Genomic DNA, 123234 nt, shown 5'->3' with positions numbered 1-123234 from the left:
CCCCTTTAATTTCAAGAAATGATATTTTTACCCCATAATTATAGTATATTCATTAGTTTGGAGGGGAGAGGGTAGTGGGGCCGGGGATCACAGTCGCTTCGATTTTCCCCCAAATTCACAAAAAAGGATGATTTCCGGTAATGAGATGGCCAAATAGATACATTTCATTCTTTAAGATATTTTATATCGAAATATTAATTTTACCTTTACAAAATACCCCTCTTTTTGCTCCCTCTCTCGGCTCGCTAAAAAAATGTAACTGCGTTGAAAGGAAAGACCTAAATATCTACATGTGGCTCTGAAGGCCCTGAAAAGTATTTTATGACGCTAAAATTGAAGTTGAAATAGAAATAAGTTTAATGTTTTTAAAGCCCCTCTAAAGTGTTGGGAGTCCCAAATTTGCCAAAAATTCATATCAAAACTTTACTAAAACTGCATGTATCATAATGTAAAAGAGGAGGTCATTTAAAAACACTATGTCCCTATTGCAGCCAACATCAAATTTTGTAGAACTTTGCAGGAAATTATGAATATGTCATGTATGTATGTCCTATCTGTGAAATTTGAACATTAGCAGTGTTCTAATATTTAAATTAAGGAAGGAAACCCGTTTACTTGCTAGACTTCACTGTCAGACGCACTATTGAGTGACTGACTGGCTTTTTCTTCTTTGGTAATAACATACATACAATGAGCTGTAAAGGGTACATGAGCATGTGTCTACATCAATAACCCACTTCTTGAAATGGCCAACATTAAACTGATTGAATCTTTGCGCAGCATAAAACGTACAACCATTCGGTACAATAGTCTGAAAATCAGACTATTTCTTACTGGCTGTATAGCTCCGAAGTCGATTCGACAACTAAAAGTCGTTATTTTCCCACTTAAAAACATTTTCAAGCCCCCCTTTTTTTTTATAGGGAAGTTCTAAATTAGTATTATCTTTCAAATGCCGTTGGAATTTGACCTTTTCATTTTTTGGGCCTGCAAAAGGGACATAGTACCTTTAAGACACACTTCTGCAAAGATTCCCCCCCCCCTCCAAAAAAAAAACAAACAAACAAACGGGAAAAAAAATTGTGTCTGAAGACAAATATTGATAAAAGAATACACAATTTGGTTTTCCTGTTATACGCAGAAAACCTTAATTTTGTATTCTTTTATAAATATTCGACTTCAAACACATTTGTTTTGAAAATCCTTGCAGAAATATGTTTTAAATGACATTCTCTTTCACGTTGGTACAATTTAAGTAAAATTTTGGGGGTACCCAAGTAACCCAACACTTTAAAGGGCGATGTCAAACAAGGGATGGAAAATCAAATCATATAAGGAGAACGATTACAACTATAAGTCTCTTGATAAGTGAATTTTTTTACAGAGGGGAAAAATGAACAACAATAATGATAATAGAAATAATTATGATGGTGATAAAATTGATAATACTAACAAAAATTGATAATAATAACGATAATAATAATAGTAATAATAATAATAATAGTGAAAATAATTATATTGATGTTATTTCTATCGGTAATAACAGCAACAACAGCAGGAACACAAAATAAATACTCTACAATCAACAAAGACACGGTGGGGGGGGGGGGGGAGGGGGCAGGGGGCAGGGGCATTCCCAGGCAAAGTGAGACAGATCACTCTTTTTTTTGGGGGGGGGAGGGGGTTACTTTGTCACCTCCTGCCATTTTTCCTGAATATATATTTTTTTAATCTCGGTTTGATGGCAAAGATATTAGTGCTTTTTTTTTTAAAGTGAAAGTCGTGAATTACGCTCTTATTCAAATTTTTGAATTAGTCTTAATTTTTAACTGAACTGGATAACATCCGGAATATAACGAATCGTTTTTCTGTCCTGCAGCAATATGTTGTCCCTCGTAAACTTGATTTCATGTACGTATGCCATTAATTAATTAAGTGTCATACGATAGCTTTAGAATTTGATACCGAATTTGGGCCATATTAATTGTATGAGTATTGCCGAATAAGCCCTGTACATGATTGGGGTTTTTTATCAACTAAAATTGATCTTAAAACTGATATGAATTCACTTTAACTTTTTTGTGTGTGTGTGGCTATAAACGATTTTATTCATTACATAAAACAATCAAATCAATTTTAAGATCGATTTTAGGGTTTAGTGAAACACCCCCCTGGTTTTGAGCCCTATATGATCTAAAACAATAAGACCAAAACATAAAGTTTAGGCATGTGACACACAAGAGGGTACAGAAAAGGATGTCAGCTTCTAAATAAAATGGGACATTATATAGTTAGATTGTCATTCGATAGCTTTTAAAACATATAAATCTAGTCTCTTATACTCCAGTTGCCTTACCGTCACGTGAGACCTGCAAAATTTCCATTTTCCTTTTCGAAGAGACGTTTTGGAGACACTATAACCCTCCTTATCGGTCGCTGGCTTTCTCTTTATTGGTCGCAGGCTTATTGGTCGCTAGTTTCAAGGAGCGGGAATTGAATGCGTACAAAACACATGCACGTGTGTACTTGTGTGTGAAAACTACATGTATGACATGCATATTCGTAATCTACAGTGTGCATGTGCCGGGTTATTCCAAATTGCAATCACAAAGTGGACGCTAATTCGATTATTTTTTCAGTGGATGCTGTTTTAGAAAATGGAGAACAAGTGCGGTAGATGCTGTGAGAAACCATCGGAGGTGGAATGTGCAAACTGTGGACAGAATGGTGGAAAAAATGACGCCGCAGGTAAGAGAATTATGACTGTATTCTGCACAAATCTTTAATCTCAATCCACTCTGTATGTGTATGACACTGACGTGCGTGACTGAGTAGTGAGCATGAGTCGCAGTTCAGACATGTCAGGTGAGATTGTCAATGGAGACAGAACAGTGTTTCCACTTGTCAAAATAAAATTTCTTGAAATGAATCTAGAACATCAGGGCAGTGTTTCACTAAACCGTTAAAAGACAAGTAGACTCTAGACCTAGATCTACAAGTACAATTCGATGAAATTTCTATGAAATTTAACACGCTTTACAACGCCAATAATTAATAAATGGGTGCCGTAGGCCTAGATCTAAGCATAAACCCAAAAAAGTAATCATTGAATCTCCTTTAAAATAGTACCATTCGAAAGAGCAAAGAAAATACATCTAAAATAATACCAAGATCATCACCTTAGATCAACAAATAGCGAAATAACAATAGTTTAGTTTAATGTAAAATTTAAAAAAAGAAGAAAACACCAACCCAGCCATTTTTGCCCCCCCCCCCCTTAATCACACAAGTCAATGGAGGGTTGTGTGACAACTTGTGACCTTTTTTTAACCCGCATCGGCAAGCAGCAATATGCACAGCTGGCGGCTGCGATCAAGAAGCCAGTGCAGCCCCATGAAAAATTGCGACACCCTCTCACCTGTGATTGGTATCGGCAATTTAAAAAAAAAATTTAATGTCAAAAATTTTGAAGTTTTTGGCTATCAAATGCTTTACAAAATCCAAGATAGCGACCCGCATGTTTTGCCTCTTCTCTTAGACCAATATTATTAATTTCAAAGTCATGAAAAGGCACTAAATATCAACAAACATGGTCTACAACAACTCCTAATGACACAATAATCCCAGCTATACATTTTTTTAAAAGCATTTGATAACCCAAGACTTGAAAAATTTTGGCATTAAAAAAAAAAAAAATCTGATTTTTTTTTGCCGATAATTTTGCCTATACCGATCACAGGTGCGAGGGTGTCGCTCCGATCTCCCGATCCGATCAAAGCCCCAACTTACAGGGTTAGGCCACCCTGTATTGAAGACGGATGAACTTCACTGCCAATAAAGCACAGTAATATATATGATGAAGTTTTTAATATGATTGTATTTACTTCATGCAGGTGCTGTTCCTCTCTGTTTGGAGTGTTCCAATCTACTTCATGTTGGTTTCATGAAAGGTCATAAACTTGAAACAATCGAGATCAAGGTAGGTCTTTTTTTGTACAGAGAAAACAAATATTAATAATAAAAAAAATGAGAGAAAACTAACTAAATACAACAGCAAAAGAAAACAGACTTGATTTGCAGTTTAGTTGTATACATGAACAGTAGGGTGGGGTGGGGGGGGGGGGGGGGTGGGGGTATTGGATCAGAAAAAATATTCAATTCAGGTATTTTAAGGCATTTAGAATTTGTACAGATCTGTGCCATCATGGCGAAAAAACACCCTCTGCCTCTTGAATGTATAAGTAAAGGTTCTTGGTTTTTGTCCAACATTTTTGATTTAGCTTTATGATGTGAGTGAAGTTATTAAAGTGTTTATGTACATTTAAAACACTTCTTAATTTGATTTTTTTAAAATAAATTTGATTGTAGAATTGACTAACAGTTTGTTTAACAAAGATTCCTTTTCAACTACAGTTACTTAAATATTGACTATATTATTGCATTATTGAATTTTCTCTGTTCAGTTGAAGTTTTGTAGAAATCATCCTCTAAAGTATTTTTCCTTCATTTTCCCTTCACTATACAGGCAAAAAGAGAAGAATTCAAGGACAATATGAAGAACTACAATAAGTAAGCTTTTATTTTGATATTTGTGGAATATAAGTTGATGTAAACTGCCTCATGTCACAATCTTAGAATCACTACGTGCAAATTCAAACGAGAACTTTTATGTCTGTGTGTATTTTAATCTATGATTGATGCAGTGCACATATGGATTTTCTTCATGAATGGTAACATATCTGTTGGTGTCTCATGCAATAGCTTATTGTTGCAGTTGGCAAAGTAGTTAAAGGTACTTAGTAACATTGTGATGGTTGATTTCACAAATCTGTTGAATCAGGATGCAAAACACGTAAAATTATGTTGGTATGTAAGGATTATCCAACTACGATGCCCCAAATCCGAAATTAATTCACGCAATATGAAGATTTTTAACAAAGTTCAACAGGTTTTTGAACGGGCGTCGATGTGCGGCGCTTCTGAATCTAAATTCTCCCAACCATTTTTGAATTTTCCCAACCGTTTTTCCATGAAAAAAAAGGCATAAAAACAGGCTGTAAAAAATCTGTCAACACTTAAATGTCTGGAATGTAATGTAAAGTAACCCTGTAAGTTGGGGCTCTGATCGGATCGGAAGATCGGAGCGACACCCTTGCACCTATGATCGGTATCGGATCGGAAGATCGACAAACAAAATCTGCCGATTTTTTTTTTTTTATTTATTTATTTTTTTTTAATGACGAAATTTTTCAAGTTTTTGGCTATCAAATGCTCAAAAAAATTCATGGCTGGTTTTCTTTTGTCATTTGGAGTTGTTGTAGACCATGTTTGTTGATATTTAGTGCCTTTTCATGACTTTGAAATTAATAATATTGGTCTAAGACAGACCTTCTCAACTAGTTTATTAGAAGCGCCAAAACAAAAATGAATTAAGGTTGAAGTGCCAACCTGTACGTTTGGTGACTGTGTTACGAGGGAGCTTCCGGGGTCCAGGAGTCGAAGCCCCCGGAAGCTAGTGGATCTTTTTAACACCTTTTTGTTCCATAAATCATCAATCATAATTTCATATTGATGTGAATTAATTAGTACAATTCCTGGCTAAAATCTAAACTGGAAGTTAATTTATATATAGTAGTTATTTTGGTGCAATAAACACGGAAAATGTCAAAATGAAGTGAAAATCAAACAAACAAAATGGCTTGCTTACATTTTGGGCTCAACTTCGACTGCGAATTTTTGATTTTTCTGAATTTTTTTATTTTAAAATAAATTGTTTTAATGTTGTTCTTTCTTTAATTTCTAATTTTCAATTTTTATTAATTTTTTGGAACAGCCGCGTGCCACTCTGACTGACCGCAAGCGCCGCCAGTTGAGAAGGCCTGGTCTAAGAGAAGAGGCAAAACATGCGGGCCGCCATCTTGGATTATAATGTAGGAATGCATTATAATCCAAGATGGTGGCCCGCATGTTTTGCCTCTTCTCTTAGACCAATATTATTAATTTCAAAGTCATGAAAAGGCACTAAATATCAACAAACATGGTCTACAACAACTCCACATGACAAAATAATACCAGTTATGAATTTTTTTAAAGCATTTGATAGCTAAAAACTTGAACATTTTCGGCATTAAAAAAAAAAAAAAAAATCTGCCGATTTTTTTCCGATCCGGCCCGCATGTTTTGCCTCTTCTCTTAGAACAATATTATGAATTTCAAGGTCATGAAAAGGCACTAAATATCAACAAACATGGTCTACAACAACTCCACATGACAAAATAATCCCAGCTATGAATTTTTTAAAAGCATTTGATAGCTAAAAACTTGAACATTTTCGGCATCATTTTTATTGATCGGCGATCGGAAATTATTATCCGATCACCCCTGATGGGATTGGTATCGGCGTCCGATCCGATGATCGTTTACAGGGTTAATGTAAAGCCATTTTATTGCTTTGTGAGATTTCCATTCACATGAAATGTAATTAGATTGTAATAATATAGTTGGGAGAATTAAGGAATCGATCGGATCAGTTTTTCCCAATTTGTACTATGAATAATGGTCCGTTTCCGCTCAAATTTTCAGATTATCTTTAATTGTACATCTAGCATTGAAGTCACTACCTTAGCACCACTATCTTTCATCTGAACAATGTTACAAAGTCCCTTTTAATGGTCACCAAGTATGCCATGAAATCACAGAAATTATATCATTTATTCTTTTGGATGGTAGTAATGCAGATTTGTTATCTATTTATTTATTATTTGTTTGTTTTTATTTAAACAGGGCAACTCTCTCAGTAATAAACCTGTTTTCATGAGAGGCCCTGTACAAATTATAGGTTACAAATTTAGAGGAAAATATATCATAGATTATTTGTTTTTGCTTTTTGTTTTTATACACCATGATATAAACAATCCAAGTAGAAAGAGCGCAAAACTAGAATACAAAAAAGAAGAGCTTGTTGAGGAGCTACCTAGGTGCACACTCAAAAGAGGGGGGGGGGGAGGGTTAGGGTTAATTAACATGCAACCTAAATCTCTGTGTATAAGCGCACTTTTCCCGCCAAAAAAATTGAAAGTTGGGCGTGCGTTTTATACACGGGTACAAAAAACATCAATACCCTCTTTTTTTTTTGCCCCCCTAATAGGGGTACGTCTTATACACAGAGATTTACGGTACATGTGATGTCTCATTTATTTCTTGGGGGCGGGGTTTGAAACTGTTCCTATAATCATGAATGAATAGGTGTAAATATTTGTTTGTGTAAGTTTGTTCAATGGTTATCTTCATATACTGTAATGAATATTCTTTTTTTGTTTGTTCTGTTATGAAGCTGCTAACTATTGCATTCTCTTGTCCCCTTAGGCTTAACACAGGGGATACCCAGCTCTATGAGGCAATATGTTCATAAATAATTCGAAGACAAAGCAGATTACTTTTCATTCTGTTTTTCTTTTCTTTTCCAGGAAAGAGCAGGTCTTAAAGCGAAGTCTTGTTGAGATCAAGCATGCTTACCAGAACATAACAAGCAGGTACAGTACCAACGTCCCTCCCACCATTAAAGGGATCCGGTAACTTTGTCTCAGATTCTGAAACAAAATTTTGGATTTAGCTCATGCTGCAATGATAATTATAAACATTGAAGTCAGTCAGGAACCCCATGACTTTTAAAAGCAGAACGCCTGTCTGATTATCAAGATATTTATGATTGGAGTTACAAATTTTGAAAACCGTTTGCCAAACGGTTTTCATAACACTAAAGTCTATTAGGGAAAACGAGTATGGTAAGACCGGTCACTCAAAGATTTTTACTTTTTTGAGGCACTCCTTGGATCATTTTTTTAGGGCTTCAATATAACACCATATCACAGACACTGATAACACATAGGGCGCTGTATCTCAGATTTAACATTGTTAAACGATGCCTTTAACCAACTCTCCCATCATTACCAACTCAAAAGGAAATAGATTACTTTTGAAATGTCTCATGACTTCCTGGTGACTGAATAACTGAAACTCTAAAAGATGGAAATTTGCTATTTAAAAAAAAACAAAAACTATTCAGAACGCTTGTCAGCCATCGTATTATGTAGGGCTGCATTTTTATTAAAAAGTTACAAGTTTATTATGTTAGGCTCTGTATTGATATAAAACTTTGGTTTAGGTGCGATCAATAGAAACAATCACAACTTTTGAGATGGGGCTGTACTGTTATTGGGTATTATCAATGAAGTGTAAAAATTATACATCTGATTCCTTTTTTGTTTGTTTTGTCTGGTTTTGTAGTGTTTAATATACCTCTTCAAGGATTTGAGTTCTGTAACTCATCCTGAAGTCGAAAAATTTGTTTCTATTGATGACTAAGACCACCAGTAGAAAGTTTTCTCATTTTCTGTTACATAGACATTGGACCTAAACCTTTTTCCTTTAATTTATGCAGGGGTGAGAACAACAAGTACACCATGCAGCAAGCTCTAGTGGCCATTAACCAGGCTCTGAAGAAGAAAGAGGAGGAGCTTATGTCGTGCATGACAAAGAGTATTAGCGCCCTCAAAGTTCAACTGGCAAGCAGTGAAAAGGACCTGGAACAACGTCTCAAGAAACTGCAATGTGTAAGAGAACTGTTTTGCTGTTAGTTATCTCTGGGGTGTTCCAGTTGAGACGGAAGAAATGAGTTGAATAATAATAATAATAAACTACTTACTTTTGAATCTTGTGGGTTGGTCGCGTTACACAGCCCTTTATGAAACGAAAGCGTGAGTTAACGCGACCTTTCATTCTGTCAAGTTCAGTAATGGTAATGAATAAATTGAGTTGGCCATTGGGTGGTAGAGCATGAACTACAGTGGGGTTGACTGCAAGCTCTGCTCGGAGTTCTACAACGGCAGTCTAGACAGTGGGAATTTACATTTCTTATTAATGATTCATTCGTATAGAATTAACAAGAGGTTAAACTGGACAAAAGATTTACTCTCAAAAATGTGTATCATGTTGCATTATTATCATACCCTGGTGGCATATACTCCATGTTTTATCTCATCAAAGATATACAGAGTTTGGGCTTGGGTTAATATTAGCTATGGTTGTTTCACAAAGACTAAGATCGACTGGAGTTGGACTTGAACCATGGCAGGCCATTCATGCGACTGGTTGCTCTCACCATTGGTCTCTCAAGGGATGTCACAAATCTACAGAACTCTTATTTTTTGATAGTTTATTATTGAAGGAAAAACATTATCTAAAGATCATAATTTCCAAGTTTTTTTTCCCTCTAATTTTACATCAGGTTCAAGACTTTTTAAGGGCATAAATCACCTGCCATTGTTCAAGTGCAACTTTAAAGGGAGTGGGTAGTCAGTTTCCATGTGCAGAAGGCTATAATTCGCTGACACCAGACTTGGTGGAAATACCATTAATGGGAGTACAAATCTGCACACAGCAAACCCGTTGGCCCGTCAAGAATTACCCCCTAGTCTCTCGGAGCATGCTCGGAGATTATTCGGGCGAAGGAAAAGCAAAGCATTACATAAGGTATAATGGTCATAAAACTCAAGGCTAACCCTGGTGATTGACAACACCTGTTATTTGGGTAAACACCCGAACGGTGTCGAATTCCCCATGAGAGCTGACTTCTATGTGACTTTAATTAGTCAATCTTAGTCTTTGTGAAACATCCCTTGGTTTAATTTAAAACTTTGGTTTCTTGTTGTCTCCAATGAAGTTTTAAATTTGATGGGGAAACACAGCAGTTTTCACTGAGTCAAACATGGTACAATTGATTTTATATCTTTTAGAATTTTTAAGATACCATTTTGGGGGGTATTTTTCCTTTTCAGTCCCATGAGAAGGCAGAGAAAGTTGTTGCTTCTGTAGCTGAGAAGTTCATGAGTGAGCATTCTGAGGTGGCGGAAGAGGTGAGTTCTTTCTCTCTTTTTTTTTATCTCTGTGTTTCACAGTTACGTGACTTGACTCCATTTATAGAGAGCTGCCTTTCAAATGGAAGCCTGCAAGTTTGAATCTATCTTGAGCAGATTGACTGAAACTTCTTCTAGCTTCAAAATTCTCCTGTTTTCCTTCTGACTGACCCTCCATTCCCCCTAGGCAATGGGCTAATTTACAACAAGTCTCATCAGCTTTCCTTCAGTGAACCAGTTCATTACACTAATTCAAATATCACATCATTCCGCCACCATTGTAGATTGAGAAACTCTTGAGTGAGAAGACACCAGGGGACATTCCATCTCTCAACATGTCCATCTCGGTCGACGCCCTGGACGTTACCAAGGTCCTGGATAGCCTCCAGAGCTTCGGCGCAGAGTGGCTGGCCAATCAGAAGACCGAAGAGAGGCCTGCACTGGCTGACAGTGTGAAGGAAATCAAGGAAGGTCAGTTCCTTGGAAAATTAGTCTTAATTTGGCGTTACATGAGGACTCTTTTGCAAGATATTGTTGCCGGGAAGCAGAATATAATTGTATCTCTAATACCTTTCTTTATTTGATTATCAAGAGAAGTGTATGTATATTTTGGATAAATACTAACAAATGTTAAAGGGGGACTGCACTACTTGTAGCTACTTGCACCTTCTATATAGCAAACAATGCCTTAGCGGTACCCGTTAGTCCCCCATGATCCCCTTTTTCTTATGTTAATTAACAGCTGATTTGATGAGATAACCACCTGTCAGTGACCATGCATGGAGGTTTAATCCCTCCTAGCCAAACAATTGCGGATAGGCTTTAATTTGGCAGCACTTGAGGACTGTTTTGCAAGATATTTTTGTCAGCAAGCAGAATATAATTGTATCTCCAATACCTCTCTTTATTTGATAATCAAGAGAAATTAATGGATATTCTGGGTAAAATAATAACACATGATAAGTTATAATAATTGGAAACAAACAACAACCATGGAGTTGTGATCACTATGCGATACTTTGCGGCTGTGTGCAAAATTTGCAGTGCTCAGTCAGGTTGTTGCCAAGATCAGGAAGGGGGGGGGGGGAGGGGCTCTGAGGGTTTTCCTCTTTCTCTCTTAATAGGAGGAACTCCATTACAGTAGGGTTAAGCACTTTAAATCCAGAATATTGTTACTACAGTCAAAACTGCCTATAGCGACCACCCAAGGGAAACACAAAAAGTGATCTTTGTAGACAGGTGGTCTTTGTAGACAGGTTCCTTTAGTACATGATTCAATGAGAAACCATTTTCCAGGGAAACAACAAATGTGGCCTTTGTAGACAGGTGGTCTTTGTGGACAGGTGATTACTAGAGCCGGTTTGACTGTATTATGATGAGAGTAATGACTATGTCCTGTATGTTGGTTTTTTTCAGGAGACAAGCTGAAGGGATACGTTGAGAGTCGAATGGATGCTAAAGGATGTTTCTGGGTTTGTCAGGACTTGGTGGAAGGCATTACCAACCTGTTAGATGATCTGAGCTTTGAGATAAGGTGAGGATTGTACGACACATGCTCCTTAAAGAGAAGGATGAGTTCTGGGAAGAGGTGAAAAAATATGTTTGCGTTATCATTGTATTATGCAAGTGTGGAAGAACATCAGATACAAAATGTTCCATGAAAAGCATGGCTCTTTAAATGCCTTAATATTCTTAATATGGCATGTAACATCATAAAAATTTTACGCCACATGTTTTTGTAGTCCCATATACATCTTCCTGTGTACAGTGCTTGTAACTTTACCAAGACTTTTCAAAATTTCTAATCAATTTGATGATTCCAGAACCTCGCAGTACACACCAATACTAATATGCTAGATTATCATTTTGTACTGATTGATTTCACACTGTTTCTTTCACAATGCAATCACATGACCAGAACTCAATTTAAGTCAAATAGGACTTTTGCAGGAATTACTTTTTTGAGATGGCCTCTTGCTCAAATGGATTCTTACTTATTTCTCTCGAGTGTTCTTTTGTTATCATTGGTAAAAAGCCTTGTTGGAAAAGAAATTCTGGATTAATTTTCTTCAAGGCACTAGTGCATGTACCTTGTTAAGCATTAAATTGAATTCAAGTTCATTCTAACAAACTGCATTTTATAGCTGTCTTCCATTCAAAAAGAATTTTTAAAGATATATGTGCCATATAGAAATTGATGCTTCAAGACCTCGTAACTCATTATTTAATCAGCTTATCTATAAGGCCCTAAAAAGAAAGATGTTGTATTGCCCTTTGTGACTGACCCAAAACTTTTGAAATTGACGGTCGGCTTTTTAAAGAGTTTTTTTTTTTACTGTTTTTTTTTAGAAAAAAATTGTGCTAAAGCTTTCAAAACTGAGAAATATCAGCTCAAAGAGAGAGTTGAAAAAAAAAAAAAGCTTTCCGACCAATCGACCCATGTTTTGGCACCTAAAGGGCAATACATCATTTTTTTTTTTTTTTAGGCCTAACATGAGTTTGTATCATTTATCACATGTAGAAAGGACATTATCACTCATGGCTGGGAGGATTTAACTGTCCAAGAGGGTTCACTTTGCGTTGCCCAGTATTATCAAGATAACCGCTGGTACAGAGCGAGGGTGGAGAAACTCAAAGAGGTATGTATTCACCCATTACCATGTCCAAGATTAGAACTGGGGAAGATATAATCTACCTGGTGTAAAGTGGACATTGATTGAGAACTGAAAAGTCTTTTGTGTCCTTGAAAGGCAAGACATTGAGCTACTTTTGGTACTCCATATTAAACCAGTAGAGAGATGGGGACGTGGTAGGCTGACGAAAGCCTTTGTGATGGTAATTGCCATATGCCCTCACGGTGACCACATGGTAGGAAGTGGAGATGATGCACATTGTGTGCTTGATCGAATCTGATTGCCAGTGTAATAATAGTCTGTACAAAATGCTCAGAGAGTACTGATACTGATAACTCCAGATTTATTATTATTACTTCATCACTTAGTGTGGAAGAGTATCTTAAAAATTGTCCCATGAAAGAAATGGCTCAATTAAAAGCTAAAGGCTGTGGACCACACTTTCATGCCACATGTTTGTGTAGCCCCATTTGGCATAAAAGTATTGGTGTATAATTACTATGAGGATTTGGAATCATCAAAATTGTAAGATGTTAGCCCTGTACTGTTCAAAGTCACATTCACTGTGCATAGAAATGTATATATATATATTTATTTTTTTTTAAAGAAAAAAATATATACATTTCTATGCACAGTGAATGTGACTTTGAACAGTACAGGGCTAATATCTTATAATTTTGATGATTCCAAATCCTCAGAGTAATTATACACCAATACTTTTATGCTAAATGAACAACCTTTCATGATCGCTTCCTTCATAATGCAATTCGTGGTATGATCCCCAATCACGGCACTTATGTCCTTTGGCAAGGCATTAATTTACATTTGCCACACTCGACCCAGGTGAGGTAAATGGATACCTGGCAGGAATCAATTTCTTCAAATACTTAAACGCTGAAATGGCAGCTAGGCTAAAGCCGGGGTAATAATTGAACAGTTCACCTCGGAATAGAATTTCTAGATGGACGGCGCTATATAAATGCCTATTATTATTGTTTTTATTGATCACTCAAACTCTACTTTATCTTTGAATACCCTTGCATTCTCTTCTAGCACACAGCAGAGGTACGTTGGTTGGACTATGCACATGGTGATGAGGTTCAGTTGAGTCACATCCAGCCTCTAAGAGAACGCTTCACAGCCATTCCTTTCCAGGTTAGTCACAAACATCAGCTTAAAGAGAAGGTTGGGTTCTGGGAAGAGGTGAAAAATAATTTGTGAGCATTATCATTGTACAGTATTATGCAAGTGTGGAAGAACATCAGAAAAAAAATGTTCCCTGAAAAGCATGGCTGTTCAAATGCCTTAATATTCTAAATATGGCATGTAACATCATAAAAATTGGGACAGATTTTTATGCCACACGTTCGTGAAGTCCCATACACATCTTACTTTGTAGGTCTGGAGTCTCCCCCCCCCCCCCCCCCCCCCCCCCCCCCAACATTGTTGCCTGCATTTCAGTAGAAACCTTCAAAATCAGACTTTCAAAATTCAGGGGGGAAAAAAAAAAAAAAAATTCTCAAGATTTTGGCTATCAAATACTCAAAAAAACATGCATTGCTAGAATTATTTTGTCATTTAGAGTTGGTGTAGACCATGTTTTTTTATATTAAGTGACTCTTCATGACTTTGATAAGAGCCAAAACATGCGAGCCGCCATTTCGTATTATAATGTAGGCACACAATTTGTTTTCCATTGCCAATCAATCAAATGTGGAATTGATATGGCTGGGACTATTGAAAACTACTTGTTGAATCTTGTACCTTTCAGGGTTTGGAGTGCTCACTCTTTGCTGATATGTCTGAAGAGATGCCTCGTCAAGCTCGCTGGGAGTTCACTGATCTCGTCTCTAACATGCTGTTGGACTGCACTGTCATCAGGAAGGTAAGAGATCGTTACAGTAGGTTTTGATCAGTATCTAGGCAAAGGCATCAACCAGCAATTCCAAGGCTAAGGCTTTGACCCCCTGATGACCAAGGCTTGAAACCTCAAGACAAAGGCATTGACCAGCAAGTCCGAGGCCAAGGCTTTGACCCCCTGATGACCAAGGCTTGAAACCTTGAGGACAAGGCAAAGGCATTTATAAAGAAAGATAAGGAAATAAACTTGATTGAACAAAGATTGTGATTCATCAGGGATGCCAGTTTTCAGGCAATAGCCTGAATTCAGGCCCTAGCGAGTTATTTTCAGACCATAGTTTAGGCTTTTTTGTGTACAAAATAGCTCATTGTAGGTGATTTTCAGGCTCTCTGATCGATTCTAACTGGCATCCCTGGGTTCATACAAACATACAAAAAGAGACAAAGAACATGTATTTTCACAACCAAAACTTGGTTTATTGAAGAACAAATACTATCAATAATACATGTTCCTTTCAAAGTGGTATTTCTGTGTACAGGATGTTTAAGTACTCTAACTGTTTTTGAAATTTAAACAAGATTTTGTGAACTTCTGCAATGCAACTGGATGTACTGATGCCTGAGGTATCTCTAAAAATGATCTGATATACATGTACTAATATCAATGTATGTCTGTATTCAAAACTTTAAAATGATTTTTTTTTTTTTTTTTTTTTTTAAATTATTATTATTATTATTTTTTTTAAATGTATTTTTTTAAAACTTCTTCAGACAATAATTTTTATATAATTGCATTTGGTACTTGGATCATAAGTGCTACAGACCTGGAGTTATGCATCCAAAACTTTGCTTGAAAGAGAAGGCATGAAACTAAAATAATTGATCTAGCTTTGAATGCTCAAGTCTTTATCTGAACAGACTGTAGAATTACCTACTACAGGCCAGAGTAAAATATACAAATTACACATGGTTATTAAAATCACTTGAAAAACAGCTGCTATAAACATGGTGGTGTCCTAACAGGTAACAACTAATGTATGCTGTTCGCATTCAGACTATTTAAATACAATTATTTGTATCAGATGAATTAGAAATTTCGTATCGAGGCACTTCATGAAGACGTATGCATTAGATTTTGTTACATATCGAAAATGGTCTATTGCTTGCAGTGTCTTTCGCACTGTAAGGCCTTTAAAAAAAAAATGTTGTATTGCCCTTTAGGTGCCAAAACATGGTCGGTCTGAATTTTTTTGTTTTACTTAAAAAAAAAATCTAACTCCCTATTTCAGCTGATATTTCACCGTTATGAATACTTTAATACATTTTTTTCTAAAATTCCTTAAAAAAAAAAAAACTTTTTAAAAAGCCAACTGTAGATTTCAAGATTTTTGGGTCAGTCGCAAAGGGCAATACAACATCTTTTTTTTTAAAGGCCTAATGGCATGACCAGTTCTCAACTCTATCTTCCAATATTTGATCCATTTTACCTTCCAATATTTGATCCATTTTACATCTAGTTGGCTTCTGCCGATCAAGGGAAGGTACCTTTGTATCTCATCAGACTTGAACAAACAGAAGGAGAGCAGCAAGACATTGCAGAGACTGTCTGGAATAAAGGTATGTTCATCATTTGGATTGGATTACTACTAACAAACTTTCAAGTACCATACAACCCCAATTCATGTTAGATTGGAGAAAATGAAAAAAGTAAACTTTATTGTAAGAAACTGCTTATGGAAAAAACATTCTTTTAACTCATATCCTTTCATGAGGCCGCATGCATGCTACCGTTATAGCGCTTAGTACACACGAGCGCGCTTATCGACTAGCTGCTTAATTCACGCGAACGAGCCACAGCTTAGCTGCTTTATGCATGCTCGCATTCGTAATATCAGTTATTGTTCATGCTCGTGGTACTGTGCTGAGTTCTTCGCATGCGCTATTGATCGCACCATCAGATTATCTTAAAATAAACTTGGCACAGGGGGGATTTGAGGCTTAGCACAATGGGGATTAGCCCTGTGGCTCTTGGCTGTATTCATTATGGCAGGATAAGAGTTAAATTGTTACAAAATGTATTAAACTTGTTGTATGTCTGTATTGTAGTCTGGATGTAGTCTGGATCTTTTTCCTGGAGTATATAAACATTTGAAATCTCCTTTTGTTAGGTTGCTAGAAATATGGAATCTTCATTCTGCTTCACTGCCTGTATTTATCTCATTGATTGTCTTTGTCTGTGTCCTCTTTTACAGCACAAGATTCAAGAAGTAGCAAGGTAAAAACTATGTTTGAAGTCAGAATATTGACAATTTTTAACCGTCTTCCTTCCTAATCTTGTAAAATCAAACGGTCTATTTGAATTAAGAAATTCCTTCTTTCTTTTTTTGTATGTACATGGGGAGGGGGAGGGGGGGGGGGGAGTTAGGTCTGGTTAGTTCCTGCATTGTTGTGTCTTTTAGCATATTGTCAACATGACATGTATAAGCTGTAGTAAAAAATTGCAACTGCACAATTCATTATTAAAGATAAACTCCAGTTCTGGTAATGCGATTGCATTGTGAAAGAAAAGGTGTGGAATGGATCAGAAACAGTTGATCATGTAGCATGTAAGTATTGGTGTGCACTGCAAGGTTCTGGAGTCATCAAAATCATAATAAATTTGGCCGAGTCTTTGTAAAGTAACAAGCACTTTACACAGAAAGCTATATACGGGACAACACGCATTGTGTCGGGGCTAGTACTACCTTGATGTCCTTGTCTTTCTATGCTCATTACTCAGCCTGTATACATTTTCTTCCAAAATTGTTTGGCACATGTCATTTATTTGTAATCTTGAACATTCAGTGTAAGTTTCGTTTGATTCTGTGAGAATTAATTTTCTTTTTTTTTTACCAGTACTGGAGTTTATCTTTAAAGCCTGTTTATATGACGGATTAAATTTTGATGTTAACATTAGTTCAATGTCATACCACAGATCAATGTCATACCACATCGACCTAACCACAAAGTTTTCTTGGTGTAACATATTAAAGCTTATCTGTACTAGTTTATAGGAGGGATTAGACTGCCCTGCAAGGTCACTGGACAGGTGGTTATCTCATCAATTCAGCTCTCAATTAACATAAGAAAAAGAGGATCATGGGGGACCAATGGTCACCGATTAGGCATTGTTTTCTACATAGAGGGAGCAAGGAGTTAGAAGTAGTGCAGTGTGGCTTTAAAGCATACATGTAAAGCATTATTTCATTTTGGACAGGGACCGATTGCATACCGGGACATCCGTCTGCTTAACGAGGAAGCCAAGGACATCCAGATCTTGAAGGAGGTCGTCAACTCCAGCAAGACAGCGACGCCCGACGATGCAGCCAAGACGACATCCGATGAGGCGGACAAGACCGGCAACGGGGAGGAGGAGGGGCAGAAAGAAGATGGTGAGAAGGACCAAGAAAGTAGGGAGAAGATTGAAGAACCTGAGGAGGGACAAGAGATTCCAGATGAAAGCGAAGATGCAAAGCCTCCCATAATAGAGAAGGAACCTCCAATGAAAGATGAGGAGGAGGAAAGGAAGAAAGAAGAAGGAGAGGTAGAGAAAGAAGAAGAAATTGGGGTTTCTGAGAGTAAGAAAGAAGAAAAGACAAGTGAAGAATCACAAAGAGGTATTACAAATGATGGGATAAAGATGAATGATAAAGGAAGAGGAGAAAGTTGAATTTATGTTTCAAGTGATGAATGCATCTGTGGGTAAATAAAATGAGATTTGTTTTTTTATATGTTGGCACAGTAGCAGTAGAATTAGATTAGACATCAGTACCCAAATTAGTATGTGATGTTTGCACTTTGGCAATCTATTTTTATTCTTCCTCTTGTTATGGCACCATTCAATTTCTGCCAGTCTTTATCCAAATTATTTTCATTTCTCATATCTTGCAAAGCTATGCTGTACATGTATATTATGCATCTGTTTGCTCTCTCTATTCTCTTCTTTCTTTGTCATTCATTCTTCCTTTCCCTTCCTCCTTCCCTCTTTATCTCTCTCTCTCTCTCTCTCTGTTTCTCTTTTTCTGGTCCGCATCTATTTTTCATTCTTCAGTGTTTATTAGAAATGCTTCGCACGTTTGCTTGTTTGCTTTATATCTAGATATCAAACACATAAATGACTATACTCCAAATTAACAGTGCTAACTTTTTGTATTCTCATACACTCTCCTCCTTGCTTCCCTGCTTTCCGAAAGAAGAAGAGAAAGAGTCCTCCAAACCAGAGGAGGAAGAGGGCAAGATGGAGAATGGAGCTGACGGAGAGACAGAAGGAGTGAAGGATGAAGGAAAAGATGGAGGAGAAGGCCAAGAAGACCTTAGTCTAGCACAGAAGCTTGAGAAACAAGGAGACACTGCCCAGGCTGATGGGGGTAAGATTTCGGGAACGTAGCAAGAAAGTCAAGTTCAAAGGATATGATTGCAGGGCCCTCAGGGAGAACATTATTAGTACTGATCACACATAGCTGCCTTACTATCCTGGCTGTTTATTAAAAGCTGTGCTATTGATTCTCAACATTTCAAACACCACTGTATGAAACTCAACTGATTTCACTAAAAATTGGTACTTTAGTGACAATTGATGACACCTAAATAGCAGTAAAATACAATTTTTTAACTTACCGATGTTAGAAAGAACAATTACAAAATTCAAATTGTTAGTCTAGTGCTAACTTGCCGATCAGCCACATCAGCATTTATGTAATATAAGTGTATTGACTATTCATGTGTGCAAATGCTGCCTATTAACACGTAATGCAGTGCTAGAGGTCAATACGCATTAGCATTGACTCTCTATGCTTTGCTGGAGTGGTACTGATGAGGTTTCTCTGTGCAAACAAGATTCATTATTTGTAGTAGTAGTTTTATTAGATTCATTAACATATCCAGTTAAAATTTGTTAAGGAAAGGTACAGGGCTCGAATCCATTCCAAAGCTCTAATGTTCTTTGGCAAGACATTCTACATTTGCCACACTTGACCCAGGTGAAGTAAATGGATATTCTTAGGAATTCCTTGAAACTTCAGTACCTTCATTAGGGCAGCTAGGCTGAGCCAGGGTAATAATTTAAAGAACATTGGAAGTGCATAGAGACATTGATAAATACATGTACCTGTATGTGGTATTGTTATATCATTGGAGTGAGTACAAAAGGAATCTTTTTCCATAAAGACCACCTGCCTATAGAGAATGGTAAGCAACGCTGTTTTATACGTACAGTCATTCCTGCTTTAATAGCCACCTGTCTACAGAGACCACATTTTTTTGTTTCCCCTGATAATGGACTCTCATTGAAACTTGTGCTAAAGGAACCTGTAGATAAGGACCACCTGCCTATAAAGACTGCTTTTCTTTTCTCCCTTGAGCGATCTTTATAATCAGGTTTCACTGTACCTTCAATTCATTTCAACTTTTAAAAATGTCCATCTTGTTGCAGTTCCCACAGGAACGCCCATGTCCCCCATGGCGTTCATCGCAGCCCATGGCAGCTACACGGCTATCAACGGCATCAGTAGTACTGAGAACAGCCAAGCCATGGCACCGTTTGCTGGACCACAGCCGCAGCTCGACGCAGGCTGGTATCAACACTATGCAAGCCACTATGCTCTCACCAGTATGGGGTATGTCTTCATTCATATCATTACGCTTTAATTATTGTATATCACGTCTCTACTATAGTTTATTAAATGTAAATTATATGTTAAAGTTGCTCATGCAGTATAGAGGGCAGCACACACTGGAGCATAATACCCGTTAGCTCAGTGTTATGTAGTGATCGCCAAGATGCCTACATGTACTCCACGAACGTCTTTATACCCAGGCATGAACATCTTTTAGTATTGATGAAGAACTTGTACAACTCCACTATTGTGTTTGTGTATAATTTGCATGATCTGTCAATTTCTACTTTCATTTTTGATCTAGTTAATATCAAATTGCCTCCTTTGATAGAGTACTGTGGCAATATAGAGCATAGCTATTTCACAAGACAAAAAGAAGATGGATATTTACTTCTTCCAAAATTTAGCAGTGAATTTTAGAATAGATTACCTATTAATATCATAATAACAAGGTTTTGAAATAGCTTTAGGAATTCTGTTACAAGTCATTTGTTGAACTAATCAGGAATAACAAATCCTTGCAAATAGTCTGCCTTTTCCTCCTTATGTAGATAAATTGTCACTTTAATGAGATATATTCGGCTGATAAAAATGTATTATAGTTTTGTTTCAAGTATTCATATTATATTCTGTTCTCTTTATTTCTTTCTCTGTATTTTCCCTTTTCTTGATCCCTCCTTCCTTACCTTTCCCTTCTTTTCACCTTCTTCTCTCTTCTTTCCATTCCTTCCTCCCTCTCCCTATCATAACCTCCCTCTCACTTTCCATCTCTCCCTTATCTCACTTTCCATCTCTCCCTTCTCTTACTTTCCATCTCTCCCTTATCTCACTTTCCATCTCTCACTTCTCTCACCTTCCATCTCTCACTTCTCTCACTTTCCATCTCTCCCTTCTCTCACTTTCCATCTCTCCCTTCTCTCACTTTCCATCTCTCCCTTCTCTCACTTTCCATCTCTCCCTTCTCTCACTTTCCATCTCTCCCTTCTCTCACTTTCCATCTCTCCCTTCTCTCACTTTCCATCTCTCCCTTCTCTCACTTTCCATCTCTCCCTTCTCTCATTTTCCATCTCTCCCTCCTCCCATCTCCTTCTCTTTCTCCTTGCATCACCCTTTCTCTTCATTCACTATTGTATCCAGGCTTCCTGCAGGCATGGCTGCTAGTGGAGATGCTTACGGCATGGGTATGTATACAAGATTAGAATAGAAATTGTATATGTATGATGATAGTACTGATAAATAGTATCCAGAGTTTTATAGCGCTAAGCATAAAAAGAAGAGATTTGTTGAGTTCTGATTGTGATTAGATTTGTGTTGTTTTGAAATAGAAGAAGAGAGAAGAATGTTAGGTGGAGTAATCAAAATTATTTTACAAAGAACAATTGCAAATTGATATTTACACAAGCATGAGAAAGCTAAAAAGGTGTTCAAAATTCAAATTTGTTAGTGTGAAGATATGCCTTCAAATCTCACAGATATATCTTGTTAAAACAAACTTCAAAAGGCTTGGAAAACATCTTGTTCAGGGAATCTTTTCTGTCTTGCCCTAGAGTAATTCTACTATTCTATTTCCGTGTTTTAAAAAGTTTCATGTAGTTTCTCTTTCTCCTCTATGTTTACAGTGCCAGGTTCCCATCTTGGAGTCCATGTTGCCACCCCTATGACAGCAGATGGAACATTCTGGGCTGCCAGGGTCAGAGGTCATGAGCAAGAGATCCGATTCAGGAGGCTCATGCATGAGATCAGGTAGCTAGGCTCTCAATCTTGTATCAACAGACCTTTGTGCTTATAGTATACTTGTCTTTGATCAGCTTAAATATCTATGGTATACATATATATCAACCAACATTTAGAAGTAGACAAGGCCTGAATTTTGTTGTCCTTTAAAGTTTAAACAGATTCTATTCAAGATGGCTTCTTTTAGGCCATTTATATAAAAAAATCATGTTGAGTCCGCCCGCTTCCTTTTTGGAGGCCGCCTCCTGTTTTTTTTTTTTTTAAATGAGTAAAAACATGAAAAACATATTGCTAAAGTGATCAATTTCAGATTTAAATTGCTGGCAGCCCTTTTGGAAGAAAAAAATAGGGTCTCCTTCCTACTTTTCACAAAGGCAGGATGCTAAACATGTTTTTGTTTTTAATTGTCTTGTCATTTTCAATGTAAGCATTTTGTCTTTTAGGGTCTTCTTTATCTTGTTGACACTTGATCATTGATCAAACTATATTGATGTTACCTTCATGTTTATCTCTCTCTTGTTCTCTCTCGCTCTCTCTCTCTCTCTCTCCCTCCCTCTCTCTCTCATTCCCTCCCTCCCTCCCTCTATCTCCTCCTATCCCACAGTGCTCCTGCCGACCCACTGACCATAGATCAGCTTCATAGAGGTAAGATGGTGTGTGCCTTCCAACATGATGTGGGGCATTGGTGCAGGGCTAAGGTGGAGGAAATCGCTCAGGATGTGGTGAGTCTCAACTCTATTCTTATTTCAGGAACAGTTTTATGTTGTATTAATCATTGGTGTCATCTATGCTTGGAAGGGGATAAGCAACTGAATCATTGTAACCCTCTGGTCTCTCTCCCCCCCCCCCCCCCCCCCGATGAAACCGATCGGGTGGACCACTGCATCAGGGCTAAGTTGGTGACTCTCCTCGACATGGGGCCTCCATTTCACATCCTATCTGAGGGACATTGTTTGCCTGGCAGAAGGGTGCAGATGGGGGATATACGCTATCATAACAACACATTCCATACTTTTGACAACGCTTTCACTAGGTTATGCAAAACATGCCAGTCAGTTCAACCTCCAAACTACAGTGGTATTATTACTTTGGTAATAACAACCAAACAGTAAAAACAATTATTAAAACAAATACAAAATGAGTTTTCGCCTACTGCCATGTAGGTATACAGCAAGTTTTTCTTGAGAATTTCTTGATCGCCTATTGATCTAAGGAATTGTTTGAGGAAAAATCTCCCCCCCCCCCCCATTGGTTTCATGTGGCAAGTTTTCTTGCTTTGAATGACATTTGTAGTGTATTTGACCTCTTGATATTTTACCCTTTTGTGTCTCTCTTGGGATTGCTATTATCAAAAGGTATGTGGGTGCTTTAGTAGAAGCTTTCTGTTTTTGTCTTTTAAGGCACTTTTGTTTCACATGTTTCTTTTAAAGCCCCACTGCACTACTTATAGCCACTTGCGCCCTCTATATAGCAAACAATGCCTAATCGGTGACTGTTGGTCCCCCATGATCCTCTTTTTCTTATGTTAATTGAGAGCTGATTTGATGAGATAACCACCTGTCAGTGACCTTACAGGGTAGTCTAATCCCTCCTATAAACTAGTACAGACAGGCTGTAAGATTTGTTTATTTAGTCATTGGACTGCAAAATGTAATTAATCTTTTCAGTCACAGCACCTGTAATATTTATTACTTTTTTCACAGGAATAGGATTCCTCATAGTTGCTACAGGTTGTTGAGTCGAATGAGAACAAAAAAATGAGAAAAAGAATTCATCACTTTGTAAAAGGCAGAGATCTTGTGAAGTTTGACTGGAGCCTTCAGTCTTTCAGTGGTAGCATAGTGAAAAATTATTAATTTCATCAACAAAACAAAGGAGAAGTGTCCTTTAACAATATTGAACCTAATACCGAGATGCCAATTCAAGATGACGATAAACACTCTTTTTGCTCATCTCCTCCCTATTCATAACTTTGTTACAATTTGAATGTGAAAGAAAATTGTATCTTGGCACAGAAACAATAAATGATAATTATGTAGTGGTGGTTATTTCTTTTTACATGACTGCTAAGAGAGATAGAGCAACGTCGATCTGGCGCTGCTCAGTGGCTGCCGGGCTCACGATCAATTGGGCAAAAAGAATTTCCGTTTCGGTTTAATAAAATTTGGAGTGGACTATTAGGCTAATATTATTATTATTATTATTATTAAGAAAGCATAAATGCTAGTTAGTAAGCGACCAGAAAACCGGGTCGCCAGAATACGAGACCACTGCTTTACCGACTGAGCTATTGCACCTCCTCTAGAGCACCTCCTATAATTACTTTACATCTTGAATCAATGTGATAGATACATCTGTATTTTTTTTCTCGACTTCAATCCCCAGGTTCATGTGAGATTGATTGACTTTGGATCGGTAGCTACACTGGACTGTAAACAGCTCAAAGCATTGGATGTTAGGCATGGAGTCTATCCATTCCAGGTAAGCCTTTATGACTTTTGTTATTATAAGTGATATCTTCTATTTATTCTTCTTCATGTGTTGATAAAGTGTATCCATCATGTTTGCTGTGTAGGCATTTAAGAGTATATTTTAGTAAATTAGACCAAGACAAGTTGATATTCGGTTTTACATCAGCCTTATAATGGGAAGAAATACGGTTATTGCACTTGTGTGCCATCATATCCTTTGTGATACAAACCATGAACTTGTAAATGTAATTCAGTTTAATAATAGATAAAGCATCAAAAACATCAGAAGCAGATGTTTTTCATGTTTACATTGGCATAAATAACAGCTCACAAAGTAATTTGTATATTAAGTAGGTATATGTTATAAGCAGAAACATTATACTAGGAATGCCAATAAGTGGCAATCCCAAGTCTTTTGTTAAGAATATGATGATAATAATAATCTGGATTTATATAGTGCTTAATACAAAATTCCATCTCTAAACGCTTTACAGATACTACTTTATATTATTACAATGAATATTTAACATATAAAATAGCAGTTATAACTCTTAACTTTGTGTTGATTTGTAGGCATTTGAGTGCAGTCTAGCCAAGAAGGAGCTGACGAGTTTCTCTGAGGGCACCAGACAGCTGTTTCACCAGCTGACTGCTAATAAACTAATCACTGCCAAAGTGGTGAGTAGTACATCTCTACGTGGTGATTCCACATACATGTATGCCCTTGTGTCCGTTGCTCGATCAATTCAATTCCATCAAGGTTTATTAAAACATGACTGGCCATCACAGACAGAATTATACATGTTTTTACAGTGCAAGTAAAATTACAATATTTATACAAATTGCAACAAATAAGAAAACACATTAAACTGAAAGAATTGCCAATTTCATCACTTTATACTCAATTTCAACCGCGACAACGATCATTGAATATTATAAAATCGCATATCCAATATGTTCATTTGAACCAAATTCATGACCCCATACCAAAACTTTGTAATACCTTTAATGTGTGCTCTTTGTCCAACAGGATGCAGTCTCAGACTTTGTGGTGTATGTGTCTCTCTTCTTGACCGCTGAGGGAGGCGAAGTTGTAGATGTTGTAGCTGAACTGGCAAAGAATGGTAAGCAACGTTGTTTCTTTAACGACTACCTGTATAGAAAGACCACCTGTCTACAGAGACCACATTTTTTTGTTTCCCTTGAAAATGGACTCAGTATGTTTCCATGATCTCTATTAATCACAAATGAGACAAAGATATTTTCAGGTTATTGTTCTACCATATGCAATCAGAGTTTTACCCCAGTTTTAAGTTAGATGATGAAGTATCTATATTCTATTCCTCTTTGGCATAGAAGATTCATGTAGAAGGTCCCTTAACCCTACGTTAACTGGGGGGGGGGTCAATTTGACCCCCCCCCCCCTGTAGAAATTTTGCGACTACTCCGAAACCGCGGCAGATATAAAATTTTCCTTTCATGACTTTTTTCTTTTGAATCTTACGCATCTTTTAAAACAATTTTTTTGAAAATCGGACGTATAGTAACAAAGTCACGTGACCTTTTATCTTCGCATGTCAGCCCGAAAATTGCTCATTTTTGTGATTTGTGTACAAAACATATGGAAATGTCATTTTTCCTAAAAAGAGATAAAACATTAGTTATTTAGTCTTGTTTAAAGTTTAGGTGTTTGTTTTGGGGTCAAAATAGTTGAATTGTAGTTATTAAAGAAATAAAACAACAAAACCCCCCCCCCCCCCCAGTAAAAACCTGATCTGAAATAGCCCAGTTAAAATAGGGTTAAAGCCTATCTGCACTGGTTTGGCCAAGAGGGATTAGACCTCCCTGTGTAGTCACTGGCAGAGGGTTATCTCATCAAATCAGCTCTCAATTAACATAAGAAAAAGGGGACCATGGGAGATCAACGGGTACCCCTAAGGCATTGTGGGCTATATAGAGGGCGTAAGTAGCTGTAAGTAGTGCAGTCCGCATAAAATGTTCTCCCCTTGTACTGATGATTTGTATTGAGGATCGATCAAACTTCTTGTTGCAAGAACAATTCACTCTTTCATTGAAAATCAATTATTTTCTGCATGTTTGTCACATTTTAACTTTTAACCTTTTATTTTGCTGTTATTTGTCTTCCTTCCAAACAGAGGATCCAACCAGAGGGACTAAAGGCAAGCCAGAAAGCACACATTCTCAACCCAAAGGGTCAGTAGGTCATATGTGTGTGTGTGTGTGTGTATAATTGGGTTCTTACAGACGTGTGTCAATAAGATATGATTATTTACGTCTGGGGACCAACCTTAAACGTAACCATCCGAAAGAGGTGACTCAGTTTCGAACCTGCGTCCTCGGCTGAATCAGTTTGTAACTTCCGAATTGTTAGCTGGATTACAGGCGCACGCCACAACGCCCTGTTTCTCATGTAGCCTTGCTCATGACACTTGAGCTGTATTGCAGAGGTGTAAGAGATGAGTGGTTTAAATACTTGACTTGAGGTGAAAGGGTCAACAGTGTGATTCTGACATAACACTTATGTTCTTAAAGAGAAGCGAGAGGTGAAAAATAAGTTGTGAGCGTTATCATTTTCATTATATGCAAGTGTGGAAGAACTTAAGAGGAGAAATGTTCCTTGAAAAGCATGGTTCTTCAAATGCCTTCATATTCTAAATATGACAAATAACAGCTTAAAATTGAGGGCCAATTTTTAGGCCACATGTTTGTGTAGTCCCATGTACATCTTTCTGTGTACAGTGCTTGTTACTTTACAAAGACCGGGCCAAATTTCTTATCATTTTGATGACTCCAGAACCTTGCAGTGCACACCGATACTTATATGCTACATGATCAACTTTTTCTGATCGATTTGACACTGTTTCTTTCACGATGCAACCGCATGACCAGAACTCAACTTTATCTTTATATATTCATGCACACTTTGGTATTTATTGTTACTTTTGATGTTCTATTCAAATTCATTTTTCATTCCAAATCCCTAATAATTTGATTGTTTATTCCTTGCAGGACTATGTCAAATGGACTGCCCAAATCTACATCAAGAGTGGGCTTCACCCCAATCCTGAAAGATATGTATAGGTAGGTAACAAACAAACAAACAAACATACAAACAAACATACAAATAAAGAAACAAACATACGGATAAACAAACAAACAAACAAACATATAAACATACAAGCATGCTACACATTGTAATCTTTGTTATGCTCCTCCTCCTCCAGAGTTGTCTGTCTCCTTTCATCTTTCTCAACTTCCATATCTTCCATCTCCATTTTTTATTTTCTTCTACTTTTAAATGTCTTGTCATCACCCTGTTCTATTTTGTCAGGGTTTTTTTCCTCTTAGAAAGGCAGATTTTTTTTTCACGCTGTAACTCAACGGCTACTGAATTTTCTGATTCCTGTATGCTTCATACACGGATCACATGGTCCACAAAAGAAATGGGTCAAATTTGTAAAACCATTCCATTCCTTTCTCTCCAATCTCTCTTCTTTGTTTGAATCAGAGTCTGGAATTTACAGTATGAAAACATTTTCTATTTCTTTGCTTTGATGAGAATCAATTATTATTATTATTATTATTATGACAGATATTTTCATCTCATCTTTTGTCCACATGCACAGTAGCATTATTATTTTGTCATTTGTATGAACTTTGCAGGAAGTCACCCCCATTCGTGGCTGATGTCGAAAAAGATTTTGCAAACTTGATCAGTAGTGTGAACACCGAGGTAAGCATGTATTATCCAATAGTTTATATCTTATGTGAATCCTAAATTAATTTTCATTTGTGTTGAAGAAGAGCATGATGAATTAATGGGCTGGCAATGGGTGTAAATCTTGAGGAAAATGTATTGCAAAGTTTGGCTTGTTCTTTGATAACATCTATGCAACATGTTTCAGTCCGTAAACCAATCAAATCATTGACAATGAATGCTTATTACTTAACTAGTTTTGTAACCAAAAACTTATTAATTTTGAAGGAATAAAAAGAACAAGAAAGCTCACAAAATAGTTTTCAACTTTGCCAAAACTGAAACTTCTCTTGAATAGATTGATTGTCTTCATTTTACTTGATAGTCACAGCTAAGTTTAATCCCCTAGTAAGCTGGTGGAGTCAAGTTCACTTGTTTATCTTAATTGCTATCTTCAGCCTGTAAAAATGACTATATTCCTACTATTGAATAGAGAGGTTGATATCTGGCACTCCATCAATCAGTGGACTGTTGTAAAACCAGAAAATTTCTCATGCATGAAATGTTTAAAGGGATTGGGTATCTTTGTTTCAGATTCTAAACAAAATCCTGGATTTAGCTCGTACTGCAATCATAATTATAAACATTTAGGTCAGTCAGATTATCAAGATATTTATGATTTCGAAATCAAAATTTCAAAAAATGTTTTCCCAACAGTTTTTATAATGCTACAGTCTATTGGGGAAAATGAGTATGGTAAAACCGGTCACTCAAGGATTGTTTTTCTTTTTTGAGGCACTTCATGATCATTTTGAAGCGCAATTTGTTAGGGCTTCAATATTACACCATATCACAGACACTGATAACACGAAGGGCCATGCATCTCAGATTTGTAAAACTGGAAACATTGTTAAACAATGTCTTCAATAGGATTTTTATGCCTCCGTTACGAAGTAGCCGGAGGCATTATGTTTTCGGGTTGTCCGTCCGTCCGTCCGTACGTCCGTACGTCCGTACGTCCGTCCGTCCGTACGTCCCGTTCTCGTGATCGCGTTATCTGAAGAACCGATTGATGGATTCCTGCCAAACTTTGGTCATGTATGTTACTTGCAGAGCCGATGAACTGATTAGATTTTGGGGTCACGAGGTCAAAGGTCAAAGGTCACAGGGCTCATTATGTATGCAAAAACAGCTCGTGATCGCGTTATCTGAAGAACCGATTGATGGATTCCTGCCAAACTTTGGTCTTGTATGTATCTTGCAGAGCCGATGAACTGATTAGATTTTGGGGTCACAAGGTCAAAGGTCACAGGTCACAGGGCCCATTAGGTATGCAAAAAGAGCTCGTGATCGCATTATCTCAAGAACCGATCGATGGATTCCTGCCAAACTTTGGTCATGTTTGTATCTTGCAGAGCCGATGAACTGAATAGATTTTGGGGTCACGAGGTCAAAGGTCAAAGGTCACAGGGCTCATTATGTATGCAAAAATAGCTTGTGATCGCATTCTCATTAGAACAGATTGATGGATTCCTGCCAAATTTCGATCATGTATGTATCTTGCAGAGCCAATGAACTGAGTAGATTCATGGGTCATGAGGTCAAAGGTCATGGGCTCATTATGTATCCAAAAATAACTTGTGAACGCATTCTCATTAGAACTGACAGATGGATTACTATTTAACTCAGGACATCTTGCAGAGCCAATGAACTGAGTAGATTTTAGGGTCATCAGGTCAAAGATCAAAGGGTCATATATGTATATGAGAAATTGCTTGTAATCACGATATTCTGAGAACCTCTTAATGGATTACAATTGAACTTGAATTTGAAAAATTTCTTCTGTTTTGGTTTGTAAAATTGCTCTATGACGGAGGCATCATTTTCGACTGCGCGCAGTCGAAGTTCCATCTAGTTGTGATTGGTTCAGATTTGGGAAGGTTTTATGAATGAATCACGAGTGACACCATACTTACTTTTGGAAATTTGCGAAAGTTCCTTGTTTTGTAGTGAGTTCAACAAGGGCTTGATAGTTATCCGTAAGATTTTTAAATTGACAGTATTTGTCCCTTCTTTTTAACCCCATCAAGTCGCAGCAACCTACCCAGATCTATACATTCCCTCCAATGGCCAGAGACCAACGTGCATTCGTCCATGAAATGGCTAACTTATACTGCCTCTCTTCAGATAGCACGGGACAGGAAACGACTAGGCACGTCATCATCACAGCAACAAGGTACTGTGGCCGATATTCAATTCAGTACAATACTTGTGTTAGAAATATGAGTATTTTACCAAGTTTACAGCTTGGATCATAATAATTTTGGATGTTTATATAGCGCACATATCCACCATGCGTGGTGCTCAAGGCGCTCAAACTAATACCCCGGCTCTGCTAGGCAGCCGATTTCGGCACTCACAGTAGATTGATATCTTGCCAAAGGACATTAGTGCCGTGGTGGGACTTGACCCGAGGACCCTGTGATCCACAGTCCAATGACTTATCCACTAGACCGCAACACCTCTAGATAAAATACTCAGTTGAAGCTTTTGGCTAAGTATTTTATAGGCTAAGATTAAGACAGCTCCTGAGCAGACTTGAGCCAATTATTTTGGAGGTCTTGATTGACAGGTATAGGACTATCATAACCAGTTATCTTCAGCTGCGTACAATTATAAAATTGCACATCTAATGCAATGTGATTATTATGCAAACATTTTGAACGACAATGTGATGTCACAATGCTTATCAATAAGTCTTTTGCCGTAAAGTAGACTTTCTAAAAAATGCTAAGAAATGATCTGAATACGAATTAAAACATTTTACTTAGCCAAGTAAAATTCTAAGTAAAATACTAACTTAATGTTCTAACCTCTCCCTTGCCTTTATAAGCAAGCACATGAATATGAAGATCTGTCTACACAGGCCACTTCCTGGGGTTATTTTTGTGTCATTTTTGTGTTTTTGTGTTGTTTTTGTTGGTGTCAGGCAGCTCAGTGAAATAACTATGAAGTGGTCAATTGTGTGATATATCACCAAAAAATAATTTAAAGGTAAAGACCAGTATTGGAAACGCCCCAATTTCAAAAAATGAAATGGAAGCTCTTATTACCAATCATGTGAAAGAGTATGTTTTGACTAATACATGATGATAAAAATTTTGCCGGGAAACGTCCTATTAATTGATATATTTGGTAAATTAGTTTATCTATTGGTGTGTGAGAGATAAACGCACGTGTCGCGCACGTGTGCGTAGTCCCATATACATCTTTCTGTGTACAGTGCTTTTAACTTTACGAAGACTGGGCCAAATTTCTTATCATTTTGATGATTCCAGAACCTTGCAGTACATCTATGCTAGATGATCAACCTTTTCTGATCGATTTTAACAACGTTTCTTTCACAATGCAATCGCATGACCATAACTCAACTTTATCTTTAAACTAATTTATGAAATCTTTTCTTTTGATCAGAGGGAAGAGCTTTGTTCCATCCCCTATCCTCACAGAGGTCTGTCAGAACGAACCAATGCACGCACCTGGGGCGTACGTGGACGAACTACAAAGGTATGTAGGAATGAAAATGAGATGGGAGAGATGATGTGAGGTGAAAGAGAGAGAGAGAGAGAGAGAGAGAGAGAGGAAAAGTGAAAGGGGGAGGGTAAGAGAGAGAAAGAGAGAGACGGAATGTGTAAGAGAGAGCGAAAGAGAGAGACGGGTCGAAGAAACATACCCTCAGCGAAGTTTTTATGAACGAACTAGTAAAACCCTCGGTTGCATAGAGGGGTTAAACAGCAATGATATACCGGTAGATATAGACATAGAGATAAAAAGAGAGAGAGAGAGAGAGAGAGGGAAAGATAGAAAGAAAAGGAGAGATTCATAGAGATAGAGAGGTTGATAGAGTGGAAGAGAAGGATAGAAGGGAAGGTGGAGGGGCAGGAAGAGTAGTTCAAATGAATCTTGATGAAGAGAGAAGTTGTATCAGAAAAGGGGAATAAGAAGTGTAAAATAATGAAAGAGACCATTGTCATATTTTAGAGCAGTCCAGTCCAGTTGAAATGCAATAGAACATCTTAATCAGACTAATTCAATCTATTTGTGACGGTAGTTCTATCTTAGTAGTTTAAGGCTCATGACCCAAACATTCTTCCCTTGTTAAAGCGACTGCAATGGGAATAAAAGACACCTTTAATGAGTAATGCTTTATTAGCACTTTGGTGATCGAGCCCCTGGGATGGATAAAAATCACTATCACTTTTGTTTGATTGCTTTGTCCAGAGAGAGAGAGAAATAGAAAGAAAGAGGGAGATGGAGGGAGGACAGGAGGGAGGGAGGGGAGAGAGAGAGAGAGAGAGGAGGAGGGAGGAAGAGGAGAAGAGACCATCACTACATGGGAGGTAATGTTTGTAGTGTTTGTAGTGATGAGAGGCTTCAATAAGTAATGCATTTGTTATCATCATAATCATCATCTCTTAGGATGGTTAAAAGTTACTATCATTTTCTTTGGTTGTTTGTCCAGTGAGAGAGACCATCGCTACATGGGAGGCAACACCCGCGGTGAGGACAGACAAGGATGCTTCATCTGCGGTGACATGTCACATCGGAAAAACAACTGCCCAAGGAACAGAAACAGAAACCAGCAGAAGAATTCAACCTGGTGGTCTGGAGATGGAAGGAAGGTAGGTTCCTGCATCTGGACACCTACCCCCTGGACATTCACCCCCTGACAACTACCCCCTTCCCCAAGACAACTATCCCTCCCCTAGGATAGTTGTCCAAGGGGTAGTTGTCCTAGCGGATGGTTGTCCTAGAGGATGGTTGTCGTAGGGGGTAGTTGTCATAGGGGGTAGTTGTCGTAGGGGGTAGTTGTCCTAGAGGGTGGTTTTCTGGGGGGTAGTTGTCCTAGAGGGTGGTTGCCAGGGGGGGGGGGTAGTCGTCCTAGAGGGTGGTTGCCCAGGGGGTAGTTGTTCTTGGTGGTTCTGGAGGCAGGCAATCAGAAATGAGCAGTCCATGTATTGGATCTCTCCGTAGTCGATAAAGAGCCTCCACCAGGCAATGTTCTGATCAAAATATTGATAACCAAGTGCTCTTAGTGGAGCTTACCAGGTCAGTTTTTTCAGGGCTCTTTGAAAGAATTAAATGTTGTAACCCTGAAACATTTATTTACAATTGAAATCAGAGTGACAAGTATTTGATCAGGTTTCAAAAACAAACAAAATTTGTAATTTGTTCATAAGATCTGTATCTCGTTGAGACATCTGAGTTACTGGCATTAAGATTGATACATACGGTACTTGCATTCCATTATCAATTCCCCCATATTTCAACAATATTCTACTGAATATCAGCTTATAAAGTAAAAGACATCTTCTCCTTACATGTTGTATTCTATATGACTGAAAGCTTGTATTGTTGTTATTCCGACTCTGTGGAAATGCAAGTGGAAATGCAAGAGGTATGCTATTTTGAAAAAGTTGATTATGAGTAGTGCTGCATTGTTATTTTTGTCCTTTACTAATACCTTTTTCCCTTATCTCCTCTCATCTACAGCAGGGTCGCAAAAGCGGTGGCGGCGGCGGCGGCCGAAGGAACTGAGCAGTCAGTATTATCTTGAAGAACTATTTTAGAACCATTCTGGTAGGCCTGCGTACATTCATGAGCTACGGAAGGGATTGAACATGCTTCTAAACACGGCAATCTTCATAGGACACTGCAATGTGTGACAGGTGTCTCGAAAAACACTGGCTGGACACTCATTTTTGGTGCTTAAGGTGTACACTTTAGTTCATGCGATGCCAACACGAGCACCAAATCACCAGCACCAAGTTTCGTTACTTCATTGTTTGTAGCTTTTATGTTTTTTTCTGTGTCAAAGATTTGCCTGGCGATTGGACTTTGTTTTCTGTCTTAAGCATGGAAGTCAAGATATGTGGAAAGAAGTTCAGCTGTGAAAACTTGAAGCAATAAGTTATTTATTTTTGCTTATGTTATATTTTTTACAATTATGTATGGGGGATACACATTTTCTTTAGTTGCCATCAGCAAAAGATATGTTGATCGATTGGTATAGGAAAAATGCAACAACAAAAACAGACTAAAGATTGATGAAGTGATATTGTAGATCAGTAAATGAAATTTCAAATATAGAGAATGAGTGTTTAGGAATGAAAAGGGAGGGATGTTCACATTAGGGGTGAACAAATAAAAAGCTTGCACATTTCCGTTTAGAATTGTTTGTACTTAACCTTTATCTTCTTCTACAACAGGGTTTAGAATTTCTTTTTCAAATATGCAGACATGATTCAAGAAGAAAAATAGGGACTTATCTTCCAAAGCGAGAATAATCAGTTGTTTCAATTACTGGCTCTGATCCAACACAAGAAAAACTTGAAAATTTTCCCAGCTTTTTTCATCCTGTAATTATCTTTCCATTATGTATTTTTCTTTTTGTATTTTTTGTATTTTTTGTGTATTCTTTGTGTATTGTGTCATAAGCAGTCTATTCTATTAGTTTCATTTCAGAGAATATGCAATGTTGGTGGCAAGAGAAAGCTTTGTTATCTTTCAAACAAATCAAATGAAAGCTGTGCTTGTCATGAATGTGATTTCCAACAAGTTTTTGTTAGTTACTTTTGCAATTTGCTGCTCCGCACAACCCAATTACCACATGATAAACAGTTTAGAATATGAAGTTTAAAGTGTATCAATAGCCAAAACATGTTTGAGGTATTAAGGGGCTCTATGTTTGTATATTGTAGTCAAATTTGAGCTTCAAATATATCTCCTTCAAAGAGATATTACAGTTTAAATACACTCCCAGGGAACTGTATAATGCTTGTTGAGTAGACTACTAAATGCGTAAATACGCTCTTTCATAGAAAAGGGCTCGCATGGAGCACAAGTCCAAATCAGGTTCCGTGCATGCAGGGTTTTATGCCATCCTTTATTTTCCTCAAACATCCTCAACCATTTAACAATAGAATGCCAGATAAAGTTCTTTTTGGAGGTTGATTTTATACATTCTACCCATACACAATTTTTTTTTGCTGGTTATTTGTCCGCTTTCAGTGAAATTTTCTTGAAATGCGGTTCCACTGCGAAAAGAGAAGGATTAAGTGGGCTAGTCCAAGGCATGTGGTCATTAGCTATCCCATTTGTCACAAAGAATAAACCAAATCTATACAAGAATATACATATCACGTGTCATTTTTCTTCTTTATTTTGCCTACTCCAAGCTCCAGTAGGGCCATCAACTTGAAATCATTGGTGGGTTTACCAAAAGTTGTGATGATGTTGGTGACGTATGGGTCAGAATACAATGGGCTTACCTCAATTCAGTTCCCTCCCAAAAGTTATCCATAGTTGCTAACATTCCATTGTTGTTCTAAACATTTACATCATGGAGTGTAACAATCAATGTTTACTATATCACCCTCATGTCCATTTATTCACCTTGTTTTCTTGCCAGTCATGGAGGGTCGTTTCCTTTTTCATGTTTTATTTTGGCTGCACAAATGTGTCTTTGATATTTCATAAAGAGTATATTATTATATATACCTGTATAGATTCTTCATGTAGTGTAATAAAGCACCCGCTATCATTGTTTGTTATAGTATTTCTTGTACTCCCCTTTTCTATTTTCTCAATTTCGATCGATTGAGAAGTTCTCTACCAACCGAGCTTCTGGAAACAGTTGAGATTACCTTAAAAATTAAAATACTTGATGCAAATGTGGTATTAATACTACATGTACTTCTATCCTTGCAGTGCTGTAGGTGGTTTGCATTTAATGCTGAAATTCAAAATGGGTTCATTACTTTGAAATGATAAATACAGATGAATTATGAAAATTGGAACACTTATCAAACCTTATCTCATTAAATTATCTGCAACTCATTTGAAACTCAGTAAGGCATTATACCACACTCAATTACGTGGACCTAATTTGTATCCTAAAAATATGTTAAAAAACAAATGGGCATTTTCAAACGAAACAAGTATTTTTAATTGATTAAAAAATCAAGTTTTTTTGTGGGTAAAATTTGCCAGTTTTAAAGATTTAAGTCTGCCACTGGAATGTTTTAACACCCCAAGATGTAATGTGAAGCTGAAATCCTCTTTTTATCTTTCCTCACAACCCAAATATGTGCAACTCACTGTAGATTTCATTTTATACATGTACTTCTGAAGATACAGTTTGGCTAGGATAGGAGAAATAGACATTTTGTTTCAAAGAATGATTGATAAGAACCAACTAACTCATTCAAAGTAATTATATTCTTGGAATAGAGATTTGAAAGAAGAAATGGAATGGTTTTGAATAAGTTTATTTGCATTTCATTGGCTTCAAAGTTTGAAAAAATAATTTGGTCAATCGCAACAGTATGGAGTAGAAATAAAAGATAAAAAATCAAGTTGGTTGTGTTATTGTTGATAAATGTACAGTCCGGCATCTATGATCGACATGTATTTGATGAATTCATTTGTTTTCATGAGAACTCTTCATTTATAAAAGAGAATTGTTCATGAGAATATAATGTGTATGGGTACATCACAATATATTTAAAGATCACCTTTTGATTGTTCACTGCTTTCGTGTAGTGCTATTTTTGTAGAGTTTAAATTTTCTCAACACTTTTTTCCCTACAATGTTTACCAAACTGCCATTCATGAGAAATACAGATTATGTATGTAAACAAAGTGTACATTTATACATATACAAAATTATGGAATAATAACTGGACATACATACAATTAGGAAACCATCATTACTTTCCTTTTTTTCTGGGGGGGGGGGGGGTGGCCCATTGGCCTCTTAAATCCTGTTGCAACTATTCTATGAAAGTATTATACAGGGATGAACTTCAATCAAATTTTGTGTACAGATTTTACAGAGAAACATTACCAGGGCAAAGTTTTGGGAATCATTGTGTTAAGAGTTGAAAGTTCACCTTTTATGACTATTGACATGATTGTCACATTATTTTGTTGGAATATCTTTTGGTAAAAGGACTTCCTTATTGGAAGAATAAAGTGAACGATTCGGATATTATTACCGTGACAACAAGATGCAAGTATGATAAACATGGTCAAATTAACTTGCTATGTTTTAGTGTCATGACGTCAAATAGATTTTTTCAATTAATGGTCATGTTCTGCATATTATCATGAAAGTATTAGTTTCACTGATGAGGCATTTTGTATTGAATATGTCACACTTTTGTTGTGATATTGTTATTATGAAGAAACAAGGTTAAATGTTTTTGCGGGTAGTTTTTCTTTTGAGGAGGGGGGGGGGGGGGGGGGGGGAGGCACTGAATTTTGTAATGGTTTCTTTTCCCTTTTTTTTTTAAACGAGATACAGGCATCGCACAAACACACACACACAATTTTATTGTTTTTCTAAATATTATTTTATTGAAGGGACAAACTATGTTTGAAAAATTAGGTGTTGCAAAATGCACAAGTTTTAGAAGATTGTTAGTCATCTTGAAATAGGAAAAAAAAACAGATATACAATGAATGTGCTGTTCAGGCAAGGCATATACATGCACTTTTCAAAGTAGAAAAGGAACAAGAAAAAGAAATAGATATACATGCAGGAAGTTGGTCTACATATACATGTACGTATGTACACATTTAGCTTACATTGAATTTTGTGTATTCATGTTTTGTGCTACTGTTGTTCATTTTTGTGTATGTTTTATGATAACATATTGTGTTAACTACCAAACAAATGTATTGGTGGTATGTAATAAAGCCAGTCGAGACGTTTAATCAGGCATGTCTGGAGTGGTTATTTTGATTTTTTTTAATATGGAAATACTGATGATGATGATGATGATGATGATGAAATTAAGCCCAATAATAATAATGATATTAATACTGTTATTATACATGAAAAATATTGGCAAAAGAACAACAAATATCAGAATGTGATACAACGGGTAATTCAGCGAATATTTACAGCGATGCAGGAGGGTAATGGGAAGAATGTTTATTGTATTAAACATGAGAGATTGTGCAAGAGGGTGGCTATTGAGAGATAGAGGGAGGGAGAGACAGACAGACGGAGGGAGGGAGAGAGAGATAATTTGGAGCTTCAGTTTTTGTCTCGCCTGCGTAGCAAAAAAAGCGAGACATAGGCGCCGCTTTTCCGGTGACGGCGGCGACGGCGGCGACGGCGGCGGCGACGGTGGCGTCAACATCAAAAACTTAACCTAAAGTTAAGTTTTTTTTAAGGGTAATCAAGTATCCCCAATCATGTGAGTAGAATTTCAGATCACAAAGTCAAGGTCAAAGGTCATTTCAGGTCAACAGACTTGGACTATGTTGTAGCATCATCATCGAAAACTTAACCTAAGGTTAAGTTTTTGAATTTTTGATATAATTTTGAAAGTATAAGTTCTTAGTCAATGAAACTTGAACTATAGGGTTATCAAGTCTCCCCAATCATGTGAGTAGAATTTCAGGTCACTAAGTTAAGGTCAAAGGTCATTTAAGGTCAACAAACTTAGACTTTGTTGTGGCATCAACATCAAGATTTTCAAAATGCTTCTTCTTCGTCATTTTTCAACCGATTTTGATTCTGATTGTTTCATGATAGAGCTAGGAGGGGGATTTAAAACTTCTACACAGAATCGTGAAATTCATTATCTATGCTAATTTATGCAAATTTATTCGAAATCACAAAAAAATGCTTCTTCTCCTTCATTTCTCGAATTTTGAAATTGTTATCCATTAATGAATTATGGTAATTTATGCAAATTTATTCCAAAAATAACAAAAATCTCTTCTTCTCCCTCATTTCTTGACCGATTTTGATTTGGTTTGCCTTATCTGGTAGAGCTAACTTTGGTGCACTAAACTTCTACACAGAATTTTGAAATTGTTCTCCATAAATTAATTATGGTAATTTATGCAAATGAAATGAAATTATGTCCCTTCCAGGGCATCAAATTTTAATTTTTTGACCAGTTCAAAAGTGTACCACATAAAAATTTACGATATTTTTTGTTGCGAGATGCGGATGAGCGCTTAGCCTATAATCTAGGCGGAGTGCCTCACGGTTCGTAGTCTCGCCGTATCAGACGTTCTGCTTAGGGTTAGTCTAGCAGCAAAGAAAAAAGCTCGGCACTCCGCCTAGATTATAGGCTAATGAGCGCTACGTCATAGACGTTCTGGTTTATCATATTGAATTGCGTTATGCAGGCGAGACCGCCGAGAGCGTTTCCCTTGTTTATTCTTAACCATGCCCTTGAAGTTAATGATAAATAATAATGGCTCGTTCTTTTATAACGCCTTACAGATAAGTATATTATTACCCCGGTCATTGGATTCAGGCTTACCCGTTCACAATGTATGCACATTCTCCACTCCCCGGAGAGCAGCCAGGCGTCATTTTTACGTCATTGTTACATACATACTGTCACCTGCCATGGTTAATCTTAAACAAGTCGAGAAAAGAATCAGGCTTACTTTCACTTCTACCTCATGTTATAGGCAAACGTTGTTTCCCAGGGTCATCTATCATTATCTCCACCCACGTGTTTACTGGGTACCTCCTTTCAGGGACGTCAATCCTTTTTAAAATGTGGGGGGGGGGCACAATGGAGTAAAATATGAAGTGGCGCGTCCCCAGGGGAATGTCTGAAGGGTGTCGTCCCAGGTGTCGTTCCCTCAGAAGTTGAAAGAAATTCGAATTTTCAAACTCACTTGGCGCGATTTGGTGCACACTTTCTAGTAATATTAGACTGAAAATCATTGACTAGATTCCAATGGATTTTTTTTTCCTGAAAGGGGAATATCTTCTGTCACTATCACAAAGACTCGGAGACATATTTGCTATAATTTGATATGCTCTATCATATGCCTGTCCTGGCATGAACACGTACGTGATCTTTCTCGAGTTATGTCTCGTTATGTTGGTGTTACAAGTTAAAGCCTTTTGTTTCACTTAGTATTTTGTTCACATTGTTTACAATTCTTTTATTCATTCACGTACTTCTTCTTACTGTATCATTGTATATTTTGATCATACTGACCCATTATTTTTCAGATTAAGAACTTTGAAAATTCCTGATATTCATTAATTATGCAAATTGCAGTGTTCATGTACCAAATTAAAATATAAAAAAAGAGCTGCCTCTAATTTTGTAACGATTTTACTCTGAATAAAGACATTTATAACTACCCAACCAGACATTCTCCTGATTTCCATTTGTTATTACGCCTATAAGTGCCTCAGTCTATTATCGATTAGATGTGTAGGCCCTGACGTTTGGAACGTATTGCCACCTGATATACAAACTTGTAATAACCTTTTAAAAAGAAACTGAAGAAATTCTTTCTCTCCAAATATGCTTGTTAACTTTAGAGGTACACTATAATATTGCTATATTTTCAAGAAGAGGCAATAATGTGTATTTCCTTGTTTTGCTCGTTATTCATGATTTTGATTCAAACATTTATTTTGTATTTTGTTTTTATATTTGTAACGACAGAATGTCTTATTTTAAGCCATGTTCTATCTCAACATAATAATTATCAGCTATAATGTTATCTTAGGAACTTAGCGCTTCAAACATCTTTTGTTTATGCACTGTTCCTACTAAGTATTATATCTCGATGTAACCCACTGAATTTTATTATCAGTAAATAATAATGTTACATGGTGAATAAATAAAACAAACTCACAAACAATACATATTTGCTATACAAGCTTTATTATTTTCATTATTATGTGAAATGATTCCATGGAGTATCTTGATAACAACAATTCGGTTTAAAATTAGTAATACATGTACCTGTCTTTTTATTCATTATCACTCACTAACATAACGTTTTGGTACACTGTTTTGGTATATTTTAAGATATTTGTTTCATCACTTTCGTCAAATATTTAGTGTCCATCCATTGTGACACTTTGTAAGACAAAACAAAAAGGCAACTTGTAAGTCATTGACGTAATTTGTAAAAGTGAAACTATATAAAATACTATTAAAGTATAAAATGGATGTAAGTGAGTAATACGTGACCCTCTACATATTGAATATTATGTTAACTCTGAAAAATCTCGCAATAATATATAAGGTAACATTCCATATTTCCATTTACCATACAGTATGATAACATTCAAATTATCATTAAGTACATGTCTACAGAATACTACGGTTTAATAGTTGCTGAACACCATTGTGTAGCAAGCACAACAAATTCGATCAGAAATAACTCGGAAGTTGCGGGCTTTATGATTCGAGTTGAAGAATATAGTTTGTCAGGTTTATTAGCAATCCTTACCATAAAACCTGATTAAATGATGTTTTGAACATACTAAATTTAAACTGAAAGTATATTTAAATATAACTCCTTTACCTATATATTTAACAATAGATACTGATCATCATGTAATAGGCTTACTAGTAATAATTAATTTATCTATAACATTTGAGATTTCTTCTAATCAGTATTATATTACTGAACACGTTTGTTTTAAAAAAAAACACACACAGATAATACATCAAATAAATCAAGGCCTCTTTTAAAGTGCAACGGCTTTGACCTATGACAGTGACAGCTCGAGATATGAATACTGAATTGTACTTCAGATCATGTCTATCCTAATCTACAAATGAAATGCAATTGCAAGTTCTGATTATGTATTTCAAAATGTTTTCAATTTTTTAAAATAAAATATACACTTACAATGTCATTGCATTACTGTGTTGTTGACATCCCAGGGTAAATAAAGGTCCATGAAAAATGAACTCACAAACAGTAAGCCGTATTCGTAAAAATAAGTAATTACTAACTAGTAAAAGCTTCAAGTAAAAGCATTAGCTATAGTAGATAAGTAAAATGTGTAGCTTAAATAATTGCTTAAAATCACATTCATAACCTTTCACTTTATGGTAACACCTGTTACTTGCCGCGGCTAGCAAGTTCTCAGGTATTTACAGCAGAATCTCCAAAAATAGCGTGTTTTTTTGGTGAAAATCTCAGCAACACAAATTATATTTCAGAATCATTCATAAATTTCATAATAAGTTACTATTGTTACTCATATCAATTTTAGGCTAGTTGGAAATATAAGATTTAGAAATATCGGCTTTAAAGATTTGTTAATATAAATTTGAAACAACCTCATTAATCCCATTAATGAATTAACAAAATGTTGGATGTCAAATTGTTGGTTGTTGTTCTATATATATATACAGATGCAAAATCAAATAAAAATGCCTAGCATTGAGTAGAAAAGATAATGCGTTTCACCAGACAAAGTGCATTTTATGCCTTAAAGGTAAGGGGTGTAAGGAGGAAGGACCTGGTGAAGACTACCACTTGCTTCATAAAAGTAACATATCTTCATCAATGTACAGAAGTTAGACTTTAAAGTTGAAAATCAACTACATAAATCATGAATAGATCTGCTTGTAAAAACACTAGATACTGCTGAAATATCACTTTGGTTAATAAACATAAGCATTTACTAATCTAGAAGCATCGACTTATAAAAAAGTAGTAACTACTTTGGCCTAAAAATTTGGTATTACTGATTTACTTTTTGTTCTCATTTTATTGAAAATCAATCATATTTATCTAGTATATTTTTATAATTGAGTCGTAATATAAACTGCTTCCTTAAAGGTACTATGTCCCTTTTGCAGCCAACCTCAAATTCTGTAGAACTTTGCAGGAATTATGAATATGTCATGTATGTCCTATCTGTGAAATTTAAACGTTAGCAGTGTCCTCATATTCAAATTATGCAAGAAAACCCGTTTACTTGCTAGACTTCACTGTCAGACACTATTGAGTGACTGACTGGCTTTTTTTTCCTTCTTTGGTAATAACATACATGAAAAGAGTTGTAAAGGGTACATGAGCATTTGTCTACGTCAATAACCCACTTCTTGTGATGGCCAAGATTAAACTGATTGAATCTTTGCGCAGCATAAAACGTATTGTCTGAAAATCATAGCCCTAAAGTCGATTTGACAACTAATAGTCGTTATTTTTTCCACTTGAAGACATTTTCAAGCCCCACCTTTTTTAGGGAAGTTCTAAATTAGTATTATTTTTCAAATGCAGTTGGAATTTAACTTTTTCATTTTTTTGGCCTGCAAATGGGACATAGTACCTTTAAAAGGGATTGGTAGGGATGACACTAATGATAAATAACGCGGGCGCGCATAGACAGACACCGTTTACGTCACTGCCAATCTCAACTCAGGAAGCATTTTATATTACAACTGAATTATAAAAATATAATAGTCAATTATGATTGATTTTATTTAAAGGAGAACAAAAAGTATATCATTATAATACCAAATTGCACAAATTGCATTTTTTTTTAGCTTATCAGACCGTCTGGTCCTTCAGGTGGAGTTCAACATTGTTATACGCTTTATTAAAATCTAACAAGTAATAAAACATGCCCTCTCATTATACAAAACATGATAAAGATGTGTGCCATAGGCAACGTACGGGAAACAGGGTTTGGTCTTATACAGTTCAATACTTGATCTTCATGGTAAAGGAATTTTGGTAACACAACCCTTCGGTCTCAGAGACCTAATTCGGCATTGAACATGTTGAAATACATAGCTACATAGATTTAGTGCAGATACTCGGATTGCCTGACATATCATCATCTACAGATGCCGTGGTAATGGTAGATATCTTATCATTGTTCATATTCTTCGTGTCATGGTTGCCTGATACACTTTCATCGGTACTACCCCTAGCACATAAACAAATATCATTTAGCACGAGGCGAAAATCTTTAATACGAGTCCAGTAAATGATGGGATTTATGATTCCGTTTAGCCCTGTTAGGCATCTGGACAAGATGTCAAGAATTTTATACCAAAATGCCAAGTCAAGACCACCGTCGACAAAGACGACGACCCAATCGAAGCGCGCGTAGCTAATTATTAAAGACACACAATGCGGGGTCCAGCAGAAAAAATTGGTACCTACTACCAGCGCAAAGGTTAGCAGCACCTTTTTATTTTGTTTTATACGCTGCACTAATGCATTACCTGATAGCCCAGCCTTACGCGCTGCGCCCGATAATGTCAAATAAATAACCGCGTAGCAAGCAGCGCAGATGGAGTGAGCTACAAGCTTTAAAACCGGGGCGATGAGACGGGCAAAAAATGATGTTGCGGTAGGAGACAGTTGAAGGGCGAACAGGGGGCCCACAGCCAGGATCCAAAGAATGATACAGGTGGCGATTAAGCGAGGTCCCGTGACGAGGTTACGCTTGTTGAATGGATCAAAACGAAGGATGATGAAGCGATGAAAGGCCACAGCTAAAGTACTGGTTATTCCGCAGATATCAGAGCCGCGAGTCAAAAGAAAGAGTGCAACCACCTGCAATGAATGAAAATTGTTTGAAATATTCGTGTCGCAGTAAAGACTATACACAAATAATATATGTTTGAGGATATTTTTCCTTGGGGTCCCACGTTTCATCTTCATTCGATGAGGAAAGTGGCTTTCAAAAGCGCGAGAATCATTATAATCCCTCTACTCCCATGCACTCTTGAGGGAAAATTCCCTTTTTTCAATGTGTGTGTGGGTTTGAAATAGTGCTTAAAATTTTCTATTGCGAAGCGACCAAGTCGGAGTAAAAGAATAAAACAAACCGAAAATATGGTAATAATTTGGAATGTTAGTGGTTTCCAACACTTCGTGCGTATTCCCAAGAGTCATGGTACCCTAGCTCTTACGAAGACGGCTCTCTTTATAGGACATTCAAGAGCAATTTTTGTAAGAGAAAACCGGAATAAAAATAAGACGAGATATTATATAGTAAAACAGATCATTAAGAATATTATCAGAACTTATTAACAGGGGTACGTATTCATAGGCGTACGAGACGAGCACTAAAGGCGCTGCAGCCCCTCCTCCCCCAATGGTGAAAATTACCATTATTCAGACAACCGTCACCTTGTTATAGGTGATTTAAATAAAATCCATGCAGTTAACTTAAAATTTGATGAAACATCTCCTTGTTAACGTACTAGCACGCAAAGCTGAGAAACGGTAAAATTGATGTTCGGTCAAGAGACGTAAGCTCCATTTGGTCGAATTGTGCCTATGAACTAAATGAATGAAAAGGGGCACTTTCGAGGTAGTTGAATTGGGGGTACGCTCGTTTTGCCCCCAAGCTGTGTGCCGTCAAGGATCATTCAGGTGTAGTGATTGCCTTTCATATAAAAAAAAAAAAAAAAAAGCGGTATCCGTTTTAAGTAATGCCCCAAAATACAAGCTCTGGTTTTAAGAGAATTTATCTTATCCTTTAAAATTCGAGTAAATTTATAATATGCTTATAGAAAATTATATAAAGAATTGTGACTATGAAAATGTTTAATAGAGGTGAAGACATAATAAAATCACTGACACGGCAATCATTTGAAGAAAGAAGAAATTATTGCTTTGCTGTTTTAATGTATAAATCCGTATATGGTATTGCACCAACACATCTATGTAATGCAATATCAACGGTTTGCGATATGCATAATATAAATAATATAGCAGCTAACACAATAAGTGTAATATTACCGAAATCTAATTTAGAATGCCCTAAGAGCATTTTTATGTATGCAAGAGGTGTTATCTGGAACTCATTACCTAGTACTTTTCAGAATTTGATGAGTATTTATTCATTCAAACACCTTTATAAACAACTGTATTTTCATTAAAAAGTGTACTAAATAACCAGTGACACCATATACACATTTATATCTTTTTTTAAACCTATTTAAATAAAATCTAAATGTCCTGAGCATTATACATCATCGGAACTGTATTTAAAACTATGAGTGTTGTTATTTATCATGTTGGTGTGGGAGTTGTTGGTGAGTGCTTATATTGCTTCGTTGACTGGTAGTTCAGGTGTATTGATGATCTATGTGCGTGTTGTGTTTCGTTTCCTATAATGTGTGCTGGGTGAGATTCTGATACTATAATACTATTGGAGAAAGAGTTAATAACATTTCGTGAGCATTTTCTTACTGTGTTTTAAATCGTTGGATAGTCTCATTTTTGTGATTCAGGGTAAATCTATCAATAATATTTTATCCATGTCTCTTGTCGCTGGTTATTTCACATCATTTCATATTATTTAATATTCCTGTAATATATTTTGTTTTGCTTCATTTCATTTGTTTGTATGTTATATACCGTTGTATATACCGTACAGGACCAATGTGAAAAACAGCCTTGGCTGATATTGTCATTCTGTATAAATATTTAAAATAAATAAATATATATTTTTGTATCCGAATTTATTTTGGATATCTGTCTTGTGCCGTCCACACAAATAATATATATATATATATATATGAATTTGGCTTTCCTTTAAGAGATAATTTTTCGTCTATGGATACAATCTAAACTACGGAAAGTAATTTTTTGGTCTAAATCACATATAATTTCTGACACTTTAAAGAATCGATTAGTGCACTCAAAAACTTAATATATTCATTCAAATGTTTTTTGTTGTTTTTGTTTTGAGAAATAAAATAACCTCTACTTACAAATTTTCCTTCGAGATACGATTGCAGGGTGGTGAAAAAAGCGAGAAAATTTGCGAAGCAGTCGGCCAAGGCGATGTTCAAAGTTAAGATATTCTGTTTCTTCCTCAGCTTTTTGCTGGCAACGATAGCGATCATGGTGATGCCATTAAGGATGATAGCTAGACCTTGAAAGCCAAGGGAAATGGCGAACCAGTAAAAGCTTTCCATGATGAAAATATAGACTTACTTGTGACGATGTTGATGATGCTGACAATAATGACGACGATGATGGTTGCGATGTCGATTAATGAAATTCTTGGTAAGAAAATGTGGAAAGAAATAGCAGGAATAGTTCCATCAGCAGAAAAAGGGTTATATTGGATCATTTTTTCCCGCTAAGTGACTTTTATATAGACAACGACTATGTTAACAAACTAGTCTCTGGTGGAGTGAACATTTTTATTTTCTTTAAAACGAGATACGTGCTGCTCTTATAATTATGATTTCTCAATATTCTTTGCTTTGCTTTCACGTTTCCGCTGAACAGAGAAGTCGGAGACGCTATTTCATGCTTTTCTCGTTTTTAAAAATATTTTCAAGTTTGATATATTCTGTTTTCTATAGATTTCCTGTTAAACTTACTCGCCCTTTCGGTGATATCGACTCGTGTTTGTGCGCTAGAAAACGTTTTTACTAGAAATTGATATACCTGGAATCCATTGAAATAAAATCAGTTCAAGTATTCTTTTTTGTTTCATTCCTATGTCAAAGGAGAATTTGTATTGACGTCCGTTTTCTAACTGCGCAGGCCTTTGCGCTCCATTGAAATAAATATTCTATAGAAATTCGATTTTATAGTCGATTAGTGAGACTGTGAGACTCTCATAAGGGGACACAAATAAACTATTAAAATTAAACAAACCAGAACGTCGGGTCTGTCTCTATGACCTATCTCTCTCTCTCTCTCTCTCTCTCTCTCTCTCTTCTCCGTCTTCCTGTCCCCATCCTCTCTGTTTCTCTTCTTCCTCCGTCATCTTCCTATATGATACTCTTCCTCTTTGTTACTCCGCCTCCATCCCCCTCTCCCTCTCTCACACTAAATTATTATGCTCTTATAATATTCCCTCCCTCTCCTCTTCTCTCTCACAGCTTCCTCTTCTACCCTATTCTCTGTTTCACATCTCGTTATAAAGGATACCATATCACTCTCCATCTGCCACCCTCCGTCTCATCCATATATCTCTCTCTACCTATCCGTGCATTTCCTGTTCTAAAATTCCAATTCTGGTCATCTTCTTTTAGTTACAATGCCTTCGGTAGAGGTGGTTCAAATGAATAAATTCTATGAGTATTTTGTTAAGGCTTTGGAGACTCTAGCTCGGTAAGATAACAATGATTTACCTTGTTCATAGTATATTACAATCATTTATTAATCACTGTAAAGTGGATAATCTTTTAAGAAGTGGAAAACGGGAACTTTTTAGTAGACCGTATTAAAAAGAGAATCGAGGTTTTTTTTTCTTCAAAGTTGTAGGGGCTGGAGAGGAGAGTGATATGAAACGAGCCCCTGTTTTTAGACAACTTTAACGCGTTGATGTCTCACGCAGTCAAGTTTTACATTTATTAACAATTTAAGGCATTTTAATGGTATTCAATATTTCACTGGCTGCAGAGGTATACCTCCATTCCTTGCCAACAAGATTTACATTTACTATACATGTACATTATAAGGTGGTCAAGTATTCCTCTGGAGATATTCAAAATACATTTCACAACATATCCCAAATTCCGTTACTTCAGTTTTATTGGTGATACACTTAACATTTTTAAAAATGTTAATGATTGTTCTATTTTAAAAACTACATGGTTCGATAAGTAAATATTAATAATAATAATAATAATAATAATAATAATACATTTATAGAGCGCAGAAACTATCCAACATTCAGTATATATTCTACTGCGCTATAAGAGCTCCTGATATGCTTAGATTTACAGTTAATTAAAAATATGTGTTTTCAGTTTCGATTTAAAGACATTTACAGATGGTGATTTCCTGACTTCAAATGGCAAGTTATTCCAGAGTTTTGGGGCTGCATAAGCAAATGCTCGATCACCTAGCGTTATTTTTGTTTTGATAGATGGGATCCGAAGCAACAAAGTATCTCGGGAACTGCGCAAGTTACGATTGTGTTGATTAGGTATTAAGCATTTCTGCCTTTTTTTTTACCAGTTTAGGTTTGAATGTACCGATGTGAGCAGAACTCTGAATATCCTCAAAAGCGAGTTCCATACGTTTCCACCTCTGTACATCAATATAATTATGTTTTCCCCTAATTTCAACGCAAAGATTACTTTGACGGGTGTCGTAGAAACGTATCGCTGTGAAACTTCTCACTTACATAAAAATGGGCCTTGGTTTGTCAAAGCCTTATACATCAATACTACTATACTTTCTCGTATCAGTCAGCGAGGGATTCTCAAATCAGAAGTTCCAGGTTTTCCCTTGCCGATTAATATCAATGTGTATTGTTGATGAGACGAGGGCTTTGCAAGCTCACAGTCAGAACCCAACTCCCTGGTAATCCTAACAAATAAAAACACTAGGTAACAATAGGCACAAAAGCAAACGTGAGTGAATGCCATATATTTAGCCAGGGTCGTTTCCACAAGGGATTGTACTCGGGTCATGTCAGATCATGACCTGTGTACAGCGTTCCAACGTAAAATCTGCGCTGCACACGTAACTCCTTCGATTGAGTACGTGTGCGGATCAAGTTGCTAAACGTATACCCATCACGGTCGCACTCTCCCTGATCGAGTGGCATACTCGGACTTTGAGCTTGACTTCGAGAAAGCGTCAACATGTGGAAACGACTGATTCTTGTGGTGCTTGTTGCGGCTGTTGTACGCCATGTGTTTACTTTCCTGTGAGTTTTATAAAACAAGGATCAATATTTCATTGTGATTCGATCGGGGTGTAGATATATATATGCCAGTACTGTGAATGTTTGAGCATGTTTGTCCATCCATACGAGCGCCTTGGTCCAATAAACCGGTTTACTAACATATTCGAAGTGTATGCATACTTTTTGACAAAGGTTGTTCTCGGCAACCTGAAAGCTTTCGAGGCGCTTGTCCGACATAGCAACAAACACTGTTTGATGACTGGAATCCAAGTATTGTATTTCATTCATTAATAACAGGTTAAATGGAATAGCTCGTCACTAGGTCCCCATAGGAAAGAAAACATCCATATAACTTTGAATATGTTAGTAAACCGGTATATAAACTATAGGAGCGCAAAGATTTGGAAGCGCCCGTACAATGCAACGCTCCTTCAGCTTCAGTAGGCTATATTATACTTGTTGAGCATTTTTTGAGAGATGATTATTCGATTTGATTTATGATAAGTCGTTGTGTATTGTAATAATAATTATAAGTCACATTTGTATGGCGCTTCATATACGTTCTAAGCGCTTTACATTAAAAAAATTATACCCTGGTCAATTAGTGCCCATGCTCCTCTCCCTGGGGAAAATTCCGACCCGGCTCCAATAACAAACGCACACGTTCTAATCCATTCGCATCCTGCGGGTATCCATTTATAACAAATGGGTTGAGAGAAGCAATGTGGATAAAATACCTTACTTTGGGTATAGTGCGCCGAATCGAACCCACGACCTTCGCATTTCCAGTTTTTAATCAACTCAACCACGATATCGCTACATATCTGAACGTTATGATTCCCCTTTAGGACAATATTTGGGTTCAAGTTATGACATGGAGTTGGAGTGGAAGTCCCATTTCCTCGTATGTTTTAAATAGGCTATACAACACATTTCATAATACGTTGCTTCATGAAGCTAGGTGTATTTAAAAACTACTGAATTAATTGTGGACTGACTCTACTATGCGACATGAGTATTTACTTTATACCAAAGTCTCGATAAGACTGATTAGCTTACGAGTATAATGTCAATATGTAACCAGATTGGGATATTATACATCTGATGTGTGATTGTGTTTATAAACCCGGCGTTTAACAAAGCGCGAGTGTTTATACAGAGGCAAATTGAAATCAACATGATTGGCATTTAATCAAAATTGAAAGCTGATCGGGAAGCCGGTTGTCTATAACTTTCGGTTTAATACTTCCTCTATGCTTCTCGTACCAGCATGTGACATGCTTGTTTACGACAACAATATGGTCAATATGGTTCCTTTTCTGCCACTCTGGCTGCATCTCAATGGTGATATTAATGACGTTTTGTACAGCGGTAAAGATGTGTCATCTTCCAGGTCAACTCAATTTCCGAGACTTCCTCCCAGAGGCTTTCTTCTCATGTACTACTCGCACCCTACCAGGCCCTATGGACTTTTAACACAAATTTAGGCAATGTATATGCCATTAATTTTACATCAGTATTTGATTTCTAATGGGAACATTCCCCGAGATCATAAATTAATAACTTTTAATACACACTTTGTATGATTTTCTCCGATTTGGGCTGAACATCATTGATCAGATTTATGATCAGAAGGCAGCATCCTAAAGGGGGCATACGTGCACCCTTAGGGGTGCATGTAGACATTTGCTACAAAAACACCAACCCATAGGGTGCAATTCTGCATCCTACTTTGGGGTGCAAACTTGCCCCCTAGAGGGAGCACATGTGCACCATTAGGTGATCCCTATCGCACCTCAAAATGGTCAAGGGGTAACAATTTTACAATACTTGTTTAGGAGTACACTTTTGTGAAATACCCGTTTAGGGTGTGAATTCGGGAAAGAACCACCCGAAATCCTCATTTCAGGTGTATTTTGGCTTCAGACGAAATCCTCGTTTAGGGGTTGTTTGGAAAACCTGTTGTCACTCGATCAAGCTTACAGTATTTTTACATGAATGAGACCCCTGGGCAGTCGCCCAGAGTGGACTTTACTTTTTATGATAGACAGGCCTCATTAAAATATACTACGCACTTGTATCAATTGTTAAAGAAATCTCATTATCATAAAGTTACCTCATCTTCGAGGTTTGGAGGCAAACTGAATTAATTTTCTGTCGGGTCACAGTTTCTTTGCTTGAAAGTCCTCAGTCCTGTACACACATTAATTGGTATAGTTAAACCCAAATTGGTGTCGGCGAATTATGATTTTATCAATATCATGCACATGGAAACAAACGACCATATTTATGGCCCATGCGCAAGGATGACACGCAAAATCGTAAAGCGTTCCAAAATAATCGGGGTATTAATGAATACTACTTTTCAATGTTTGGGAAAACCGTTCGTTGTATACTCCGCCTATACCGTTATACAATAATGAGCACTGTCTAGACGCTCTATATAAGTTGATCGGATCAATAATGGCGTATTGTTAAACACAAAGACACACCTGCCTGTGTACTAAGATCTCTCTGTCAATCTTTCGTAGCGAACGTGGGTCCATTCATGCAGTAATGCGGGTGGGGGGGGGGGGGGGTATATCGCTAGACTTACTGAAGTCGAGCGGGATTCGTGATTGACAACATAAAATAATGTGCAGAGTCATCGGGCAGAATAGTCTTCTTAAAGGTTCTTGTATCTCTTATTTGTTTAACTTTCTTTCTTTCTCGCTCTCTTTTCCGTCCCCTCTCTCTAGCTTTCTCCCTCTTTCTCCATTCTAGGTTCAAGCCAGAGGTGGCGCCCCTGTAGGGGGTGGGGAGGGGGAGGGGGGCACCCCATTTTTCAAGTACCTCCAAAGTGCCCCTTTTTCATAGGAAAAGTGAACCTTACCCTTTTCACCTCTTAATTGTGTCCCTTTTATTTCGACAAGTTTTCATTTTCCTTTGCAATAAGTGTCCATTTTCCATTCTCATAAGTGTCCTTTTTAATCTCTAGCAAGTGCCCCTTTTCACTACGAGAAGTGCCCTTCCCCTTAAATAACTACCTCTTTATGTTTTTTATTATTTTATATCCACATGTGCGCCTTTTAGTTATGATAAGTGCCCCCATTAAAAAAAAAGACCTCCCTCCTCTTCTCACAAATGCATCTTTTCACCTATGAAAAGTGTCCCTTTTCATTCTCATAAGTGCACCTTTTCATCTCTGGTAAATAACCATTTTCATGTACAGGGTTACTCCTTTTCAATTTAGATAATTGCCCCCTTCACCTCTCATCATTAAACGTGTCCCTTATTGAAAGCAACTTAGAGCAAGTTCCCCCAAAGATCGCTCGCTACGCTCACTCGCATTTATAGATGATATAATTGTGTTACTTATCAAAAGTCTTTTCAGTTTTCCGTTATGAGAATATGCTATATAACCCCATCAGGATTGTTTTTTCCTCTTTATAAGATGTATTTTTTCGCACTGCGACCTCACAAATCTTTAATTTTTTCCTCGTCGCAAATAAATATTCTGACCATCACACCCAACCGCAAAGTATGATGCTTAAGCAATATCTTGTAAGATGTATAAAAAGAAACAAATATTGAAAGCATCCCAGATAATGTAATCACAATGTAGGGGTATATACAAGTCATGTACCAATGTCTAAAAATGTGTATAATTTCGCTTTGACATTTCCCTTTGTATATAGGTGTCATTTCCCCCAGAAAGTGCCCCTTTTGTAGGTGCCCCCCACCCCCAACTTTGGAAGTCGCTTTGCCGCCCCTGGTTTTAGCTGCGTTTTGCTGGGAAAGGGTTTCACTTTAGAATCATGATTCTTACTTTTGTTTCTTTCTCTTTCTGTTGATAATAATATGCGTATTGTTTGATTTGCTTACAGCAAACATGACATTTTTAAAGGTATTATTTCCGTGCTGGTAGCTTTAAAAAATTGCAATTTTCAGCTTTGCTCCACTAATAAAAGATTCAAACATGAGTAAAATTTAAAAGAAAATATATTTTGAAAATATTTTCGAAACTTATTGATACTGTATGATACCATGTATCCTATTTTTGGTATGCTGTTGAATTTTGTTACTATTCGCCGTTTACTATTTTATTTTAAATCTATTATTAACCTTTTTTTCTGCAGAAAGGTTCTCGGTTTAGAGAAGACCGTTTACAATCACAAACCTGGTAATTGTCAGTTTGTTCGTGGAATAGGTAAGTCTTCTTTGTCATTTTTGTTGTTGTTGTACTATCCTATCTTTAAAAAAATCTAAATGTTCTTCTCCTACTACGCTATCTGTCGATTCTAATAATAGTAGAAAGTAGAAACTGATAATACAATATCAATAGAGCGCATACAAACAATGAAGTTTCTTTATGAGCTGCATTAGCGAAATGTGAAAAGTACAAAATATTTTAATAGAATTTATTTCCACAAAACATGAAATAAAATGAAACAATCAAATAAAGTGGAGGGATAACAAACTTTAATATATACACTTATCTAGGTTAATCCCTTGAACAATTTCAACGAAAATAGGTGGACAAAGTAAATGAATTGCAAATTAATTTTTGTTTAAGAGTAATTTCTTTAGATCTGTTGCCAATGAGATCAATTGGGCGGGAAATTTAAACCTGTTTTATTTCATATGAATTACGATTAATCGTTTGTTGTAGAACATGGCTCGGAGGATCTGTCATGTTGTAGTTATTGTACTATCCTATTTAAAAAAAAAATCAAATGTTCTTCTCCTACTAGGCTTTCTGTCGACAATAATGGTAGAAACTAGAAACTTATAATACAATATTAATAAAGCGCATACAAACATTGCAGTTTCTTTATGAGCTGTACAAGCGAAATGTGAAAAGTACAAAATATTTGAATAGAATTTATTTCCACAAAACATGAAATAAAATGATACAATCAAATAAAGTGGAGGGATAACAAAATTTTAATATAAACTCTTATCTAGGTTAATCCAATAAACAATATCAACGGAAATAGGTTGACAAAGTAAATGAATTGCAAATTAATTTTTGTTTAAGAGTAAATCAAACCTGTTTTATTTCATATGAATTACGACTAATCGTTTGTTGTAGAACATGGCTCGGAGGATCTAGAACTACTCTCAGATGGCATCGTGATCATATCAGAGGTAAATAATTTGATTTTTAATCATAATATTACATAAGAGACACATGCCATTATTTCTTGGAAATGATCATCAAAAACATTTATTTGAACGATTCAAGTCGCTTTCACTTGTATGATTTCAAGTTTTAAATGAATATAATTATTAGGCAGGAAAAAAAATGAAATTCCCATCCATGATCAGTTTGCCATACCAATGTGTACACGTCGAGAAAGAGAGAGAGAGATAAGGGGAGGGAAGGAGAGAGAGAGAGAGAGAGAGAGGGGGAGAGAGAGAGAGAGAGAGAGAGAGAGAGAGAAGGTGAGAGAGAGAGAGAGGGGGGGGGGGGTAGAACAGAGAAACGAAGTAAAGGGAGAGAGGATAGCATGGTGAAAATAAGATGATATGAGACTCTCTTCTAGATCCCCCCATCCACTCGACGCCCTCATCCTCTCATTTTATCCAGTTAGGTTGAGGGACTGTGATCCCCGAAAGAAACCGATGCCGCTTGATAAATTATAACCGGGCCTACGCTTCTCCCATGATTCAGATATGCTCACTGCACACGAGGCGTAATTTCGATTGCGTTATTTCCCGCGCTCATTGAGCCGGTCAAGACAATTATAGCCTACATCTTAGCAAAAGCATCGTTTATAATGTTTATTTTGTTATCACTAACTGATAACAAGCGAGTGATGATGCTTGAGTACAGGACCCGGAAATCGCTCTATGTACGCCTTTAACGAAAGATGGCGCAACTGAAAATAAAATTACAGCAGTGGTTGCGATGGTCGGTAAAATACCCTGCCCTTAACTATTTCAGATCCCAACCATTTCCATCTCTATCCCTTCTCAGGGCTACCTGACTTTCAAGGACCGTGTAGAAGGAGCACCTCGAGGACATCTGTTTGCTTACGACATCAATCATCACAACAACGGAGCCACCGAGCTAAAAATCACTGGCGACTACGATGTCGAGAAGCTTCATCCGCACGGCATCACCGCCTTCGAAGATAAAAAGACAAGTGAGACATTTATTAGAGATTTTTTCTTACCCTCCTTCAAATAACAGCATTAAATAAGAAATAAAGGATTTTCGAATATAACGGAATAAGCAATGATAAGATGGAGTTGAGGCCTTGAGCGCCCTTTGGTTGAATATCTGCATTGTAATTATTACTATCGCTATTATCATTATGATATTTGTTTACTGTTAAAAGTTTATTTCAAATGACTTTTTCATACCAAATCATAGATTTATCTAGTATCAACTTCCTATGCTATACATGGAGACGTGTCAATTCAAGTACATTGAAAATATGACATCAACGATTAAAAAGCAAATTCAATGTTTGCATCTAAAAGTTCTTCCCTGTCAATTTTTTTTCGAAAAATAATGAGTAAAGAGGAAGGTACATGTAGGCAGAATTACTTCTTCTCCATAATTATGTATTTATAACAAATTGTCTGTGCTTGTTTTACTTTCTTCTTTTTGTCTATTTATAGAAAAGACGTTTCTCTTGGTAATAAATCATCATGTTAGATTCGATGTCGTGGATGTGTTTGAATTCCATCGAAGCTCGATGTCCTTATCATTCATCAAATCGATGAGAGATCCTTTGATGACGAGGTAGGAGACAACATTCGATTTGTATTCTGTTTATATTCTGTCCATTGAATCGTTTTAACAGTTGCACACGAGCGGTGTAATTTCGTTTGCGTTATGCTCTGCGCCAATCATATCGCAGTCATTAAACGCAATGTTTCGCACAGTTAGCACCCTTAAAGGGACTTGGTAACAATGTTCAGGTGACAGAAAGTGGTGTTAAGGTAGTGACTTCAGTGCTAGATGTAAAATTAAAGATAACTGAAAATTTGAGTGAAAACGGACCATTATTAATGATACAAATTGGGAAAAAACTGATCTGATCGATTCCTTAATTCTCCAAACTATATTTTTACAGTTTAATTACATTTTAGGTGAATATAAATCGTCACAAAGCAATAAATTGGCTCTAGCCTACATGCCATTCCAGACATTTAAGTGTTGAAAGATTTTTTAATAGCCTGTTTTATGTCTTTTTTTCATGGAAAAACGGTTGGGAAAATTGAAAAATGGTTGGGAGAATTTGAGAATTTTGTCAGGACTTTTTGCATGTCAGAGGGTTAGTACAGTAGTAGGAATATAATAAGTAACATTTTATACAAAAATTAAGCAATTTTTTCATCAACCTTCAACAATGTTACCGAGTCACTTTAATTATGCATCCGTTTTTTTTTTTTAGAGGGGGGGGGGGGCGTACGATCTTCTCCCCCCCTGGCTTGTCAGAGACCGCTTGGGTAGCTGACGCACTCCTACGTCAGGAAAATGACGCTTCGTGCACAATCGTTTGTTTTGAAAAGTGTTGCCTTTCCTTCATATCGTCCTAGCCTGCCTTATCCATTGTGCTCAAAGATTCGAATAGGGGATATTAGGGTGTTTTGTCTTGCATTACTCTATTTGTAAATACAAGATGTATCAGCTTTCGGCTGGGACTTTGAATTTTTATCAATAAACCTCGTCATTTCAATTCAAGTCGATTCAAAGTTCATTAACACCTCCAACACAGGAGCTATGGTTGCCTCAATGGAATAATTTTTAATACTTTTTAACACTCATCATACCTTCTGAATGGAATTTGTATTACATTTTATCGCAGTTTTTCCTATGTTACAGTTAATTGAATTCACGTATCTGTATACATTTTATTTGTTTTGATGTAAACATTTATTCATTTTTGCTAGCAGAATTTTTTTTAAATCTTTTTGTTTTTTGTTTTGTATTACTGCTTTGATGTGTTGATGTAAACATTTATTCATTTTTATATATTTCTTCTCATTTGCTGTGTTTTCTTTATATATATATATATATATATAAATATATATTTATATTTTTGAATGCTTTTTTTAAGTAGATTGTATGTTTGAAGTAAACTTGAATTTTTAGTCTTTGGAATTTTTGACAAGTCTCGAATAAAACCTCATTTGAATTGAATACATGTGGGATACATTTTGACCGGTAATAGTTGGGGGGGGGGGGGGGTTGAGGCACCATTTTCCAACAAACGGTATAAACACGTTCATTAAATAATTATTATTGGACAATAGTACACAAACATGTACCTCACTTAGTAGGAGATGTACACACAAACGTTTATTTTTACTTTTTAATGAAATCTTAATTTTACAGTATCTCCATTGGCTTCCTGATTAATACCGTATATATATTATTAGTTACTCCTGCTTGTATGTCATTCTTTACATGGGTCTGCCTCTCAGTATGATCGTGGTTTAATCAACCTATTCAATCTTTCTAGACATCTCAGATCATCAAATTCATCTCTATTGGTCGCACCACAAACTCGAAATTCTTAGGGGATAGGGCTTTTTCACATGGCGGTCCATTACTAGAACAAAACTGCCACAATCTATTCGTAATTTGCCATCTGGCAATGAATTTAAATTCGCACCCAAGACATACGTGTTCACTGCCGTATACTGTTAAGTTGTCGTATACTGCTAAGTATTACGTGTAGTGTATCATATGAATTCATGTATAATGTTTATACTCATGTTCATGTTTATGTGACTATTTCTACTCTCATTTTCTATTGCGCCATTATAATCACTAACCTGATGGATACCGGCGCATTATAAATGACTTGTTCATATTATTATTGTTATTACTATGATAACACACCCTTATTATAGAATAATAACTTATTTCCACCTCTTTTTTTAGCGTGAACAATTTGATAGCGACAGGCCCAGAAGAGTTTTACATTACGAACGAGGCTTACTTTCTACATCCACGTATGAGGGATCTTGAAAATTTCCTAGTGATGCGAATGGGTTCTGTTCTTTATTGTGACGTCACTGGCTGCAAGAAAGCAACGGAATCGCTGAACAATCCCAATGGTATCGATCTTTCCAGGGACGGCAGGTGAAGCTGATAATTATTCATTTATTCATTTATTTATTTATTCATTTATTTATTAATTTATTCACTATTATTAAGTTTCTCATTTATATATTTACACATTTTCATTTGATTGTTTTCTTGTTTGTTTGTTCATTAATGTGTTTAAAAAAAATATACTTCTGATAGATTGATCTCTTTTTTGGTGCATTTATCTATTCATTTTTTTTTTTTTTGTATTTATTCGTTCAGTAATTTTTTTAAATCATTCCTTTTTCTTATTTGTTTTTTCACTTTTTTTTTACTTTGTATTTATTTATTCATTTATTTATTCATTTATTTATCTATTCATTTATCTATCTATGTGTTTGCTTATTGTTTGTGAATTGACGGATTGCAAGGTAACAATGTAATTCGACGCTTCAGATATTACGGCACTCATTGATAATCATATTCTTATGCAATAGAATGTTATTAAATCTGAATGATTTCATTTGTTATCCAGGTACCTGTATGTTTCACAACCGTTTACCAGACAAGTGCGCATCTACAAAAGGGACCCTTCTGACAACACACTAACAGCAAACGAGGTATACAAGTTTTTATTGAATACTTTCGATCCTTAAACTTGTCTTGTGAAAATGATTTTTAGTCTAGATGACTGCAAGTGCCTAAAAGAAGACAGTAGTATTACTGACGGGGCTACCATGGTTAAACAAGACATATTACATAACAAAGCGGTGGGGTTGCGAATTTTAACATAAGCTATTTTCTGTTTACTACGTAGCCAAAGAATTCAGAAAAAGTAAAATAAATGTTTTTGGTCAATGCTGAACCTCGAATATTCCCAAATTTTTACTGTAGTTTATTGAGTCGCAATAAAGAGCAAATCAAAGAATATTTCAAATTTCTAACCCATAAGAAACGCTTTTTGTAAGCTGTGATTTGTTTTGGGGTGCAACAATTAAAAGATCCTGGTGGAACACATGCAAGAGAGCAAAGCGACCGAGCTTTGGAAATGTTCTGCATCTTAAACCCTCCAAAACTCTATATTTAATAAAATTTACCCTTGTTATTTGGGGCGCATAATACTTAAGGATCATGAGTTTTATTCCTTTTCTCCCCTTTTCCTTTCCCTCTTTTGCGCTTTTTGCGCCCCCCCCCCCTCCCTCCCCCTCCCTCCCCCGCCTGGGGCACGTGCCCCCTATCCTCCTTAGATACGCCACTGTGTGTAAAAAGTCAAATTACTTCAAATAAGCTATAACAAAAAGAATAATAATAATACTTTGTAGTCTCTGCCAGAACTCACGTCACAATTTAGCACAAAGCTTTTTACAGAGGATTGCAAATTATTGAATTATTTTTATTTCATACCTATACGATCTATCAATAAAATTCAAGACATATTCACTGTTTTCTATTTATTGCAGTATTTTCTAAAGAAAATGCTTGATAACCTATTGTTTTGTTCATATCATGGCAGGGGGTTCACGTTATTGACCTCGGGACCGTTGCTGACAATGTGTATGTCGATGAATCTGGCGATGTATGGCTTGGATGCTTACCGGTTGCTCACAAAGCTTTAACTTACATTGATACAAAGAAAGGATTGGTCCCATCACAGGTATGACATTATTATGTATTTCATTGAAGGTCTATTTTTTCTGTGCTTGTAATTTTGTTTTAATTCAAATATCAGGCGTTTGGCATGTAACCAGCAGACACAGAAACTATTTTGAAACTTAAACAAATATCCATAAAACCTTAGCCTAGCCTAGCCTCACTTTGTGAGTCTCTAAGTACCTTAGCAGAACTCATTTTCCCCTCGGACAGTAACTGCGTGGAATGCACTTTCAAAGATCACCCTTGACGCTACTTCACTGGAGGGCTTCAAGGGAGCGCTTCCACCAAGCATCTAGACCAAGAACTAGGTAGTTTATTCCTCAGCACTACATCCTGATTTATGGATCCTGCTGAGTATCGTCGTAGAAGAAGTAGTAGATAGCTAGTACAGGACGTCTGAAGAGCAATAGGCTGTATCGGTATCCTTACAGACCAGGGCCCTGATTCATGAAACCTGCCATCAATAACAAGTTAGGATAATTGTTATAAGCTACTGAAATCCCTGCATTTGATTGGCTGTGAGCAGATTTGTCATAGATCTGTGGCAGTTGTTATGGATAACAAGTTTTATGAAACAGGGCCTAGACACTCTTTTAGGAGTCGTTTCAGAATCAACTTCGCTGTGGAATGGTTATCTACGCTGAATATGTAATTCTTGTACTAATGAAATAGCGGAGCTTTAGAATTACTCTCAAAAGAGCAATCCTAAAACTCCACTATTTGGAATGGCTTTTAATATGATTTTGGATTAGATTCAACTGATAATGTGAACAAAATGTGATATAATGTAGTTTGGAATACCTTCTACTTAAAAAGGTCTGTCAATGAAAAAAGATTGACGTACATGTGGTAATTTTGGACTAGTTATCCAGGTCCAGGAACGTTGTCGGGCATTCATTTCGATTTCTCACAGACATACATCTGATAGTTGAGCATAACTATGAACAAATTGACAAATTTTACCCCGCTCCTTGAAAAAGTCCTGGCAGTTTTTTCATTTATCCCATCACCCCTGAAAAGGGTGCCGATAATCTAGGTGGCCAAACCAATTTCGAGAAATAATAATGATAAGAGATCTTTCATACTTTATTCCACAATTTCCATGCAGGTCTTACGAGTGAGAGTTGGACCCAAAGACTATGAGCTGTCCGAGGTGTATAGTGAAGATGGCCGGAATATCACCGTGTCAACCAGTGCCGTCCATCATAAAGGAATCCTGCTCATCGGGTCATTACATGAACGAATGATGCGTTGCCAAGTTAATGCCATATAGCGATTCGCATTTTACGTTTCGAGTCAAGGAATATTTCTTTCATATTCTTAAAGCTGTTTTTGAGATCTGTAGCTATTCAATAATGATCAAATATGCATTTTTCTATTTTAAACAGACATTTTATCTTCTACATTATCATGATTATTAGATATTCATTTTGTCGAGTGTGGCAAATGAAGAATAATGTCTTGCCAAAGGACATTAGTGCCGTATCGGGGATCGAACCACGACCTTTGAATTGGCAAGTAAAGTGCTTAATGTGGTACTAATTGGCTATAAAGCGCGGGAGCTAGTATAAGATTCTTTTTTTCTCTCTCGCATTTATCATCATCAAATCTTTAAAATCTTAAGAAAAAAACTGTAAACTTCAATTGTATGCAGTTAATGCTGCTATCAGTACGTTATACGACACACGCTTTTTATGAAACTTAAAGGATATTGAAGATCAATTATACATACATGTACGTGGCCGTATTCGTCTTTTCTATGTTTTCAGTAGGCTTTCTTGTCTTTCGTATATCACTTTTTATCTTGTGGAGCATTTTGTGATTTACAACATACCATCATCTATTATTATTGTTATTCATATCGATGATGGTTGAGGAATATGTATACAACGAACTTATAAGGAAATTACTGATAATATTTTCATTGGTGGTTTATACTATAAAACTATTAAAAAAACAGGTCACATGTATTTGTTTTTGATTTAGAAGTTTGTTCATTGTTCAGTTTGATACTGGGTTTTAAGCTGTATTGGATCGTTTATTTTAATAAAACGATTTATGAGAGAATTATTCGTGACTTTACACGATACAACTCTGCAATATCATCGCGTAAGATTTGAGTGCACAGAAGGGGTAGCCGAGAAGGTACATTTAGATAAAAGGGAAAACGGGGACAGGAAAAAGGTAGAAAGAGAGAGAGAGAGGGGGTGAGAGGGGAGGAAGATGGCAGAGAGAGAGAGATAGAGAGTGGGAGATAGAGAGAGAGGAAGAGAAACACGGGAGAGAGAGAGATGGGAGAGAGATAAAGAGAAAGAGAGAAGGGGAGGAGGGAAAATACAGGAGAGAGAGAGAGATAAAGAGAGAGAGAGAGAGAGAGAGAGAGAGAGAGAGGGAAATATAAAGAGAGAGAGAGGGAAAGAGAGAGAAAGGGGTGGGAGAGTGGAAGGGAGCACCTAAACCACACCCTCTCTGTAGCTACGCCACCGTTAAATTGAAATATTGTAGGCACGACTACTGTGCAATCATCCTTCGCTTCTACCAGTCCTCGCTTCAACTGTATGTAGTCACACATTATCTCAACCAAACATGAAATCGTTCGCCAAGAGCCAGAAGGCTAATAACTGTATGTAAAGTATACATGCTAATGCTCTCCTTTATATACTCTCAGCTGACGAAATTATGTTGTAGAAGCAAAGACGAATAAGACAAAGTTTCATTCACGATTAGTAGCTATACGTATATATATCTCTGCGACTTTATTACATAATCAACTCAAATTTATACATCACTTTTCACAAATATCGCAAACTAAAAAAAATAGACTAAAAAAGCGAGGCAGGACAAATCAAGCAAAGGCGCTAATACAAACTGGCATAATCACACTTTACAAGTTTACATGAATAATACACTAGCTTAAAACAAGAAGGCTTTAATTATCAGCTGGTAAACAATAAATTGCAGTAAACCAAAGATGTTTCGAGACAATTTTTGCTGTTTTTTCACGAGTGTCCAAAATTTGATCCGTAATACAACATGAAAAGAAACAAATAAATTAATAATAAATTCAAAAAAAGTCAAAAGCATTACAGGATAAGGGTTAGGTTTGCCTTTCAGTTGCCAATTCAAAATAATTTAAAAATTCACCTAATTTATAGTACCATCGACAAACAAAGCATTTGTACATTCATGTCAACTATTTCTATTTCTTGTCACGTTATCGGTAAATCAAAAGCTCTATAAACGGATGATTAAGCATATTTTATTTACAGCAAGGTTTCCGACAAAGCAAAAATAGCACTTTAAAGCTATATTATAAGGCTACGTAATTATGACGCTGTACACTGTTGATTTAGCGTCCTCTCTGTTGATATTTTACTAACCTTTTTAAGATATTCACTTTTTCCTAAATATGAATACCTCCATTAGTTTAATTTACACAATTCTGGACCTTCCAAAAATTCAGTTCGTAAAATTTAAAATGTAATCAACGACGCGTATTCTTTCATATAGCACCCTTTCGAAAGGCGTTGTATGAGGCTAATTAAAAGTGAAATCAATCGGTATAATGACCACTCTTTAAATACCTTACACTTCAAGCAATATTTACATATAAAATGAAATTTTCTTCTTCAAAGCGGATTTTCTTGTTTTTGTGTTGTAAAAATAAAAAGGAAGTGCATAAGAGCTTTTTCAGCTATTGATGTCGCGTGAACAAAATTGATCTTTATACTCGCGGCAGTTAGACAATAAAAGAATGGCTTTGTGAGAAGGAAGATTGCAGAACAATAAGCAGAGTTTTACTCTACTACTTCAAGGTATTCGTTTTTATGATAATTGGACGGGAAATATGAGCCTAGATAATCCTTCATTCAAATCGAGTACACATCAAAGTAAGAATAAAAATAAATAGTTAATGACGGAGTGCGAACAAAATTGACTGGTCAATTGATAACACCACCCGGGGATGCAAAGTGAATTCATCTCCTATCTTATGATTTGGTCAATACATTTTCAATAGAAGAAAAAATAGGCTCTCTTGTCGGTAATGTACTCACAGAAATCTCTAAGAAGTTTTAAAACGCAATCCAACCCTTCTACTCATTTCATTTGACGAAATCAATGGAATGGGGAAACTTTAAAATAAACGGGACCAATGACAGGAAATTTATGAATGTTCCAAATATGAGATTTACTAAATCTATGCAAATCTCAAATTGGCAGTTTGGTCAATGGATTGTGAGGTAGTAGCGGATAACCCTCCCGTTTGTCTGTACAAAAATATCACTAATTTCTGTTTTTTTTTCCTAAGCGCCATCTCCCGTGGGGCACTATATATTGTGGATAGTATATTATCATATAGATGCTCTAAAGCGAAAAGACCATCTTGAGTCATACATTTTTGTGAAAAATTAAAATTGTAGTCAATTCTGTTTGTGTGTTGGAACAAATGGGAAGTTGTCCGCCACTACATCACAGACACATTATCGATTATGCTAATTTGAAGAGCTCTTTACCTATAATTACGAAAAAAAGAGAACAAAAAAGAAGGAAAAGTAATTGACTTTCTCCTTTATTGTCCAATTTCATTCAAACTTTCACAAGTCTCCTTCACTGATGTTTGTGTTGCTTTCCTCTAGAGTAGTTTGCTGTCAAGGTTGTATTTACCTTTAAATAATATATTTTCTCTCTGACCAAAATACCCATTTCATACTACAGTTTATATGAAGTTTGAACATAATCGCTTGTCTAAATATGGACCATTCAAACGAAAATGATAACAGATTAAATGATTGTCCATCTTTGTGTGCTAGAAGATTTGTCATCAACAAATTTATACCTATATTCACGCCCTTACACCTTTCTTATATATCATTTTTGCACCTAATATAATTTGTATCTACCTGAATTTTATAACAAAGTAGAATGCACATGGATTATCTGATGTGTAGTATTATACAATATTCAAATACATTTGTTATGTTCCGAACCGCATAAATGCCCAGTCAAAAACTATAATTCATCTCTGTATCATTATATAACTCTTATAACTTTATAATATGATTTTCTTTTTAGGGAGGGGGTTACGATGATTTAGAGCTCGTTGCTGAGACTGTTCGAAGTCGTCTCGAACTTCCAGACGCGATCGAGCCCGATGTCGGCCATGTATACAGCGCCATCTGGAGAGTAGGTGGCGATGTCGTGTACCACTCCGAATGCCTGAATTAAAGGGCAATACAAAAAAAAATACAACATGAAGAAAAACAAAGAATATTAACAATCGGTGCAAAGTCATCAAACCTTATATGAAAATTTGAAAATAGATTTTTTTACAAATTCCTCGTCCATTTCGAAGTAATCAAAGTTAGGATATGTCGTATATGCAACAAACATCAAGAATGGTGTACTTTTTCTGAGTGGTTTAGTGAATAAATACCAGCACAATGAAGACGCAACATAGATAAAAGATACACACCTCGCCAAAGTTTTAGTTTGACTAGAGTCAAATATAATTTAGAGTTACGAGACGCTATTACATTACCTTTAAGGGAAAGGAAAATGATATGAAGGACTTTAATCTCAAATCACAAAAATATTTCTTTCAAACCAAAGTATTCATACATACTATGAGAAGAAATCAAAACAAATACAACATAGGCCTAGTGTTATCTCAATACTGTCCTCACTTTGATGTATCGAGAAGAATCGTAATACGAGAAACAACCCGTAGGCTGTCACAATTAAAAATGGGTTATTATATAGAAGTCAAGATGTTAAGCAAATCTACGGGCGAATTAACATTTGGTTGAGTCATATCTGACCAGTGCTCACTTTCAAGTTCAACTTGGTATACCTCAAGACAGTATATCAGATAAAAAATGTGGCCATTTGTCAAATTTCGACCCAACGGACATCTAATAATATAATAACATTTACTTTATTATCCTTTGCTTGCCAGAAACTATCCTGAAATTGTGCTCCTCTTTTGAAAATAAACCCTGGTTCTGCATCTGTATAGTACTTTGTTGAGTGGGAGGGAGTACATACCTTAGGGTAGGGGTCCCATGTGCTCAGGACTTCACCTGTTTCCAGATCCACCGTGAATGCGAGGGGTGGTACTCCTACTTCCTCGTTGGGTCCATTAACCGTGTAAAGTACGTCTGTAATTCAATTTATTTCAATTGCAAAGTAACATACATTTCTTCAAGTATTTTTTCATACTTTGTGTCACATATCGATTACTAGGTTTACCATTTCTCATCCACTGAAACTTTATCATTGCATGAAATAAGTGTTACCTATTTGATTCTTTCTTATACAGAGAAATCCCAAAAATCTCTAACTTTGGCCACAAAGTCATAAATGTCATCACTTTCATTTTCAGCCCCAAATAATTTTTCATCTGATTTACTTTATGTGTCCCTATACGATCAGTCTGTTAATACGTTGATGAATGATTGCAAGACAATAATATTGGTTCATTAGCAAATGCAAGAACGAAACTGATTTTAAAAGAGAAAGCGTCGCGGTCCAAATGAGATTAACGTTTGATTTTTTTTCAGAAGTGATGATAACAATACCTTGTACACTGTTGTAGGAAATGGCGAAGAGTTGCTCTCCGAACATCGGTGACGCAATCTGTCGTTCTAACTCCCCATTGGTCACATTGAAGCACTGAATCCGGGCATTTTCACGATCAGCCACGCAGATGATATCACGTGACTCGATCAAGGCGAGACTGTGAGGTATCCGTAGTGATTTCAGTGGGGACCACTCTGCGAGGTTTGCTGAAAAGAGAAGGGTATCAGCCGATTATTGATCAAAATTGATCCACTTAGAACAAGCATGAACGAAATTTGTTAAGAGTTAGGTCCGTTGCACTGTTGCAACTGATGCGTTACTTGCCGCATAGATGAATGCGTCTGAGACTTAAAGGGGAAGTCCACCCTGAAATTAAGTTAGTTTTAATAGGAGTAGAAAAATGAGAGAAACAAGTCAGTGAAAGTTTGAGCAAATTCCGATTAAAAATAAGGAAGTTAGGATTTTTGAAGTTGTGATCAATCAAACACAAATTGGCAACTCTATGACGTATCATGCGAGCTCAACTTCCATTTGCTCAGTACTAAAAAAATCTAAAATTTTCATTTTCCCTCAAGAAAAATTTCAACCATACATGCACCCTAAATATAATAATTGCAAATATGTTTCTATACTCCCCCTGCAAGGAACAAATATATATTCCGTCATCAATAACGAAGAAAACATGATTTTATGGAATATTATGCACAAAGCAAATGAAGGAGAGCTCATATAATAAGTCACAGAGTTGCCAATTTGTATTTGATTGATCACAACTTCAATAATTCATAACTTTCTTATTTTCATTCAGAATTTGCTCAAACTTTCACTCACCTGATTTTCTTATTATTCTGCCTCTATCGAAACAAACTTATTTTGGGGGTGGACTTTCCCTTTAAGTGGTCTTTGACGCATTGTTTAAGAGCTACAACGTGCCAAAATTGAAAGCGACATGAACAGAACAAACATTGTGATAAATTACTCTCTTAATATCATTCACCGACTCAATGAGCGCACGCAGGTATTAATGCAATTGAAATGACTCCTCGTTTTGCAACGGGCATTAGAAATATTTATGTTAGACTTCAATGCAAACTTTAATGAACATGATAAACAAAAATCATGGATTCTCATTTAGATCGCTACAAAAGGTTTGGTGAAAGAGTAACCGGGACGTTCCGAATTCGAAACAATGTTGATGCACCGTCTTTTGGCAAAGTATCGACCTCATTCATGCATGAATTCTTTCGCCTATGGCTGATCTTCAACGAAACGGAGTTAAGTCTTTTGTCAATTCTGCTAGTTGCTACGGCAGGCAGCCAGTGAAAACGAATTCGTTTAAAATCAAATTATGGAAATGCCAGTACTACTTTAAACAAACAGAACTTTGTTATTTCTTGCTCATTTTTCCTTATTGAGGTGTCATATGAAAGGGCAGAAACTGAACTTTCTGGACATGTCATTTTCTCTTTGAAATTCAGATACCGTCCGCCAAAAGACTTTTTGGTTTCCTCTCTTCAAATTGATTTTGATCACTCATACGTCAGATATGCATCATATAAGTTGCATCAAATGAAAGAGGTGGATCTAAGCTTTACAAACATGTGTCATTTATTAATCATCATTGTGATTAAGTTACGATAAAACTTCGATAATTCTCGGTTTCGTTTTTTTCTGGGGCGCACTGTATATATATATATATATATATATACCTGTTTTCTTAGCAGTGAGGTAAACGCAACCATTAAGAGTATCATCATGGTTTGTTTTCCTCTAAGGAATGCTACTCCAAAACATTCTCTGAAATGCTTTCTCTTTTTTACGTTCTTATCAGCTGTGAGTTTCTAGGTTTGCATGGTCGAACAGGCAGAAATATATATTAAGGTTTACGGAAGCACTATTTAATAATAATTTTGATTGTGGAAAAAGACGAGTCTCGACATTTTTATCAGGGTGCTCTTTTTGTCGTCAGATCAGGAGTGACGACAAATAGAGCAATTCGTTCGAAACGTTGGAACTCTTGTTTCCTTAAACCATGATTACAGTTCTTTACAGAAATCTTAGCGAAAGAGATACACATTAAAGCCCTTTAAAGGACTACAGGTATATACAGGGAGCTTAAACTATATTTCTTATGATTGTATCATTAACATCATTTTTTCTCGAACGAAATGCTTTAGACTCACTCACCTCCTGGTATCGTGCCTGCTGTTATTTCCAGTAGTGCTGTTCCGTTCGAGCTGAACTTAAGGATGCGATTGTTGCAGTATCTGTATCGCATTGAAACAGAAATGAAAAAACGAAAACATATTAGAGTATAATGTGTTCAACGGAGGAAACTTGAGTAAAATGATAGTGTTGACTGGTGAACCAGGGACATTCTAGTAGGTCCATGGGTGAACTTAATCTCTTTGGCCCTTAGTCTGTCCGATCTAATCCAGGGATTAGTTGAGCGCCACTATCTCGTCGAATCGAATCGAAGGCCGAATTATTATTATTATTCACCCGGGAGAGACTGGGGGGGGGGGGGGGGGGTAATGGCTAATTATTGTAAGCAATGTGGAAATGTGTATGTTTTAAACTGGGTTTTGAAAGTAGATAGCAGTTCACATTCAGAAAGAAACTTCTGTCTTTATTCTGAGTACTCTATTAAGTATTGTACTAACATTTATCATGATATTATTTGTGATTAAATGCTTGATTTTCTTTTACAGATTGAATAATAGATGTTCTTAATTGGCAAGTGAATCAAAACGACATAAAAATCAATTTCCCATACCCGTCGGCGACGTAGAAATCTCCTGTCCTACTGTCGACAGCCACATCCGTGGGCTTGCAGAAGTGGTCCAAGTCTTGACCAGGTTCAAACTTGGTGCCCAGGATCAGAGATGGTTCTTTGGATCCTGCAGGAAACTTGAAGACCTGGTGTAAGGCTACATCTGTAATCCACATGTTATCTTCCGGGTCGATGTACAGACCGTGAGGCATGTAGAATCTATGTGAGACAGGAGAAAAGGGTTGTAAGACACATAATGGTCGGACCTCATCATTCAATTCAATCCAATTTTATATAACTAATGCAAGGCTTACATTATGTTCCCAGCGGTAGCACCAATCACGTTTCATGCCACCGTGGACAAAACGGGATGGACATGAGACGACTCGGGGGGGGGGGGGTGGGTCGGCGAATGGGGAAACGTGACAGGCCGTGATTGCCTAGGGCCAGATTTTTAAACTGTCCAAATTTTTGCCACGGTGCGGATGAGAAACCTAGTTTTCCATAGATAAACGGGTTGAACGCAACAGAACGTGACAGGACGTAATAAAAAAAAGCTTGGCAAGACCTATTCTTGTATACAGAGACAAAAATAACAATACATTGTTACATAAAAAGAACAAAATATAATGTATGAACATTGGTACAAAAATATCAAAGTTGCTTGGTAGGTAGCAGCCAGAAAGGAAGTCACCCTTAAAGGTGGCCGACCGAATCACCCCGCAAGGAAAGTTTATCACCACCTTCCCCCACAAGTACACTATCAGAGACTTGGAAGCAAGTTCGAGTAGTTTCCGGGTGGATAACTGAGTTGTGCTAAAATCGGCAACGCCACCAATTAATTCTAGTGTAAGCGAATTATGACGTAGTACTGTCGAGAATATGTCTTCAATTTCCATTTCAATGGCTATGCCGTATCATTACGCATGTAAATCTTATATCATCATGAATAGATAGCCTTTTGTAAAGATGAGAACCCGTTTGAAAAGATAAATTATTTACAATTATGTAAAATTGCGAAACAGAAACAAAAATTTACAACCTAACATGAGGCGTGAAAGGATAAGTAGATGAATTTGTGAGAAGAGTAATGTTATATCCATTACTAATAGTTTGGGCTAAATTACAGATTTTTAAGTTGGTTATTTATTTTAAAAATCAGAATGCTGTATATTTTATTTTTGTGTGTTCCCATGTTGAATATATCTTAAATGGAATGCAGAAAACTGTTCCATTATTCTATTAATAAGTAGTTTACTGATCTTTCAAAACCATAATAAAAAGACAATTTAATTTTTGATATAAATCATAAAGAATACGTATGACTCTTTCTCCCTCCCTCTCACTCTTTCTCTCTCTCTCTCTTCTGTCTCTCTTTCTCTATCAATATAATATATAAGTATATTATGTTTACATCTTCATTAGATTTCAAGGCGAGAAACACAGAAGACTATTTTTAGGGGTGAGAGGCTGAATGAACTTACAGATCACTTCCCCATGAGTCGATTACATTGCCGGTAGCCGGGTCAAGGGTCAAAATAAGTTCATCTGAAATTGGCTCGTCCAGCAAGAATTTGTCTTCGTCGTCAAAGTCACTAAAAAGAAAGGAATTTTAACAAATAACAAAATAAAATAGAAAGTAACACAACAAAAGCAAAATCATTATATTGTAATTTATTAAAAATAGTTAAGATAATTTTAGAAAAAAACTTGAGGAATGATAAACATTAAAAAATATTTTCGAGCAGTCGCCAAAAATATCATGGTTTATATCAAAGATCTAGATCTACATGTTTCTAACGAAAGCATAACTTTTTTTTTTCTGGGATCAAAACCCAAAACATATTGGACATAATAAAAGATACTTATGGATTTAAATAGAAATAAAGTATATGATAGCTTTATTAGCTTAAAATATGATATGCTAAAGTTTGATTAATCTCTTATTTCTGTTTAGAAGAAAAAAAACGACTCACATTTTCTACTTTCGTTTTGGTTTTGTCTTATCACTATTATGTATATCATACAATATCTTTAACAATAAAATGGAAATATAATATACAACAAACCCTTCTTACCCGTTTTCCCATCGCCTATCACCGCGATGAAGGAGGGATAGTTGACCGATGGAGTCGGTGGCTATACCGGCCACCTGACCAATCACACGGTCATCTTCACGGGGCCACCAGCCACGTAGTACCATACCATAGGTCATTGCGCTGGCAGAGTCCCATAGGTCCTGATTTTAAAACAAAATGGGGCACAAATGGCAAGTTGAACGTGTAGGTCAATCATTGTGTTAGTCCTATACGTGTTTCTGGTATGTATACACCCACACAATTCCCTTTTTAAAAATGTGTGACCTGTTTTCTCTCGCTTGTCTGAATTGTTCCCTCTGTTTACAATAATTTGGATTCTTATCTGTATGTGCAGGGTATATAATTATTTGAACTCAATTTAATATTTTAAAGTTAAGTCGGCGAATGGGTTGAATATTTTTTTCTTCAAAAAAAGATAAATTTATCCTTCGTTGAATAACAATAATGTAAAATGATTGTTCCTCAATTTTGCCATTCATGTCTTGACGCTTATTCGGTTCAAGAATAAACTGACTTGAAGTTTTCGATATTATTGTGTCTCTCCTCTTTCGCAAGTTACGTTACATCGGTCAGACAATACGGTTGTAACAAACAACAAAAAAGAAAGAAAACAAAAACGAGTCTTCGACGAACCTGAAGTCGCATGGACCAATCTGAAGAACTCTGGTAGACGGAATCCTCGTTGAGTGCGTTATCGATGTACGATTCTTCCCCATACTGGTAGGACGACTGCTGGTCGGAGCCATCCACTCCGTAATCGACACGAGGCTCGCTGCTGCTCATCCACTGTGAATTCTCCTCCAAGATCGACTGCAGGTAGTCGATGGCGGAGTACTCGCTCCCAAACTCCTCTTCGATGGCCAGCGATGAGCTGCTGCTCAAGCCAACCTCGTTACCGAGTTCGTCCGATTTGGAGGAATCGGACGTTTCTGTTTCGCAGTTGGGGTTTTTGAGAGCCTCTGAGTAGTATTCGACCGCCTTGATGACTCCTTTGTCTCCATCACTGATAAAAAGGAAAATAAACCATTTTTTATTCTTAATCTTATTTTGTTTGTTGGAATATTTTTAGTTACCTTGTCCGCACTTTGAGAAATTCAACAATGTGGCCTTTGAATGGACTGAAAAGAAAAGTATAACTATAAGTGGCTCTTGTTGTAAGAAATTACTATACAGTATACAAAAATTGTTTCCGCTATTAATCATGACAAACATCTACTTGAGTAAAGCGGAGACATTATTTTCCCACCATCTACAAAATGAAACGTGAAAGAAATTATTAAATGTTATCCCATTCAATAACTTCGAAGGAGAACATTAAAAAATGTGGCCTTTTAACGACTCTTCATCAATGATTAACTTGGAGAAAAAATGGACTGAGGATATAAGTGTGGAGATGAGTGGCAGTAAGAGTCAGAAAGCTGCATGTTAATGTTTTCATTATTATGTGACAAACACCTACACAAAGGACAGCAAAGGCATAAAGTTCCCACTACCCTGAAAACCAAAGGTGAATGAAATTGTTCAATATTATCCACTTTAGTAACTTCAAATTAGCAGAGTGTGATAAATTGATCACTCAATGATCCTTCATCAAATGTTTACTTGGGAAAATTTACAAGAATAGCGTTAACTGGCCCTCAGATTTATTCGACTCCTATATTCTTTATCAAGATTATCAACGAAAGGAATGAAAAGCTCTCTGAATAAAAATGAGATGGAAATAGAAAGTAGTATGCTAGATGAAAAGGGATATTGAATTTCAACACCAACTTATCCCTCAGGTTATTAACAAAAAATTGTTTATCTGTATTACCATTAATAAGAATATTAATTTTAGTTTAATCCGGATTGCGCATACCTGGAAGGCATTATCTTGAGAGCCAGGCCAGAGTCGTCTGCAAAACCACCTAGATAGGAAATAGAGAAAAGATGTCGATGATTATTCTGAGAATCTTGTAGGTGTCAGTATATAGCATCTGCTCACAATCAGTATGGTGTTAACTGAGTGTTAGAGGATATGTAATGCCCTTCTGGCTTAAAACAGACGATAGAACAATTCAAATGAAAAAGCAAGAGAACAAAGAATACTAAATATTTTAAAGAATATTACATTGCTTCGTTATTTGAAAAAGAGAGAAGTTGTGATGAATGGACGCAATACCCCGATAGTGCATTCTAAATATTGTAAAGCTATGATACGTAATAATTTCTATTAAAAGATACACGATCATTCGATATTGTTTGAATACCCAACAGTAATGTGGAGAGCCTCTAGACAGAATTTTTAAATTCTTTTAGGTGATCCTCAGGCATTGGCTGATGCTAAATATCATGATGTTTACAGTATGTTCTATCATTTGTTAACCTTGTGATGTTTTGTATGTTATCATCTTGCCTGGAAATAAAATGAATAAATAAGTGAAATAAAATAAAAAAGCGTCTTGGAAAGAAAAGGACTTTTGAAAGAAAAAACTTATTACGAAATATGAATTTTTGCCGTAAATTTGATGCTCACACTCTATATCATCTGTTGAGACTCTTATTAAAACCTTTCTTATTCTTTGATGGTATTACAATAGGCTTTATTGATAGGGGAATAATGCAGTGGTAGTGTGAAGCGGCACTGGCAATATTGGGGAAGCGGAGGGGGAGGGTACTACTCTCACTGGTTAAACAAAAATGCTAATTAAAAAAATCCTTCTTATTCACGGGATGGTGTAGAATGACGACATACTGCCTACTTTTCTCACATTTCCCCCATTTTTCTGTCATTTCCCCTCTTTTTAAATTCTTTTTCCCCTGTGTCCCCATGAAGCTAGGGCAATGGAGTTATGGATACTGTTACCAAGTACCTTTCTTGTCATTGTGCAGAAGCCTTTCTTTTATACTTAATTTAAGCTTGATCAAGTGTGGGGAGGGGAGGCACATGCCCTCTGAGCCCTCATGTAGCTACGCTAATGGAGTATTGGATACATTACCAAACTAACCTATCTCGTATTGCACCATTAACACCACAGCATGCATAATAGCCTTTTCACATATTAGATATCAGACTGTGTCAAATACACTCTATTTCCTTAAAGGCAGGCGCGGATCCAGGGGGGGGGGGGCCGAGCGGGCCTTGGCCCCCCCCCCCCGCAAAAAAAAAAAAAAAAAAAAAAAAAGAAAGGAAAAGAAGGGAAAGGGAAAAAGGAGAAAAAGGGAAAGAAAGAAGAGGAAGAAGAAAAGAAAAGGGGGAAGAAGGAGATCAGGGGGCGAAAGGGCCTTGCCTCCCAGGCTGTTCCCCCCCCCCCATCAAAAAAAAATAAGAGAGAAGGAAGGAAAGGGAAAGAAAAAAGGAAAAGAGGAGATACTGGCGTACTGATAGAGGGGGGGGGGGGGCTTGGGGGAAATCAAATTCAAACGTGGTTTATTTCTAATTCCACAACGGTGGATTACAAATAATGCTGAAATGACATAATTTCCGAAATTTTTCCTCACTTTTTAGTAAATTATACGTTTGTATGTGTTTGTTGAAAAATGACAAATTCCTAAATTTACAACCAGACAAAAAATATGATTCTTGAGATTCGTACATGTCAGGGCCCGAGGTACGGCGGGGATCGGGAACCTCGAGCTCCCCCCCCCCCTCCCCCACTTTTCTTGACAAAGTATATTAAAGAGAAATAAAATAGAATGAGAGCAAGAAAGTGAGAATAGTTAACTGCCAGTGTTAACAAAATAATGAGGCATCAAAATATGCTCATCTGACCTTTATTAAACGCCTAAAACCCCTGAGCTTCCGGGGCCGGCTCCGCCGCCTCGACCCCACCAGGGGCCCTAAGGCGGGCCCCTGAATGCTTATCTGATCGTAATTTATTGCCTTAAACCCCTGAGCTTGCGGGGTCGGACAAGGTATCAAGATGTGTTTATCTGACCACAGGCGCGTAGCCAGGGGGGGGGGGGCGGTCCCCCCTCCAATCGGAAGAGGACGTAGGAAGAAAAAGGAGCAGACAAAGAACATCTTTGAAATTCAGACAAGGATTAAGAGTATAGAGAACGGTACAACGCATCGTTTTCTTTCTCTAATAATAAAACGTCAAAGCCTCGCGCAGGAGGGGAGGGGAGGGGGGGGGGGCTGAATTCAGACGAAGATTCAGAGGCGAGAACGGTAATACGAATCTTTAATGATTTAATGAAACGTAATAGCTTCTGCGCTTCGCGCGGGATGGAGGGGAAACTAAATTCCGATGAGGTTTATTTTCGAGAACGGTACAATGAATCGTCTTCTTCTCTAACGATTAAATGAAGATTAAAAGCTTCCGCGCTTTGCACGAGAGAGGGGGGGAACCTGAATTCAGACGAGGATTAAGAGTCAATAACTGTACAACGAATCGTCATTTTTCTCTAATGATTTAATAAAACGTAGAAGCTTCCGGGCTTCGCGCAGGAGGGGGAGGGGGACGGGGACTAATTTTAGAGAAGGATTAAGAGTCGAGAACTGTACAACGAATCGTTTTCTTCCTCTAATGATTTATTGAAACGTAAGAGCCTCTGCACTTCGCGCGGGAGGGGGGGGGACTGAATTCAGACGAGGATTAAGAGTCGAGAACGGTACAACGAATTGTCTTCTTTCTCTAATGATTTAATGCAACGTAGAAGCTTCCGCGCTAGGCGCAGGAGGGGGAGGGGGGGGACTGATTTTAGACAAGGATTAAGAGTCGAAAACTGTACAACGAATAGTTTTCTTTCTCTAATGATTTATTGAAACGTAAAAGCTTCCGCGCTTCGCGCGGGAAGGGGGGAACTGAAATCAGACGAGGATAAAGGGTCGAGAACGGTACAACGAATCGTTTTCTTTCTTTAATAGTTTAATAAAATGCCAAAGCTTCCGCGCTTCGCACAGGAGGGGGAGGGGGGCTAAATTTAGACAAGGATTAAGAGTCGAAAACTGTACAACGAATCGTTTTCTTTCTCTAATGATTTAATGAAACTTAAAAGCTTCCGCGCTTCGCGCGGAAAGGGGGGGGGGAACTGAAATCAGACGAGGACAAAGGGTCGAGAACGGTACAACGAATCGTCTTCTTTCTTTAATAGTTGAATAAAACGTCAAAGCTTCCGCGCTTCGGGCAGGAGGGGGAGGGGGAGGGGGTCTGAATTTAGACAAGGATTAAGAGTAGAGAACTGTACAACGAATCGTTTTCTTTTTCTAATGATTTAATGAATCTTAAAAGCTTCCGCGCTTCGCGCGGAAGGGGGGGGGGGAACTGAAATCAGACGAGGACAAAGGGTCGAGAACGTTACAACGAATCGTCTTCTTTCTTTAAAAGTTTAATTAAACGTCAAAGCTTCCGCGCTTCGCGCAGGAGGGGGAGGGGGGGGGGGACTGAATTTAGACAAGGATTAAGAGTCGAGAACTCTACAACAAATCGTCTTCTTTCTCTAATAATATAATGAAACTTCAAAGCCTGGGAGGGGGTAACTCGCCCCCCCCCCCTTCACCGACCCCCCCCCCGCCCCCGCATGACGTCACTGTTGGTCGCCATTACGTACCAATATTTGGCTCGCATAATTTCAAATTTGGGCCCCCCCCCCCCTAAGAAATCCTGGATCCGCGCCTGCTTAAAGGGACACAGTGATGGGTTCTCATGAGGAATCCGACACTATTTAGGTGTTTATCCGATACCAGCTGGTGTCAATCACGCATAATGGACGTCATTTGAATGACCGTCAGGTCTTACGTATAGTGTCCCTTTATAGAAAGGGACACTAGTCTTACGTAATGAACTGCGCCCTCGACTGACTACCCCATATGGAAATTTCATAATCATAAATTTCTTTCACCCTTGAGATGCGACAGCAAGCTGGGGATAGTTTTCTGATGGATCATTGTTCTGCTGCCTGGGGGGTCTGTACACACATCACGTCATCAGTTGGCAATTCAACAAATTGTGGCCTCAGCGATCAGCGACTTATGACGCAATGTACATGGAAACAGATCACTAGTTTGGCCAGGGGGGATTAGACCTCCCTGCAAGGTCACTGACAGGTGGTCATCTCATCAAATCAACTCTCAATTAACATAAGAAATGGGGATCATGGGGGACCAACAGGCACCGATGAGGCATTGTTTGCTGTATAGAGGGCGCATGTAGCTATAATTAGTCGAGCTGATTGGTAACATCAGGGCTGTTACCAATATCATGACTATTCTTTAAAGATGGCAAAAACACTATCGAGAGTTGAGTTATGAATATACTTCTTTACTCACCTTTCTTGTAATTCACCATCAGAACCACATTGTGCATAAAAGCGCCACCAACGGTAATAGCATCTCCCATGGCAAGATAGTTGTCGCATCGATCACGTGACCATTCGAACATCAATGCTATCGGTCCTTGGCATATACCGCTCGTGTTTTTGGTATTGCATGACCTGAATGGATAGAAAATGATACCTTATTAATAAGGTGAGCATGTTCATCATTTTCTCTTTCCATGTTTTAATCAAATATATTGGTTTTAAAATATAAAAGGACAACAAAATAATGAGAAGATAGTTATCTCTCGCTTTAACAATATGGAACAAATGGAGATGGTATATATCACTGTATATACGACCGTACAAGGATGTCATCATAACTACCGGAGTACTTCTAGAGAAATTTTCATACCGTTGTCGCTTTCCCATAATCTTTTGGACTGATTCTTCAGCCATGACAGCATGCATTTTCACAGGCTAAATATCACCTCTGAAGGCATTATTTAACAATGTTTCTAGTTTTACAAATCTGGGATTAATGACCCTACGTGTTTTTGAAGCCCTAAATAAATTGCGCTTCAAAATTATAATGAAGTGCTTCAAAAAAGTAAAAAATTTTGAGTGACCGGTTTTACCATACTCATTTTACCCAATGAGATGTAGTGTTATAATAACCATCGGGGAAAAAAATTGAGTGACCGGTTTTACCATAGTCATTTGCCCCAATGGACTGTAGTGTTATAAAAACCATCGGGAAAACGGTTTTTTAAAATTTCGAATTTCAATTATAAATATCTTGATAATTAAACATGCGATTGGCTTGTGAAAGTCATAGGATTCATTTCTGACCTAAAGGTTTATAATTATGATCGCAACATGATTAGCTAAATCCAGGATTTTGTTTAGAATCCGAGGCAAAGATACCCAATCCCTTTAACATAAGTAGCTTCTAAATCTGCCCAAGCGGTTGTCTGCTGGGATTTTCCAAATGGTCGGTCAGGCGTTCAAAAACGTGTTCGTGTTTATAGGTACCACCAAACAACTCGGTCAGATGATATTCCCAAAGCGACAAGCAACTCAATCCAGGACAAGACTATACGTCTCAATCTACTGTAGATTAGAAACGGACAGTCACCAAATCTGTCCAGCGTATGTGGTGCAACTGACTGCTTTCTTTCATCACATAATGATAATCTGTTAATATTTTAGATGTTCAGCTAGTATAACTTTCTACCAAACTGGACCAACTAGAAATCAGATTTAGGCGACGTTCTTCAAAAGTGAGCCACTCGATTGCACTTCTGATGTTTACTTTGTTTTATGTATCTCCTATATTATGAAAGAATTATACAGAATTTTTTGTTGTTGAAGAAATACATTTAATTATTTCTTATAATATTCTTTCCTGTCAGGTAAATGATATAACTCCCAGATTCGGTATGTCACCATTGATAATACAATGCGTGATATAACTGAGGGGGAAACCCTTTCCATAATCCGAACTCTTATAAATGATCATTAGCAACATAATGATGAGAGTGACGTTCATTTTAATGAGCAGTAGTTTGACATTTCCCCCTTATTTTCACGCACTCCATGCAACAGATTCACCAATGTGGTGGATTGCCACACACTATCGTCGCGCACTTCAATAAATAATGTGATTTCGATGAGAAAGGGGCACGACAAATCAAGCTTGGCATGCCCTAATTAAGGAAAATGTTCATGTGTACATCATGTGACTGGGAGGAATACCAATTTCTTGGATTCATCTGACATTACCAATAGTCTTGTGTGCTAGCCGCTTGGTCCGGGCAACCGTAGAGCGCCATATGCGTGACAGCGTTTTGGTTGATCAGTGGGCTGAAACCGACTGGGAAGATGAAAGACAAAGACTAATATTATTACACATCATCGTCTGAAGGCTTTCACACTCGGGTGCGGCCATTTTGAGGAGCATGAAGTGGAAATGAGATGTTTGATGGAGACTTGATAGAATTACTGCATGACAGACCAAGAGGATAATCGGCTAAGTATCTACGTAAGCGAAATATGATAATGACGTACATAACTGTGTTTGCAATAGAGATGAAAATATCATAGGTCATTTATAGCTACAAAAATATGTACCTAGGAAAACATACCTTATTCCAAACTCATTATGTGCTAATTGATGAACAGAAATTATTGTTATATTCTTTCATCATTTATCGGGGTAAAAACATCGTGATAAAGTAATATGGGCCTACGTAAAATAAATAATTGACTTGAAAACATCAAATAAACATCAACAGAATCCAACGGAAAACATTTTCAAACGAATTATCTGCAATCTGGTTTCAGCGAATAAGCTAAGAACATAGATAATAATCTAAACTTAGAAACACACAATAAAGGCCGATCGAAATTAATTTTCCTTAAACTTAATTTTCGCATTTTGTAGAACTCCCGGCATAGCATATATGGAGAAAACATGAAGAAGGTGAGACCAAATATAGCACGCGGATGACTATTGCCATCATTTTATTCTTACAGGTTCCGAACGTTAACTTCACAATTGAGTTTCACATACCGAAGCAGTTCTTTATTGTGCCATTTGCCTTGAATTGAATTCATAAATGTCATATGACAAATTGAACACACGCTGGCTATGCGTGGATCTATGTAGTCAAAGGCAACAGAAAGTGTGAAAATACCATATCGATCGCAACGTGATGCGATATTGATCGTGCAAGATGTTGCTTGGCGCGAATATCCTTGACAACCGTGCAATTTGTCCACCCGCCTTCCAGAAATGAGGTACACTAATGGACTTGTGAGAAACAAATATGAACTACGAGAAAAAATCAACTGAAAATAGTTATTGCTGTTTTGTGTGAAACTTGGTGCAACGAAATTGTAAAATTGAAAAAACTGACCATATTGAATGCCTAATTATATTGTTATGTCCATGTGCACACTCTATAAAAGCTTATTTTCGACCCATCCCCCCCAAAAAAAAAACAACAACATGATAATGAAAATACAAGAAATCAGTAAATATATACAAAAAAGTAGAAACATATACAAGAACTAGTACACTAGAAAATGCAGTTTTTATTTTTAATGAAGCTCGTTATCATTCAATATTCGAGTCATTCATATCAGTCATTTAGGAGAGATTATGGACCGACTTACCAATGTCTTGTAGAGCCTCTGTCAATGACGTCGATGTGCATAGCGTTGTGCCACTCTGAATAACAAATGACAAAAAGATACATTTTAAAACATCGTCGACTAATTGAATGTGATGTTTAAAAACGGACATTAGAGAAAAACAAAGCAAATTCAAAACAGCATAAATCAGTTAAGGGAGCCAGAGGGACAGATAGAGGGAGTAAGACAGAGAGAGAGAGAGAGAGAGAGAGAGAGAGAGAGTATATTTTTTTTTGGGGGGGGGCGGGGAAGAGGAAGAATAGGGGGAGAAGGAAAGAGAATAAGCCCTATTAAAAACATAGTGTTCTATGTTTCTCGCATAAATATCTAATAAGGATATGGACATATTATAGTCATAGATATATATATGTATGTATATGGAGAGAGAATGAGAGAATGAAAGAGAGAGAGAGAGAGAGAGAGAGAGAGAGAGAGAGAGAATGGAGAGAAACACATCTATTTACGAAAGCACACCCTTGTTCCTACGTCAGCAAACAACGCCTCGTGTGCACTGCCCACTACGCGCGTGACCAATGAGGAAAAAAAGAAGAAAAATATCCCTTATAAATCGACCATAACTATTATTCATCATCCATATTCAATCACCTCTCGAGATGTTCCTGTGGGTACTGCTACAGAAAATCAACAATATTTTTCACCTTTGATATCTGGCCAAGTTGATAGGATCAGCTGGGAATCGACCATCCTCTAATTCAATAAAGGAAAGAGCATTGGAGTCCTAGATCTTACGCATTAGAAATGAGTTGGTGCCGGGGGAAAGCAGATTAAAATTGTTCTGCCAGACGCCGTCTAAAAATAATAATAGACAACCGTCAAATATCTTGGGATTTGAATCACGTTTCAATCAGAATCGTATGTATAGAGAGAGAGAGAGAGAGAGAGAGAGAGAGAGGGTGGTTGCAAACCTTAATAACTCAGTCACACCGCCAGACCGACCCTAAACCGGCCTTAAACCGAAATCTGTGCCAATATTTTATTGGTCGGTTCGTGGTTTTTAAGACGGACTGTATAGATCGAGGAAAAGGGGAAATATAAAAGATAAGATAATGAGACAGGAAGGGAGAGTGGAGAGACAAACGTGATGTTTGTATCACCTCTGACACCCTCCCTACATGACTGCCTTGCTCTCTCGCATTTTATCAACTAGTACGACCCCACTAAGTTATCGGTAGCGATGCCTGTCTCAACGCCCCCAGCTCCATGGGAATACATACTGGCTATTATCTTTTCTGACTCCAAAATGTAGACAGTCATTGGAAATAAATTACTTTTGCTCATTGATAAAATGGATGTATACTGGTATCGTATGGAAACAGGCTCATGTTGATGCAGGTGTAGTGTTTGTCAACTTCTCATTATTTCCAACAAATGATGCGGGTTCTCATCACAGGAATTGAGAAAGAACAAGGAAAAAGAGAGAAATAGATAGGGAGATAGAGAGGGAGAAAAAAAAAGACAGACGGAGAAAGAATGAGATAGTGGATATATATATATATATATATATATATATATATATATATATATATATATATATATATAATATATGTATATATATATATATATATATAGAGAGAGAGAGAGAGAGAGAGAGAGAAAGAGAGAGAGATACAGAGAAGTTAAGATAAAGATATAAACTGATAAATGATAAGCCGGGAAAAGGGGGGGGGGGGTATGTGAAACTAAAATTAATGAAAGATATAGAGGAAGAGCGGGGAATAGAGAGATAATAGTACAGTTCTTATAAAGCGCATAATTTTGTTAACATCTCTACGCGCTGTAGGAAAAATGAAAAAGAAAAAGTAAATACTAGTAAGGAAAAAGAATTAAAAAAAAAAAAACACTGCATGGTAATATTCTACACAGAAGGACCTGTATGAAGGATTTGTTCACCTCTTATTAAAGAGATACGTTTTTAGAGAAGTCTTGAACCTATCAATGGTATCCGCATGTTTAATATTATAAGGGATGTTGTTCCATAATTCAGGGGCAGCATGCCCGAAACTGCGTTTACCGTAAAATTGAGTTGAAATGTGATAGAAAGAGAGAGAGAGAGATGACATGTATATGAATGTAATAGCCCTATATATCATATTGAGTTTGTATTTGGGGATGAAGTATATAAGCTGATTAACGTTACTTATTATATAACGATTTGGTTTATATTAAAAATCATTTTTCTCATTATTATGATTTTGATGATTGTAAAATTCAATTTCGTTGTTGTTATTATCATTACTATCATTATTATTATTATTATTATTATTTTCATTATTATTATTATTATGATCATGATCATTATCATTATTATTATTATCATTATTATTATTATCATTATTATTACTACTGTCATCATTATTATTATTATCATTATCACTAAAATCGCCATCATCGCCAATTCACCATCATCATCACCATCACCACCACCATCACCATCATCATCATCATCATCACCATCTTCATCATCATCATCATCACCATCATCATCATCACCATCATCATCATCATCATCACCATCTTTATCATCATCATCATCATCATCATCACCACCATCATCATCATCATCCTAAGCATCACCACCATCATCATCAACATCATCACCACCATTATCATCATCGCCATCATCATCATCAACATCATCACCAGCATCATCATCATCACCATCATCATCTTCATCCTCACCATCATCATCATCATCAGCATCATCATCACTGCTTTATTTATTGCCTAGCAACGAACTACTTGGTGTCTTAATGCGACTCATATATAACAATCATTATAGCCGTTTATTCACTCCGTATGGTGCATAAAACAGTAATCATACCTTAATGAAATAACGATAAATATTTCGCTATTTCCTTCAATAATATTCTTTCCAGTCTTTATTTTGATTTAGCCTTCAAAGACGCATTGATGTGTGTACGGTATAAGCTTAGTACCATAGTCGATTAAACACATTAGTCACATTCGCTCAACCGCATGCGTTGCTAAGTGATATGAACTGCGCAACAAAGAACTCGGCAAACGGAATACCACACGCATTGCCACTTATCTCCATGTAAGTGTTGTAACAATAATTTCACAGACTGTTATATTCGACGAAGCCGACGTTTGACCCAAAATTATCATAATGATTATCATTCTAACCGAGTGTGTACCCGGCGCCCGGTGTTTACGATTCACAGGTAAACGAGAATGCATTAGTCGACTGTAACGATGCAATAATTTATTGACTTTTCTTAATGAACGCCTTGTATTCATTTATGAACAAAGAAGTATGTCGTATGGTAAAGGTTACACGTTTACGGAGCCCCTGAAATGAGCCCTCAATATCGACGTTTCAATTAGCGTGTTTTAATTCTAGAGATAATCACAGTGGACCAAAATCGATGGAGAAACATTGATCAAGGCTTCATTCTTTCTGAAAGGAAACCTCACCAAAAGTATAGGTGTAGGTATTCTGAAAAATGAGATGTATTCCTGCCCTTTGATGAATAATATTCATTACGAAAATGTACAAGAGATATATAAATGAAGATATTCTGACCATGATGTGATGCCTTTTAGCATGACATGGTCGCAGTCATTTTCTTGAAAAATGTGACATACCAGGTGAAGTTGTACATGTATCATGCACTAAGCTCCAGTTGAAAAGACTTTTTAAATCAATAACAAAATCGCATCCATACATTTGAAACCATTTATTTGATAAACGACTTCACATAGTACGTCACGTTATCAAGAAAAAGGTGATGCCCATGACGTGCTGAGAAACTGTACGAAAGTCAAACATTTTTGCTTTATACCTCCATCTCCAAGTTTGGAAGCGCTTAGTGATTCTAATAAGCGCTATATAAAAACTGAGTATTATTATTATTATTATTATTATCATACACTTAGGTGGGGAATCTTGCAGATTAATGGAAAAGAATATAATAATTCTCTCAGAATAAGTTAAGGTATATTTGGGTATGGTTTCCTTTAATATCCGTTGCACATGAATTAAGTGACATTTCGGTTGTGTTATAGGCCATTTTCGTAATGTAACCAATTTTGATGCATACGTCTTTGTAAAGTGCCTCGATACGAATAATGTCAGTCACCTGTCACAAACCATTGTATTTCAATAGTCAGAATACAAAATGCATATAATTATTATTGTTGTTAAGAAGGGCAAGCCATAATGTGTGTCCTACCTAGCAACAGCTAATCAGTATGCAATTCAAATTCTGACGATTCATTGTAGGGTGAATGAAAAATGAATGAAAGGCAAATGATGCTTCGTGTGTAAAGCATCAGAAAGAATTTCAACTGAAATTGGTATGTACAGTTTCATATATTTCTAATTCAAAAATCACAAACAGTGTTTTCAACGCAAACATCAGACCAAAATATTATAGGAATACAAATCGCAGTTATTTGTTTGCACTCATCTTGTCTTTACTCTCTATTCTTTGAACCTTATTGATATATAACTCGGATGTCCTAGAGACTTTCCCGTTTCATTTCCATCCGGTTAAAAAGAAATCATGGATCCTCTTCCAGTGGTTACCCCCCCCCCCCAATGATCTTGTTTGATTACCTGTCAAAATAGCCATGGGAAGCCTGTGCAGATCGTGTAGGTACATGTAGATCCATTGTCCATTCCTAGGCACTGCCGTTGGGGTTTACTCCCATTTACGAAAGGCACATTTCTGAAGCTCATGAACCGTTGATTGATTAGTTGGTTACTTTTGTTCATATGCCATGTCAAATTAACTATGCATAATATATTTTACAAAACATTAACACTTCCTTGAGAAATAAGGAAATAATTAATCCTGAATCATAGTAATAAATAACTTGAAAGAATGTTTTGTTAATCATTAAATACGGAAATGAAGAGTAAACCTACTTAAAAGCTAAACATGTTGCACTGAAGCTTTGTTGCAACATCAGTTCTTGTTGACAAAAAACTCAAATGTACAGTTCGCTCGCGGGACGTACTTTATACCTCTGTCGCTCTTCTAAGTCAACTTTCAGCCTTTTAAAAGCTAAGTCTTTGGCTTCAACATAGATATTGTGTAACAGGAAAGTGGAGGAGAGGGCGACGAGTGAGACAAATATAAAGGGTACGAACGTCAGCAGTGGCGTTGTTCAGAGGAGCACATGGAGAAAAGTGTCCCTCCCACATTCAAGTCTGGGGAGGGAGGATAAGGAGAAGAATAAATAGACCAAACGAGAGGAGGGGGGGGGGTGATAAATAGGAAATAAAACGCTTCTCCCTCCCCACATCGATAGCCTTGTTAATCAACATTTAATCAACATGATATCCAATGAGTAAGATCGATGCCCCTCCCTCCCTACCTCCTTCACGCTGGTGCCCCCCTTAATATTAGGACACGATAAGCTTCCTAACTGCACGTCAGCAATATGCTAGCTCCATAGTTTACATTGATACTTCTACCCTCCCCTCTGCGGTGCCCAAAATAGAGGACTCAGTGAAAATGTCAACGATTTTCAAGAGCCATTTGGTGAATTGGAAATGGTTCTCATAAAAGTCGTAGTACAAATTCAGGCAATTAGCATTGATACTCGTGGAGGCTTTTGATGGAGAAATTCGCACTTGATGTGGATTCTGAAAAGAGCCGGAGAGAGAGAATCGGGGATTTCTCTTAATGTTCGAATAACGTTAATCGACTAGCTTTGGCGGAGTCTTTGACATGTGACGTGCGAAACTAGCCAATGGCGTGAGAGAATAAGAGTTGCGGCGCCGTAAAACTGTGGAACCTAAAATAACATGTTGATGGTAAACATGGTAGGCCTACTGTACGGCCTCGAGACGGTTGTTTGATTTAGAAACAAGATTACACTCGAATAACCTAGTTACCTGGAAAAAGAATCGTTCATAATAGAATTCTCTTCATAGCACTTTCTCATGTGTGATACGTTTGCAGACATTTCTGATAGAGTCGCTTTCATAGTTATCTATCACCATTACAAACATTCCTTGTAATCACTTTGTAATATCAGTGTCTTCTATGAGCAATCGTCCTATGTTATGGAAGTATATAAATAATGATATAAGAAAGAAGTTACAATGGTGAAAACTTTTGAATCCATAGGGAATTAAAAAAAACACACATTTCAAGGATATGCAGATATATACAGATTGATATACAGTTTTTAATGATAAACGCAAATTGAATAGGCCAAGAACTAAAATATATCTACTGTGATTGATATGATATCTGATGAATCTTTACTGCTAAATATAATAATATAATATATTAATGGGTTGTTGTATAGCGCTCATGTCAGTCAGATTTGACCCTCCTGGCGCTTCCAATTATTACCCATATTAACACAATGATATAAACTGTAATATAAAAAAAAATTAAAAAAAATCGTAAAAGCAATTACCTTTCTGATTTGTTGTCCTACAAGTCATTAATTTACTTTACAATGACGAAGAAAATCTAGTGATTGTCGTCTAAGAAGAAAAAAAACACCGCGCCATATTAACTATAAATGTGGTATAAATTTCCAAGCCCAAACAACATTTTCGTTATTGTCTTAGGGGGGTCGTGCCGATTAACTTTAAATGTGGGACAGATTTCCATATCTACGTGCGAGTTTAATAACTACAACATGCAATCTAATCGCAGTTTTGCGTGTGAGTTAAAAATACATATATTCTAGCTAGGGGCGTTTGTTGATTTGCTCTTTCAGACGGTTCAAACCATATATCCAGGGGGCGAACCCCAAATGTTGTGGCTTATTTTTAGACATGGGATGTTGTAAAAGGTGTATGCCCTTATCCAAAAGTTTCTCTCGATTTTAAAAGGGAGGGTGCATTTCAAAAGAGGGAGGTGATGTAGACTGCAAATCTTGTCTGTTATTTGGACCCATGTCTTATGTTATGTATCATACGACCTAAAGCCTAATTTGGTTTCCGAGCACACAATTCATCAGTTGTTATGCATATTATTACCATAGCAGCGGAAGCTAAGAGAGATTTAAATATCAAAGTCTGACAAAACTATCATCTGACGTCACACTTCCTATCAAAATAGTAATCTGCTTGATGATATCATCTGATAGCGTTAAGTTCGATTTTTCATCTCGCTATTTTACCGTTGCTAAGGAGAAGGCAGCCAATAGCAACCAAAATTGCCACTTTGGATCATATCAAAGTGCTTGTTTTAATAGAGCGCTATAACTTTTTGTTATTTGAATATAATATTAACTATATGTGTGGGCACTTTTCGAGAAAGTCTCAACTCATTAGTGATGACGATTTGTTAGATATGGAGAAATATGTATTCAGGTGCAATTAATGTTTTCTGGAAATATTGTAAAACACAATCACATTATTTTGGCTCAAATTATTATGCAATTCATCATTAAGACTAGTAAACATGTTATCACATTGTGGGAATTAAATTATATTTCGTATGCCACGTCACTCATGTTAAAATGATGTTCTGATAAAAATTAATCTCCAAAATCGTTTAACATATACATGTCGACCATCTTGAAAAATGGCGGCCTTTTTTTTAGCAGCACTTTTTCGAGGTAGGCCTTTTAGAAATTGTGCAGGCAGGTTCCCTGTTCATGTCAATACCCACCAACCTTTTACATTTCCTGGCACAAAAACATCTTTTGGCCCCTGGTTAATAAACATTTATTCCCCCGACAAGGTTCGTTGTTTTTCTGCCATAGGGAAATATGACTGCGTAGCAATCTTGCAAACGCGTCAATGCTGCTGGCTCAAGTTATAACATTAATCTCTGCGTTTATTTCATCCCCTCTTTCTCACTCTTTCCTCTCCCGTCCCTTTTTCTTCTCATTTCTCCGCTCTCTCTCTCTCTCTCTCTCCCGATCTCTCCAGTCCTTTTATTCTCTCTTTCATAGTCTCGCAATTTCTCGCTTTATTTCCCTCTCCCCTTCCTCCCTCACCGTTACCCCTCTCTTCTATCTTACAAATCGTTTCCTCTAGCTCACTTTACCGCTTTTTATATCCCTCACCTTTTTTTCCTTCTTCCGCCCCTTTTCTCCCACTCCATTTCTCATCCTCCGTCAATTTTTTTTCTTTGAAAACAACATCCACTTTCCTCTCTTAGTGTGAAAAATCTATAGCTTATAATCTATACCTCACTTCGTGTTATTCATTTTACCTTCATAGTAATACAGGCCAAAGTACGGCAGGAATATTATTGCATACCCGCGGGAAGAAAAATATAACTGCGAAAAATACACCTCTCCATCTATAAAGCCGTTCAATAAAACACCTGCCTGCTGTTGCAGTAACGTATCACAAAGTTGTAACATATGTTATTCTTATAAATTCACATTCTCTCTTGTGATAGCCTGTAAATGTACGTGCACTTGATGCATCGCAAATTGTTTTTGCTCTTTACCATTCTTTTTCCCTTTAACCTCTATTGACCTGTCATGATTTGCTTGTAATATGTTTACCTGCCCACGTAATGTGAGACCGCTCCGAGCAATCTAGACGGTGCGTTATTATGGCCATGGCGTCGCCAACACCAATATTTCCCCCTCCAAAGGTGTATACAGTTGTATATAATTATATCCATATTTGTATAAGGTAAAAGGTGCCAAACAAACATTGAGAAATAATAATACCTAATGTACACCAACGCCTTTATCTTATCGATTTCGAGGTACATGTACTATAATGAGCTTTGAAATTATCGAACAGGTACACAGTCATAAGAATTAGTCAAAGCCTTTAGCTTAATTTTAAGGTAATGTATGCTAGTCAGAGAAGATTATTGAGAGAAAAAAATAACTCTTTCATAATTATGTTGCCAAAATTATTTGAAAAACGATGCTCTCAAGTCGGTTTTAACGCTTTTTGTTTTCATTTATGGCATGAATGAGGTTGAAAACTGCTTATTTTGTATTTATTTATTTGTATTTATTAACATTTATTTCCTTCTCAAAAGCACAATATAAAACACAATGTATATATACATGATATATGTAACAATTATTTCAACATAGAGTATACAGTAAATAATTCAGATACGGAAGGAGAATAAGAGTATTATTTTTTTTTATCGGAAATGTGATTGTAGATTTACTTACTATAATTGTATCGTGTACTAACTCCTCTATTCATTGTATTTATCATGATTATAATCTAACATTTAGTCAGTATGTCATATCCCATTACAGAAAAAGATTCATAGCTCTACATTTCACAGAAAAAAAATTGCGGTTTTTTGTGAGCAAAAACCAAGTGAAAAGCGGGCATACTTTAAACGAAGAAATATAATCAACAGTCACGGCAACGCTATCCAAATATAGCTGGGTAACATGATTTATAAACAAATTATGATAATAAATCTTCCGCATCGGCTTTAACCACCGCTTGGGGGACCGAAAAATATTCAGCCACAGCAAGAAATTAGGTCCTTAAAGGAAACATACCATTTTGCGTTGTGCAATGCCGGGTTGATCTCTCTCTAGCTCTAAATCCCACTGCCTTTGCATAATTCCTACCATACGAAAACTGAAAGAGATAACTCGAACTTTAAATAAGTGCTGAAAAATACTTCATGTAGCACTCAAAATAAGAGGTGGTAATATTTAAAAGCAAACTCATAATTGCATCAAATTTTATTTTTAAAACACGAATGTAGTTTGGGTCCATGGATTAATGAGCTGTTATTCTGTTTATTCTTCCTGTAAAATAAACACAGATTATCATGATTATAATTCAGATCTGTCTGGAGTAGACTAGCAATCTATCGTCATTCGTGTAGAGAGTTTTGTTGTTGGTGTCAGATTAGTTACGGCGCTTATAAATAAGTTTGGATATCAACGCCAGTATACAAAGTAGGTGATGTACATGTAGATGTATGAATACTTCACATTGAGTTTCCAAAAACTATTCGACGGCGTTTAACGATTTTAGTTTTGAGCGATTTTTCGGTCTCGCTCACTGAAAACTGTTTGCTTTGTATTGTTACCTTATGACGCACATCGGCCTATACTGTATGTAAAGGTCAAAGATTGGATATATTCTTTCCTTTTCTCTTTTCCATCTTTAGCGCCATCTCAAACATTCCACCTGTGATCTGAAAGAAGAACCGTTCCACGAATCTTTGACAACAGTAATATGACTCTTACTTTAGAATGTTTATGTAATGGGGGAGGGGGGGGGGGGTAACAGAAATATGATTAAAATTTGACACGGGCATCTATTGGCACTACAGACGCTTAACAAAATGAGATCGACTTTTTTTATTGGGCGATTACTTTTAGGACGATCAAAACTTCAATCTAATTGTCTGTCAAAGGTCGGTGGAAATTCCCAGTACCTTAAAATAGACTGCCACACTAAATACGGGACCCCTAAATACATACATGTATATAAAGTACAACAGTGCAACACTTCCACATCGTAAAGGCAAGGAGTATATATGGTTACTGATTTGATATAACACCTAGACCGACACGTAGCTACACAAAAAGAGGTGAGTGCATTAAAAATGTCTCTGTCATTTCCAAAAGAAATATGGAGATATTTTTCAATACTCTCGTTTTTACATCGACGTATATATACTAGATTAGGCAGACTCCAAAACACTTTATGAGGCTTTGTTTGTATTTGGTTTTCAAAATCCTAGTTTTCCTTAGACTGAAATAATGAGTCTGGGTCTAGATCACTGAACTCTTCGTTACATGCTGTATAATTCAGTGGTCTAGATGTCTTAGTGGTGATTGATGAAGAGCGATTGCGCTAAGACCAATATGAGAATGGCGTTTGTATAGGAAATGCTATCAGTTTAGTAAATCATGAAGAAACAGACTACAATAAGAAATCTAAACAACAACAAAAGCTTTGCCAGCCGGTGAATAATCCGGGGGGGGGGGAGGGGGAGGGGGGGGGGGGGTAAGAGCACTATTTTTGTTTGCCTAATTCGTTAGAATTTTGGTTTTAAATAATTTGTTTTGTTCTTCTTCTTTTTTGGCCAGGCCCCCCCCCCCCCCAGCGGATCCGCGCCTGCCTTCATGTTTAGAGTATCGCTTTTGATACTTCATCCACTTTAGAAGTAAAATGTGTTGCCTGCTAAGTTTTAGAGTAGCCTACTGTTGTCCAAAGCCATAAGCCCCCTGTTTAGAATAAGGTATGTTTATTTCCATATCTGAAGGTACATGTAGATTACGGATCATAATAATTTGTAATACTTGGTGCGATGTACTCTCAAATAAAGGTACACAGATGAAAACTCTAGACAGATAATAAGCTCACGTTTGAAATTCTTTGTATAAGGTTCCAATGCAAGTGTCACGGCGGTCAAACCATGCAATTTACGCTGAGCCGCGGTAACTGCATTTATAACTCACACAAATTATCTATTTCTCCCCTTTTTATCCATCTTTGTTTGTTGTTGTTGTTTGTGTGCTTTTTTCCGGGGGGGGGGGGGGGGGCTACACGTCTTGCAAGAGGGACCCCACATTATGCACACTGCAAATCAATTATCCTATGGACACAATAAAGAAATGAAATGTAATTGCTGAAAAAGTGCATCCGTGTGCGCTCGAAAATCAGAACGACATAATTACAGGAGACATAATTATCTGCTTTTATCCTCGGGTTTTCTCATTTCGTAAAAAAGCGTGTTGTATCTAGAAGTGCACCTTCTTGAGCCCCAGTAGTTTTATTATTATCCTCATCAGTATTATTATTGGCATTATTTTTGTTATCATCATTTACCCCACTACAATGTAAATTAATTGACTGTAAAGCCACAAAGGAAACCTTTTTTAAAAATTCATTTTTCAAAACTACAGTTGATGAATAAAATGAAACACTGTGTATCTTTTAATACGATCAGATGAATCAAAGCTACACTAATTATTAAGATTTTTCTTTTTCTTTTATCTCGTATTCTTGTAGATTTCGAATCATGGCTGATGCATTAAAGAATGTTATTGCTCAGAGTCTAGAGTGTCCTGTATGTCTGAATACCTTCACCGATCCCAAGATCCTGTCTTGTTCTCACACCTACTGCAAGGTCTGTCTGGACAACCTCTTGGAATACCATGGCGACCAAATGCTCCGATGCCCTGTCTGCAGAGCTAAAACCCAGGTCCCAAACCAAGATGTCAGCAAATTACCGGCAAATTTAGCTTTGAAGTCTCTCATAGAAGACGTGAAGAACCAATTCCAGTTTTGCACGAATTGTAAAACGGAGAACAAACCCCAAGCTGTTGTCTACTGTCAAGACTGTAGCAAGTATCTCTGTATTACTTGCCACAACACACACGCTCAGTGGTCAGACTTCATCAGTCATGAGGTCTTAGCCATGAGTGAGATCCTATCAGGAAAGGTATCAGTTCGTAGGTACCGTAAATGTAGGAAACACCCAAAAGAGGATGAGGAGTGCTTCTGTTCCGACTGCAGGAGATTTGCCTGCTTCAGGTGTGTTGTCTTGGATCATAAAGACGAAGGACATCGGATCATCGAGGCAACTGTGTATGAAAGAAGCCATATGAAGAGTAGCGAGGACCTCAAATCAAAGGCGGACAAGAAACGCGCTTGCTTTCAGAAATACGTTGATTTCATTGATGAACAGAAGGAGCGTGTGACCAATGTGCAGAAGCAGTGTACAGATGATATCAAAAAAGCATATGAAGAAGCAGTCCGTCAGTTGACAGAGAAGAAAGAAATTCTCATTGGTGAAGTCAATGGTAGGATCGAAGGAGTAGAGAAGGAACTGGACGAAATGAAGAAATTGGCTCAGAAGCACATCACTCACTTGACCACGATATCTGACATGGTAACCAATAAGACAAAGATACCGTTAGATATGGATGCTTTGGCTGCACACGACACCCTATGTCAAGACTTACAAGAGGCCTTAAAACAAAAAGATCCTGACTACAAGCAACCGAGGCAATCGAGCAAGAAAGGGAAATGTGTCAGTTTTAATAGGAACGTTGGAATAGACGAGCTAGGTCTCGGTAAAATCGTAAATGCAATTGCAAAGAGCATCGCTTTGCCCCGTAAGAGTAACATGAATGCCATGGTTAGTACACCAGACGGTAGGATGGCAGTGGGCTGTGGTAAAGGTGGAGTGGAGATCTTCTCTGCTGATGGCCAGATCCAGGAGAAAGCTTTCAAGGATGTAAAGATTCTTGGAGTAGGGTTTCTCTCTGATGATCGGTATGTTATACTTGATCGCTCATCGCTTAACAATATCACACTGTACACACTAGAGTACACAAAGTTGAATGTAATGTTTGAGACTCTGAGTTACGATGATGGTGGATTTGCTAACCTCGCTGTCGACGGTGATGATCAGATCTATGTTAGCTACTATTCAGCCAAGAAGATCCAGGTATTCTCACCAGCAGGTGGGAAGGCGACCACGGAGATAACCTGTGATGGGTATATACCTGAGCAGATTACTAGTTATAATGATTACCTGATCATCGAATCCTGTCAGACAATACGATTGATTGACAAACAAGGTGTTGTAAAATATAAACTAACGAAATTAGGTGATTACCTACACTCTGCTGTGTCTCAAGAGAATACAATCCTGATAGCCACGAGGAAGAACGATATAGGTTTGGTCAGCATTGATGAGTACACTAACGAGCTGAAGCATGTCCGGAACATCGTCATTGATTACAGGATTGAGAAGCCTGATAGACGGTGGTACTATCTCCAGCAGTACCGATCAGGAGAGATCGCTTTCTGTACTCCTGATAGACTCTATATATTCCACTGAAAATAATGTATGACTCCTCCTTCTTACACTGTATCTCTGTCTTCAGGCCCGTATGTGCGACCGGACCCTTTTATCTAGTAAAAACAGGCACGCGGGCAGATTTAAAGTAAGATAAAACATAGTACTTCTTTGAAAGCGGACCCCTTTCCACCCCTTGTTTTCAAAAGCTTCTATATAATAGACCTGGTGTTCTATGACTTTAAAAAGGAAGTACAACATCTTAGAGGAATAAGTTAGAGCTTGAACTAGTAGAAATGGAGTTTGGGTGAATGTTTTAAAATGACACTCCTAAATAATGTAGATCAATTTGAATGATTAAATCATTCTAAAAAAAGAAGAAAAAAAGAGTGACCTTTCTTTTAACATACTTCAAATGTGTTTATCTTTTGAGATTTTGTTGTTTATGATAACTCTACATGTTGATTTAACTTTTTTTGGTAGTTGTTATAATGTATAAATGATGTAGATACAATTCGATTGTGGACTATTTTTAGGTCAGAGATAATAATCCTAGTAATCGACTTTATATGTATTGCCGTTTAATACGATTAATTTTTATGGTCTTTATTTACAAAGCACTACATATTACTGTCCGATATTTCGTTTTGTCTGTGATTCCATTTATTTAAGTTTCTGTCCTTAATATATTGTTGATAGACATAAGTGTCTCAAAAATAATATATAGTATCTATTGGAAAGGAATTTCACTGAATTCAGTGGAAGCAGAACAATTATAGATACTAGTCTTTATAACTGTTATTACATTCTGAAAATGTGTTATTCTAAAGCTATTCTCTGTTAGTTTTGTTCTAAACATTTCATTAACATCACCCTACCATTTTCATTGTCATACCTATGGCAGAAACATAAAATTGTAAACTTGTTCTTATAGGTCCTCCTGTGTGTAAATCGAGTACATTACCACCCACATTTTCTTTTTTAAAGAAGATAATTTGGGGACATTTCCCATAGAAAATAATTGGGGAGGTGATCGTAGGTAGGGTTGCCGATATACAGGGGGCTTAAAACTTCACAATTGCATTATTTTTTTTTTGAAATAAATTTATTCCTCCGTTTCTTAAGCTTTCTTCATCAACGTGATGTCAGGTGGATTTCCTTTTTTTTTCTTCTGCTCGTGCCATTGCTATAATGATCATGACGTTATACAGGTACATGCATTGATTCTTAAGTTTAAGCACCTGACTAATTTTGATATACACAAATATAATAATGCAAGCAATCCTGAATTGTTGTATTTTTACTTTTGGTTATTATTAAGCAGTGGACATCGGTTACTGGTACTTTTTTTTTTAAATTGTCGATAATAAACTCAAGGTCAACCCTTCCGTTACAAAGAGTGGCCCTGCATAGACGTCCCATGTTTCAATTTTGTCTATCATTATTTCACCCCCATATGAGACCATGATACTGTAGTCACACCGCTAAACCGACTCCAAAACAACCTCACAAACCTTTCCAAACCGATCATTTCTTTCCATTCTGTGTATAAATAAATGCTATTTCTTGTTTGGTCACTGGTCGGTCTGGGCGTCGTTTCAAGAGACCGTCATTCCTTGTAAGTTCACCGACGTCTCCTTGAAACGCGTGTTTATCATAATACACGCATTTCAACTGGATTTCGGCGAACTTAATTGCGCTTTATTATGATGGTTTCGTGAAACACTGGTCTGACACATGTTTCGTTTCGTCTGTGCAAAGAGGAAGAGGAGCCTTGTGTGTGGAGTAATAGCTTCGATCGTTTTTTATCAACAACAAACGAAGAAGTATATATTAAAGAAAGATACTTCAGAGGGTTATATCTTCTTTAGGTCGGCCACTTATAAAGGTTACTTCCTTTCTGGCTGCTACCTAAGAAGCATCTTTGATATCTTTGTACCAGTGTATTAACGTGTTTTCTATTATTATCATTTTACAATGTGTCATTTTATGTACACGTATGTATGGTATTCTTTATTAGCAATGGTGAATTGAATTGAATTGCAACTAAGCTATAGTTATTGTACAAATATGTGTTCATGAAATATATTTACAAAACATGATATAAAATCTGTGGTGTTTAAACTTTAATTTTGGTTACCAAATAAATTTCGAGATTCACATCGAATTAAGTCTGAATTTGACATCAATTTTGTATATGGCACAATTGAAAAAGCTTTTATGCAAGCAGGGGCGGATCCAGGGGGAGGGGGGTGCAAATTTTCAAATTTTCGAGGGCAAAAAAAAATGTGTTCACTACCCCCCCCCCCCCCCACTGAGCGCATTTTCGGCCGGCAAATAGAAAAAAATTGGACCCCCACCCCTAAGAAATCCTGGATCCGCGCCTGTATGCATGAGAGGTGCATTGAAGGGCAATCCAAACAAAAAATACACCCCGATCTCATATTTTGTCAAATTGACGTTTTTTATCAATTTTTTGTGTTCAAAGAAATTGGAAAATTGTCTGGCGCTACATCACAGCCCATTTGAATTGCCCACACTTAATGTGATTATAACTTGAAATAAAACAATCATAACTTTCTTGTTTTGTTAGATTTTATTTCAACTTTCAACAGTCTGCTTCTTGTACTTTCTTTTACAGTAGTTTGCTATTAAGGTCAGATTACCCTTTAAACTTAAGGTGGTTTTAGACTATCAAAGTTACATGTTGGAAATGTTTTCAGACTAGCAAACTTTTGGAATGCCATAAGAACTATGAAATAAGTTCTTCTTGTACAGCTTGTAAAACCAAATGAAGGGATATAGAAATATAATTACAACAAAATATACAGGAGAATTTGACGAAAATAGAATGATGATGCAGATAAAAATATATACTGAAAGAAATAGATGATTTTAAAGAGGAAGGAAGAGAAGAAGTGATGGTTGAATGAGGCATTGAATAAGATGAGGAAATTGGAAGAAATAGTGGGTGTGTGGGGGGGGGGTCTATGAGCATGTGTATGTGTTAGAGAATAGAGAGAACAAGAAGGTGTGTCTAAGTGTGCGGGTGCATATGAGTAATCATAATTAGTTTTACTTGTTTATGCGTCTTTCTTGATAAATTTGTCAAATATCTTTAAAAAGAGAAAACCCTAACCCCTAGCATATTGTGGCGTTAGAACTGACAGTTGACGCCAAAACCAAGGAAAAAATAAGTACATGTACTTTCATGATGATCATCAAAAGAATTCAAGCACATTTACGGAGTTACAGTACTTGTAAAAACATCAGAGTAAGAATATAGACATTCCTAGTGTGACAACGAGAAAGTGAGAGAGAAAGAGAGATAATGGAGAGTTATATAGGGGAATGTGATCACCTCATCACAGTTGTGAAAAGAAGACAGTTACGGTGGTTTGTGCATGTAACTAGATGGAAGACTAGCTTTAAAAACACCATCTTGCAAGGAAGAACTGATGGAAGAAGAAAGAAGGGTATAGACCAACAAGGATATGGACTGATAACATCAAGTTGACGGGCAATTCATTTGAGCTGCTAACGAGAACAATTTTCATTTTGTTTAGAACTTTGATATTACTTTTCATATTCTTCATGGCTTTCAAACAGCACAATGGACAGTCCACATCTAGCGACATGATGATCATTTTCTTTTATTTTCCAAACAATCTGTACATTGATGAGGCCATCATTAGCCCGTGAGAATCGTACCGAGTCCAAACTTTAGTTGCTTAGGAATTCCAAACTGTTTTTAGATTAGCTTGCCCAATGTGCCATGGTGAAAATTATTGTCCAGATAATCTTCATGTATTCCAAACTTTTTGATGGTCAGTCCCTTGTGTCCTGATGATGATCATACTCGGTCCAACTACTCAAGGTCATCGGGGATTCCAACATCTTTGTAGAGTGGCCCGTCTACTGTTACCTGGCTGATGAGGTACATACTAAGAGACAGTCTCGTTCAGATAGGACTGTTGTTGCGTGCAGCTGCCATTAATTTACACGCAAAAGAATTGCCATAGTGTCTTTATGCTGCAGCTTACCACGCCATATCTGAGCAAGCTTTTAGTCATATTCAAAGATTCCACACTGTTCTTACAATGGAAAGTCCACTGTGGATCATACTATGTGATTCCGAAACATTATTTGTCACCTGGTAATTTCCATCTTTATACATGTATAGGTTCAAATAATCCGAAACTATAATAAATGTTCAGCATGTTTTCGTAAAGGGGGGGGGGGGGACACAAATAAAATTCAAGTTTGACCAGGGCAAATATTTTCTCGACAGACGGTAAATTGACAAAATAAGATCGAGTTTTTATTAGGAGATCACTTTTAGGACGTTACAACCTCAATTTGCTCTTTTGTCAAATGTCGGTGGGAATTCCCAGCTGTCATAAAAAATAGATTGACGAATTAAGCACACACATGTACATAGTACTACCATATTTGATCGGTGCACCGTTGAATTATACAGACAAATAGTATACACGTTTACTGATTTGATATACCATACATGCAGACTTTTACGTAGTTATACGGAAAAAAGAGGTGAGTGAATTAAAATGTACTTCATTTCCAAAAGAAATGCAGCGACATTGTGCAATATTTTCGTTTTACATTGTCGTAGCTAATTATATTAGGCTGATTCCCAGGCATTTTGAGGCTTTGTTGGTATCTGGTTTACAAAATCATAATTTTCAAAGACCCAAATAGTTGGGTCTGGGTCTATATGTCTTTGAGGTGACGAAGGAGAGCGATTGACCCAAGACCAAGCTGATAATGGCGGGTGTTTATGAAATGATATCAGTTTGGTAAACCAAGATTCAAGATTCAAGATTCAAGATTTATTTATTTCTTTCCACTTGCATAAAAAAAATATTTCATTCAGTAACAGTAGTAACAAGTTCATCGTAAACTAGCATAAATACATTAACAATGAAACAGTTATAAAGACTTTAACAAATATGGAAAAAGAGGTGGTCTGTTAAAAAAGCACAGCTTGTTAAAACACAGATCACCTTTACAGAAACAACATTTTTTTTTTTTAAAGAAGTAGGTTATATTACAGGGGGAGGGGGACTAATACTAATCTAGTTACCTATACAGACTATAAATAAATATCAGATCTACCACTAATTTACAAAATATGGTAGACTAAAAAAGAAAACAGAATAAAGATAATGGAAAAGTAAAGAAATAGGGGAAGGAGGATAATGTACAACACGGGGGGGGGGGGGACAATTCTATTCCAGTTACCTATATTGAATACTAATAAAAATCAGATCTATTCACTGTAGGTGTACAGTAGATGAAATTTCAGCTTACGTTTGAAGACAGAAGAGCTTACAGACTGCCTAATAGAACAGTCTAAAGAGTTCCAATACTTTGGTCCAGTATTTGCAAGTGTATTAATCCTAAGCTGAGTTCTAGCTGATGATACATGGTATAAGGCAGCCTGCCTAGTAGAGTATTTGTGTATTTGGTTATTCTTTACAAAAATAGATGCTATTGACATGGGAGCTTCACCCTTCTCCAACTGATACATAAGATATCCCAGATATAGAAAATATATATCTTTTACCTTCAGCATTTTATTTTCGTAAAATAGCTTGTCAGTGTGAGCACACCAATCAGCTGCCGAAATAATTCTCACTGCTCTCTTTTGAATGAGCAGAATTTTATTTAAGTAGGATTTGGCTGAGGCACCCCAGGCTAGCACACCATAATTTAAGTATGGCAAAATTAAGGAACAGTACAACATGCTAAGTACTTTTCTTGGGAATACAAACTTCAATTTGTTGATCATACCAACATTTCTAGAGAGCACTTTACTTAAATGAGTAGTATGCATCTTCCAAGTCAATTTATCATCAATGTGGAGACCTAAAAATTTAATAAATGAGACCTTTTCAATATTTACCTGATCAAAGACTACATTACCAGGCATTACTGTTTCACTATTACTGAATAACATATGTTTAGTTTTTAATAAGTTTAGTGACAGTTTATTTGCATGAATCCATTTAGTCAATACACAAAGCTCTCTATTTACAGTTTCTAAAAGAGTATTTAAGTTTCTATGAGAACAGAATACACTTGTATCGTCTGCAAATAGCAAAAAAGAAAACGTCTCTGAGGATTTTGGAAAATCATTTACATATAAAATAAAAAGCAGGGGACCCAAAAGGGAACCTTGAGGTACTCCACACGTGACGGGTAACATATCTGAACAAATTTCGCCGAGCTGCACAAATTGCTGTCTGTTACTAAGATAACTTCTAAACCATTCGAGTGCAGGTCCTCTTACCCCATAATAAGAGAGCTTGTGCAACAAAATATTATGGTTCACCGTATCAAAAGCTTTGGAATAATCCAAAAATATACCAACCGTATGGAGGTGTTTATCAAGTGCCGAAGTTATTTTGTCTAAAAGACATAAAACAGCATGAGAAGTTGTGTGTTTCTCGCGAAAACCAAACTGAGAATTTGAGAAAACTTGACATGAAATAACAGGCTGCAAAAACAATCCAAAACAAAACATAGCTTTGAAACGAGACCATAAGAGTTAAAGGAAACCGAACCCCAATAAATAACTTTACTTATTCTGAGATATTTATTATATTATTGCCCATTAATCTACAAGATTCCCGCCAAAGTGTATGAGGGAGGTATACTGTATACTGATAAACGTATTCTCTTTCTGTTCTAAACTCACTTACTTTCAATTGTAAGCGTCCTCTGAAAAGGCAGTAATCTATAGAGTTGCCACTATCGACACAGGTGAGGTAAATTTGAACCCAGTATATAGGAAAACATTCCTTGAATACGCCCTAAACATAAGTTATTATCATAATTACCGTTAAATTTGTTATTATAATACTTTAGGTTTCATTACAATTATCATTTTGTTATTATTCAAGCGCATTATTCACAAGTCTAGAAAAAAAGAAATGTCATCGCCCAGAATTTATTACACCCTACCTCATCGCCCCCTCATGGACTCGGCCCACTCATACGTGAATGTGAATGTTGCACGCAGATGTTTCGTGATGGGCGAATTTGCTTCAACCAAAGCTCTATCCAAGAAATGTCTGCATATTAAACACGATTCATGGAACAGGCATTCTCTTTGATAGAAACATCGTAATGGCGTATTCAGTATAATCATTATGGCGAAGTCTGCATAGGTCCCACGCACTCTTTTGAATGCATAGGCTAAAAACATGAATGCAATTTGCAAAGTGTTTACGCAGAACGGCGAATTATCTTTTCATACTCCTATTTTAACCTTTGTCAAGAGGGGAAAATCTGAAAAAGGAAAAATGGGTTTACAATTCTCAAAGAAAATAACTCATTCAGCATGCCGAATTACTCAAATGAAGGCGGTTTTGTTTGCATCGTTAGAAGTAAATCTGGAAAAGGTGCAACTTGGGATAGTATTCTAAATAAGCATTATTTATTCGGCATGAATTATTCAAACAGTATCGAGTTTTCCTCGTAAAATGAAGTAAATATGCAAAGGCAAAACTGGCGTTGGATTGTATTCTAAATTTGATTTAATTTCAGCTCATTGAATTCTATGGAGTTACTTGATTAAAGTAGTTACGTTCATAAAATCTTTCACTGTCTTGATTTCATTTCGGAAAAGGAAATTATTAGACTAGAATGGGGGAGAGGTAAATCTGGGTCCACCATTGTTCTATCAGTTAAACAAAAGGGGGAAGACTATCGGATTTCTCCCTTAAAGATTAAAATCTTTCAAACCATGCATGGATCGTTCTTGCAGGAGTTAAATGAAGCGGAACAGGACAAGATAAGATCCGCATCGAACTGACAATTTCAGAGACCCAGTCACATCGCCAAGCCGATTAAAAAACGACAGATCGACTCCAAACGGACCGACTCTTGTGCGTTGTATCTATCTATTTATATTTTTCCCATAGCTTGGAGGCCGTTGGGGCCACAATGAAACGGACCGTCGCCGTTTGGAGCTCTGTTATCCTTAGTTCGGTCTGCATGCTGTCGGTCTTGTGTATAACGCAGTCACACTGACAACCCAACTCCTTTATTCGACGAGCGATTTGAAACCAATATACTTTTTGGCCATCGGATACCTCAGTCAGATCAACTCCAAATGACTACAAACCGTCAGACTCTTTGCAAATTTGATGATGCAAGCAGGGTCGGATCCACGTAGCGATTATTCCGGCCCGGCCCCCCCCCCTAGCCCCCCAAAACGATAAAAAAAATAGGATAATAACGTAAAGTTAACCTTTGTAAAACAAAAAACAAAGCGCCCCCCCCCCGCTTATTCACCGGCTGACTGAGTCGGCGCAAAATATTTCCTGAAAAATTAGACCAAAAAAAGTGCCTCCTACCCCCCCCCCCCCCCCCTCCCCCTCTTCCCGCCGGCTGGATCCGCCACTGGATGCAAGTTTTGTTCGGTCTGTTGTCAGTTGACGGTGTTGGGTATCATAAACCTCCCGCGGTCGATCCGCCAAACTGGGGTACCAACGGTTGTCTGTCATAATTGTTTTTAAGACTTAATTCGCAAGCTCGTATTCTCGCCACGCACCATTGTGTACTTAAGGGGGTCTTGGTTCTGATCTAGCGGAAAGATTCTCACTGTCCAAAAAATCCGCTGGGAATAGTTTTCAATTTTTCCCCCGCCAGATTTTCTAATTGTAACGGGCCTATCGAATATTATATCTAAGATCGTATAATATTCACATTACTTGGAAACCCGCATTCGCATACAAGCGTGATTTGTGTGCTTTTTATTGATAATATACTAGCGCCGTGCATACAGATCAACATATTGGATAGTCAAACAATACAGTCAAGTAGATATTACGACCTCTTTTTTCCAAAGCAACTTAGATCAAACATCGTGACAGAATAATATATTTCCGACATCAGCATACATTTCGGGTGACTGCTTGCCTGCATGAAGGTTTGAATTTTCATTTTGTCAGGTTAGCATTTTTGACAAATTAAATACCACGTAGGTCTAACATTGTCAGCCATTTACGAGAGCATCGTATTGGGAGTATATGAAATTACATGCTATAGACAGAGAGAGAGATAAACATCATTATCATGATTATATCAAATGACCTTTACGACTTTATTAGTATACACCGAGCTTTAGGGGTCTCCCAGGAAATAATGTTCATTTACAAAGCAAGGATATGAATTTGGTTATTTGAGAAAACTAATTTCATTAATTTCTTTCATCTCATCTATTTTCAGTCGAGATGTACAAGTCATGGCATGACAATCAGCTAATTGGCCTACTGCAATTAGGGTAATGAGGGGGGCTAATATTGACATGAAAAAAATGTACTTCAACATGTAGGCACTGTAAAAATGTAGCATGAGATGAATTGGATATGATTAGAGTATTAATGTGAAAGATGGCGTCAAGCGCGACAAACAAAAGGATAAATTCGGTGAATAAATTTTGCTCTTTTTCCTTCCCTATATTCGGTGATCTGACATTTGCTTCAACAGTAAGAGCTTCAGACTTTGTCAAAGATGTTTTGGGTTAGGATGAGGTTTATGTCGATATGTATTAAATGAAATATATAATAATAGGAAGAATGTAAGAATATATAACAAAAAATATGCATGGAGCCCCGTTCGACCTCTGTACCTTTCACTGCATAACTGAAATTTCAGACTAATTTTGAAATATTTATATAGAAGTCATGCTCCGAAAATCAATACCGAACATGCCAAATCTTAACCAATAAAAACCACAATCGATGCACTCTGTCTAGCTTGTTAGCTTACACGTTTCCAAAAACTATTTGTCATAAACCGTGATAAATTTGCGGGAAATTGTGTATGATTTTTTTTTCTTCCAACTATAACAAATAAAGTGAACCGAAATATACAAATAGTTATTGACAATCTCGAGGGGAAAAGCTGATTCATTTAGACCTTTAAAAAACTCTGAAATTGTATGAGTTAAAGCAGGGGCGGCGGGGCATCTTTCAAATGAGGGGGGCACCAACAACAAAGGGCACTTTTTGGGGAAAAGGGGCACCCACAGAGAGAAACCTCAAAGCGAAATATACAGTTTTTTAGAAATTGGTATATATACCCCTACATTGTGATTATATTTTCAGGGATGATTACAATATTTATTTCTCTCTCTACATGGTTCATCGAAGAAACTGCCTGTAAGCATCATTCTTTGCAGTTGGGTGTGATGGTCTTAATATTCATTTGACATGTGAGTCGAGTTTCAAAACCGTAACGAGCAAAAAGTTACATTATGACACCGATCTTGCCGGATAATTAAACAAAAAAACTAACCATGAGTTTTAGTTGCTTTCTCCCATGCATTATTTCCACATATCCATTTTGGTGTGCCTTTGTAGATAAATAATTAATTGAAAGTCAAAACACAATATTACAAAAACAGGTTTCGAATGAAAAAAATAAAACTTTTTTTAAAAGGCAAAATCATACATGCGAGTGCTTTATCTCACACAGACTGCCAATATTGATTATCGAACATATGAAAAATACTTTTGTGGTCGTATATTTCATATTGAGAGAAACCTCGTTTCGTTTTGTTTTTTGTGTGTACATTTCCATTATCACTCAAAACTTTCAAGCAGACTTAATATAGACCACCAGAATTATGGATAACATCATTAGCTCGGGTGGGAAAAATTAAGCTAGGCATATAATTACGTAAGGCTTATGCATTGTCTCCGAATGCTTCTTTTCATCGAAATTGCTTCGTTATTTCGTAACAGTGCATCCTACATGTATATATCCATTAGCATATTCGGTGATTAGTTTCATTGTAATATGAGGGATTGGCATGCTTTATGCATCTATTGTATTATTGTGGCAGCCTGTAATAGAGGCGTTTAATTAATGGTTTTTGCATTTTCTTCGTTGGATGCTCATTGAATGTATTATTCATGCAGTGCATGTGTCTATAGGCTATCATGACTCACACAATTTTATACTGTGAAACGTGTGAACTATTTGAATTATTGATTGGGAGCTTTTCGATGTACATTCTTAAATGGCGTGATACAAACAGTACATTGAAAAGAATGAGCAAGAAGGATAAAAGAAGAATTGAACTTAGTGAAAATAGTGGTCATTATTCAACGAAGTCATTAAGATGTTGTGTTAATTGATTGGAATATAAAAGTTAATTAAACATCGATTCGCTTTCGGTAATAGTAGAAGATTAGAAATAGTAGTTATTCCCCAATTCCCCCAAAAGAACATTGAAGTTGAAACTGAAACATACGATATCCAACGTATAAATTATACCATCATTTTTTTTTAAAAGTAACATGATAGGACTTCTAACCATATACATAACGAAAGTCAAGCTTACATTGTTAAATAAGAATACTTCTTGTAACTCTTTTGATGACGAAATATATATATATATCGTATTTCGCCTTCTTCAAATGAAGACACAAATTCACTGATAAGGTCAAATGAAATGAGAATAAAGACGAAAGACCAACACATCTTTTTGAATGAGGAATGCTTTCATCCAAGCTTTGCTATTCTAGGTTGGTGTACTTTATGTTGATTTATTGTCTCTCTCCTGCCGTCTTCAAGCTCTACAGCATTTCTTATATGAACCTCGGGCAACTACAGAGAGCTAGAGGCATTAGGTTTGATCAGAAGAGAGCACAGATGGGAGAAGAGGGAAAAAGTGAGAGGGAGAAGGGATGAAAGAAAGATGAGAAAGGAAGAGAGGAGAACATATACAGAAGAGGAGAGAGAGATAGAGAGAGAGAGAGAGAGAGAGAGAGAGAGAAGAGAGGAGAGACTCTAAGCTCTAGCAAAAGGTGCAGAGAGATATGTTGGCTTGTTATAAGGAGAAAGTTCAGATGAGAGAAATAGAAAGAAAATGGTAGTGAAGATGTAAAGAAAGGCAGAGAGATAGACAAGAAAAAAAGATTCAGCATTGTTTTTCACCTTTGGCAAGAGCTGAAGCTATTCAGACAGCTAACGGTTATTATTTTGAGGAATTGGCAGACAAGAGAAAACAGGAAGCTAAAGAGGGGGGGGGGGCTTAAGAGAGAGGCAGAGAGAGAGAGAGAGAGAGAGTGGGATGGATTAACATCTGTCAATCATGATAATAGCATGAAGCGAAGTAACGGCATTAAATCTATTTCAAGACCGAATGCAGACGAGGAACAATAGCGAACGAACAGGAAAAAGGTGGAGAGAGATGAGGAGGGGAAGACGAAAAAAAAAAAGAGATTAACAAAATGGTTAACAGAGAAAATACCATGGCAATAGTTGCAAAGAGCTTACGGCAGTGAATCTTTCTAAAAAATCGTAAAGACGAGAGAAAAAGACGGGGTACATGACTATATAAAAAAACACGAAGAGAAATCGGAGATACACGCAGAAAGAGAAAGGGGTTGTGTGTATGTGTATAAAAGAGAGAAAGGGAGAGACTACTCCAGCTTTATAAACCTCGGGTAAAAGCTAGATCGAGCAGCGAGCATTAAATTAGAGTGCTAGGTTGGTTTTAAAGCCTATTTTTAGAGTTCAATGTTGACTCGAATGTAATATTGTGCTTCTTTTTATAGGTCGTCGGTGAATCCTTTGTTTGATTTCGGTGTGTTCCTACAGCCAAATGATGTCTCATGGGAGACAACAATTCCGTGATTTCGAGGGGTTTGTATCTTTGTTTTTTTGAAGGATGGATATTTTCAGCTCCATACGTACTATATTTTTACCCATTCGAAACCCTTTTTTCAGATCTGTGTTTTGACAAACTGTATCCCGTCACTTGAACCAAAATAAACTTTCACTATAATTACCTCTTGCATTCAACGTCGTGTTCAAAAGGAGGTAGAAAATAAACGCAAAATTGTTTTTAATCATTATCTCTATTATCATTGAGTTGCGTTCAAATGCAAATATTTCTTTGTTTTAGAGACTCCTCAACTATAAAACACCATTGCTTGACGCCCCAGCTGAACCACGATAAGCTCAAAGCTACGTTCTAAATTACAAGGAATTGCACCTTGATCTATTGAATACATGAAAGCTATAAAAGTCAAGAGGAAAAACCAAAGAGGAAAATCAAATTGAATTGTGCTCCCCCACCCACTCACTCTCTCTCACACATACACGCACACACACATACACACCAATACAATAATCCATGGACACATTCATGACATCATAAGGATGTAGTTTTGATACATGACTTTGTTTCTCGATAATTCATTTTTTTAATTATCAATTTTGTCAGGTGGTGTACGTGTGTAACGATAAACAATTCTCCACTAAAATTATGTCCGGAAGTATGGTTTCCCTCTTCTTAATGTCAGGCCACGAGGGAACGTGCCTGTCAGGTATGTCATATCGGATGCACAAAATACACGAGCTTGATTATCATTTATCTTTCCCCCGAAATCTCATATTCCTTCAATTTAGGTTCGCCTTCGACAAATTGCCTTGTATTATAGAAGCAAATTAACATCTGAAGCGATAGATGGATGTGAAGGAGAGGATGGGAAAGGAGGGTATATGACGAGTGAGATAGAGAGAGAGAGTGAATACGGGGTAGGAAAAGGGAGAGAGAGAGAAAGGGGAAATTTTTTTGTTTGTGGGTGTGTGAGAGAGAGAGAGAGCGATAGAGAGAGAGAGAGAGAGAGAGAGAGAGAGATAGTGGTATAGGGGAAAGAGAGGAGGATAGAGATAGAGAGAGGGGGACGGAGAGAGGGGGACGGGGAGAGTGAGATAGAGGGAGAGAGAAAGGGAGAGAGCGAGAGAAGATAGAGAGAATGAGAGAGAGAGAGAAAGAGAGGTGGAGTTAGGAGATAGATTGAATAAGGACGAGGGAGGAAATCTAGGAAGTAAAGGATAGTTTTTTTATAGGGAGAGAAAGACGGGTAGAAGTGGAAGAAAAGCGTTAAATTGTCGCTTCTTTTTTGTCAAATTGCAGTTTCAAGCATGAACAGATAATTAGGGAAGCCAGCCAGTAATTTCAGACAAATTTCTCCTTCAATACTTTATGTGAGGTACTTTTTTTTGGGGGGGGGGGGAGGACTTGGTGAGCATGTGCAACCAATATGCATAATATCCCAAAAATGGGGAAAATCCCTCATTTGAAAATACTCACAACCGCGTAGACGAATTTGATCTACGTTAGATCTGAACTTATATGGGGATATAATATTGCTTTTGCGTAAAAATTGAGCATTTTATCAGATGACAATACCCTATTTTGTATTTTATAACTAAATAGAATCAACTCATGAAAGTCATGTCGATTTTAATAGAAAAGACTCACGAATGATTGATAGAAGACTCGATCAACATGGCTCTAATCATGAAATTAAGAAAACAGAATATATAATGAACACATATTACTTAAACTCATCAGGTAAGAGTAAAGATCATTTCAAACCAATGTCTGGCTAGAATGTGTCCAATCATGATCTATTTTTTTAAAAATGGTATGAGATAATATCTTTGTTTAAAAAAAAATAATAGTTATTTGCCCAATATTCGGGAATGGACATGAACAATTATCTACGACCGAAATTACGATTGTGGTTTTCTTTTAAAAACAAATTAACAAAAAAATCCAGGTCTGGGAATAATTGTGCGACTCTATATTTGTATAGGGTGTCACGATACTATTCTTATCTCTACCTCAATCACAAATACCAAAATTATATATGGTCGGAAGCTTCATGAATACGCAGGAGTGTTGCGGAGGAGAGTGTGGGGGCGCTTGACGCCCCCATTATTTAAATTTTAATGGCTTTTGGTAAATCTCGAATTGAACGATTTGGTCTTTTTTTGCCTGCTACAAATTGGAAATTTGCAACCAGCTTATTGGTAAATCATTGGTAAGTATTGGTGAATCATGCTGCCACTGTGATTGTGTGTGCATGTGGACGAGGTCGACCTGTACCAATTATTTATTAAATATCTCATAATTATGTGACCCCGATGCTAACCTTGGTTTCGCCTGAAGAGATAGGATGTTATAATTGATAATAATAGTGCAAAACAACCTTCCCATTTGATATTGAAAGATAAGGCCAGTCACAATTCACCAACAACAGCATTGATAGCTGTAACCAAATCGGCGTACTAAATATAATTTTGATGGTAAATGTGTTCGATATCAGAATTTTAGTTCCAACCATTTTTCTTCAACAAAGTGAACGAGTTGATTGCATGGTAAGCGTGCTATGAACTAATATAAAAACTTATCGTATTACAATAAAAACAATGATGTGCTTTATAGTATTTGATAACACAATCGCAATAATTTAAATCAAATTTTCCTAAGGGGAATTCCAATACCCTATACTGTAGTATGTGTAATATAACTCATGTTCATTTTTCCATAAAACGTCATTGTCATGCTCGCACAACGCTAGTTCATTTGCGTAAGGTTGATTTTTCGTTAGTTGCTACTGTGTTTAAAAGTTCGTTTTGGAAAGATCGCGTTATATTTTTTTCAAATCAGGGTTGTGGTGTAAACAAAAAAGGTTTTGATATTAAAGAAGAAGAAAAAAAGAGACATAACATTCGTTTTTTATCATCGTTAAAAAGTTTTTACGGAAACATGCTTTCACTGCGGTAATTCTCTCAAAATCGATTACAGTAAGACAAGAGGTGATTATGGCGTATCTAAGTGTTATGGCACCTGGGGCAACCAATTAATTCAAAAACTCATAATGGGCCTGTTGTGTTGTAAAATAGCCTTTTTGGATCAGATGTTGAACTAATGATGAAAAATAATGAATATGACATTCATTAAAATTTCACATGGCAGAAATAGTTAAGAAATTGGTGTAACAAATATTATGAGAAAGCTTACCCTGTCAGTATACTGCCAAATAGGCAGATGATTATAGATGCTGCTTCAACAAGGCTCATGTTAAAAAGCTTGAAGACAATATTGGTAAGATTGGCAACCCAGATAGTTCGGGATATACTTTAAATTTTCTAATAATATGTTATAGAAATATTAAGTTATTATATGTATATACACACACTGTAGGTAAAAAAAAAAAACATTTCGACAAGAAGTTATCGTTTGTATGTTTTGTATTATACATTAAGTTATATGTTCTTCTGTTATTCAGTTATTATATTTAGAAAATGCAGAAATAAAAATCAAATCAAATCTTAAAAAAATGTTGTGAATAAGGCGATATAGACCAACATATCGGTCTCGGAGGCTGGTTTCATCTTAGGCTGTTGGTATCACTTTTAACTATCAGTCTCTAAAACCTTCAGATAACTTTTCGAAGAGCACAAGAGGAGAGAGAGAGAGAGAATTTTCAGGGCTCGCAAATCCCCGATAGGTACTTTGAGGGAAAAGAATCCACCAGACAAAGCGGATGCAACCATAAAATAAATAAAAGACGTAATGGAAAAAACAATCGCTATCTAATCATACCGTGCTTAGGACACGTCAAACGTGTTTACGGTTATCCAGTATTAATTACCATTGCAGGGTGACAGGAGCGTATCGAAAGCGACAGAATCAACATGATCAATCGACTTGCATGTCCATGCCCACGCAGAGAGGCCATATTATTACATTGGTCAAAATGGAAGCCGCGGAGAAAGGTTCGACTGACCTTCATATTTATCAATATGACTCTCTGACATTTCGAAACCGAAATTTTCACTTGGTGAACAACAAAATATTCCTAGTTATTTTCTTCCGGTTGGTCGGTGGATTCTGTCTATTGTATTCGTGTCCTATATTCAAAAGCAGGATAGTGTAAAATACGATTTCGTTGTAATAGAATTAATTGGGAATTTAAGAGGGTTTGATTGCACTGGCGCTTGATTCGTCATCCAAGAACACTTGTGAATTAGGGGGGCACAGCCGGCCAGTGCCCCTTTAAGCAGCCACGATATATTTTAAGTATATAGAGGAATAATGTGCCCCACCAGCATTCTTTTTTTCGTCCAAAAGGGCACTTGCAAAATAAAAAAACTGTACTTGTTTGCTTGTCAGGTTTTTTTTTGTGTAGATTCAAAGATTACTAGTATTATCTTAAAGATATGAAGAACTTTTTCTTTTCACATCAAAATTCTCAGAGATGCCGTCCGTGGGTGGATGTTTATCTTTTAGTAGCTCCTATCCAAAAAACTTACACTGCAACGCTTTGACTGCTCATAATCATAACGGATATAGATGTATTTAAAAACATATTTACCTTAAAATCATTCGCCGCTAATAGTGATAATGTATTTCTTCAATTTGGGGTCTTACAATTATTCTTGATGAAACACCACCTCTGGTTTAGGGTGTCATATACTAATCATTCTACGACTTTAAATCACAATGAGAGGTTTTTTAAATCAAACAATCCTCCTGACTGTTGACCTGATATAGGTTTTTTTCCACTTCTTAAATGTGTCAAGTTGTGTTATGATGTAGATTGTTATACCAATCTTTTATAACATAAATATATTAGATTTCTGCGATTAACGATTAATCATTACGGATAAAAATAACGCCGAGACAAATAGAGAAAAAGATGTCTAGGACTAGAGGAAGAAATGGAATAAACCCGACTTTACTTGTAAAGCTATATTTCAATTGTATTGGTATACTGATTTTCATTTTAGTTCATTTTCTGAATTCATACATCGAATTCCTATAATTATTTTTATTTGTTTAAAAAACTTTAGGTATTAACACGATACTTTAAGCGCATAATTATTGACCTAAGTGATTATTATATTCTTATCATCATTATCTGTAAGACTACTGTCATTCCTATTGTTCTTATTAGTATAGGCCAATATCCCCATCTTTGTTATAATATTGATGATGATAATAATAATAGTACTAGTAATTATAATGATAATAATAATACTAATATTAGTATTAATAAATGAATAATAATAGGCCTCACTGGTTTCCACATAAACTTGCAAGTGGAAAATTAATATTTAACAATAGAACGATGGTGTGAATAGGTATTTTTTTTATAACTTTGAGTATTATATTTCATGGCTTACCTCAGCGATTTCTGCATTCGGTAGGCGTATTTCCACGGTCTTGACGTTCGGGGGATCTAAGACACCCAACTCCTCTTCAATTTTCTCCACCTCCTCCTCTTCGTTTTCCTCCTCATCTTCGACATCGGCGAGTAATTCCTCAACCAGATTATCTTTTTGAGCAGCCACTGCTGCTAAGGCCCCCCTAAGCCCCTGCAAGAATTGCTGTTTCCCCGAGTTGATTGCATCCATGGCGTCGGCTGCCCGAATTCCCTCCGCCCACGCTCCCCGGGATGAGATGATGGCGAGTGCCGCTACGAGAAAGCCGCCGACCAGCAGCCATTTTGGAGTAGACACAGCCATGGCTTTAAGACGTGGTTACTGCACTGTCCTCTATAAGCGTGGCTAGCTAGACAGATAGGCTCTCTGCACAATCAGAGTCCTTCTGCACAAAGCAACGAACGGATTGCCTGGTCAGATGACCTCCTTAGTGATGCGTTCCTCGTTCTCCTCCCTCTTATCACAGATGAACTCTCAAAAACAGATGGAAAACGCCAATTTCCTTACGAGATGTCCAAACCGGCGCTAACCAACGCGTAAACCTTCGGGTCGTTTGTCATGTGCGTGTGATGATTTTGGTAGATGTAATTTTGAGAAAGAATGACAAATTAGAGAAAGAGCAAAACGCCACAGCGATCATGTACGAGTGATATTCAGTAAACAACTCGGCATCTAATGAAGATGGCTTTTCTCTTTGACTGAGCTGAGGGGATCGTCTGCGCACAGCGAATAGCGGGCGAACGATCGGTTGTAGTCTTACAATTCAGACAGGACTGTGAACAAAATTGATGCACTGTCTAAAAGAGGAAATGATTTATGAGGCGGTTGGGTACGATTCTTGGAAAAGAGGTAGTCAAACGGGGATTCTATTCCCCATTGACATGGGGTTCATGCATGTGGGTCATTTCTTTGGTTAAAAGGGGTCAAATGGGGCCCCGAACATACCTTGTGGAGTACCTCAGCAGACGCGGCCGGCATTGATTTCCTCCAAGGAATATTTTATCTCTGTCAGTTGAGAATCGTTTATATCTTTCAAATACAAAAGGAGGGGGGGGGGGGTATATTTCGGAACGTACTTTCCATGTCATTAATTCGAGACTTGAATTCTATCTTTTAAAAATAATTTTAGTGCAATGGAAATGATGTGATTAATTAATATTCCGTTTGTTTAAACATTATTATATAACGTCTCTATAGGTTTCTAAAGAGCTTTGTAGATAATTTTCTCCAGTGCTATCTATCTCCGTAGCTCCAGATTCTTAAATGAACAGTGGCGGAATACCCATCCCCTCTCAGAATGGGCGCCATGCATTTTTTTACAAGTTGCATGCATTTCCTCAGGCGTTGAAAGAGGGACAGGAGAGGAGTGAGGGAGGGGTGACATACCGCTCTATTACGATTGGTTATGCACGAACTAACCTACTTACAAAATCAAAGAGCGTTTACATGACTTCATAGACTTGAGACATACAACATTCACCAATCAACAAAAAAGGGTCTGCACAACTACACTAGGTCAAGCCACTCGAACAGGTCGTCGCGATGACGTCACTCCTCATCCGCAAGGCACGATCATATTGCAGCGGGCATAATGATGCATGGGGCTCGGTGGAAAATCGGATGTGTGGAAAATTAATCGGGCTGAGTTATTTTGGGCAAGCAAGTAGGTGGCTAAGCTATATCCATGTTCCAGATGAATAAGGAAATGAAATAGGGGACGAATCTGCCATTATCGGTGCTCAGCCTATAAGCCAATTCTCGCTGACAGAATTAAAGTGCTCAATATAGAAAGACAAAATACTTTGACAACATTGAAATACATTGGAATCTTTTGAAAGGCTTATTGGAAGGACAATTTGTCACGTTCAATAACAAGATGTAAAGGTTTATGACTCGGTTTTACAGAAAGAGCAGTTGGGAGAGTCTTTTATTTTTATAGAAAATCACTCAGTGCCATTGCATTATGGAAAAGTTCAACATAAAATGACGGAATACGAGCATAAATTATTGAGCTGTTAATATTACTCATATTCAAAACTTTATCACATTTTACATAATTTAGATAAGAGAGGTCATTCCAAAACGATATACACTTTTCAGGGATACAATTTTACCGTCATTATGTTGGAAGAAAATTTCTGCGTTTTTCTCAGCTTATCAATATTATTATCAGAGATTACATCTTGGTTATGTTCTAAAATGATATATCAAGCCATTGTGGGGGATTTTCATCACATTTCTTTCTCCTCATTAACGTTGACATTACAATCGAGTACAATTTTTGTTTAAAGTTTGCTATCAGGATGGGGAGGGTTAAGCCTCGGTCACAAATGCCATTACGTACTGCTACGAACGCCGTACGAACGATTTTCAGACAATGGAAATTCGGGAAGACAATGGAAAAACAGGGAGATTCGTACGAAGTTATCGTTCGTACGAACCTTTGTGACTGTAGTATTAAGTAGGTCACTTACATAAATGATTCCTATGACTAACCAGTCTCCATATACAAATAATTGATTCGTATTGGATCTTATCATTGCTACTAAACTATTTAGGCCTACATTGAAAAGAATCTACTGTGGAGTATTTCAATTCAAATTCATCTTTCTTGATGGTTTGATGGTTTGTTTTTACCTGACTGCTAAGAGAGCATGTGTTTGCTTGTAAGTAAGCAACCATGGGACCGACGAATTTAAGTCCTCTCGGAGGGACTTGGTAATGAGGAGTAATGCCTTGTAGAAGGAATTTTAAAAGCATTCTCTCTTAAAGGTACTATGTCCCATTTGCAGGCCAAAAAATGAAAAAGTTAAATTCCAACTGCATTTGAAAGATAATACTAATTTAGAACTTCCCTAAAAATGGTGGGGCTTGAAAATATCTACAAGTGGGAAAATAACGACTATTAGTTGTCAAATCGACTTTAGGGCTACAGAGCCCAAAAGTAATAGTCTTGATTTTCAGACAATTGTACCGAATGGTCATACGTTTTATGCTGCGCAAAGATTCAATCAGTTTAATCTTGACCATCACAAGAAGTGGGTTATTGATGTAGACAAATGCTTATGTACCCTTTACAACTCTTTTCATGTATGTTATTACCAAAGAAGAAAAAAGCCAGTCAGTCACTCAATAGTGTCTGACAGTGAAGTCTAGCAAGTAAACGGGTTTCCTTGCATAATTCGAATATGAGGACACTGCTAACGTTTAAATTTCACAGATAGGACATACATGACATATTCATAATTCCTGCAAAGTTCTACAGAATTTGAGGTTGGCTGCAAAAGGGACATAGTATCTTTAATATATACCACGTTTTAATTGAGTCAGCTCATTGAGTTGAGGTCATCTTATTAGAACAGTTTTAGGGACGTGAGAGCCTTCCATGAAATATCACTTATACATCAAAACTTATCCAAGTCAGAAATATGTAATATGTGATTTCACAGGCAATCCGAATTCTGGTCGTTTAGAAGTTTAACCTATGACATTTTTGGTAAAAAAACAGGGGTCAATCACTGTTATTGGATAAAGCACACATAGAAAAATCATTATATTTTTAGAACTACTGAAATATGATTATACGAATCAGTATTATAACTCCTCTACCCATTATAAAGTCTAGTACTGTCGTCATTAATACGATGTTCCGCGACCACCTACCGTGCACGTGACATTCACGAAATCTAATAAACCACGTCATTAGGTAACCGAGCTCGTCTTCCTCCCCGCAGCTGTGCAATCGAAATGACTTTCAAACAGCATTCGGTGAAAGCATCCGTGTCACGAAAACAATATTCATGTTTTTTGTTCGCACCCCACCTCCTTCTAGACTCATTCACACTTTTTGATTTAGATTGTATGATAATTATCATCTTATAATTCCTTGTAACTTAATTAAGAATAGATTTTGATCAAATGTGTTTTGTTGTGTAAAGAAAAATAACATGTAATAATAATAATAATAATAATAATAGTGGGTTCTTGTATAGCGCTTATGTCTGTCAGACTTGGCACTCCTGGCGCTCCTGACTCTTGCATAATTATTTTTGTATACTTTGTACAGTGTTGTTTGTAATTTATTTATTGTATATAATTTACATTGGTTTTGTTGAAAATGGAAATAAAATTTGAACTTTGAACTTGAACTTCCAGATATGACGATCATACATCCTCGTCTTTGAATCGGCTACAACACATGAAACTGACGACTATGGACAACTTTTTAAATATGTTTTCTTCTTTGGAGGGGGGAGGGGGGTGGATTGTCAGACAAATAGGAAGTAATTATTTGTATCACTGAGCAATGAGATCGCTAGAGTTGCAAATTGCATGCAGACTATTAAAATGCTCGTCCAGATTTGACACGGCGATTTTTTAATGATGAACTGTTATACGCTTCACATATCTTATAACACAGAGCTGAGTAAAAACACATTTTTTAATATAGTTGCCATTTTTTTTCTCTCTTTTTTTCCCCGGTGTTTTACCGCGCCATAATCTCAACAGCCTTAAATCTTCAGGAATTGAAAAGGCGCCGCATTCGAATGGCTATTGGTACTTTCAATATAGCATGCAAACAACAGCTCTAGAGCTTCTGAATATTGTTGCTTCATATTACTATGCTTCTAAATTGTTCTCACGCATGGGTGAATACTGCAAGATATTTGATTCCATATTTCATTGCATTCTAGCAAAACATTATGACTATACCTTTACTGTGGCTTGAGGTTTATTCAATATAACACCACTTTTACCATTTTGATGACGTTGTTGCTGGTATAGCTTGAATATTTGCTATGTCCGATATTTTCTTCCCTATTCATCGAGAGTAATATATGATCAATCTCATTACGGTGGTCTGCTGTCTGTCAGAGTGATTACTATAGTGATGTTATGACTATTTGTCATAAAAATAATTATGATGATAATAATAGCAATGACAATAAAAAATAATTAAAACAGATAAATAATAATAATAATAACAAATAACAATATTGATGATAAAAAATAATTATTGAAAATACTACTACTACTACTACTACTACTACTACTACTACTACTACTACTACTACTACTGCTACTACTACTACTACTATTACTACTACTACTACTACTACTACTACTACTACTACTACTAGTACTCCAATTACTAATAATGATAATATTAAGTTTGTCTTATGTACCCCGAGTGTAGCCACATCAGTATTGACACTGCTTTTCCTGCTGGCCCTGCAACCATTATTACCTGCGCAATTGCCAGGTAATCATTTACACCTGGGTGGGGAGCGACAAATGTGGATTAATGTCTTGCCAAAGGACGTTAGTGCCGGGCTGGGATTCGGTTGTCACTGTTTTTATGACAATGTCCATTCCGAAGAGGCGCAGCACATTTTTTCTTCTTTTGTCTAGGGGAGGGGGAGGGGTCCTTTGGAAAGTATGGGGGAGCAAATATCCCCAGCCCCCTTAACATCCACAACTGAACACCACTCTGTCTGTAAGCTATTAAAACAAAAGTGATATTCTATACTATTTTGCAATGTTTTTTCCACGCATTATAATGTTTGTCATCAGTTTCATGAGATTATTATTTCAAATGAAAGGACACTTGAACTGATATCAAATGTGGTTTGATGCATTGCCTTAATACACTGGGGATTATTATTCCTCCGTTCGTAACATCAAATTGAAGGTTTTCGTAATTTGTAGTAAAATGCGATTGATTTTCACCTTATTTATAGCCCATGCATTCGCAATCTCCCTGGTGTGGTGTTATGTGTCTGTGAATGAATTGCAGTGCCGCATTATGCAAGGTCTTAATCGCCTCTGGTTAAAAAAATGCTCAACATTTCCTCTCAAGAGAACCTATGGGACAAAAGAACGAGTATCATCCTCTTATCCTACCCAACACCATATCTCGCTTCTCAGTGGCGGATCCAGGTTTCTCTGGTGGGGGGGGGGGGGGGGGGCACAGTCTAAAATTCCTGTGATAAGAAGCAATAAAAGATAATCTTCTTTGTGATGCGCCTGTTTTTCTCTGACAAGCAAAAGTAATTGAATAAATAAATAATGAGAATAATTATAGATAATAGAAACAAGACATATTAGCCCGTTTCATCCTCCCTTTTCTTGTGGCGGGGTGGAGGGGAAGGGGCCGGGGGACGTATCCTTCCCGTGCCTCCTTTAACCCGCCACTGCCTCTCTGTCCACCATTCTCCCTCCTCATCCTCCGCGATCTTGCAATCCTACCATATGCCAGCTACTCTTCCCATCGCAATGCCGTCATACCGGTTGCCTAGCAACAATATTACATCCGGATGTATATAAAACGTGAGCAATTGAGTGGATTGCGCGCTTTTGGTCGTTTGCTACCCTTATTCTAATAAATGTACTCTATCGCATGTAAGCTGGGCGGCCTAGAGGAGAGGTACTTGAATGCTCGGGGTATTTATCTAATGCTCCCTGCACTGCAAATGCATGTTAACGTTGATGTCTTTTTTTTCCCTGCCAATAACTGGACTGTTAACAGTTATCAAGCATTTCCTGCTCTGAAAATCATAAGCATTGAGATTTAATCCGTGTTTCCTTGAATGGAGAATTAATGTCATTTATTCAAATGTCACTATTATGTGGGTAAACAACGGAAGTCTATCAAGGATTCATGATTTTGACAAAATGTTGTGGCAACACATAAATTAAACCTATAGTAAGACAATGTTTTACTATTCAGCTCGTAACATTAATAAGTACATGTAACTACAATTTTAGGAATAACTACAATTACGACGCTTTGAAAAAAATGCAGATTGTGAAAGTAGGGCCAGGTTATTTATTAATCGGATAATGATTATATTGGTGAAAATACAGGGGCTTAAACGTGAACCACCATTTGTGGAGGGAGTGGCATAATAATGGGGGTCTTGGTGGCATATGTCTTACTTAACAATACTCCCATTGGAAGTGCCTCTCCTTTCACTTCTATCTCCTTTCTTTTTTATGACCCTTTCTCTCTCCTCTCCATTTCTCTTTCTCTTTTTCAAAATGGGGGAGGGGTGTGAGAGCACAGGCCACTATCTTTTATATATGTATTTACGGTATAGTTACTATCATTCAAAACCTTAAATAATGAAAATTTCATTCAATTCTTGTGTGACCTTTTCAGTGTTTTTATTAACATTGACTACATAAATAATATTCGCTATAAATTCACATTCAATAAACGTCATCACTCTGCGGCAATAGGCATACATACAATGCATTTCTTGTTATTAGATTGCTTTTTAAATGATTTTTCTAGTTAGTTTGGCTATCAACAATATTTCAGATGAAAGGTTTTTCAAGTTTTTCACTAATACAGAGACACTTTTAATCAAGACAATATTCAGTGATGAAGTAACATTATGAGATCAAAATATTGTCATATTTTAAAGACACAATTATTCCAACAAGCATAATCACGTTATTCTTGCTGTTTTTGATTGATTCGTAGATTTCATTTCATTTAAAAGAATTTAGAAACATGAATAAAACGAAACTTCATAGTTTGTCTTCATGATATGACATAAGTATCGAGCAAATATATCTTCCATTGAATTGATTGTTCGAATATTCCCACTGAACCCGGCCTAAATCATAATGGATGTTTGGGAAAATGAATAATGAAAAATGATTCACAAAGCTATCTGTCCGTTTCTATAGATGGCGCTATGCCGATTCGCTCAGAAATACCTCACTAGCTATGGATTCTCTTGTCGTCTGTTACTGCAAGAATATGGCAAAATGAAAATGTCGTCGCTCATTTTCAATAGTGTCCTGGAGAACTTTGGCATACTTATTCTTGAAATATTACTATCCTTGGAATTTCCTTTACTCTAATTACTCAATCCTAGAAAGCACTATGAGAAATATAAAGCGTTTGTTATCATTGCACACTCTTATTAAAGACGCAGCCAAAATGTGTTTCCCATTCAGAATCTCGTCTTATTAACAGATATTTAACATAATATAATTCTGGACGATTGATCCACATCAATCGCAAGTCCTCAAACTAATCGCAAGTTTACAGTCTCCTATCTCTAATTTACATAGTTGTGAATGAAATCAATCACAAATAAGTTACGATAAAAATTAACTGTTTATAAGACGGGGCCCAGAACTCTGCAGTGAAGAGATGAAAGCTTCTAAGTTTGCGATTGGTTGAAGGCCTTACGATCAAACTGGATCGATCGCAACTTGTTATAGTAAGACGAGATTCAGGACTCTGTAACTGTTCTTTATCCTGAAAGACTAAGGTGTTTATATCTCTAATTGAACTTGTTGGATTCACTGTTGTGTCTGAGCTATCATTTGAACGAATTCTGGAATGAGAAAAGGCAGGAGAGAACAAAAATAAATGTAAATGTTGTTTATAAAACAGTTATATTTAATAGTCAGAAGCTATTATTGCAGTCATTTGGCAACAGTATCCTAGATAATATAACATGATTAAATGATTTTTGTCATTGTCATTAAAGGGAAAATTTAACCTATGGATTCATGATAAAAATGAATATTTCATAGTTTGGCTGATATACAACATAACCTTCAAAGGCAACACAATCATTGTTAAAGGAATTAAATTAAATTTCACGGGTGGGACATACATGTCATATTCATAATTCCTGCAAAGTTCTACGGATTTTGATGTTGGATGCAAAAGGGACATAGTATCTTTAACAGAGAAGTACTTTAAAAGAGACATGCCATATTACTATTTATCAATGTCACGTTCGTGGTGCATGGAGCCTTGTATCTAATAATAAAGATGTTTAGATGGACTATATTACCTTCATAATTTATCCTGCCGTCACTGCCTACATCCGCCTCTCGTATCATCTCATCTACTTCAGTATCCGTTAACTTCTCACCAAGGCTTGTCATCACGTGACGTAACTCCGCTGCGCTGATTGGTCAAAGTAAAACAATAAAACAAGATTTTATGGAATAATAATAATAATAGCTCACATTTATAATGCGCCTAATACTACGTTTCTAGGCCAAAAGACTGTCCAATAAAGATTCGATTGTATCAAAATACGTTTTTGCTGTTTCTTGAACTTTACTTTTAATTAGTAGTATAATTTTACTACGGGTAATTATTTATTGTCTATGACAATATTATGTTTACACCTATACGTCGCATTTGCTTTAAAGTGTAGAATCGATAGTAACCAGAGTTGTGTTTTTGTATACATAGATCAATATGTAAGTGCTAAAAACCGCACCGGGTGCCAAAGACTAGTTCAAGTTTTTCTTCAACCAAATCTACAGTGTTTCCCTTATCTTTTTTTTGTGGAGTGGAGTGGAGGGGGGAGGGGGTTTATCTGTCTACAGCATAAACAATATGCTTTTTAAACAAAATGGTGGAAATAACGACATAATAGACCTACCTAAGTGTTCCCGTGTCATCTTTATCAAAAACTCTGAAGGCATCTCGGAATTCTTCAGGATCCACCTGTGACTGACTGATGTGATGTGCCATTATCCGAGAAAACACGTTGAAGTCTAGTTTACCTTTACCTGCAAAGGGTGTAAGGAAACAATTAACAGATGGATAATAGGAAGGATAAAGAAGAAGTAGAATAAGAAAGAGAATAAGATTAACAAAAAGGAGGAAAAGAGCAGAACAACGTGAGCAACAAAAACAACCATAATCATAATCATGTTGACAAGGTATATACAGAAATGGAGGAAAAGAAGAAGGAAAAAGAACAAAAAGAAAAATGAAAAAACAGAAGAAGGATGAGATGGAAAAGACTAATTATGAGAAAAAGGGAGAAGAATGTTGGCGACGAATAAAATATCTTTATCAAGCATTAATTTGCAGGTGTCCGATCGGTAGAATTTCTCGATTCAAGCGCTGTTGTAAAAAACACAACAAATCGAGCAATAATGATGTCCATCTGAACTCTTTGAATTTAATATATTCCCTTACCATGTGGGTCCTCCATGTTGATAGACTCCTCCACTTCCGCTTCCGTCGGACATGACCCCAATGACCTCATGACCTCTCCTAGTATATCTGTTGTGATGAAGCCATCATTATCCCTATCGTAAAGACCAAACGCCTCCTTAAACTCTGGGTGGAGTAGAGGTTGAAAATAGAGTCGTAAATAGGTAAATCAAAATCATTAAAAAATGAATCATTTATAAAAAACACGTTTTTGTCTCACTTGACCTTATACTTATCCTCGCATGGACTCTCTACTATGCTTAATCATTAAAGTATAAAGACAAATTTTCCTTGATCTATATAATTATTTGCATTAATCCAGTTCTCTTTTTAGATCAGTTGTCGTTTGGTCTCGAAATTGCAGTCCGCAGCAGTGGAGGTTGGGGGCGGTGCACAGGGGGCACGTGCGCCCTTATAATTCTCTCTTTCTCCTTTTCTCCTCCAT

The 123234-nt window shown here is 36.8% G+C and overlaps 5 protein-coding genes across 7 annotated transcripts in view; 3 read left to right on the top strand and 2 right to left on the bottom strand.

Moving 5' to 3' along the window:
- The first annotated feature begins 2525 nt into the window (after positions 1-2525).
- Positions 2526-34800, top strand: LOC582810. 3 transcript variants are annotated; one of them, XM_030976596.1, is made up of 29 exons: positions 2526-2748; positions 3894-3979; positions 4526-4569; positions 7467-7532; positions 8441-8612; positions 9837-9914; positions 10199-10385; positions 11331-11448; positions 12436-12553; positions 13601-13702; positions 14319-14432; positions 15925-16024; positions 16660-16682; positions 17664-17838; positions 18640-18813; positions 19878-20061; positions 21199-21242; positions 21681-21804; positions 22400-22517; positions 24181-24276; positions 24840-24944; positions 25297-25390; positions 26423-26480; positions 27297-27368; positions 27951-28020; positions 30075-30220; positions 31459-31551; positions 32507-32666; positions 33541-34800. In XM_030976596.1, the coding sequence occupies exons 1-29, from the start codon at positions 2658-2660 to the stop codon at positions 33580-33582; spliced, it is 3054 nt and encodes a 1017-aa protein (XP_030832456.1). In that variant the 5' UTR covers positions 2526-2657; the 3' UTR covers positions 33583-34800. The 3 variants fall into 3 exon arrangements, with proteins under 3 accessions (XP_030832456.1, XP_030832454.1, XP_030832455.1); XM_030976594.1 differs by having other exon boundaries at positions 2527-2748; positions 33538-34800; XM_030976595.1 differs by having other exon boundaries at positions 2528-2748; positions 18643-18813; positions 33538-34800.
- A 14381-nt stretch (positions 34801-49181) lies between these two features.
- On the top strand, positions 49182-62199 carry LOC752021 (serum paraoxonase/arylesterase 1-like). The gene is made up of 9 exons (XM_001175598.4): positions 49182-49444; positions 53542-53612; positions 54498-54553; positions 55386-55554; positions 56036-56159; positions 58311-58511; positions 58993-59077; positions 59971-60111; positions 61219-62199. The coding sequence occupies exons 1-9, from the start codon at positions 49380-49382 to the stop codon at positions 61381-61383; spliced, it is 1077 nt and encodes a 358-aa protein (XP_001175598.3). The 5' UTR covers positions 49182-49379; the 3' UTR covers positions 61384-62199.
- Positions 62200-64703: 2504 nt separating this feature from the next.
- On the bottom strand, positions 64704-82229 carry LOC587198. Its single transcript, XM_030976354.1, has 13 exons — positions 82176-82229; positions 80979-81033; positions 79584-79674; positions 77812-77975; positions 73420-73468; positions 72195-72564; positions 71541-71701; positions 70947-71057; positions 69466-69681; positions 68877-68956; positions 66689-66895; positions 66156-66268; positions 64704-65327 (listed from the first exon to the last, which is right to left on the bottom strand). Exons 1-13 carry the CDS (start codon positions 82227-82229, stop codon positions 65202-65204), a joined length of 1797 nt encoding a protein of 598 aa, XP_030832214.1. The 3' UTR covers positions 64704-65201.
- Positions 82230-92941: 10712 nt separating this feature from the next.
- LOC105442360 (tripartite motif-containing protein 2-like) lies at positions 92942-94771 on the top strand. Its single transcript, XM_030976353.1, has one exon. The coding sequence runs from the start codon at positions 92942-92944 to the stop codon at positions 94769-94771; it is 1830 nt and encodes a 609-aa protein (XP_030832213.1).
- Positions 94772-119943: 25172 nt separating this feature from the next.
- The window catches only part of LOC579610 (neo-calmodulin), an 8164-nt gene continuing 4873 nt past the window's right edge, over positions 119944-123234 (bottom strand). The window contains exons 3-6 of the mRNA XM_779715.5: positions 122772-122915; positions 122227-122356; positions 121624-121739; positions 119944-121155 (exon numbers count right to left, since the gene is read on the bottom strand). Of these exons, the coding sequence (XP_784808.3) occupies positions 121121-121155; positions 121624-121739; positions 122227-122356; positions 122772-122915 (425 nt within the window). The 3' untranslated portion in view covers positions 119944-121120. The remainder of the gene's footprint in view (positions 121156-121623; positions 121740-122226; positions 122357-122771; positions 122916-123234) is intronic.

Source organism: Strongylocentrotus purpuratus, unplaced genomic scaffold (assembly GCF_000002235.5).
Source record: "Strongylocentrotus purpuratus isolate Spur 01 unplaced genomic scaffold, Spur_5.0 spur5_scaffold_9, whole genome shotgun sequence".
Taxonomy (NCBI): domain Eukaryota; kingdom Metazoa; phylum Echinodermata; class Echinoidea; order Camarodonta; family Strongylocentrotidae; genus Strongylocentrotus; species Strongylocentrotus purpuratus.
The sequence above is the reverse complement of the archived record's forward strand: the minus strand, read 5'-3'. Positions and strand labels throughout refer to the sequence as shown.

Excerpts from the sequence above, each read along its gene's own strand:
- LOC587198 (XM_030976354.1), bottom strand. The coding sequence starts at position 82,229 with ATGTATTCCCATGGAGCTGGGGGCGTTGAGACAGGCATCGCTACCGAT. Across the intron at positions 79,675-80,978 it reads AGAGGCTCTACAAGACATTG|TCGGTTTCAGCCCACTGATC; the intron begins GTAAGTCGGTCC and ends TCATCTTCCCAG. Across the intron at positions 69,682-70,946 it reads GACTCATGGGGAAGTGATCT|ATTCTACATGCCTCACGGTC; the intron begins GTAAGTTCATTC and ends TGTCTCACATAG.
- LOC752021 (XM_001175598.4), top strand. The coding sequence starts at position 49,380 with ATGTGGAAACGACTGATTCTTGTGGTGCTTGTTGCGGCTGTTGTACGC. Across the intron at positions 53,613-54,497 it reads TCAGTTTGTTCGTGGAATAG|AACATGGCTCGGAGGATCTA; the intron begins GTAAGTCTTCTT and ends CGTTTGTTGTAG. Across the intron at positions 60,112-61,218 it reads AAGGATTGGTCCCATCACAG|GTCTTACGAGTGAGAGTTGG; the intron begins GTATGACATTAT and ends ATTTCCATGCAG.
- LOC105442360 (XM_030976353.1), top strand. The coding sequence starts at position 92,942 with ATGGCTGATGCATTAAAGAATGTTATTGCTCAGAGTCTAGAGTGTCCT.
- LOC582810 (XM_030976594.1), top strand. The coding sequence starts at position 2,658 with ATGGAGAACAAGTGCGGTAGATGCTGTGAGAAACCATCGGAGGTGGAA. Across the intron at positions 7,533-8,440 it reads TACCAGAACATAACAAGCAG|GGGTGAGAACAACAAGTACA; the intron begins GTACAGTACCAA and ends TAATTTATGCAG. Across the intron at positions 27,369-27,950 it reads ATCCTGAAAGATATGTATAG|GAAGTCACCCCCATTCGTGG; the intron begins GTAGGTAACAAA and ends TGAACTTTGCAG.